General features: G+C 40.0%; 1 protein-coding gene across 1 annotated transcript; it reads left to right on the plus strand.

The window, feature by feature from the left end:
- Positions 1 to 43,558: 43,558 nt before the first annotated feature.
- socs5a (suppressor of cytokine signaling 5a) lies at positions 43,559 to 103,235 on the plus strand. Its single transcript, XM_072580659.1, has 2 exons — positions 43,559 to 43,888; positions 94,419 to 103,235. The coding sequence occupies exon 2, from the start codon at positions 94,434 to 94,436 to the stop codon at positions 96,021 to 96,023; it is 1,590 nt and encodes a 529-aa protein (XP_072436760.1). The 5' UTR covers positions 43,559 to 43,888; positions 94,419 to 94,433; the 3' UTR covers positions 96,024 to 103,235.
- Positions 103,236 to 144,179: the final 40,944 nt, after the last annotated feature.

A 144,179-nucleotide genomic window follows, 5' to 3' on the forward strand; every position in this document is an offset into this window, starting at 1 on the left:
TAACATCCTTGTAAATGTTTCTTGCACCCTTTCCAGTTTAATAACATCCTTTGTATAATAGGGCAATAAGAACTGTTTAAAACACATCTGAAAGAGTGAGAGAAAGACTCATTGTTCAAATTATGCTATTGCACAGATTCTAAGCAGCAACACTTTTGCCTGTTCCTTTAATATGCTTCACCTGACTCACAAAGTTCTTGCTACCAGGCAGAATAAGTTCTCTTTGAGCCAATTAGCTTCTTGGACTTGTTGGCAGGTTATAGGGCTAAACTGATTCTATTATTATCCCAGTGTTTGACCTCAGATCCTCTGAGAAGTAAATCTTTCTGACTTACCTCAAGCATAATTGCCAAGAAGTCTGTGAAGCAGAAATGTATTGTCCAATGTGTTCACTGTTGATTGAAGAGCAAAGCAGCCACTGCAGGAAACAAAATCTAATTTTAGGCCCAGTCAGAAGAGGAAAATATTCAGATACAGTCTTCATGACAGCAAATGCACCATGAATATCCTTTCACTGAACTGTGTAGCTGCAGGTTAATAGTCAACATTGGAGAAAGCTAAACTAGAAAATCAGAGCATTTCCAGAAAAATATCAAGTGCTACCAAGAAAGAACACCAACACGTTGCCTTTAATAGACTCTAAAACAGAAAAGGCAGCATTTTCGAATGGGGAGCAAAAGAAATAAGGTACTTCAACTTTAGATGACAATCTTACAAAATCTGTGCTCTCTAGAAACTACTTTATATGGGGAAAAATGGTTTTAATTGAAGCCTATGAAGCAAATTATGTGAATCAACAGAAATGGTGTACCTTAAGTTTATCACAAATGTGTTCAAATTACCTATTAATAGTCAGAGTAGTAGCACAGGCAGGTAGATGTCAGCTAAAAGTAGAAGCTAAATATAGAGCAATTAAATACTGATGAAGGGTGCAGTTGGTGCCTAGACTACGCTGCCCTACATATCTGACTTGTTACTCAGAATAAATCAAGAACAACAAAACAAAAAGCAAAGTGATAAAGGTATTTATTGTTTGATTGCAATGTATAAATAAATCTATAAGTGCTGATTTTAAAATAAGATATGAAGGAGGTGGGATTTCAGTTATGATCTATATTGTCAGTAGCTGCCTATGGTTAATAGGCCTGAAGATTTTTTTAAAGTTGCGACCCATTTAAATAATCGCTTCAATGAAGTTCTCCAGTCTCATGCTTTGGAAGAGTATCCAGCCTTTGTGGATTGACTGTCACGGGGCTGAAAGACAAACTGGATCGATCAAGGATGGGGCAGAAGACCGTGAGGATAGTAGAAGTCATTTTTCAAAACCCAAAAGCCTATTTGTTCCAGAGCAGCATTTAAAGATCCTGAAATATCTATTATAGGATCCATTATAAGCCATTTGATTTCTTCAAACTGGAACTGCCATTCGCAATGCGTGTTCCACCCACTTTGTAAACAAACATGATGCAGTGTAGCAATCTCATGTGCAATATTAATTAGTGCCTGTCCATTTTAGTCAGGCCTGCAGTGCTACCATTTAAAGACCATCCGAAATTTCATCATGTGGGCACACAGAAGACTTCTCTCTATCATTTACGATTTATTCAGATATGAAGTGGGCAGCCAACAGTTGAACATTTGACTGCATGGGATTTTGCTTTAATGACTGAACTTCAGAAAGCATATCTTATCTATTTCAGAAAAAAAATGGACTAAAATGATTGAAATGATTATAAGCATGATCTGTATTGGAGGCTATTAACACCAGTTCCACAAATGTACTGCCTTCCATAAGCCCAAGGTTGCAAAATCCAAAATAAAATGCCTGCTGTTAGGTGTGATTCTATGATTGGGCAGTACTTGCTGAACAGTTCTAAGCATGCTAATAACTACACAATCACCCAATAAAACATGATCAGTTGAGCTCATACAGTGACATATTTACTGGAAATGACATAGATTCAAACATAGGGATCTGTTTTTTTGCAAACAAAAGAAATATATTCAAGTCTTGCACCTTTTTTGAATTACTGGAGAGGTTGAGGAGCCTATACTTCCTTGTTGCTTTCTCTATGACAGTGCCTCAACCAATCAGACTTGCCAATGAGTCAGCACCCCTTTCTCCTGAGGTACGAATTGTTGGAATCAATTGAAATTTGACTTTCTCAAGCTTGTCCTGATGAGTGCAAGATGAAAGTTTCAATAATGTGTCCCTCTTTTGAGCAGTATCCAGGAAAATATTTGATCCCATTCACATTTATGTGTTACATTTGACAAATATTAAATGATATTAAGGCATTTGAGGGGTTCTCAAGTTACTTCCTTTTTAGTGTCACTTTTCAGTATTCCAGCTGTGATAGATGAAAGGCTTCAGAGTTGATTTGTGGATGACAATTGCCAAGGTCTTAAAACATATTTCTAAGAAACTGTCCAGGGACAGATGTACTTGTAGAGTTATTTAATGTAGCTTTAGAATGTAGATAATGCAGTTCTGATGGCTTGACAAGTTAAGTTAATATATTTCTAAGAAGGTCTGCCAAATACGTCTGGCATACAGTGTATTGCATAGCACTGCTATCTATGTGTCAGCATGGTGTAGGTTCCAGTGGAATGGTTTCCTTCTTGCCAGCATTCTCCTCCGTTCTTTTCCTGATGGCTTTGAATTCTTGCTAAATGTGCTTCTGAACACAGTTCTGATTCTTTGCTAAATAGGTCTCATCTATAAAGAACAGTTTCTGTGTGGAATCTCACCATTCACAGGATTTCACACACAGCCACTCCACAACTATTCAGTGATGACTACATAAGAACTCTGATGTTGATATGGTTAATTCTAACTTTAACCAAAAAGTGCCAAGATGTGGTGGGACACACATGAGACAGTAAAACTGAGCACAACCCAGGCCCCACTCCATGTCCACGCTTACATGCTTTCAAAAAAAAAAGTTGCTGGACAGTAATTCATTATTCTGAATACTTCTCAGAGAGAATATTATATTTCTCTATCCAGAAATGCTGGCTTGATATAAAGTTGACTGACACAATTCTTTGCTGAACCATGTACTAGATTCCCTCCATTAGCATATGAACAAAATTTCCATTGTTAGTGTTGTTGGCAAAACTTCAATTAGTGCTTACAACTATAAGCCCCTCAACGACAAAAGCAATAAACCGGGGAAATGGAGAATTCTAGCCTGTAATAGCCTGTCATATTCTACTGAGGGAGCCAACCTTGAAAAGGTCAAGACTCTTTGCCAGGGTTCCATATGAGAAAACCTGGATGGACAGCTGGTAAAGAGTAAACGCAATATATGGACTGAACGTCCACACCAAGCATTTTAAACTGGCCAGTATATCAGAAGCTCCCAGGGTAGATCGCTCCACAACACTAAAGGTGGGCATTCACTGAGAAACTCTGGTAAATGCTGTAAAATTGGGAGTCATCCTTGTGGATTCTAAATGTTTTGGATTAAATGATAAGAAAAGCAAGCCAGGAATAATTTTAAATTAATAATCCCATTTAGACGAAGAGTCATATTAGACTGAAAGTATCCACTGTTCCTCTCCTCACAGATGCTGCCAGGTATGTTGAGGTTCTCCAGCCCTTCTTGTTTTTAGTTCAGATCTCCAGTATCCACAGCATTTTGATCATATTCAGGAAATGTTGCTCCAATCCCATTTAATCATGCCAGGTCATCACTGAAGTATGATGTTATAAGTCAAAAGATTAGACAGAGAAACTACACCGTTTGAATGGTCAATTGAAGTAGTTGGGTATTCAGACTAGTTCTAATGTGGTAGAGTTGATTACTACAATGAAGCATGCTGATGTAAAGAATGTTCCAACACTCAGGAGGTTAACACAAAAGCAAAAACTTTTATGTAAATTATTTGGATGAGAATTTAGGAGGTGTGGTTAGTAAGTTTGCAGATAGCACCAAGCTTGATATATAGTGGACAGTGAAGAAGATTATCTCAGAGTACAAGGGACCTTGATCAGATGGGCCAATGGGCTGAGGAATGGAAGGTGGAATTTAATTTAGATAAATACAAAGTGTTGCATTTTGATGGGTCAGATCAGGGCAGGACTTTAAAAGGTCAATGGCAGAACCCTGGGAGTGTTACAGAACCAAGAGATTTATAACAGGTTCACAACTCCTCGAACATGAATCACAGGTAGACGGGGTAGTGAATAAGGCTTTAGGCATGTATGCTTTCATCAAGGAGAGCACTGAGTATAGGAGTTGGGATGTCTTGTTGCAGCTGTACAAAAGATTGGTGAGGCCACTTTTGGAGTACTGCATGCAGTTCTGTTTGTCCTACTATAGAAAGGGTGGTGATAAACTACGAAGCGTGCAGGAAAGATTTACTAAGATGCTACCTGGACTGGAAGGTTTTAGTTATAGGGAGAGGTTGGATGGGCTGGGATTTTCTTCCCTGGAGCAGAGGAAACTAATAGAGGTCTATAAAATCATGAGAGGCATAGATAAGGTAGATGGCCATTAGCTTTGCCCCATGGTAGTCTAGAACAAGAGGGCGTAGGTTTAAGGTGAGAAGTGAGAGACACAAAAGAGTTCAAATGGGCAATTTTTTTCACACAGAAGATGGTGAATATCTGGAATGGGTTGCCAGAGGTAGTGGTGGAAGCAAGTACAATTTCATAATTTAAGAAACATGAGGATAGGTACATGGATGGGATAGGTATGGAGTGATATGGATTAAATGCAGGCAAGTGAGACTAGTTTAAATTGTGAAAATTGGACGGCATGGATAGGTTGGGCCAAAGGGCCTGGTTCCATGCTGTAGACCTCTGTCACTCTGGGAAATCAAAATAAAAACATAACACAGCTTCCTAGGATTCTGGAGGAGAGGCATCTCACAAATGTAATGCTTTGTACACATGATGGAAATCTTTCATCTAATTTTGTTCTGAAATTTCACTTGTACATTGTTATGATATATGTTAACCAACTGTTAATTTATAATATAATTGACTGGAAGAATTTTTGGAAAGAACAACGTAAAAGCTGCAAAACAAAACGCACTGGTCACAACAGTAACAATGTTGTATTTGCATGGAACAAGTTGCTTGGAAGGAGACACCAAGAGTTGTTGCCTGTAGAGAAATGGTAAAAAGAAAGAAATCAGTTCAGCCCTCCTAATTTGAACATGACAGCACATAACATACAAGATTTTATTTAGTGAGAGAATGGGAGTTGCTCATTGTCTATTAGTTCTATTTAAGTTTTGGCAGACAATGGGCATTCAATGGAGATTCAAGGAACAGGCAGAAACTATGATTGTTAGTGAGAAGGTACATGTTTGTAACATGTACATTTGTAATTAAATAAACCTAACAGTGTGTAAATATTGGATATATTTCTATCCCTTACCATCTGGTCTTCTGGAACATCATTACTTTGGAGTTTAGACATGGCCATTCAGCCACTGAAGCCTGCTCCACTATGAAATCATTGCTATCCTCCCAAGAATCTTAACTTACTAAAATTCAAAAATTGTCTTTCTTTACAGAGGGTGTGATCTTTCTGAGACTGTAGATGCTGTGTTGTGAGCCTCTGCTATTGTAAGCATCTTCTCCGCCCCTAATGGCTGAGATAACTATTAACCCTTGGATAATATTTCAATGGGGCAAGTTCTTTTTGCATGCCCAGTCTGTGGCAGAACCTTCTAATTATTAGATCCTGATAACTATGTGACGATTGAGGACCAGTTGAAATCTCAAGTTGGGATTTTAGCTTGTTAAAGAGAATAGGTTCAGGGGAAGGCAAGGCAGTAGCTTAAACCCATCCTTAGGTCTGTACCCTGATATCTTATGGGAGTCACAGAAGCTTGGATTTCAAGGGAGCCATAACAGACAACTTGCTCACATAGCACTAGTGGACATTTAAGACCATTAATAAGCATTTTGTCAGCACAATCAGGATAAATTTGGATTTTCGTTTCAAAGCTTAGATTTGATATACTGTTAGCATTCTGATATGGAGGAGGAAAAGGCAATGATATTATGAGGAAAAGTTGAGACAAAGAAGAATGTGAGATGGTGTCGTAGCAGCATCAAGTTAAAGTTCTGAGCAACATTAAACTGCACAAACACAGAGAAAAGATACTATGCCCTCCATTATAAATCCAGAAACTTCAGCTAACATGCTAGTACATCAATTGGCACTTGAAAGAAGAAAGAACAAGCTAATAATTAAATATGACCACTCTTCCCTCCTTCCTTAGTTTTGTGTTTAATTTACATCACACTTCTGTTTAGGAGCTTTCCCTACTTTAAAGATGTTTTATACAGGGAAGGTTTTATTGCTGATTGGACTTACTGCATCTGAACATGAGATCTTAATCTGTATTTTTCCTTAAGGAATGTTGATAGACCTGCTGCCTATTTGTCAAATAGGACCCTTCCAGTCTTCTACCCTCTGCTGTCTGCTCAGCTAGTGGTTCCACTTGGTGTAAGATGACAGCCTCAGTAATGGCAATCCCTTATTGTTTAAGTCAGGCCTGCTTCTGACTTCATCCTGCTGAAGAAACAGAGTTGGCAATGGTCAAGGGTAGAGGCACACTAGCAAGGACATGATGTAAAAGATTCAATGACCTGAAACATTTGCAAAGCCACAATTGGCAGGTACCGTCGGGTCGATAATCGAGACAGCAGCCCATACCTGAGCTGAGCAGATTTGGTGAACATCGTTCACCCTTACGTTTCTAGGAATTGGCCAGTGGTGTCACTGAGAAATCAGCCACTGTCACATGTAGGGTGCCACTGAGAAGGGGACATCCCTGAGGAGCAGAGCAGCTCATGTCAGTCAAGAGTGTGGTTCTGAAAAAGCATAGCAGGTCAGGCAGCATCCAAGGAGCTGGAAAATCAACATTTCGGGCAAAAGCCCTTCATCAGGAATGAGGCTGGGAGCCTCAGGGGTGGAGAGATAAATGGGAGGGGGGGGTGGGGCTGGGGGAAGGCAACTGAGAGTGCAGTAGAAGGATGGAGGTGGGGGTAAAGGTGATAGGTTGGAGGGGAGGGTGGAGTGGATAGGTGGGAAGGAAGATGGATAGATGGGGTGGGTCATGAGAATGGTGCTGAGCTGGAAAATTGGAACTGGGATAAGGTGGGGGGGAGGAGAAATGAGGAAACTGGTCAAATCCACTTTGATGCCACGAGGTTGGAGGGTCCCGAGGTGTAAGATCAGCCACCCCGAGGCCCCCAGCCTCATTCCAGATGAAGGGCTTTTGCCCAAAACATTGATTTTCCTGGTCCTCGGATGCTGCCTGACCTGTTGTGCTTTTCCAGCACCACACTCAATTCTAATCTCCATCATCTACAGTACTCACTTTTGCCCAGTTCATGTCAGTGTCATGCTGGATTAGGTGAGGAAAGCCAAGTTACTCATGTATCATTCTCTCCCACAACTGTAGTGAGATGTCTGAAATGAATGATAGTGTGGTGGACCTGCACCAATGGACATCACAACGTCCCAACAGAAAGGCTGCTTGTGATGACAGAACCGGAGGCTGTGAGGAGCAGGGCCGTGAGTGGGTCTGTCTTTGAGTGAAGGGTAATGAAAAAACTTTTGCCCAATGTGCATTGTGGTTATAAAATAGCAGTGGAGTTGGTTATGTTGAGGTACTTGCTGAGAATCCCACTTTCTCAGCACCAACTCCTTGTCTCTCTGACAGTATCCACTTTGGAATGACTGTGTATAGTTGTCACTGACCTGCTTAGCTGAGGCAAGTGGAAAGCAAGTTGTTTGACACCGGGGTGTATGGAGAGTAAATGCTCCTGCATCACAACTGTGGTCTCACCAGCATGGCAGATTGCCAAGAAAGGGACTGAGGCTACTGACGAGGCTAATAAGCCTTATTGCAACTTCCTGTACCTTTAGACCTTCATTCCTCTCCCAAACATCGCTGTGAAGGTGATGCCAGTAGCCTCATGTCCCTCCTGGAGTGCAGCCGCTCACTATTTGCACGTACAAACTTCTCAGCACCAGTGAGAGTGACTCTGTGCCACTGGTTCGGCAACTAAATAACATCCTCTTTTCCTGCAAAATGATAACCAGTGTGTCCATTGGCCCCTATGGCGCCCGGTATATTCATGACAGCTACACCCCAGCATGTCCCAGACACTATGTGTTCCTTGCAGTTCCTGACTGAAAATTTCATATGATCCTTTGAGGCCTGGAAATGAGCTCATCAATGAGCTCAACAACCAGTTAACCAAAAGCAAGTAGGTTCCTGGCATACCTTAACCTGAGCATGTACCCAGGTTGAATGAAGCAAAGGGTATACTGGTATAGGAGGGAACATAGCCAATAGTTTTCATGAATAGAATATCATACTTGAACCCACCTTGGACCAGTGTATAATGCAGCTGAGTTTCTAGAGAGAGGCAGTTACTTGCCTATGTCATTGGTTGCTGTGAAATCAATCTAACATCATGATATACACTGCACTGCCTTTGACAGTGAAATTTACTGCAGCTCTAAACTTTCTAGTGACGTTAGCCATATAAATCAGCTTGGATACAGCCACCTGGCAAGTTACCGATGTACTCAGTGTGAGATGTCAACAGTTCAGCATTTTGTTCCCCATGGAGGCTGACAAACAGGAAAAAAACACACACATTGGGATTTCCCTGCATGCTTGGATTCAGTCAGGTGCAGGGAGCTATACAGTACACCCCTGGCCCAACACCCACACAAGTACACATACACATAAGCACACATGCGCGCACACACACAAGCACACTTACTCAAAAGCTTCATCGCAACAGGAGAGACTTCAACATGCAACTTGTTTGAGATCTCAGAAAGGGACTCATATAGGTTAACACCCTGTTTCTTGGCAGTAGTCATAATGATGCTAGTCCTCAAAACATGTTCTGTTCCTAAAGCGGTGTGTGACTTCTGGCTGCTGGCGAGGGAACATGGACTACTTCTGAACAAGATTATGATTCCTGCCTGCAACCAGAGCAGACACTTGAAGCACTGATATAATAACAATTATGCAGAAATAAGGGTTCTAATTAAGAAAATAATTGGTTCCTTGAAATAATGATTCTGATGCTTTGAGAAGTCAAGAGAGCTCTTTACTTAAGGCCAGAGCAAGTTTCAGAATCATTATCATTGCTGCAAGTCTTCCATCTTGCCATAGAGCCATCCAACTGGGAAGTGGTGGAGCAAGGAAATGAAGAAAGAGTCAAATGATGCCAAATCAGAGCCAGGTCCAACCAGCTCAAGGAACTACTAAAGTTGTAAAGGCAGCCCATTACTGGGAGATTGTCCAGAATAATCCCTCCTTTACCCCATACTGTACCAATGTGACATGCTTCAATTTAATTCAGTCCTAGCACCCAATATAGAAACATACAACATCATCAAACAAATAACCAAAGAACTGCAGATACTGGAAATCTGAAACAAAAACAGATATTGCGGAAGGAACTCAGCAGGTCTGGTCCCATCTGTAGAGAGAAAGCAGAGTTAACATAAAGAAGGGTCTTCTGAAGGAGGGTCACTGCACTTGAAGTGTTAACAATATTTTCTCTCCGCAGATGCTGCCAGACCTGCTGAGTTTCTCCAGCATTTTCTAGTTTTACAAATTTGCAAATTAGGAGTGTTCGAGGCCATTCAGCCTCTCAAGCCTGCTGTGACATTTAATAAGATGATGGCTGATCTGATTGTGGCCTTAACTCTACTTCCCTGATACCTGCTGATATTCTTTAACTCTTATGTTAATCAAAACTCTAACTACCTCTGCCTTAAAAACATCCATACCCATCACTGTCTGGAAAAGAGATTTCCAAAGACTCATAACTCTCTGAGAGATGATAAATCTTCTTTTCTTCATCTTAAATGGGACATACTTTGTGCCCCCTAATTCCAGATTTTCCCACAAGGGAAACTCCTTTGGTATGCATTCTGTCAGGTTAAATCAGAACTCTTTATGTTTCAGTGTAATGGCCTCTCGTTCTTTTAAACTCCAATATGTATAGACACAGCTTACCCAATCTTTCTTGATAGAATAATCCTTTCATCCCAGAAATCAGTCAAGTGTACCTTCACTGAACCGTTTCCAACACAATTATGTTCTTTGTTAAATGAGGAAACCAAAGCTTTACACGTACACTAGATGTGATTTCACCAATACCCATCACAACTGTAACAAACAATTCCTACTTTTCAATGAATAACTACTTTCCATTTGCATTCCTAATAGTTGCTTTACCTACATACTAATTCACTGCATTAATGTCTTCAAACAGAGCATCATAAGTGTTCCTTGTCACATTACTAAGATTATGAAAAGTAGAAGTTATCTCAAATAAAACTATTTTACAACAGATTTCACACTTGATTACATATCTGTTGCATATCTACACATTGCCCCTATTGGAAGCCTTAGTGTTCTCATTGACCGAGAAGTTGATTTCATGGTTTAAATGTTGCACCTCTACTGAAGGCACTTGAGTTGGCCATGCCAAGTACCTCAAGTGACTCTGGCCAGTGACACCTTGGTTGCAGGGAAGTGGAATTATTCAGATTGGCTGTCTGAGTACCATTGAGAGTATTGCCTGAGAGGCTGATGAGGGAGGAGATGCACTGCTTACCTGAGAGAATGTAGCAATTGCCTGTATTGTGAGGGAATTGCCATCCCTAGCTCCGTGCCTCAGTATTCTGACTGCTCTGGAGCAGGACAAAGTGGTGTATGTGCTGGGAGGCCTATTCACAGTTTCCTTTAGGCTTTGTAATCCAAATGAGATGATGGAGCATGGATTACAACATTTTGAACGCCAATCAAAACTACTAGAGCAGTTTATCACTCCCTTTAGAGTGTCTCTCTTATATTTATGGTTTGTTTTATGTTCCATATATCCAATTTACCTCAGTGCAATGATAAGATGACACAGTTTTAAATTAACAACATATTTATTTACACTTAGCAAATCTCAGCAATGACAGGATTTCCACACTTGTTTTCACAACTCAGGCATCTCAAGTCTTTGAAGTTTTTTTTACTTTTTCTATCAGATGCTCCATCCAGACTTAACCAGTTAAGTACAGTCAAAATAGATCAGTGAACAAACCAACATAATCAACACAGATCAATTAAATCATTGAACATTGCAGTGCCCACACAGCAAAAAAATACTCCATGTTTGATTGCCTAGTCTTGATTTAAGTATGTATGTAGTGTATAAAGGGAGAGAGAGAGAGAGAGAGAGAGAGAGAGTCATAGAGATGTACAGCATGGAAACAGACCCTTCGGTTCAACCCGTCCATGCCAACGAAATATCCCAACTCAATCTAGTCCCACCTGCCAGCACACAGCACATATCCCTCGAAACCCTTCCTATTCATATACCCATCCAAATGCCTCTTAAATGTTGAAATTGTACTAGCATCCACCACTTCCTCTGGCAGCTCATTCCATACATGTATCACCCTCTGTGTGAAAAAGTTGCCCCTTAGGTATCTTTTATATCTTTCCCCTCTCATCCTAAACCTATGCCCTCTAGTTCTGGACACCCCCATCCCAGGGAAAAGACTTTGCCTATTTATCCTATCCATGCCCTTCATACTTTTGTAAATGTCTATAAGGTCACCCCTTAGCATCTGACGCTCCAGGGAAGACAGCCCCAGCCTGTTCAGCCTCTCCCCATAGCTCAAATCTTCCAACCCTGGCCACATCCTTGCAAATCTTTTCTGAACCCTTTCAGGTTTCACAACATCTTTCCGATAGGAAGGAGACCAGAATTGCATGCAATATTCCAACAGTGGCCTAACCAATGTCCTGTACAGCCGCAACATGACCTCCCAACTCCTGTACTCAATACGCTGACCAATAAAAGAAAGCATACCAAATGCCTTCTTCACTATCCTATCTACCTGCAACTCCACTTTCAAGGAACTATGAGCCTGCACTCCAAGGTCTTTTTGTTCAGCAACACTCCCTGGGACCTTACCATTAAATGTATAAGTCCTGCTAAGATTTGTTTTCCCAAAATTCAGCACCTCGCATTTATCTGAACATTCCATTTAGGAATATGTTTCATGAACAATTGCCAGTATGAACCATATCATCAAGAAATACAGGGTGTCTTTAAGTGGCATTAACAAGACACAAAACTGATATTCCCAAAGAGGCCAGCTACCAATAAACAGCAAAAGTTCCCTTGGCAATCTGCCTATTTAGTTTAAATTAATGAGCACCATGAAATTGTGGCCTTGTTTGTGCAGGGATGAAATTGGAAATGTGGTAACAATTCTTTGATGGAAAATATGATTTCAGCAATTCATATCCAATATATTCCCATCTGAAATCTGTTAGCTCCACTGTAATGTGGAAAGGAAGCCTATTGGTAGTTAAACCTATTTTACTGATTGCTGTTCCATCATATTGATGGGTCTCATCTCATTTTTGTTCAGAAGAAGGGTCACTGGACCTAAAACATTAACTCTGCTTCCTCTTCACAGATGCTGCCAGACCTGTTAAGCTTCTTCAGCAATTCCTCTTTTTGTTTCAGATTTCCAGCATCTGCACTTCTTTGTTATTTTTCTCACACCTCATCTCCAACTTCCCCCCTGCAGTCTTTAAATAGATCTAAGAAGAAAATAGTTTGTAAATTAGCTGTGAAGCATTTGAGTACAGAATAACAGAAAAAGGAATTTACGGTACGACTCCCACTAACATAGTCACAAATAGTATTCTCATGGGAATGTGAAATGGAAAATCTAGAGGGGTATTCAGCCCAAATAACTCTTCATTTTAGCAGATTATGATGGTAGATGACTTCCTTGCTATCTTCACTCAGAACACAAATGAAAGAACATTCACTATGGCCACTTCACTACTCTAGGAGTTCACAATGCAACATTTGGTATGAACAAATGTGACTGTCAATCTTTCCTCAACAGGGTTCCAGAACATAACTAATGAGATAAATGATCAAAGTTTGTCTTCTTGTGGTGCTTGAGGGAAGAGACTAACTGGGATTACACCCTGGTCTTCTTCAAAAACTATCATTTTGTACATCTAAACAAATGGATTACACCTTTGTTTATTACAAAATCCCAAAGCATGACACCACTAACAAGGTAATGCTCTCTCAGAACCAAACTGAAGTGTTTAGATTATGTGTTCACACCCCTTACGGAGTTCAAATATTTGAAATTCTGAAGCAAAGGTGAGATACTTCCAAATTTCTTCCAATGAGATGACAATTTAGGCATTTTGGGGATCCCAAAGAATGGAAATACCTTAAGAAAATGCTGCATACTAAATAAACCCAAATCTGTGATTGAAGAAGAAATTTGTTGCAACAAATCATGATGTGGTGTCAAGCAATCAGATCTCAGTGTTGGCAGCGTGAGTGTAAATCTTATTCAGAAATTAAGCCAATGTTCTAAGCAGCTGATTCACCAGCTGTCAACTTTTAACACAATTTAACTTGTGCATTGAGATCTCCTTGCTACTCTTTATAAAAAAAAACTCAATGTTCTTGTAAGTTGATAAATTTAAACTAGACAACAGTTGTCTATATATTTCTAGGAACTGTATAAAGTGTAATTTAAGATGACTCACTAGGGCATTCCTTGGCATTATGATAGTATTTTGTGGTAGCTAAGAACAGCTTGATTTGTTACCTAGCCATAAGCATGTAAAGCAGAGAAGAAAATATAAGTCAACCCACCGAGTTTCCAGCAGATCACGTGTCTCTCTTGCTGAATCGACAGTCACAGATTAACCTTCACATCCTTGTTCCTATAAGAGTGCATCTTTCCTGAGCAAAATAATCAGGAAAATGTAAATAGAAGACGCTCTTAAAGAGTCCCACCCCCTTTTGAAGTAAACCCAGGATTTCAGGGCTTGCCTGGGAGAACATACAGCTGCCAATGCTTCTCGATTGCCCAGGAGCTTGCCCAGGAGCTTGTGATGGATGATCGATTTCCCAGTTGCCACTGTTGGTAACATAGGGAAAATGTAAGTCCACATTCCAATTTACATTTTCACTGCCCTTTTCTTTACATGCATTTTATGTAATTCACCCCACTCATGTGCCTCAGTCAATTGTTTACTTCGCCAATCAGAATAGAATTTCACAGTAACCATAAGACATTGGGGCAGAAACAGGCCAACGTGCCCAATCTGTTTACTCTGCCACTTGATGAGATTATGGCTTTGTGATAATCTTCAATTCCACTTTCCTGTCTTATCTCCAAAGCCCTTGCTTCCAAGCATCAAGGGTTATGGGACTAATGCAGGAAAGTTTCGTTGAGGGTGATCAGATCAGCCATGATCTCATGAATGGTGGAGCAGGCTCAGTGGGTCAAATGCTGTGCTTCTACTCCAACATTTTATGGGCACTGTCAATTTCTATTCTGATTAGTTCGTAAAAAGACTGATTGAGACACATAATTGAGATAAAATACATAAGTGCATTGAAGGAGAAGGTTATGTTAATGTGATTAAATGAAGAGTAACCATGTGGACCATTTGGGCCAGATATCCACTTTCAATAGTGGATGTCCAATGTAATTCTATGAATAAATTCCTTTTTATTACACTTCCCTAGCAACTGTTGACACCTATAGCAAAATATAGATATCAACTCATTAAGCAAATCTATTAATATTTGCAGACTGTTGACTTGTGATTGAAATTTGAGGAATAGATTTCACTAGAGATGGTAATCCTAGGTCTACACTGAATCAGGCTAAGCAGTCTGATCCAAATGGGACAAAAGAGATGTCCTGTGTCAGCTGTTTTTGTACATTCAGCAATGGGATACCCTGGTAGAGGGGCAATCAGTTCATAGAATCCCTACAGTGTGCAAACAGGCCCTTCGGCCCAACAAGTCCATACTGACCCTTCGAAGAGTATCCCACCCAAACCTATTCCCCTACCTATTACCCTACATTTACATCTGACCAATGCACCTAACCAACACATCCCTGAACACTATGGGCAATTTAGCATGGTCAATTCACCTGACCTGCACATTTTTTGATTGTGGGAGGAAACCAGAGCACTTGGAGGAAACCCACACAGACGCCGGGAGAATATGCAAACTCTACACAGACAGTCACCTGAGGCTGGAAGTGAACTCGGTTCCCTGGCACTGTAAGGCAGCAATACTAACTACTGAGCCACTGTATGGAGGTCAGTTGTAGGTTATAATGGGACATTGACAGGATCCAGATCTGGGCTGATAAGTGGCAGATAGAGTTCAGCCTGGAAAAGTGTGAAGTGATTCATTTTGGAAGGTTGAATTTGAATGTAGAATACAGGGTCAAAGCCAGGACTCCTGGCAGTGTGGAGGAACAGAGGGACCCTGGGTTCATGCCCATAGATCCTCCAAAGTTAACAACCCTATCAACTTGGGTGGCAAGAAGGCATACGGTGTTCTGACCTTCACCAGCAGGAAAGATTGAGCTCAAGAGCCACGAGGCCATGCCGCAGCTCCACAGAGTCCCAGTTAGACCACACTCGGAACACTGCATCCAGCCCTGGCCGTCCCACTACAGGTGGGATATGGAAGTCCCAGAGAGGGTGCAGAGGAGACCCACCAGGAAGCTGCTCGGACTGGAAGGCATATCCCACGAAGAAAGGTTGACGGAGCCAAGGCCCTTCCCACTGGAGTGAAGAAGGGTGAGAGGCAACTCATTGGAGGTGTACAGATGACGACAGGCATAGATAGAGAGAACAGCCAGAGATCTCCTTCTAGGGCAGAAGTGGCTATCACGAGGGGGTATAATTTCAAGATAACTGGAGGAAGGTTTGGGGAGATGTCAGAGATAGGTTCCCCACCCAGAGTGGCGGGTGCATGGAATGCTCTGACAGCAGTGGCAAATCTGGCTTTGGAGCTTGGCAGCAAGAGTATCCCAAGATGGGAGGGTTTGAGGATGCACATGGACGAGTTGAAGACCAGTTCAAAGGTAGGTAGGATTTGAGTAAATATACACATGAATCCTTGAATTTGAGGGGTCATTTTTCTGAGGGCCATGCATCCTGTAGCTAGTCATCCAAATTGATTGTGGCTTTAAAATCCTCAGTATATTCCAAAGCACTATAACCAATTAATTACTTTTAGAATGTAGTCACTGTGGCAATGTAGAAATCCTAAAAGCAAATTTGTGCACAGAAAGGTTTCGCAATCTGATAATGATTAGTGAAGGTTTTTTTTGTGATATGAATTACTGGATAACTGTTAGCCAGGATATTGGGGCTAAACTCTATACTTTTTTTCAAAATAGTGCAATGAATCTTTATGCACACCAGAGATATTACACTTCAATTTAACTTGCGCTCATTGATGATCCCTAGTGCTAATTTGTTTCCACCTACATTTGTACCATAGAGTGCCCCTCTGGGTGTGTCATTAATGCCTGCAGTTGGATGACTAGACAGTGGAAATGTTGCACAGTTATTAATGGGGTTAAAGATTTAGTAGTATGTCATGGGTAAACATCAAAGACATAGGAGTACAAATCTGGTTGCAATAACAAAACAATCCAGCTGGTTTTAAGCTACTCGTGGACATTACAAATGATTTATTTAAGAAATATTTCCAGATCCAGGGCCCCATGTTGCGGTCGTCCAGATCTTGGACAAGATGCCGTGATGGACAGAGTATTGTTCAGTGCACAAAAGGAAATAGTGACAGGGAAGTCATCTGTTTATTTAACTTTTTTCTTTGAAGTGCTATAATTAAACAGAATTATTGTAACTAAAAGCAGTAAGAGAATTTCCAGTAAAGCTGGCTTTGCATCTGGACATGTGGTGAGCAGTGCCCTTCTGTCTCTATCTTGGCAACTAGGCATTTATAAACAGGAAAGGAATTGAGCAGGTTTACAGTTGGTGGCTCATAATAGCATGTGGTTGTCATTTGTGTGCCTTATACAGGAACCTGAAACACAATAACTCTAGAGAACTCCATAAACATTGTTTTCCCAGGCTTTCAAAAAAAAAATCAATCAAGTACCTGACTTATGTAGTCAGATGGTCTCCTGTATGATATTGCACAGAGCTCCTGGTGCAGCACTCTTGAAAAAAACTTACATCTTTCAAATTTAATGCATCCATCAATTTCATGGTAACAGGCAAATGATCTTGGCTCCAATCTGCATTTGGTTGTTGGCACATCTATTGATAAAGTACACGCAATGTATTCACTCAGGTCTTGGTAGTTCTTATGTGGCATGTTCCTTCAAACTGGGCTGATATATTGCTGGACATTCTCTTTCAAATGGCTCATTCTTTTTTTTTCATTTTGAATTACTCTTCTTCCTTCTGTATTAAATCTACAGTCCAGCAAAGACTGCAGGACATCTTGTACCTGGTACTCCACATTTTTTCTTGTGGGTAAAGGCAAAAATAGACCTCAGAAGCTACAGCATGTCAGCTCCATCCGAATGCAATGCACAAAATCTATAAAAGCTTTCTTTAGAACTCCTGCAACACCTTTTGGGAATACCTTTCTCTTCCAGTCCAAAAAATAAAGCATTGGTACCAGTAGTTCCAGAAGCATTTTTATTTTGGTTTCATTCTAATTCAGCCATGGTGAAATGGGAGTTCAAGTTATGAAGTTTAGGAAGTTCAACACAATTTCTTCTCAGTCCAATATGCATAGGATCACTAAGCACACACACAAGACCACAAACTATAGGGTGCATTTTATGTTCTAACATTGATTGTGACCATGCCACACGTGTAAAATCTGTCAGAATGACTTCAGGTCACTAATCTGTTTACAATGATATGTAAGTCAAGGGGGCACTGAAATGAATGGACTACCTGTTATTTTTTAAAAAGTTGCTTCCAGTACATGGAATAACATTTTCCCCACTCTATAATGCAGTGGGGTCATGGAAAATACATTCAGAGGAAGTCATATTTTTGATCCTGAAGTGTTGAATTGACTTCAAGTGGGACTTAGGTTGACTTCAACGAATAGTCTGCTGGTGAAGCTGGGTCACTCTGCTATTATTGGTAACTTTGTTTTTCTTTCCACTTCATCCTGCACGAGTGTCTTTCCCTGTGGAAGCGGCAAAAAGAAGTGCTCCAGAAATTTGTGCAATACGTTGCAGTCCCTGAAGAAAATTGTCCATTATTTCATCTCCAGAGGCATCATCTCCAAAGAGCAGGAGAGAAGGGGAAATGCCGCTGGCCAGGGCTGGGGCACCATGAGGCATAGCAAGCAAGGTGGGAAATCTGTTATAAGCAAGGGGCTGTGAAGAGGAGACTGCAAAATGACATGGGTGAATATTAACCATGCTAATCTTCTAACCATGACTGCAGCATTCGGATTCTTGCCAGTAATATTGGAACAGCACGCAAAAAGTGCCAATGGCTTATAGCAATAGCTGGATTTCCAAGGGTATCAAGGGGTAATTGATTGTAACCATGTTTTAATGAAGGCTCCACCTGGAGAGATTGGGCATCTATAAACAGGAAAGATGCTTCCATCAATGTCCAGATTGCGTCATTATAAAGAAAGAATAATGCAGATGTGGGTGTATGTTTTCAAAGTGTAGCATACATGGCAGACTACATTCTTGGACATTCCCAGGCATTATTATATGATGTACTGCGTGGGTGCAAACCTCTGGTAGTTTGTGGTTGGGCCATTGTGCTGCCACCAATACTCCTTTCTATGCTAGTTTACTGGGCTGTTCAAGAGTCTGTGGAGGAATGGACTAAGAATAAATCTCAACACAAGAAGTATTTATCATAGAAAACAAGATATGGTTTATTACATCTCATTAATTATGTACAAGCCACATAGTGCCACCATCCAGATATTGTACCCAAATGTCACTGCTCAATGCTTGAGAATACCCAAACCTCCAAACAGTGGCTGTGTTAGTTATCAAACTGGGTGGAATTTCAGTTCATAGATTAACTCTTTCATTTCAATTATCATCCTCCCCCAAACATTTCACATTGTGAAAATTCCAGTCGCAAAGTGACTCCAGCTCAGCAACACCTTCTTGGCTCTTGTCACCTTTATCCATTGTCTCCCTGCCATGAACACCAGGGCTATATCCATCGGGCAATGTAGACTCAGCAAATAGTGTCATGCAGAGACGTCTACATGAACACAAGGTCAGGTTAAGACTATATCCAGTTCAAATCCATCACATTACACACAGATAAGGCATATTGCAACCAGAATTTCATGTGAGAAGGTCAATTGTTGAATTGCCCAACATTATTAAACATTCTTCCTAACTTACAAATATGAGCACCTCCCAATGCAATTGTTGTGTATTTTTAATTCTCTTACAGGTGCTATGGCATGATGTCTCCCCCTTCACTACCAGCTGAAAACAGTCTGCTGATCCTTATGCCCCCTTACTTAGGATGATTTTGGTGTGTGTCCTATGGACTCCTGATACAGTGAGGGCCCTGACATAGTGGAATCACCTGCATTGTGGCAGGGGGCTCATCTATTGCTGCAGTTCTTGGAGGTATCTGTGACATTGGCAGGGGGCTGTCCCCATCAGAGATGCCCTGTGAAATGTCTCCCAATGTTGTCAACAGATGCACACCCTCCACCATGAGGCTCAGTTGGCTCCTGTCTGATGCCCTAAGGGGATTCATATGTTGATGAGACTCCAAGATACTTGTAATACTCTCAGGCTGGCTCTAGGCACTGGACTGAATACATATCCCTTTGTTTTTCATGACAGCCATCAACTTGGAATGGAAATGTGAGGACACTGGGTAAAACCCCCTGCTAATTTAAACCAGCAACACAGGAAAGATTAACCCGGGCTGTAATCTGTGAACATTCGAGAGACAAAGAACTATCCCAAAAGTCACTATTTAAAGTTAAAAATTAACAACTTTACTTTTTAAAGTCTAACAGAGAATAATTAACTAACAACTATTTACAACTCATTTATCTAACCTATCTTTTGCTTTCCCTTCTACAATACTGGTCCAATAAAACCCCTGATTAAGATTTACAAAAAGTTCAAGTTTCAAAACCAGCCAGCTGTTGAGCCTTCTCTTTCTATCTTCCTCTGTAGAATTTCCCTCCAAATCGGTGTCAATGTTTTTATCTGCACAAACTCCTTCTCCAGACAGATACCTCTCAGAAAATTCTTCCTAGCAGACTCCATCTATTGGTCTTTTGGCAGTTCTGTTTGCCATTCTGGGTAACTGTTAAACTATCAGATTTGTACCTCAAAACATCCGATCGTTTCATTGGTTTTAATATTGTCAAAATACTAAATTCAAACTTGATTGGAGTTTAGTATCTTGGGGCATAATTTAAACCCACTAGCTGAATTGGAATTTATTTTTGTATCCAGGCAACACAGCTCTTAGATAGTTGTTTGACCAAATGTTTCAATGTTACAATGTTACCATGTTCAGAACACTTGGTGCTGTGTCAGGTAGTTCTGCTTGCTTTTCAACTCTCTTAAAGGTACAGTACATCTCTACACCTTCATAACAAAAGCAACTGTGTGTTCTGAAGAGTGATTGACCAGCGCTCATGTGGCCTGGACAGACTCTTTCACTCTCTCTTCCAGTGCCTTCAACACCTCTGGAATCTCTTCCTCATCTCCATGTACCTTGCATTGTACGTCAGCATCTCCCTGACTCAAGAGGCTCATCATCAGTGTGGGGCTCAAAACCTCAGTCATCTCCAATACTCTTCCAATTACCAGACAGTTGCTCCATCTTAGTCTCCTAGAGTTGTTTGTGACTGTCATCTGTTCTCACCATAGCATGAATCTCGCAGAATTCTCTCACGCGTGCTCACTGAGGTTTGCAGATCTGTGTTAGCGCATGGTGTGAAGTAAGGATGTGATGTTGCTCCCTCTGAGACTCCATCCTTCTTGTTAGCTGTTATCAATGTTCCCTTGGGTCTGGTGGCTACAGCTGCTGATAGACCTGATGTTTATGGAGGAGATGAAAACTAGAAGATTGCTTTCGAAAAGATGCACTTCCACACACACACACACACACACACACACACACACACACTGGTAAGCAGGGTTTAAACCTCAGGCCCTTCAACATTGAGTAGACATTGCTTCCTGAATTCTTCAAGCCCCCAAAGTCCAAACCCATCATGGTTGCATTTCCATTACCTTGCCATCTTCCCAAGCTTCCAACATAATCCCCATCCCACTCCTCTTCAGCACTGTATGTAGGAAAAATCTATGTGCTCTTAGAGTCTGACCACCCTGGGACCTTTCTCAAACATCTTGTCATCTAATGACTCAACTCTATTAATTGATTGCTATCTCCAAACTTCCTCCACAATAAGAGTGAGATTAACCAGGTTTGTAGATCTATTTGCAGTCTTGAGTGTGTCTTAGACACTATGTGCTCCCTTCTCCTTCAAATAAAAATGAACATTTGCTGTGCACTAATCATCCCCTCAGAGGTGCAACCAATGTGTATTTTATTGATGGTCAACATTTCTGAGTGCTCCTTGCCAGCTAATAGGAGTTACTATTCAAAGGTTATATTCGAGACTATGCCCTGGTTGCCATGCAGATGAGCATGTCTGCATCATGCAGCCTTCTACACTTGGGCAAGGCTCTAGTAAGTTCCACGTCACAACTACACACCCTTCCATACAGATCCATCTCTGTCTATGCACTTTCTATGGGCAGATAACAAGATGTCAGTGAGTTTTTATCGGCACAACAATCGGAGTCTTTGGACAATCCCATGGCTGCTGATCTCCTCTGCAACTTCCATCCAGGCTTCTTTGGTCTGGCCGGAGGTTTCCTTGTCCACCTCCTGTCAATCACTTATAGCCTGGAGAACAATCCTTAAAGAGTCCTCATCAAAACACAGATATGTCTTTGGCCTGGGTTCCTCTGTAGCGGGCTGCTTTAATCTCTTCCTTGTTTGTGTGGAGTGAAAGAGGGATAAAGGGTTGAATTTGAGCCTTTTTCAAAACATTTATTATCCACAAGGGGAAGAGACCAGTTGCATTCAAATGTTCTTCCCTCTTAGCAAATGTCTGGAGTGATTTACTCCTAGCACAATTATCATCAACATTTAAAACAATAATCTTTGTCATTGATGCTGCAATAGTGATTTTAACAGAGATGAAAAACAAAAGCAAATTCTCTGTGGTAGCTGCCACAGTATATGTGTGTTTAATTCAATGTTTAGCTTTCAGATAGGTAGCTACTAATTGAATATATTATCAGGGCTTTAAAAGGTGAGGTTGAAAAGCAGTGATCCATACACTTGAGGATTGGAGCCCCCCGCCCCTCCCCAAACCGAGCAGTGTAAATGTCAGCCACATGTTACAAGCTACATCAGTGTCATCAGATGTCTGGTTGGGATAACTCTGTCCCAGAATGCAACTGCTGAGTTCTTGGCGTATGGAATTGATGACACTGCTGGAAAGTGGGATGATTGTCGATAGGTCAATGCAGACTTAATGGACTGAAAGCCCTCTTCTGTGCTGCACTACCTCATAGCTATAAGAGAAACTCACAAAAACAGCTAGCAAATTTGGGCACAGTTCTTTAAATTTATTCTTTCCTGTAGTTAACCATTGAGTAATCTGGAAAGCTTGATTTATTCTAGTGTTCATCTGGAGAGGCAAAAGATAGTAACAGAGAAATAACCTGTAGAACACAAAATGATATTTTTAAAGCATTTGCATATGGTGGACCCTAATCCAGCTGCTTCTGCCAGACACTAATATAGTGCCAAGAGGAATATTTCTAAGCGTGTGATTGTGAACAAGAATTTAATGTTAGGCCTTCCTAACCCAGATACTTTTTGCAACTTGAATACCCTTCTCCACTGAGTGCTAGTGAAATGAGAATGGCAGATTGTTATGAACGCAGCTTAGAGATTGATGGGAAACTCTACTACTCTAGAGATTTGAAATGTTGTTTACTCCCATCAGTTGTGCTGTCTTCAGAAAACAACAGGCATGTTGGCAAGGTTGCTAACAGGGATTACATAAAGACAACAAAAATAGCCAAAAGCAGTGACAAAAATATAGACACGCGAGAATGTTCGGTAAGCGACTATTTCTAAGTCCTCTGGATTTCAATTAAAGTCAGCTCTTTCACCAAGTCTGATCGTCTTTGTTCTCAATGCAATTATCTGCATAGTGACTCATTTCAAAAGGTTTAACTCATTTGCTGTTACTTTAACAGGAAAATATAACCTTCTGCAGATATTATGCTTCTGTATTTCCTCATTCCGATTTCTCGCTGTTCTACAGTACTGAAACAGGAATTGTAAAAATCAAATATGACAAATGTGACTGTTACAAAGGTAAACTCCTGCTTCTCAAACTGTCTGCATCTTTTGACACAGTTGACTGCTCCAGGCTCCATCAATGTCACCCATTGGGATGGAGCAGCACTTTCTGGTTTTATTCTTAGTTATTTAATCATCACTAGAGAATCACTTCTAACCATGCTCCTGCATAATTTCCAGAATATGTCCTGGGTCACCATTTATTTCTCCTTAACAAGCGCAACTAAGAACCCAACATTAGTTTTCAGATGAACATTTATGAGACCCAACTCTACCTCACTACCATTTCTTCAACATTTAAATGCACCAGCCTTTGTATCAATCTTTCATGGGAAATAGGCAAAGCCAATATTTGTTGTCCATCTCTAATTGCCTTTGAACTGTGACTTGCTAGGCTATTTCATATATAACCACATTGCAGTGGAGTCTGGATTCATGTATAGGCCAATAGATGACAAATTTCTCTGTTAGATTTTCTTCTGTCAAGGGGAATTTAGTAAGTCACGGTTTTAAAACAATTAGTAGATAGTTTCATGACTGGCTTTATATTTGCTTGAACTTAATACCTCAGCAATAAAACTCAAACAGTTTGCATCATGGAATTTGAAACCTGGGCCTATGGATTACTAATCCAGTAACAGTACCAAGATGTCACTGCCTCCCCTAAGCACTAGATGGGTATGAATTTACTCCAGTTGAGTATTCGGAAGACCAAGTTTTTAATCCTTTCTACAAACTCCAACCTTAGCCACCAATATAATTGTTAACTGTCTGAGGTTGAACTAGATTGCACACAACCCTAGTCTTTTACTTGGACCCAACATGAGCTTCTGACCACATATTAAGGCCATCATTAAGATTTCCTATTTCCACTACTCTTAATTCATTGTCATGTTGAAATCCTTATCCATGCCTTTATTGCCCCTAGACTTGAATATTCTAAAGCATTTCTGGCCAAACTCTCACACTTCTTCCTCTTTAAACTGGTGAAAATCTGAGACCATGCTCTATGTTCTAAGTGCTCACCAACCATCATCGTTGTTCTCACTGCCTGACACTGGTTCACAAATAGGAAATGGTCATTTCTTAAGTTTTCATTTTTGTTTCCAAATTACTGTGTAGACCCCCCTATTTTTCTGATTTCTTCCAGGCCTTCAGGGTGTTTGCATTCCTCTATTTCTAGTTTCATGAATATTGCCAATTCTAATTAGTCCATTATTGTTGGCTATACCTTCAGCTAAAAATGTGTTGCTGGAAAAGTGCAGCAGGTCAGGCAGCATCCAAGGAACAGGAGAATCGACGTTTTGGGCATAAGCCCTTCTTCAGGAATGAGGAAAGTGTGTCCAGAAGGCTAAGATAAAAGGTAGGGAGGAGGGACTTGGGGAAGGGGCGTTGGAAATGCGATTTGTGGAAGGAGGTCAAGGTGAGGGTGATAGGCCAGAGTGGGGTGGGGGCGGAGAGGTCAGGAAGAAGATTGCAGGTTAGGAATGTGGCTGAAGAGCTTCTGTGCAGAGGAGATGACCTGGGGTGTGCAGTGAGAGAGGGACTCACTGAAATCCTTGTAGAGGAAGGAAGAGAGTTTCTTCAAGGAAGGCATCCTTGTAAGAGGATTCGCAGTAGGTTAAAATCTTCGAGGAGAAAGTGAGGACTGCAGATGCAGGAGATCAGAGCTGAAAATGTGTTGCTGGAAAAGCGCAGCAGGTCAGGCAGCATCCAAGGAACAGGAGAATCGACGTTTCGGGCATAAGCCCTTCTTCAGGCGCATTTCCAACGCCCCTCCCCCAAGTCCCTCCTCTCTACCTTTTATCTTAGCCTGCTGGACACACTTTCCCCATTCCTGAAGAAGGGCTTATGCCCAAAACATCGATTCTCCTGCTCCTTGGATGCTGCCTGACCTGCTGCGCTTTTCCAGCAACACACTTTCAGCTCTGATCTCCAGCATCTGCAGTCCTGACTTTCTCCTCGAAGATCTATACCTTCAGCTACTCAAGCCCTTAGCCCTGAACTCCCCTCAGAAAACTCACTGCTGCTCCAACCACTTTCTTACTTTAAAATATTCATTAAAACCTGTCTCTTTGACCAAGAACTTTTTGACATCTACATTGGTACCGCCTTAAATGGCTTAATGTCAAATTTTGTTTTATAATGCTCCTGTGAATTACATTTAAGTTATGAAGAGAGATTGGATAGACTGGATCTGTTTTCCTTGGAACAGAAGAGACTAAGGGGGGACAGGATATGTATAAAATTATGTGGGACATAAACAGGGTAGATGGGAATAAGCCTTTCCTCTTGGTGGAGGGATCAATGACCAGGACCCATAGATTTAAGGTAAGGTGCAGCAGGTTTAAGGGGCTGTGAGGAAATTTTATTTTACCCAGAGGGTGGTAGGAATCTGAGACCTACTGCCTTTAGGGGTAGTAGAGACAGAAAGCCTCCTAACATTTAAAAAGCACTTACGAAGCCAAAGCACACAAGTCCATGGACCAAATGTTGGAAAATGGAACTAGGATTGCTCCATTTGTCGAGAGATGAGAGTGAGGATTAAAGGATTGCTGGAAAGGTGAGTGAAACCATTTTTAAAAACTTACCTGAGGCGTCGGGGCCTCCATTTGTCGAGAAGTGAAAATGAGGACCAGAGAGCTGCTGGGAAAGTGAGTGCAACTGTTTAAAAAAACTTACCTCGGGTGTCAGAGCCTCCATTTGTCGAGAGGTGAGAGCAGGGACCACAGGGCTGCTGGGACGGTGAGTGAAACCATTTGAAAAAAACTTACCTCGGGTGTCAGGGCTTTCATTTGTCAAGAGGTGAGAGTGAGAGTGAGAACCAGAGAGCTACTGGGAAGGTGAATTGAGTAGCGGCTGAATCCGACACACTACACGCCTTCCTCCTCCTCTAACCAAAAGAAAAGGGACTCTGTGGTGAGGTGATGAGGTAAGGTTTTCTATTTCCTTTTTTTATTGTTTTATCGAGTGATTTGGTAAAAACTTTCCTTTTTCATTTACCTAAGCTAAGACTAAAGTTAAATTTACGGTTAAAAATGGTAGGAGATCTCAGACCCGTGTTATGGTCATTTTGCTCAATGTGGGAACTCAGGGACACAGCTGATATCCCTGGCTCCTTCACATGCAGGAAGCATGTCCAGTTGCAGCTCTTGTTAGACTGCATGACGGCTCTGGAGCTGCGGATGAACTCACTTTGGAGCATAAGCATGAGGGGATCGGGGAAAGCACATTTATTGAAATGGTCACACCGCAGATTAGGATTGCTGAGGGAGAAAGGGAATGGGTGACCTAAAGGCAGAGAAAGAGCAGTAAGGCAGTGCAGGTGTCCCCTGCGGTCATCTCCCTCCAAAACGGGTATACTGTTTTGGATACTTTTGGGGGAGATGGCCCGTTAGGGGAAGGCACCAGTAGCCAAAGTCAGACCTGAGAGATAGTAATCTCAGAATTGCTACCAGTGCCACACGCTGGTCCGAGTAGGAATGATAGAATAAGCAGGATGAATTCATGGCTTGAGAGATGGCGCAGGAGGAAAGGGAACAGATGTTTGGGACATTGGGACTGGTTCTGGGGAATGTGGGACTATTACAAATTGGGGAGTCTTCACCTGGGCCAGACTGGAACCAATGTCCTTGAGGGTGCTTTGCTAATGCTGTTGGGGAGGGTTTAAACTAATGTGTCCTTTAAATGAGGTTAGAGGACAGTAAGGAAACAGTAATGAAAGCCTGTAAGAAACTAGATAATGAAGTCAGTGTGACTAAGGGAAAGAGGATGCAGAGAACAGATGATGAATGCAAAGGGACTGGTGGTCTGAGGTGCATTTGTTTTAATGCAAGAAGTATAGTAGGTAAGACGGATGAACTTAGGGCTTGGATTAGTATCTGGGAGCATGATGTTATTGCTGTTACTGAGACTTGGTTGAGGGAAGGGCATGATTGGCAACTAAACATCCCAGGATATCGATTTCTTCAGGTGGGATAGAGAAAGAGGTAAAGGGAGTGGAGGAGTTGCATTACTGGTCAAAGAAAAAAATCACAGCTGTGCTGAAGGAGGGTACTATGGAAGATTTGAGCAGTGAGGCAAGATGGGCAGAGCTCGGAAATAGGAAGGGTGCAGTAACAATGTTGGGACTGCACTACAGGCCTCCCAACAGCGAATGTGAGATAGAGGGCAAATATGTAAAAAGATCATGGAAAGATGTAGGAGCAACAGGGTGGTGATAATGGGAGATTTTAATTTTCCCAACATTGAATGGGATTCACTTTGTGTTAGATAGAGCAGAATTTGTAAGGAGCATCCAGGAGGGTTTTCTAGAGCAGTTTGTAAATAATCCAAATCGGGAAGGGGTCATACTGGACCTGGTGTTGGGAAATTAGCCCAACCAGCTGGTTGATGTTTCAGATGGAGATTATTTTGGGAATAGTGATCACAATTCCATAAGTTTTAGAATACTCATGGACAAAGACAAGAGTGGTCCTAAAGGAAGAGTGCAAAATTGGGGAAGGCCAACTCTATCAAAATTCAACAGAGCTGGGGAATGTAGATTGGGAGGAGCTTTTTGAAGGTGAATCCACATTTGATATATGGGATGCTTTTAAAGAGAGGTTGATTAGAGTTCAGGAGAGGTATATTCCTGTGAAAATGAGAGATCGAAATGGCAAGGTTAGGGAACTATGGATGACAAGTGAAATAGTGAGACTAAGAGGAAAAAAATATGTACTTAAGGTCTAGGCAACTGAAAATAGACAAAGCTTTGGAAGAATATCTGGAATGTTGGACAAATCTGAAATGAGGAATTACAAGGGCTAAAAGAGGTGATGAGATATCTTTAGCAATGGGGTTAAGGAAAATCCCAAAGCCTTTTTGTTCATATATAAGGAGCAAGAAGGTAACTAGAGACAGGGTCGGCCTACTCAAGGACAAAGAAGGAAAGTTATGCGTGGAGTCAGAGAAAATGGATGAGATTCTAACGAGTGCTTTCACCGAGGAGAGGGACATAACGGATGTTGAAATTAGGGATAGATCTTTGAGTACTCTAGGTCAAGTCAGCATGAGGAGGGAGGAGGTTTTGGGTATTCTAAAAAGCAGGTAAGGTAAGGTCCCAAAGGATTAAAGAATTGCTAATATTGTCCCCTTGTTTAAGAAGGGTAGCAGGAATACTCCAGGTTATTATAGACTGGTGAGTCTGATATCAGTGGTAGGGAAGCTGCTGAAGAAGATACTGAGGGATAGGATCTATTCCCATTTGGAAGAAAATGGGCTTATCAGTAATGGAGAGCATGATTTTGTACAGGGAAGATCATGTCTTACAAACCCAATAGAATTCTTTGAGGAGGTGACAAAGTTGATCGATGGGGGAGGGGCTGTAAATGTCATATACATGGACTTTAGTAAAGCATTTGATAAGGTTCCCCATGGTAGGTTGATGGAGAAGATGAACTTGCATGGGGTCTCGATCGTTCTACCTATATGGATAAAGAACTGGCTAGACAACAGGAGACAGAGTAGTAATGGAAGGGAGTTTCTCAAAATGGAGACCTGTGACCAGTGGTGTTCCACAGGGATCCGTGCAGGGACCACTGTTGTTTGTGATATATATGAATGATTTGGAGGAAGATATCAGTTGCCTGATTAGCAAGTTTGCAGATGACACTAAGATTGGTGGAGTAGCAGATAGTGAAGGGGACTATCAGAGAATACAGCAGAATGTATATAGATTGAAGAGATCGGCAGAGAAATGGCAGATGGAGTTCAATCCGGGCAAATGGGAGGTGATACATTTTGGAAGATCCAATTCAAGACCAAACTATACAGTAAATGGAAAAGTCCTGGGGAAAATTGACGTACAGAGAGATTTGGGTGTTCAGGTCCTTTGTTCCCTGAAGGTGGCAACGCAGGTCAGTAAAGTGGTCAAGAAAGCATACAGCATGCTTTCCTTCATTGGACAGGGTATTGAGTACAAGAGTTGGCAGGTCATGTTACAGTTGTATGGACTTAGGTTCGACCGCATTTAAAATACTGTGTACAGTTCTAGACGCCACATTACCAAAAGGATGTGGATGCTTTGGAGAGGTTGCAGAGGAAGTTCATCACGATGTTGCCTGATATGGAGGGTGTTAGCTATGAAGGGAGGTTGAATGGATTAGGATTATTTTCATTAGAAAAACAGAGGTTGAAGGGGGGCCTGATTGAAGTCTACAAAATCATGAGAGGTATAGACAGGGTGGATAGAGATAAGCTTTTTCCCAGCGTACAGAACTCAATTACTAGGGGTCACAAGTTCAAAGTGAGAGGGGAAAGGTTTAGGGGACATATATGTGGAAAGTTCTTTACACAGAGGTTGGTGGGGGCCTGGACATGGTAGAGGCGGGAATGATAGCATCATTTAAGATACATCTAGACAGATATATGAATGGGCAGGGAGCAAAGGGATACAGATCCAATTTCTTCAAGGTCAGCAGAGCAAATTAACCCCTTTAATATCAAACTTCAGACAAGCAAAACAGCCGTAATCTTACATTGTTGAAACTTCAGTGGGAACACTCGAAGACAGGAGAGTATTTGCTGAAATTTTGATGGCCAGAGTCATTGAGTCAGTCGACTGGAGTTACAAGGCAGCACTGTGCAGAATCCTTGACACATCTAACTCAGTGGAAATTGCCCAAGAAATTGAATTTTTCAATGGGCAATTTCCCTATGTCCAGAAGCATTTCAAAGAGAATATTAAATTTGGAGAATTGGTGTATTTTTGAATCACTTAAGCTTAATAGTTACCCAAAAAAAGTTAAGATTAAAAATCTACTCTGATCCTATGCAGCTATTAAACTGACTCCCTGACTCACCATTGACTCCTCACACAACCCCGTCCCGGCCAATCCTTTACACCCACAGGCTCCTGAGAACCACCCTCCAACCAAACCAAAGCAGCATGACATGAACCTCATCATTTTGTTCTGTATTCTTAAAATCTTCCTTACTCTCCTATTTTGACACCATCATCTTGATAACTTGTTATGATCTCTCTACCTTAATTAGTTTATACAGTTTTAATTACTTGTTACTTTGGTTAGACCATTGGCATGCGACTCTTATATCTATCATGTTATTCCAGCCATTTGGTTTGTCTCCAGCACCATTTTGTTTTTAATTTTTTGTAGTTATCTCTCCGTCTCGATTAATTGGATCATAGGTCATCCCTGACACCATCTGACACTTTTGATAACCTGCAGAGATTTGTTATTTGGCCTGTTGACACTTCACTCACACCATCTGTACCATTCTGTGCCTGTGTGCTTTTCTTCACTTCACCTGGTGAAGGAGCAGTGCTTGTGATTTCAAATAAACCTGTTGGACTATAACCTGGTTTTGTGTGACTTCTGACCTTGTCCATTCCAGTCTAACACTGGCACCTCCATATCACATTTCGAGACTTTGTTAGGAACATGCACAGGTGCAGACGATGTGCACCACCCTTCAAGCAAACTAACAATCCAACCCTTAAAGTACTACCTGACCCATATATGGCAGGGTCTGCAGATCACACATTGGATTTATTGGCCAACTCAGAACCTATTGAATTAAACATGACTTCCTTAATTCTAAAAGACTGCCAAAGAAGAACAGCCTTTGCATCTCCAAGCTATCTGAATTCTCAAATCTAGGTGCTTAAATTCATTATCCAGTCTGTTGCATTCTGATTTTGATACTTTGACCTACCATCATTATCCCCAAAGTGTTTATCCTTATATTTTGCAGGCTATCTACACACACAAAAATCCCTGTAAATTTAAAATCTAGCTGACTTTCCTCAATTGGCTTAACATTTTATAAGTGCCACTTACTTTGACCCAGATATTGAATTCTATGTATTTCTTGGAATGGATTAAGTCACTGTTCTGCAGCTATTTGGCTGAGATGAGAGAATTATCTTCATGACAGACTAAATATAATGGGAGTATATTCACTGGAGTATGGAAAAATAAGAGGTGAGCTCATTGAAAGGTAAAAAATTTTTAGAGGGCTTGACAGGGCAGATGGTGAGAGGCTACTTCTCCAGAAAGCAGAGTCTAGTAATTGGAATCAGAGTCTACAGGTTTAACTATTTCAGGGTCAGCTATTTAGGACAAAGATGAAGAGAAATTTCTTTGAGAATTATTTTGGGGTTGCGAAGCTTCAGAAATCTTGGTTCTTGTTTCAATGTTAGATCTATTCAGCTTTGCCATCACTAGATCTTTGAGTACTAGGATAACGAGAGACAAGTGGGAAAGTGGAATTGAGTTTGAAGGTATGATCTTATTGAATGGTTAGGCCTATGGGGTCATGTGGCCTAATTTTGTTCCTTTTTCTTTCTATCTTTTCTTTTGTATCGTTTACTACTTCACAAAACTCTGGCACTGTTGCTGAACATCAATTTTTATTGTGTTGTTTACAAACAATGTATTCTTTTATAATACTTTCTTCTTTTTCTCTCTTTTAAGCATGACAGGAAATTCAGTCATTGTAGGGTCACTATATAGTTCTAATCAAACTGCCCGCTGCTTTGTTTTTGATTGAAAATGTAGGCCCAGAAAAATATGCCAAGACCTCTTACAGAACTCTGACTCACTTCAGTGACACTTTCAAGGCAGGTTTCAAGGAATGGGTCTTTTCAACAGTTTGAAGGCACAACTGAAGCAGCTCCTCAGCAGCTGAAGACATTAGAAGAGCTAGAAGATGATAACTGGCACATTTTAACTAGTAGAACAAAATTGCACTAACCTGGGCCAAATGCAGTGTACCTCAAATATAAAATGGGCTGCACTTCTGCCTCTTTTGCTGAATCATTCATGAAGTTATAATACAACCATTCCTAACTGTAGCCTAGTAACATCACATTCCCTTACGAAGAATCCACCTCCACAAGGCTGTACATGAAATCTTGATTTAAAGTGCAGGCTTGGCATATCCTATGTTTGTGGCTGTCCTGTCAGGCGTTTGTCAAATTTGTGGCAGGAATTTCTGAGAACAGTTGAGCAATGTTGAAGCCGCGATACATCAAAAAATATCTGTATATAAATATTTCCTAAAGTAACTTGCGGAAATGATCATTAATTTGTCAATCCACAGAAAGGGGGTATACTACTATCATGAGTATGAAAAAAACACTTATTTGGTGGACTGCTTCCTCCTCTACTGGTCGCCTGTGACTTTTAATTTGTCATTTTATTTAATTCTTGTAAATCTTCCCATCTTTATCACATCTGACCTTTTCCCTCCTCTCTATGCTGTTTTCAAATTTTGACTTGTACCTAGATAGGTAACTCCTCGCCTCTGCTTTATTTATTGTGGGGACATGTGTATCATTTGGTTTAGGTGAAGCCTAGCACACGTGCAAGTTCCACAATCTAGATCCAATATCCCAGAAATCTGAGACTTCTCTTTCCATATCATTATTACATGGTGCTTTATTCTGCCTTTCTCTAACTAATCCAATATGTGGTCACAAGAGTAATCTCTAAATCAGCCTAGTTTTCTTTTCTAATACATCATTAATTACCTCATGTTTCTCTTTAGATAACCTTCACACCACTATTTCTGTGCTAGGCGTACCCTTTCTTCCCACCCCAACACTGTTCTCACTGCTGTGATACCACTTATGTTATTTTGTTTATTTCACTGACCTCATCTACATTTTAGATATCCAGCAGGGTGTACTTGTTAAACAATTCTAAATCCAAAGAGATTGCCTGACTATATCTTTAATGAATGACCATCTGCTGTTTTTCCTCTGCTTCATTCTATCTCTCTCCCTGTCATATGACCATCTTCTGGAATTTACATTCTAGAATATTGTCCTCTCCAGTTCATAGGTATAGTACATAGTATTTGAAGCTCTAAAACAAGCCATTCAGGTCCATGCTTTTATATCACTCATGTACTTTAGTTATAAGCTCAAGCAAGTCTAAATGGAGACACTTTTGCCCACTTGGTTGTTCTTAGTTTTCAGGAACTATTAGAATTCCTCAGAATATTTGTCATGCTTTTCTTGACATTTTAATTAACAATTGTTTAAGTTAACAATTATCTGCTAACTGATATTGTGATGAAGTAATTCAACTCCGGCTTCATCAAAGAATCCCATGTAGCATCTTGGTCCTGGAAGAACGCTGTCTCGTTTTTATTGTATCAGTTGTATATGGTAGAAATGACAAATAAAGTTACTTGTGACTCTTACTGTCCCAACTTAAGTGATCTTGCTTCAGATTACTTAACTAAATATTTCAGCTGGTATTTACACAATGTCTAAGTATACATGTCCTTCTTTTAGCTTAGTCAGCAAACTTTGTGTGGCAATCAATTGCTAAAAGAAGGATCATTGTTAAAGTAGATAATTACTTCAAAAAGAGAAATATGTAAGTGTAAGGGGGATGAGGGAGGAAAGTGATATTAGTTCAAATGGTTCCTATGGAGTAAAACACCAGCATAGACTGTATGGGTCAAATAAACTGTTATGATTCTGCACAATTAACACTAAGGAGTCAAACCTGCAGTTGCAGTTTCAGCACTTACAGGTTTAATGCTGTTATTATTTATTGCTAATCCCTTTCTGTTTCTCAGCAACCTTAAGCACACTAACATTCTCCAGTGGTACTAATGGCCAATCTGGGGCATGAAATTGTTAACCTTGGGAACCATTCCAAATATATAGTTCTGGGAAGTGGATTGAAAAGCATATTGGGGAGGGGACATCAACTATGGAATTATTTATATAAATGATTTGGATGCGAGCATCAGATGTATAGTTAGTTTGCGGATGACACCAAAATTGGAGATGTAGTGGACAGCGAAGAAGTTTACCTCAGATTACAATAGGATCTTGATCAGATGGGCCAATGGGCTGAGAAGTGGCAGATGGAGTTTAATTTAGATAAATGCAAGGTGCTGCATTTTGGGAAAGCAAATCTTAGCAGGACTTATACACATATACACGGAAGTGTTGTTGAACAAAGAGACCTTGGAGTACAGGTTCATAGCTCCTTGAAAGTAGAATCGCAGGAAGAGAGGATAGTGAAGAAGGCATTTGGTATGCTTTCCTTTATTGGTCAGAGTATTGAGTACAGGGGTTGGGAGGTCATGTTGCGCCTGTACAGGACATTGGTTAGACCACTGTTGGAATATTGCGTGCAATTCTGATCTTCTTCCTGTTGGAAAGATGTTGTGAAACTTGAAAGGGTTCAGAAAAGATTTACAAGGATATTGCCACGGTTGGAGGATTTGAGCTATAGGGAGAGGCTGAACAGGCAGGGGCTGTTTTCTCTGGCACGTCGGAGGCTGAGGGATGACCTTATAGAGGTTTACAAAAGTATGAGGGGCATGGATAGAATAAATAGGCAAAGTCTTTTCCCTGGGATGGGGGCATCCAGAACTAGAGGGCATAAATTTTGGGTGAGAGGGGAAAGATATAATAGAGACCTAAGGGGCAACATTTTCACACAGAGGGTGGTACGTGTATGGAATGAGCTGCCAGGGGAAGTAGTGGAGGCGGGTACAATTGCAACATTTAAGAGGCATTTGGATGGGTATATGAACAGGAAGGGTTTGGAGGGTTATGGGCCGGGTGCTGGCAGGCGGGGCTAGATTGGGTTAGGATATCTGGTCTGGTTGGACCGAAGTGTCTATTTCCATGCTGTACATCTCTATGACTCTACAGTCGGTTCTGCAATAGCACGTGCTTCTTGAACGCAAATTGGCTTTAACATGGTTAAGAATTTAGACCGTTATCTGTATTGACAATAACGTGATGCTGACCCCATTTGATTAAATGGTGCACCTATTGTGCAGTTGCTTATAAAGTGAGATTGCACAAGAATGGTACTTTTGCATTATATCTGAACCGACTGTATTGGTAGGGAAGGTAACAGTTAATATTCTCCATCCTTTCATGTTTATTTTTAAGTATTTCAAAGAGAGAATTAGTCGAGACATTAATTGACTCCTTGTTGTATATGGGGATGCTGACATAGAAAGAATTCCATGAGCCCTGTTACTGGAACCACCAGTATTTCTCAGCAAGAGAACACCAGAATTGAGTTGGACAGAGCTGTCAATAGGTAATGAATGAAGTAAGGTGTGTTGAGTTTGATGGAACAGTCTACAATAGTTTCAACCAAGTTTAAAACTAACTGCAGGAACTTAGTCTCCTCCAACACCCCTCTGTTCTGAACATTTGATTTTCCACCTTCACACCCTGGCCTTTTATTATATTTTCCAGTTTCTCTTAATAACATTTGGCTCTGATTTTTGATTTGGAGCTATTTCATTCAATTGCTGTCTTTCTCATACCTGTTCAAAGCTAGCAATACTTTGATGCATCATTCAAAACATAGCCGATTCTTCCAGCTTTTTAAAATAAACATGTTTACAACTAGCTTAACACAGAATCACTGTCACTTTGTGTTATTTTGACTACCTCAATGTTTTGATCAAGGTAACTTCCCCATATTTTGTTTTTAGTTCTGGTTAAGACTGTCTTTGAATATCTAACATTTGTTTTCTATTTTCAGATGCTGATGTTTTTGTTTTATTTTCAGATTTTCAGGCCAGTATTTATTATCCAACACTTATTGCCCAGAGGGTAGTTAAGTGTCAACCACATTGTTGTGGGTCTGGAGTCATGTGTAGGTCAGACCTGGTAAGGATGGCAACTTCCTTCCCTGAAGGGCATTAGTGAACCATACAGGTTTTGCTGACAATTGACAATAGTTTCATGGTTACGATAAGATTCCTAATTCCAGACATTTACTGAATTCAAATTCAACCATCTGCTATGGCAGGATTCGACCCTAGGTCCCAAAACCTTAACCAGGATCTCTGGATTAATAATCCAGCAAAAATACCATTAAGCCATCACTACCTCTAATCACACCTCCGTTCAAATCTTCAAGTTCCTGGATTTAAAAACATGTTTTCTACATGAACATCTTCTTTTTCTCAAAACAAAAATCATTTGTAAAAGACTTTAAAGCAACATTAGCTTATTTATTTGAAGAATGGCATCAAATAATTGCCAGTAACCAAATTTATTTAAATTATACTGACAACTATAAATGCAATTACATACAGTAATTTCATGCAAACGCATTAGGGAATGCATTAAGAGAGTTGGCAGGTGAATTGCGTTTGAAAATGAATTGAATTGAATTTATTGTCACGTGTACTGAGGCACAGTGAAAATCTTTGTCTTGTGAGAAATGCAGGCAGATCACAGAGTTAAGTAGCATTGATAAGTAAATAATAAGTAAACAGCAGTAAAAACAAAAGCACAGTTACAGGCGAATATTAAGAATTTGTGAGTCCATTCAGTATTCTAACAATGGTAGGGTAGAAACTGTTTCGAAAATGGCTGATGCGTGTGTTCAGGCGTCTGTACCTTCTCCCCGATTGTAGAGTTTGTAGGAAAACATTGCCCGTGTGGGATGGATCTTTGAGAATGCTGGCAGCCTTTCCTTGACAGCGGGCCTGGTAGATGGATTCTTTGAATGGGAGGCTGGCCTTTGTGATTGTCCGGACCAAGTTCACCACTCTCTAACCGTCTCTGATCTTGAATGGTACTGTTGCCACAGCAGGTGGTGATACATCCAGACGCACGTATAAAGTTGGCAAGGGTATTCGCCATGATGCCACATTTCCTCAGCTGCCTGGGGAAGAAGAGATGTTGTTGGTCCTTTGTAACCAGTGTGTCCACATGAAGAGTTCAAGTAAGTTTGTTGTGATGACATTCCCAGGAGCTTGACAATTTCCACTTGTTCCATCTCTGCTGTTAATGTGTAGGGGAGCATGAGTAACATCCCACTGAAAAATATTTAAAGTTAAAAATTTGTTTTAAAGTATTCTTTTGTTTTAACTACTGGTACAGAAAAAGACAAAGGAAGTAGTTTTTAGATTCATTCAGGATGACCTTTTTGGCTGGTCAGCAATTATTGCTCATTCCTAATTGACTTTGAAAAGGCGATGGCGAGCTGCCTTTTTGAACTATTGTAATCCATTTGTTGTAGGTACACCCGAAATGCAGTTAGGGAACGACTTCCAGGTTTTTGATCCAAGCATAGTAAAAGAATGCTGACATATTTCCAAGTCAGATTCAAGAGTGGAGAGGTTTTTCAAAATTATATACCAGAAAAAAATTAACAGTCACTCGGGCACATAACAAAGGAAAATTCATGAAATTACATGGCAGCAGAGGCATTAGTGCTCATCACAGACCTGCTATCATTTATGTTGTTGGTGCTATATTTAAAGTCCACCTGCACTCTACCTCAAAAACAGCAGGCCAGGAACTAGCCCACATATTGTGGTGGTTGACCATTATGGCATAGAGGAAATAAAAGCTCACATTTAATTTTGCAGACAGGGACCTGGGCATGTAGATGTATGGGATAATGGAGAGGAAAATGGTTATTTTTCTGGTAGATTGTTGTAACAGAGTCAGCCAGCCTCAACTCAGATAGTGTCTGTGTACCAAGTCAGAAGGGACCCCCCCAGTAGTAGAGATAACCTGTTAATGATCTTCTAAGCTCGGCAAGTGTGAACGTCACAATCTTATCTCTGTTCAGTCCCACTCACAGGGCCACTACTGACACACTGTTTCCACATATACACATCTCACTGAAGACCAGGATTACAACCATCACTAATGCATGCATCATGTCAATTCAAGGGCTCTCGCCATATCATACTCCCAAACAATGAAATATTTCGGCATTCTATGCCTCCTACTTTCTCACTGGGGACACTTCATCAGCCCTCCTGCATAAGGCTTGTCTGTCTGTCCATCAAACCTGCTCCACTATTCAATTAGATTACGGCTGACCTGTTAATCCTCAATTCTACTTTCCTACTTTTCACAACTTCATGATTCCATTACTGGTTAAAATCTGTCTATCTCAGTCTTGAATATCTTTAACAACAAAATCACCACAGCACTCTGCAGTGAGGGATTGCACAGATTCACTACTCTCTGTGAGATTAGATACCTCCTCATCTGTCATAAACTGTTGACCCTTACTCTCAGATTATGCCCTGTAGTCCTACATTCTCCCAAAAGGGAAAGCAATCTCACCACATCAACCCTCAAAAGGAAGTGGTGGCATAACTGCAATGAAAATGAACTAGCAATCCAGAATCCATAGGGTAATGGTAAAATTTTCATTCAATAAAATTCTGGATTTGACATTAGCTTGTGACCACTATCAATTACCATAAAAACACATCTGGTTCACTAATATCCTTTAGGGGAAGGAAGCCTACTTTAGTAGATCCTTAACCAGTGTGACCTATTTACACCTGCAGACTGGCAGCAAGATAGTTGATTCTTAACTGTCCTCTGGGTAATTAGGGATGACAAGTAAATGCTGGCTTATACACTGATTGCCACAAATAAAATAACCCTGTCAAACTGCCTATAAACCTTATATATCTCAATAAAGTCACCTCTCATTCTTCTAAACTGTAATGAATACAAGATAGTTCAAGCTCTCAATATAAGATGATCCCAACATACTGGCAACAACCTTGAGAGTCTTTTCTGGACTGCCCTAAAACAACATATCTTTCCTTACATAAGGGGACCAAATGTTTTCACAATATTCTAAGTACGGTCTGACTAGTGTCTTGTATAGTTTAAACATGACATCTCTATTTAATACTTTGCTCCCTTTGAAATAAATTCCTTTGCCTTCCCTATTACCTGCTGAACTTGTATGTTAGTTTTTTATGGTATATGCACAAGGATCACCAAATCCTTCTGTGCTGCAGATTTCTGCAGTCTTTATTTAAATAATTTACAGTTACTTTACTCTTCCTGCTAAAGTGCATAATATTACATAACATAATATTCCATCTACCAAATCTTTGCCCATTTAGATAACCTGTCTATTTTGCTCAGTTATCTCATGTCAGGTATAGACAGGATAGATCGAGTGAATCCTTAGAAGAGTAGAAAGAAAGTAGGAGTATACTTAAGAGGGAAATCAGGAGGGCAAAGCAGGGACAGAAGATAGCTTTGGCAAATAGAATTAAGGAGAATCCAAAGGGTTTTTACAAATACATTAAGGACAAAAGGGTAACTAGGGAGAGAATAGGGCCCCTCAAAGATCAGCAAGGCAGCCTATGTGTGATGCCACACAAAATGGGGGAGATACTAAATGAATATTTTGCATCAGTATTTACTGTGGAAAAGGATATGGAAGATATAGACAGTAGGGAAATAGATGGTGACATCTTGCAAGATGTCCAGATTACAGAGGAGGAAGTGCTGGATGTCTTGAGATAGTTAAAAGTGGATAAATCCCCAGGACCTGATCAGGTGTACCCGAGAAGTCTGTGGGAAGCTAGACAAGTGATTGCTGGGCCTCTTCCTGAGATATTTGTATCAGCGATCGTCACAGGTGAGGTGCCAGAAGACTGGTGGTGCCACTGTTTAAGAAGGGCAGTAAAGACAAGCCAGGCAACTATAGACTGGTGAGCCTGACCTCGGTGGTGGTCAAGTTGTTGGGAGGGAATCCTGAGGGACAGGATGTACATGTATTTGGAAAGGCAAGGACTGATTCAGGATAGTCAACATGGTTTTGTGCGTGGGAAATCATGTCTCACAAACTTGATTGAGTTTTTTGAAGAAGTAACAAAGACGATTGATGAGGGCAGAGCAGTAGATGTGATCTATATGGACTTCAGTAAGGCATTTGACAAGGTTCCCCATGGGAGACTGATTAGCAAGGTTAGATCTCATGGAATACCGGGAGAACTAGCCATTTGGATACAGAACTGGGTCAAAGGTAGACAACAGAGGGTGGTGGTGGAGGATTGTCTTTCAAACTGGAGGCTGGTGACCAGTGAAGTGCCACAAGGATCGGTGCTGGGCCCTCTATTTTTTGACATTTACATAAATGATTTGCATGCGAGCATAAGAGGTACAGTTAGTAAGTTTGCAGATGACACCAAAATTGGAGGTGTAGTAGACATTGAAGAGGGTTACCTCAGATTACAACAAGATCTGGACCAGATGGGCCAATGGGCTGAGAAGTGGCAGATGGAGTTTAATTCAGATAAATGCAGAGTTTAATTCAGACAAATGCGAGGTGCTGCATTTTGGGAAAGCAAATCTTAGCAGGACTTATACACTTAATGGTAAGGTCCGAGGGAGTGTTGCTGAACAAAGAGACCTTGGAGTGCAGGTTCATTGCTCCTTGAAAGTGGAGTCACAGATAGATAGGATAGTGAAGAAGGCATTTGGTATGCTCTCCTTTATTGGTCAGAGTTATTGAGTACAGGAGTTGGGAGGTCATTTTGCGGCTGTACAGGACATTGGTTAGGCCACTGTTGGAATATTGCGTGCAATTCTGGTCTCCTTCCTATCGGAATTATGTTGTGAAACTTGAAAGGGTTCAGAAAAGATTTTCAAGGATGTTGCCAGGGTTGGAGGATCTCAGCTACAGGGAGAGGCTGAACAGGCTAGGGCTGTTTCCCTTGGAGTGTCGGAGGCTGAGGGGTGACCTTATAGAGGTTTCCAAAATTGAGGGGCATGGATAGGATAAATAGACAAAGTCTTTTCCCTGGGGTCAGAGAGTCCAGAACTAGAGGGCATAGGTTTAGGGTGAGAGGGGAAAGATATAAAAGAGGCCTAGGGGCAACTTTTTCATGCAGAGGGTAGTACGTGTATGGAATGAGCTGCCAGAGGATGTGGTGGAGGCTGGTACAATTGCAACATTTAAGAGGCATTTGGATGGGTATATGAATAGGAACGGTTTGGAGGGATATAGGCCAGGTGCTGGCAGGTGGGACTAGTTTGGGTTGGGATATCAGGTCAGCATGGACGGGTTGGACCAAAGGGTCTGTTTCCATGCTGTACATCCCTATGACTCTATGACTCTTTATGAAATCCTCAGCCCTTGCCTTCCCACCTATTTTTGTGTCGTCTACTAACTTGGTGTCGTCTACTAACTCACTTCCCTCATCCAAGTCATCAATATATAATGGAAATAATTGAGGCGTCAGCCTTAAATCCTGTGGCATTCCACTACTTACATCCTGAAAATGCCCTCTCTATCCCAACTCTCTGCCTTTCATTAGTTAGCCAATCGTCTATTCATACCAATGTACTATTCCCAATACCAAGTCATTAATTAGCTTTATATGTAGTACTTTATGGAATGCTTTTTGAAAATCCAAATTTATTATTTCTACTGGTTCTCCTTTGTTTATCCTGCCTTTTATTTCTTCAAAGAGCTTATTGACCCTAAGCTCCATTAGTTTCCCTAGCACTTTTTACTCAAGTGATAATTTTTTGGCATTTATTTCTCCCTCAATTTTCATCCCTTGTGGTGGTATTTTTGGAATGCTAATTACGTTCTCTTCCATAAAGACTTAGATTTAGATTACTTACAGTGTGGAAACAGGCCCTTAGGCCCAACAAGTCCACACCGACCCGCCAAAGCACAACCCCCCCCCCCCCCCCCCCCCAGACCCATTCCCCTACATTTACCCCTTCACCTAACACTACGGGAAATTTAGCATAGCCAATTCACCTAACCTGCACATTTTTGGACTGTGGGAGGAAACCGGAACACCCGGAGGAAACCCACGCAGACACGGGGAGAATGTGCAAACTCCACACAGTCAGTTGCCTAAGGCGGAAACTGAACCTGGGTCTCTGGCGCTGTGAGGCAGCAATGCTAACCACTTTGCCACCATACCACCCATATTATGCAAAGTATTTATGCAACTCCTCTGTGGGTTACTGGAGCCCTCATTATTCTCCAGCTTCATTCTCTAAAATCACTGTTAACAGTTTTTCCAGGCACTTCTGTCAGACTCAGTCCTTCCCTTCATCTCATTTCCAAACGAAATTGGCTCACATGAAGAAGGGCTTATGCCAGAAACGTCGATTCTCCTGCTCCTTGGATGCTGCCTGACCTGCTGTGCTTTTCCAGCAACACATTTTTCAGCTCTGATCTTCAGCATCTGCAGTCCTCACTTTCTTCCAAAATTGGCTCACAACCAGATAGACCAGTTCAAGGCAGATGTGGGGTGTTTGGGCTGGCTGTGGTGGTGAGGCATGATGGACATCAGGTTCCTTACTGCCTACAAGGTGAAAATCCTCACATTAGCTGGAGTAGAGTATCTCAGCACTAACAAGGATAAGCAACCTCAGTGGCCAACCAACTGAATGGCCTCCATTGTACTGTGCTTCTCTCCCAGTGATACCAGTAGCACTCATTCTTATTCTACAAGAACTCTTATCCCTCAGACAACTAATGCCCACTCCTTTTATGCTGACAATAGCAGCACCCACCTTCATCTCTACTTCTGGGAAGGCCACTGCACATTTCATTTGCACCCTCCAGTAGCTCAGTGACTTTCACTTCGATGGACAGCCTCTAAGATTAGACACAAGAAGACAATCTGTGCAGCTGGTTGAGGAAGAATAGGATCCAAATGATTTTTGGACTAGAGAAATAAAGAAATAGAGAAATAAAGCAATCATTGCTCAGGATGGTGTAGATAGAATCAAATACGGAGGGGAAATATGCAGGTCTACGTCAGGTAATGGGCCTAAATCAATCCCTCTTGCAAAAGATTAGCTTGGATTCCGTGGACTGAGAAAACTCCGTGCTCCTGATTCTATGAAGCCTCTTTTTTTCTGAGGTGGAAACATTGCTGTCAGAAAATGCTGGATATGCAACTCTGTCGCAGGCTTCCATAAGCGAAAATTTCATGACTGCTATTGCTCTGTCTCGTACCGGATTCATTGACTGTCAGATTTACTTCGCGTGATGCACATTGCTATGAGCAATACTTTCAGATGTATGTCGGTAACGTTATTGAGCTGTAATTTTTTTTGGTTTTACAAACAAAAATACCACCGGTATTTCCAGATTTTTGCAGGCACTGTTCAATGTCCGTAACCCTCCTGCAATCCCACCTTGGGGGTGGACGAGGGTCCAGACTGGAAATGTGCACGAAGCTGGGGAGCAGCAAACTGGGTTGACTCACCAGCTGCTGCTCATCCAGCCACGCCCACACCCCCACCTTGTCCGGCTCCCATTGGCACTCCGGTTGCCAGGCGCCTCGCCAGTGGTCGGGAGCCGCTGTCAATCACTCAGTCGCCATGGAGTTCCAGGCGGCAGTGTCGGATGTCCCGCCCTCCTCCCCCCACCCACAACCCTCGCCTCTCTTCCCCGCCCCCATCCCCCGCCTCTGCCCACCCCCCTACCTCATACCCGTCTCTCCGTCCACCAAATGCTGCGCGATCACCATTAACCGTCCGGCCAACGGCGCGGGCGCAGCGATTCGGGGCGCGCGCGCGCGTGGCCGTCTTTCCCGTTAGAGGACGGTGTCGGGCTGCGTGAGGCCGGAGGCGGCCGATTGTCGGGTGTTGTCCTCCCTCCCTCCCTCCTTCGCTGCTCGGTCGGTGACAGTTGAAGCTGAGCTTCTGGCTGGTGCCGTTTCTCTCCCTCCCCTCCCCCCCCCGTCCTTTTATCTGTATTTCTTTCTCTGTGTCTGTCTCTGTCTTTCTATGGTGCGTTGCGGGTTGCGATGTTTCTGAAGGCGAGGTGTTTGCGGTGGAGTTAAGGTAAGTGCGACAAATTCTCACCCTCCCCCCGAGTCTTTATTCATGATCTCTAACAAAGGGGAGCTTTTTAATGCAATAACGTTGCGCATAAAATCTGTGCATGATTTTAAAATGTGTTGGAAACTCTGGATTTACGATTTCCAAGATATCAATTCCCTTTCGACCTCCCCGATATTTTAGGGGAGTGAAAGGAAAGATCTTCGATCTTACTCGAGGTCCCTTTCATCTCCCTCCGCTCTCCTTGTGTCAGCTGGAAACATATGTTTTTTGTTCTACAAAGGGTCAAACATTATTATTGAAGATTTGTTTAATGTATTTCTTTTATTTCATTTTCTAAGTAGCTTTCGTTCTCCTCCCCTCCCCCCCCCCCCGTTTAAACTATCCCTTTTGTTCCTGACTCGCCATCACTCAACAGCGGTGTCACTCTGTTCTCTCTGACTGTAGGAGCTTTCTGTGTGCAAATTGATAGCTGTAAGTCCTGCATTACAGCAGCTTTTGGATTTCAAAAGTGCTTTTGGATCTCCTGATGTTATCAGTGGCGCTGTATGAATTTAAGTCTGTCGGTGGTTGTGTGCAAAATGCTGCCCAATGCTGTAATTCTAAGTATACTTTTTATATCTGTCAGTCTTACCTTCCAGTTGTGTGCCAGGTGTTATCTGAACCTGAGGGCTCTTGTGTAGTGTTAATGTCCCTCGCTCCAGAGCTAAGAGACCCTGGTTCACATCCCATCTGCTCCCAGAGATATGTAACAACTTCTCTTAACAGGTTGATTTAAAACAAAATTGTATAGTCACTGAATTGTCATGGTGTTACTAGCCTTCCCTTTTTCTGATGTCTATTTGTGGTGAAGTAGATGACTAAAACTGTCTTATTATCAATGTTTTGGTTGTATGATGAATTTCTTTAGATGGAATGAACATGAACAGATTTCGAAGTCATTGGTTTTCACTTGTCATTTTTCCCAAACTGAAGAAAGAGACTTGAGAATAATCTTAATTTTAACTAGGGTCCAGTTTATTTCTTTGACACAGTTGGGTCATTAAAAATTTTTTTTGTAACTGACTAGCCTGGAGTGGTGTCTGTTTCTGAGAAAGGGAATGTTTTTAAATGCTTTATCAATTTCCTGTCAACCTTCGAATGTGTTCATGATTTTGGAGGTGTTGGTGTTGTACTGGGGTGTACAAAGTTTAACAATCTCATACAACCAGGTTTTAGTCCAACAGGTTTATTTTGAAGCACTAGTTTTTGGAGCGCTGCTCCTTTTTGAGGTAAGCCTGTTGGACTATAACCTAGTGTTGTGATTTTTATCTTTAAAATGTGTTGGCTGCAAAGCACCTAGTGCACATCAATTGCTGATTATTCATGTTTTGCCATTTTAATTTAATGTCCTTTTTAATCTGTTGAGACTGAGCATTTAAGAATGAGGGCGGAGCAGTACTTTGAGGGGTAGGGTGTAGGTTTGCTTGCTGAGCTGTAGGTTTGATATCCAGACGTTTCATTACCTGGCTAGTTAACATCATCAGTAGCGACCTCCAAGTGAAGCGAAGCTGTTGTCTCCTGCTTTCTATTTATATCTTTCTCCTGGATGTTTACTTTGACTTTAGTAAAGCCTTTGATAAGGTTCTGCATGGTATGCTAATTAGTAAAGTTGGATCACTTGGGATTCAGGGTGAGCTTGCTAATGGGATTCAAAATTGACTTTACGGTAGCTGGTAGAGGATGGTGGTTGAGGGCTGATTTTTGGACGAGAGGTCTGTGATAAGTGGTGTTCTTCTACGTGAGTAGGAAAGGGTTGAAGGGATGGGGGCCAACTGTAAGCAGGTGGAGCTAGTTTAGTTTGGGAACATGGTTGTCATGGTCTGCTTGGACTGCAGGGTCTGTCCATGCTGCTGATTCTGTGACTCTATAGTTTAGGTAAGACTGCTATTGAGAAACCTGTGGTTTGAAATTTGGCTTTATGCACTAATGACTAAATTCTAACTAAGCATTCATATTTGAAATTATCATTAAACTAAAATTGAAATTAGTGTCTTTGTAACTGAGTTAACTGTAGCAAAGCATATTTTCAACTTGTTCAAGTTTTTGTAAAAAAATGAGTTATACAACATACTGTCATGAAATGCGCCAGAAAGTTAAGCAGAACTTTGAAAACTTGTCTTTGGCTTTTTCTCTCAGATATAGTAAATCAGTTGCTGAATTTATTGAGAATGAATGTCATCATACAATTGAGATTTACTTGATTATTCAGTATATTTTGAACATAGCTTCCAGTATTGGAGTCTGGAAAATATTGCCATTATGTCCAAATCTTTGCTCAGTGAATAAAATATTTAAATTTTAGCTGGTATGGAATAATATTTCTTCAGGAAGCTGCTAGTTTTCTCCTGCATTGTAGTCAAAAAGAGAGGAAACAGCACCTTTTCATAACCTCGTGTCAACTGATGTGCTTTAGTTTTAAGGAGAATTGACGAAACGTGACAGCTAATTGTACATGGCCAGCAGCAACAAAATAAAACACCAAATCTTCTGTCCATAATGTTGGATAAGAAATATTCACCAGGGTACCAGTAGCACTTTCTAGTTTGAGTAGGGTGTTGAGATCTTTTCCATCTACTGAGGGGAGAGTGAAAGCAGGGTGTCTGTTTAACATCTCATTCAGGAAATGTCTCCTCTGACCCTGTATTGCGTTTTCAGTATTACACTCAAGCATCACTCATAAATATGGGGGCTTATGCCCATAGCACACTAATGCCACTATTCAAGATTGACACTGAAGCAGGATCTGATTTCTCTGAAATTGTTGGGGTGATTGGCCTCATTCTGCATTCACTTCTTTGTGGCAATTAGTCATTTGAATTTGTTTTAACTACACCATATAATGTAATAAACAATCAAATTACAGTTTACAGACCATGTCGTTTTACTACTAGATCTGCTGTTTTTCTGATAGGAGCAGGAGAAGAAACCGTTGTTTAGCTTAAGACAGTGTTTTGGACCTCTTCTCTCCTATTTGAAAAATGGTCCCTGTTAAAATTGAACCCTGCCTTAATTTAATATTATTCAAATTCTGTGAGATTCTGATAGTCTACGTGGACTGGTACTCAACAGTAATCCTAATCTGACATTTGTGGAATGTCGGAAGCAAAAGTGATATGATTTTTGATGACATTTGAAATGCTATAGCATACAAGGCTACAGACCAAGTGCTCGAAAATGAGATCAGCATAGTTAGATATTTAACTGACTTGGACACAATTGGTCGAAGGACCTCTTTCCGTGCTGTAAAAAGTCTCTTACTCTGGTTGTAAGTTTACTTACTGAGCTGGAAGGTTTGTTTTCACGTGTTTCATCACCATACTAGGTAACATCGTCATCAGTGAACCTCCAGTGAAACACTGGTTATGTCCTGCTTTCTATTTGTGTGAAACAAAGCTGCATTAGAACATTATTTCAACTGGCTACCACACGCTGCAGCACAGAGAAACTATGAAGAGCAGAAGAAGGTCTATACAGCATATTTGAAAAGAACAGGTAACAAATGAACACAGTCCATCGATTTTTCTCATCAACAAAACCAAACCGCCAAAATGCACCCCGAAACCCTGGCCACTCTTATCTACATCCAAGACATCTTAGAAATGACTGCCAGACTACTCTGACCTCTTGGCATCATGGTAGCCCACCAACACACAACAACAACAGCTAATGAACTTGAAGGACACTACACAGACAACAAGCAAAACAAATATAATTTACAAAATACCTTGTAACAAACACTGCATTGGTGAAATGGGCAGAAAGCTAGCCACCAGGATATATGAACATCAACTAGCCACAAAATGACATGACCCACTCTCACTAGTATCCTTACGTAAGGATGAGAAAGGGCACCACATCCATCCTAGGACAAGCCAAACACACACGTGAATTCCTAGAAGCATGGCATTCCAACTGGAACTCTTATCAACAAACACACTGATTTGGACCTCATCTACCACTTTGAGAACAGGAAATGACATCACCAACTCACAGAAACCTAAACATCTAAATAGAAAGCAGGACATAACACCAGCGCTTCATTGGAGGCTCACTGATGTTACTTAGTATGGTGGTGAAACATCTGAAAACAAACTTCCAGCTCAGCAAACAAGCTTACAACCAGAATCTCAACATGAGCTACAAAGTCTCTGACTCTCTCTATGACTTACTGACACAATCTTAATTTGCTCTAGGTTTGTGCAAAATCGTGCTGATTAATTGCTTCACTAGATGTAGTTTTGCTCGCTGAGCTGGAAGGTTCATTTTCAGACGTTTTGTCACCATACTAGCTAACATCAGTGAAGATTAGAGTGGTGCTGGAAAAGCGCAGCAGGTCAGGCAGCATCTGAGGAACAGGAAAATCGACATTTCAGGCAAAAGCTCTTCATCTTCAGTGAGCCTCTGGATGAAGCACTGATGGTGTTTATATGTTTGGGTTTTTTTGGGTGGTTGATTTCATTTCCTGTTCATTCTCAGGGGGTGGTAAATGGGATCCAAGTCACTGTGTTTGTTGATTTAGACTTCCGATTGGAACACCATGCTTCTAGGAATTTTTGTGTCTCTGTTTGTTTGGCTTATCCTAGGATGGATGTGTTGTCCCAGTTGATGTTGTGTCCTTCCTCATCTGTATGTAAGGATACTAGTGAGAGTGGACCATGTCTTTTTGTGGATAGTTGATGTTTCTGTATCCTGGTGGCTAGATTTCTGCCTGGTTGTCCAATGTGGTGTTCGTTACAGTTCTTGTAAGGTATTTTGTAAATTACATTAGTTTGGCTTGTTGTCTGTATGGGGTCTTTCAAATTCATTTGCTGCTGTTTTAGTGTGGTGTGTTTGTGGTCAACCATGATGTCAAGAGGTCTGTGGAATGGTGCCATTTACCAACCCGGAGAAGGTGTTCCCATTTACCACCTGGGAAAGAACGGGAAATGATGTCAACCACATAAGGGAACCCAAACACACAAATAGAAAGTGGGCTACACCACCAGTGCTTCATCTGGAGGCTCACTGAAGATGTTACCTAGTATGGTAACAAAGCGTCTGAAAATGAATCTTCCAGCTCAGCGAGCAAACCTACATCCAGAACCTCAACCTGAGCTACATATCTTCTCAAAACTCACTAATTGCTTAACGTCAATTGCAGAAAGTTACAATTCATGCCCTGTCTATTAATCCTGAATAATTTCATGGTGTTTATGATACATGAATTGTCAGAAAAACTTCTCAATAAAACTATTGAGCCTTTTGGGCAACAGTCGAATGCACATCAAATATTCTGTTAAAATAATTAGTCATAGAGATGTGCAGCTCGGAAGCAGACACTTAAGTCCAACATGTTAAAGCTGACCAGATATCCTAACCTAATCTAGTCCATTTGTCAGCACTTGTCCCATATCCCTCTTAAACCCTTCCTATGCATATAACCATCCAGATGCCTTTTTAAATGCTGCAATTGTACCAGCCTCCACTACTACTACTACTGGCAGCTCATTCCATACACGCACCACTCTCTGCATGGAAACGTTGCCCCTTAGGTCCCTGTTATATCTTTCCCCTCATTCTAAACCTATGCCCGCTAGTTCTGGACTTTCCCACCCCAAGGAAAGGACCTTGTCTGTTTATCCTATTTATGCCCCCCATGATTTTATAAACCTCTAAAGTAACCGCTCAGCCTCTGATGCTCCAGGGAAAACAGTCTGTCCAGCCTTTCCTTTATAGCTCAAATCCTCCAACCCTGGCAACATCCTTAAATCTTTTCTGAACCCTTTTTCAAGTTTCACAACATCCTTCCAATAGGAAGGAGCCCAGAATTGCATGCCATTTTCCAACAGTGGCCTAACCAATGTCCTGTACAGCAGCAACATGACTTCCCAACTCCTATACTCAATGCTCTGACCAATAAAGGAAAGCATACCAAATGCCACCTTCACTATCCTACCTAGCTGCGACTCTACTTTCAAGGAGCTATGAACCTGCACTCCAAGGTCTCTTTGTTCAGCAACACTCCCCAGGACGTTACCCTTGAATGTATAAGTCCTGCTCTTATTTGCTTTTCCAAAATGCAGCACATCGCATTTATCTAATTTAAAGTCCATCCGCCAATCCTTGGTCCATTGGCCCATCTGATCAAGATCCCATTGTAACCTGAGGCAACCTTCTTTGCTGTCCACTACTACTCCAATTTTCATGTCATCTACAAACTTACTAACTATACCTCTTATGTTCAGATCCAAATCATTTATGTAAATGATGAAAAGTAGTGGAGCCAGCACCAATCCTTGTGGCATTCCACTGGTCACAGGCTTCCGGTCTGAAAAGCGACCCTCCACCACCACCCTGTCTTCTACCTTTTTTGAGTCAGTTCTGTATCCAAATGGCTAGTTCTCCCAGTATTCCATGAGATCTAACCTTTTGAATTCATTGAAACTGTTCATTTCTGTGTTGGAACAGGTATCAAATAAAACTTGAACTTGTCCTTTCTGCATCTACTTTGAGAGCAACCTGGCTACTTTCAGAAACTGTGTTCTGTCATTGCATAGTATTGGTAATTCTAGTAGTTAGTGTTGATGCTCCTACAATGATGTTGAACATTGATCCAGTGATTAGAGAGGAATGATATTTTATGTTCAAAGCCATATGGTGAGAGATTTGGGGGAAATCTTGTAAGTGATCGTCTGCAAACATTTGTTATTATCTGCCTCTGTTATGGAGGTGGTGGCTCAGGTGTAATGCTGAAATAGGTTGCCACATTTTAGCTTGTGTGCATTGATGTCATGTCTTACTATTGTATACAGATTGAATATTGAGTCCAGTGGGGGTGAAAATGGTGACTAAGCAAGCTGCAGTGTCTTGGATGATTTTTAGGTGATGCAATGTCATCAGATTGTATGGCATATATTTAGTTGCTAGATGCCATTTTGAAGGTTGGGGAGGTTTGTTTGAATTCTTAGATCCAACCTGGCCTTGGTCTAGTGCTGGAGAATTTCATTATTGAAGTTGTCAATGAAAGAGTTAGGAAAATGCTTCCCAAGCCTTTGCCTACTGTGACCCTCGTTTGAGGCTTAAGTTGTCATGGCCCCTCACTGAGCAGTGGTGATAGGAGGAAATCTAAAGACTTAGAGTGGCTTGGGATGGTGTCAACTATTGATGTCCTGGAGCATGTTACCCCAACACTTCAGTTCATGACCTTCTTGGAGTCCTATGACCTTCTTGGAGTCCTACCCTCCATGTTGATCACCCCTGCTGTAGATCTTTGAGAGAAAAGTCCTCGACAAACTTTTTATGGAGGGAAGGACGTTAATGAAATAGCTCAAAATGATTGCTGGCCAACCATACTGAAATGGCTGCAATGATTGCCCTGAAGTTATTAGTTAATTTCTGAATTCAAGCTAGAAGGTTCACCAGTTTAATTTTGATGCTCATCCTGGAAATCGTTCAATTGTTCATAAACCTAGTCTTACTAAGTTTATTTAATAGACAAAGTCTTTTCCCTGGGGTCAGGGAGTCCAGAACTAGAGGGCATAGGCTTAGGGTAAGAGGGGAAAGATATAAAAGAGACCTAAGGGGAAACTTTTTCACGCAGAGAGTGATATGTGTATGGAATGAGCTGCCAGAGGAAGTGGTGGAAGTTGGTACAATTGGACCATTTAAAATGAATGGGTATATGAATAGGAATGGTTTGGAGGGATATGGGCCAGGTGTTGGCAGGTGGGACTAGATTGGGTTGGGATATCTGGTTGGCATGGACGGGTTGGACCGAAGGGCCTGTTTCCATGCTGTATATCTCTATGACTGTACTTATCATTATCAACATGAATGTCAGAATGGCCTATTCCTGTAGCTGTTATAAAGTAAATCAGTCATTCGGAAAGCTTTGCGTTATCAGTTATAATAATTTGTTTGTAATTCCCTTTCCTTAAATGTAATTTACTGTGTTTTATTCTTTTGCAGCAATGCTGAGTATCTAAATATCTAGGCAGAGGTAACTTCAGTTTCGAAGTCCCTTTTTAATATCTGTACAGCATGGTCATTTCGGTGTTTTTGATGAATCCACATATGGGTAATATTGATTTGGGACGCCTAACCTTAAGGGTGCGTTGTTTGACTCTGATGGTTATCAGAAAACTATATAGATTAAGTAGTTTCAAATTGCCAGATCATGATTAAAATCATAATTCAGTGATACGACTCAAAACTTGAGTGAACCTTCTAAACAATAGTACATAATTTTTATCAGAGTTTAAATGACAGATGGTTAGTTTTTGTTTAGCTGGAGATCAGGAGGTAATTTAGTGATTGTGTTCAGTTATTCATTGATAAAACTTCTCCTTGGGATTACTTTTATTACTATAATTATTGGATTAAACATTTGCGTTTTAGTTAGTGGGAAAGACTTCCTCAGGAGCCTGAGCAAAATATATGACCAAATAATTATTTGGGAGGCTATTCTGTTCCCAGTGACAACTCAACCAGCCAAGAAACTTCAGCTCGGTAATATTTTAAAAGAATAGCTGTATTTTAAACATTTTGTTGTATATTTGTTCCTCCATAACACTTGAAAACTACAACTTGGGCAATATTTACATCATTCCAAATTCAAAGAATACTAAACATAATGAGTATAGAGACAATGCATTTATTGTCAAAACTGGAATTGTAGAATAATTCTGTTTCTTGTTTTAGAACTCTTAATATCCAAAGTATATGGATTATATTTCTAAAAATGGATCTATAAATCAATAATAGAATTGGCCATACTGGAATAACAGTATATAAATCTAACTTATCTGTTTGTTGCTTTGCTGGTGGAACTTGCACTTAATGGCTCAACACAGCACATTATGGAAATGAACTTTGCATATCTTGCTATAAGGAGTGTTGGAGGTGCTAACCTGAAACTCCAGCTGTGTAAACTTGGAAGTAAAACATCCCGAGCATTTTTCACAAATTACTAAAAGCTCTCAACTTCTTAACAGAGGAAGGCTTTTTAACTTTGTAGCTCTGGCATCCTTGCATTTCTGAAAGATCGTAGCGATGCAGACAAACAATTTATTTCACATGATATGCTTTCATATGCTGTATCTCTGCTGATGGTTAAAAGGCCAATCCTTGAGTGATGGGTTCTACCTCAAGTGTTACACACTAATCTAGGGATCTGTTGCCAAAATGCTGTAGCCACTGATCATTGCAGTGGTGCATGTCAGCCTCTAACAGATATCCTCATATCCCCTCTTAGCCAGTGACTCCCAGATGTATTAACTGATGTCTTAAGTCTTTGTTTCACTTGTAAGCATCCATAGTCATACAGGTTCCTCCTCCCAGGATGTTTGGAAAATGTAGAAAAATTTGTCAGGAAAGGAGGTCTCGGTCAGTGTCTGCACTTTGTGAAATGAACCATTCTGTCTAATCCCCATTTTTCCAGCACTTGGAAGTTTTCTCAAATTTGGAATAATTCCTTTACACATCCAGACTTTTGATTTGAAAGTTTTTATCTCTTCCATGCTTTTTTCTTTCTAGCTGTGATCAAGGCACCACCTGCACTCTGCATGAAATAGAACTTTTCCTCATATATCCTCTAATTTTTAGACACATCATTTGCAACCAATACCTCTAGTCCTGACCTTTCTGCTAAGGGAAATAAGTCCTTCCCATCCACTCCATTCAAGCTTCTCACAACCTTGAAAACCTTTATCACATCTTCCTAAAGAAATGTCCAATGTATCTCTCCAGTGTGATTGCGTACTTTCTGTAATGAGGTAACCAGGGTTGCACACCATTTTCCAGTTATGGTCCAGCTTATGTTTTATGTCACTTCTCCTTAACCTCCCTGCTGTTCTAATCCATGTGTCAACAAAAAAGGCAATGATTCTATACACCTTAACCACTTAGCAGCCTGATGCACCTTTTTCAGGGATCTTTGCATATGCATTTCTGACATCCTTCATAGGCTCTTACTCTCTTTCTGTTCTGGAAGTGTCTATTAGGCCCATCTGCGTGTGTGCTGGTCAACAAAAATCTGACTACACTAATCCTGTCTTCCAAATTTTGGACTATAATCCAGGAGGTTTGGCAAAACAAGCAAACAACTAAATACAGCTTAAGTGTTATGAGTTTATGACTTAGGCACCCTTTCTCAGTTAGTGAATTTCAGACGCCACCCCACCACCAACTGATTGAAAATAAGTTTTCCTTTAGTTTCCTTTTGCCGTTCTAGCTCTTACCTTAAATCTGTACCCTGTGGCTATTGACTTCCTCAGTCCCTCCGAATCCACCTGTGTTCTGAATTTCTTCTCCTTGTATTTCTCTTGGTTGAATTCCATTTGTCTCTTCTCTGATGACTGACTGGTCTGTCAATTATATTTCTTTGGTCTACAGCCATCTTTCTCAATCATAATCACACAGCCAGTTTCTCTGGCAGTAAGCTTCTTGGTCATGCCTCCTATATTTGCATCCAATAATTAAAGACTACACGGAGACTCTCACTGAGCCCTGCAGAACCTGAATGGAAACTGCCTCCTTTCTTAAAAATGCTCATAAACCACGACCCTTTGCTTCCTGCCATTGAACTAATTTTGTAACCAGCTTTTTACATTCCCCCTGGGTTCAATCTTAACCAGTTGGGTCCATGTCATAAGCCTTGCTAAAATCCATGTTAACTGCACCCCACCTCAAAAAAAAGTTCAGTGCGAATCAGGCATGATTTTTCCCTTGATTAAATCCATGCTGACTGTTCTTGTTTATCTTGTACCTTTTTCTAAGTTCTTTATCATGTTTCCTGGAATTGATCCTAATAATTTTCTTGCTACTGAGGTTAGACTGACCTGTTTTATTTTCAATCTTTCACAAGGACCCTTTTTTTTTAAAAACAAGGACACAACATTAGAAGTCTTACAATTTGCCCCACCACATGTATACCCAATGAAGATCAGGAGATGGTCAGAGCATCCACTATTTCCTCATGTGTATATTTTAACAGCCGTGGTGAATTATCCATACTCAAGGATGCCAATACTGTGAATAGCTCGTCTCTATCGATGTTTATGGCATGCACTATTTCTTTCAACTCCTCCAGTAACAAGGGAAAGAAGATACTCATGACAGTAGACTATAGTGCATCTCTTCTCTTCCCCCACCCAACCTTCGTTATAACAGCAGATGCGCTGTGGAAGAGAGAAGGTCTGTTTGTATGCGGGAAAAAAAAGTACATTAATCATGATTGACTAATCTTTGTGCTGATTCGGGACAGTCAAATGGTTGAAAGTCAAACAAGGAAGAATTCATAGTGTATTTGGGACTGGTTCATAGATGCTAGGAAGGAGATAAGGCAATCATAATTAATGAGTCGAGTCAAGTCACCCGATACAAGGTTATAGTCCAACAGGTTTATTTGAAATCACAAGCTTTCATAGTGCTGCTCCTTTGTCAGGTGAAGTGGAGGGAAGTGCACAAGCACTTAAGTTAAAGATGGAGAGACTATTGCTAGATAATTTCAGATAATTGAGTGTCAAAAGACTCTCACCATTTGTCACCTGACGAAGGGGCTCCCAAAGCTTGTGACTTCATATAAACCTGTTGGACTAAACCTGGTATCGTGTGCCTTCTTACTTTGTTCACCCCAGTTCAACACTGGCACCTACACATTGTAATTAAAGAAGTTAAGGTTATCATCAAATTGTATGTTTAACTTTCAAAGTGGCAAAAAATTGTGGTAAGCCGATAGATTTGAAGTCTTTTTCAAAAAGCCAACAATAAATAAACTGAAAACAAAATTTGAAGATAAATTTGTAAGATCAAGAAGGACAGCATAAACTTCTTAACTATATTAAAAAGAAAGAGAAGTCAAAGAGAATGCAGACCTTTTATAGAATGAAGGTGGGGAAATAATGGGAACCAGAAAATAGCAGAGGAGTTGAATAGATGTCACCTTTGCAGGAGAAGACACGAATTACATTACAAATTTACTAAATTTATAGGGCAAAAAGGTGAGAGGAAATAAATACAACAACTATCACTAGTGGGAAAAAATGCTATGGAAACTAATGGGGTTACAGATCCAGAGGTCCCCTGGACTTGATAGGATGCACACTAAAATGTAAAAGGAAGCAACTACAGAGAGGGTGGATGCACTGTTTGCAATCTTTCAAGAATAGTCAGATTCTGGAAAAGTTCTAGAACATTAGCAGTTTTCCAGTGTAACACCCTTATTCGAAAAGAAGATATGTTTTTAAAAAACAATCTACTATATAGGCCAGTTTGCTTAACATCTATTATCAGGCAAGTATCAGATTGTATAATATAGGATGTAATAGCAGGACAAGTAGAAATACATAAGCCACTTGGACACTGCTTGATTGTTTTATGAAGGGAAAATCATGCCTGACAAGTCAGACGACTTCAAGGCAGTAACAAACAAGAAAGATAGAGAACTGGGAAACGTCAGAATTGTTATGGTGTTGAAGGAGGCCATTTGGCCTGTTGACACTAGATACAATGCTCCTGCCTTTTTTCCATATCCTTTTGTACCATTTCTATCCAAATAATCATGCAAAGTCCTCTTGAATGTCACAATTGAACCACATTTCCTGGCAAAACATTCCATACAATGTATTTAGATTTCCAGAAGATGATTGATAAGCTACAGATCATTATAATGTGCGTTTCATCAACACCAGTTCACTGTAAGGTGATTGACAAATTGGGGATGCTGTTTCTATAGCGTGAACTTTTAAATGTGTTGACTGTAACGTGTTTGCAGTCCTAACATTTGGTGCTGTTTCTAAAATTTGATTTTTTTTTTCTATAACATGGGGTTGCACGCAACTATCACATTACAGAAGAACTGATTGTATTATACACATCAGTGTGATAAGGGCCTGTGATGTTAGTATGTGAGCATTGATGAGAGAATTGCCAGCAAATATGGAACAGTTGGCATAAAGGGGGCATTTTCAGGATGAAAACCTGTCACAAGTAGAGTGTCAGAGGGATCAGTGCTTGAGCAGTAATTATCTATTTATATCCAGATAATCTCCAGGTTGCAAAGGGGTCTGTTCTGGAGTCTATGCACAAGTGGGTTTGTATGCTAGTTAGAACATGACGTAGGACAACATAAAATAATTTGAGTACAGGGAGGATTTGTGTGTTGGATCTTTAAAACTACACCCTCCTATAGGATCACATTCATAAATACCAGCATTTGTAAATCAGGGGCCTCTCTATGACTTGGATGAATGAAGTGAATGTACTGTTGTCCTATTTGTGGATTGCACAAACATAGCTGGGAAGGCAAAAAGTGAGAGTGACTGCCTGTTGAGGAATCTAGACAGTTTAATTGTGAGGGCAAAAGCTTGGCAGATGGAATAGGTTGTGAGAAAATGTGAGATTATGTACTGGAAGAATAGAGGAGCTGAGCATGGAGGAAGACTGTAGAAATCTACAGCATAAAAGGTTTAGGAGTCCTTGTGCTTAAATTGCAACAAGCTAGCATACAAGTTCAGCCACTAACAGAGAAGGACAATTTAATTATGATCCCTTTATTTCAAGGGGAATGGTAGTTTAGAAATAGAAGTCAGACAACAGCTGGAAAACTGAACTGTTTTGGGCCCTTTTTAACGATGGAAAGTTGTACTGGCATTGGTGTCAATCCTGACAACGTTCATAAGGTTGATCCTGAGGATTGATGGATTGATAAGAGGAGAGGTTGAGTAGGCTGGGCCTGTACTTGTTAGAGTTTTAGAAGAATGAAAGATTACCTTATTGAAACAACAGATTAAGGAACCTGACCAGGAAGATGTGGTGAGGCTGTTCCTCTTGTGGCAGGATCTAGGAACAGAGCAAAAGCTCTTTTTTTTTTGTCCTCATTCATAGGATGAGCCCATCACGAGCTAGGTCAGCATTTGTTGCTCATTACTAATTGACCAGAGGGCAGTTAAGAGTCAACCACATTGTCGGTCGAGAGTCCTATGTAAGCCAGACCAGGTAAGATGGCAGTTTCCTTTCCTAAAGACCATTAGATTTTGTAGCAATTGACAATGATTCATGGTCATCATTAGTCTCTTAATTCCAGAACTTTTTTTATCACCATTTGTCATGGCGAAATTCAAACTGGATCCTTTGAACAATACCTGGGTCTCTGGATTAATAGCCCAGCAATTAATACCACCAAGCCATTGTCTCCCCTGAAGAAAGGGGGCCAACCCAGTTAGTGCAGTCCTTTGTAGTGATGAAGCATAAGCTTCATGTTGAAGAAGCCATCCTTCGTGTTGTGTGGCACTACCACTGAGCTAAATGTGATGGATTACAAACAGATCTCTAAATTTAAAACTGGGCGTCTGTGAGGCACTATGTGCCATGAATAGAATTGTATTCAATACTGAGTCACAATTAAATTAGAATGGATGGCTTTGAGGTACGTAGGGAAGAGGTGTTGGAAATTCTGGAAAGGGTGAAAATAGATAAGTCTCCTGGGCCTGATGGCATTTATCCTAGGATTCTCTGGGAAGCAAGGGAGGAGATTGCAGAGCCATTGGCCTTGATTTTTATGTCCTCGTTGTCTACAGGAATAGTGCCAGAAGACTGGAGGCTAGCAAATGTGGTTCCCTTGTTCAAGAAGGGGAGTAGGGATAACCCTAGTAACTATAGGCCGGTGAGTCTCACTTCTGTTGTAGGCAAAGTCTTAGAGAGAATTGTAAGGGATAGGATTTATGAACATCTGGATAGGAATAATGTGATCAAGGATAGTCAGCATGGTTTTGTGAAGGGCAGGTCGTGCCTCACAAACCTTATTGAATTCTTTGAGAAGGTGACTAAGGAGGTGGACGAGGGTAAAGCAGTAGATGTGGTGTATATGGATTTTAGTAAGGCGTTTGATAAGGTTCCCCAGGGTAGGCTACTGCAAAAAATACAGAGCTATGGCAGTGAGGGTGAGTTGGAGGTTTGGATTAGGAATTGGCTGGCTGGAAGAAGACAGAGGGTAGTAGTTGATGGTAAAGGTTCATCTTGGAGTGCAGTAACTAGCGGTGTTCCGCGAGGATCTGTTTTGGGACCATTGCTGTTTTGTCATTTTTATAAATGACCTGGAGGAGGGGCTAGAAGGTTGGGTGAGCAAGTTTGCAGATGATACGAAAGTCGGTGGAGTTGTTGACAGTGAGGAAGGATGTGGCAGGTTACAGCGGGATATATATAATCTGCAGAGCTGGGCAGAAAGGTGGCAAATGGAGTTCAATGTAGGTAAGTGTGAAGTGATTCACTTTGGTAAGAGTAACAAGAAGATGGGGTCCTGGGCTAATGGTCGGTTACTTGGTAGCGTGGATGAGCAGAGGGATCTTGGTGTCCATGTACACAGATCTCTCAAAGTTGTGACCCAGGTAAATAGTGCTGTGAAGAAGGCTTATGGTGTACTGGCTTTTATTGGTAGAGGAATTGAGTTCCGGTGTCCTGAGGTCATGTTGCAGTTGTATAAGACTCTGGTGTGGCCGTATCTGGAGTATTGTGTGCAGTTTTGGTCGCCATACTATAGGAAGGACGTGGAGGCGCTGGAACGGGTGCAGAGGAGGTTTACCAGGATGTTGCCTGGTATGGTAGGAAGATCGTATGAGGAAAGGCTGAGGCACTTGGGGCTGTTTTCATTGGAGAAAAGAAAGTTTAGGGGTGACGTGATAGAGGTGTACAAGATGATTAAGGGTTTAGGTAAGGTTGACAGTGAGAACCTTTTTCCACGTATGGAGTCAGCTATTATGAGGGGGCATAGCTTTAAATTAAGGGGTGGTAGGTATAGGACAGATGTTAGGGGTAATTCTTTACTCAGCGAGTCCTGAGTTCATGGAATGCCCTGCCAGTAGCAGTGATGGACTCTCCCTCTTTATGGGCATTTAAACGGGCATTGGATAGGCATATGGAGGATAGTGGGCTAGTGTAGGTTAGGTGGGTGTGGAACGGCACAACATCGAGGGCCAAAGGGCCTGTATTGCGCTGTATTTTTCTATGTTCATGGTCCACCCTAGTATTATCATCAAACCCAGGAGTTAACCCTAACTCAATGAAGAGTACAAGATAGCATACCAGAAGCAGCGGCAGGCATACCTAAAAATGTATCAGCTTGGTGAAGTGACAAAACAGGATAATTTGTATGTCAAACATCGTAGGCAAGAAACGATTGGGAGAGCTAAATGATCGACAACCAACAGGACAGATCTAACCACTGTTGTGCTGTCACATCTATTTATGAACTGTGATGGACAATTCATTGGAACAGGAGGCTACACAACCATCCCTGCTTTCAATAATGGGGAAGCCCAGCATATCTGTGCAAAAGATAAGATTGAAGCATTCACAACAACCTTCATCCAGAAGTGCCAAGTGGATGATCCTTATTGTTCCTCACTAGGTCCATAGCGTCACAGATGCCTGTCTTCAGCTCATTCAGTTCATTCAATGTGATACCAAGAAAAGGTTAGCGATACTGAATACTGCAGACTATGGACCCTGACAACATTCCTGCAGTCGTACTTGAACACGTGCTTCAAACTTGCCTGTGACCATCAACAATCCGTTCCAGTACAGTTAGAACACTGGCATTTACAAGATATACCTGGGCAAACAGAACAAAATTAAAGAGGTGATAGTGTTGGATGTCTTGCGATGCATGAAGGTGGATAAATCCCTGGGACCTGATCAGGTGTATACCCTAGAGCCCTGTGAGAACATAGAACGTAACAGCACAGTATAGGCACTTCGGCCCGCTGAGCTGACCTGTGCCCATCTGACCTACACTATTCCAATATCATCCATATACTTATCCAATGACCATTTTAAATGCCCATAAAGTTGGCGAGTCTACTACTGTTGCAGGCAAGGCATTCCATGCCCTTACTACTGAGTAACGAATCTATCTCTGACAGCTTTAAATTGAGGGTGATAGATGTAAGAGAGATGGGCTCTTGTGTAGCCATCACCATCCAAGGAAAAAGGCTCTCACTGTCCACCCTATGTAATCCTCTGATCATCTTGATATATCTCTGTCACCTCTCAACCTACTCTCTAATGTAAACAGTCTCTAGTCCCTCGGCCTTTCCTCATAAGACCTCTCTACCCAACCCCCACATACCAGGCAACATCCTGGTAAATCTCCTCTGTACCCTTTCCAACGTTTCCGCATCCCACCTGTAATATGGCAACCAGAAGCATACGCAGTGCTCCAAATACAGCCATACCAGAGTTTTGTACAGCTGTAACATGACCTCTTGGCTCTGAAACTCAATCCCTCTACCACTAAAACCTAACACACCATGTGTCGTCTTAACAACCCTATCAACCTGGGTGGCAACTTTCAGGGATCTGTGTAATAGACATAGAGATGTCTGCTCATCCACACTACCAAGAATCTTACCATTAACCCAGTACTACTAATTCCTGTTCGTCTTTTCAAAGTGAATCACCTCACACTTTTCCACATTGAATTTCATGTGCCAACTGTCAGCTAGCTCTGCAGCTTATCTGAGTCCCTCTGTAACCTGCAACGTCCTTAGGTACTGTCCACAACTTCTCCGATCTTGTTCTACGCCCTCATCCAGGTTATTTATAAAAATGACAAACAGCAGTGGCCCCAAAAGAGGTCCTTGCAGTACACCATTAGTAACTGAGCTCCAGGATGAACATTCCTATCAACCACCAACCTCTGTCACTTTTCAGCTAGTCAATTACTGATCCAAACAGCTAAATCACCTTCAATCCCACGCCTCTGTTTTCTGCAATAGCCTACCGTGGGCAACCTTATCAAACACTTTACTGAAATCCATATACATCACATCAACATGCTTTACCCTCATCCACTTCTGGTTACCTTCTCAAAGAACTCAATAAGGTTGTGAGGCATGACCTACCCTTCACAAAACCGTGTTGACTATCCCTAATCAACTTATTCCTTTCTAGATGATTATAAATCCTATCTCTTATAACCTTTTCCAACACTTCACCCACAACCGAAGTAAGGCGCACTGGTCTATAATTACCAGGGTTGTCCATGCACCCCTTCTTGAACAAGGGGACAACATTTTCTATCCTCCAGTCATCTGGCACTATTCCTGCAGACAATGTTGACATTAAAAATCAAAACCAAAGGTTCTGCAGTCTCCTCCCTTGCTTCCCAGAGAATCCTAGGATAAATCCCATACGGCCCTCTGGACTTAGCAATTCTGGAAAGCGTGAAAATAGATAACACCACCTCCTTATAAACCTCGATCCCATCTAATCGAATAGCCTGTATCTCAGTATTCTCCTCAACATTATCTTTCTCCAGTGATGAAAAGTACTGATATTCATTTAGCGCCTCTATCTCCTTGGACTCCACGTGAAACTTCCCACTACTGTCCTTGACTGGCCCTACTCTTACTCTTGTCATTCTTTCTTTTATTCCTGACGTACCTGTAGAAAGCTTTAGGGTCTTCCTCAATCTTACCTGCCAACGACTTCTCATGTCCCCTTCTGGCTCCTCTTAGCTCTTTCTTTAGGTCCTTCCTGGCTAACTTGTAACACTCAAGCGCCCGAACCTGAGCCTTCACGTCTCATCTTTGCATAAGCCTCCTCCTTCCTCTTGACAAGGGATTCAACTTCTTTAGTAAACCACAGCTTCCTCGCTCAACCACTTCTTCTCTGTCTGACAGGTATGTAGTTGTCAAGGACATGCAATAGCTGTTGCTTGAACAAGCTCCAATTTCAATTGTCCCCGTCCCCTGCAGTTTCCTTCCCCATCCTATGCAATCTTAATCTTGCCTAATGGTATCATTAATGCCTTTCCTTCAGCTATAACTCTTGCCCTGCGGTATATACCTATCTCTTTCCATCGCTAATGTAAATGTAACTGAATTGTGGTCACTATCACCAAAGTGCTCATCTACCTCCAAATCTAACACCTGGCCTGACTCGTTACTCAGTACCAAATCCAATGTGGCGCGTCCTGTTGTTCGCCTATCTACATACTCTGGGAAACCATCCTGCACACATTGGACAAAAACTGACCCATTTAAAGTACTTGAACTATAGTATTTCCAGTCAATATTTCCCCATAACAATTACCCTATTACTTTCGCTCTTATCCAGAGTCATCTTTGCAATCCTTTCTTCCTACATCTCTGGGAGTTTTCTATAGGCCTCTACAACAGAGTGACCTTTCCTCCTTTCCTGTTTCTCACCTCAGCCCATACTACCTCAGTAGATGAGTCCTCATCAAACGTCCTTTCTGTCACTATAATATTGCCCTTGGCTAACAATGCCACACCTCTCCCTCTTTTACCACCGTCCAGTCTGACTGAAATATCTTAAACCCTGGAACCTAGAACCACCATTCCTGTCCCTGCTGTAGCCATGTCTCCAAAATGCTCATAACATTGAAGTCCCAGGTACCAACTCATGCTGCAAGTTCACCCACCTAATTCCGGATGCTGCTGGCATTGAAGTAGACACTCTTCAAACCACTTTTCTGCCTACTGGTACACTCTTGCGACCTTGAGACCTTATTTACGGCCTCACTACTCTCAACCTCCTGTATACTGGAACAGCAATTCAGGTTCCTATCCCCCTGCTGAATTAGTTTAAACCCTCCTGAAGAACATTTCACAAATTCCCCCCCAATCCCCCAGGATGTTGGTACTCCTCTGGTTCATGTGTAGACCATCCTGTTTCTAGAGATCCCACCTACCCCAGAATGAGCTCCAATTATCCAGGTATCTGAATCCCTCCCTCCTGCACCATCCCTGTAACCATGTGTTCAACTCCTCCCTCTCCCTATTTCACATCTCGTTAACCAGAGATGATGACTATTTGTTCTAGCTCTAATCTTCCACCCTAGTTCCCTGAAGTTCTGCCTTGCATCCTCATCCCTTTTTTCTACCTATGTTGTTGGTGCCGATGTGGACCACGATTTAGGGCTCTTCTCCACCTTCCCCCCCCCCCGCCAAAGATCCTGAAAACAGGATCCCAGACATCACAAACCCTGGCACTTGGGAGGCAACACACCAACCATGAGTCTCCCTCGTTCCCACAGAATTTCCTATCTGTCCCCCTAACTATGGATCCCCAATGACTAATGCTCTCCTCCTCTTGCACCTTCCCTTCTGAGGAACAGGGACAGACTCTGTGCCAGCGATCTGTACCCCTTGGCTTACCCTGGTAAGTCTTCCCCTCCAACAGTATCTAAAACATTATACTGTTATTAAGAGGAATAGTGACAGGAAATCTTGGCACTGTTTGCCTGTTCCCTTTCCATCCCCTGACTGTAATGCATCGAGGGTTGGGTGTCTGATGAAGGGTTGTTGCCCGACATATCGATTCTCCTACTCCTCAGATGTTGCCTGATTTAGCTTTTCTAGCACTACACCCTCAAGTCTGATCTCTAGCATCTGCAGTCCTCACTTTCTCCTAGTTGATTGTAACCCATCTACCTTTTCCTGTACCTGAGGTGTGAACTACCTCCCTATAGCTCCTTTCAATTACCCCCTCAGCCCTCCCAATGATCCGAAGTACATCCAGCTCCAGTTCCGTAACGTGGTTTCCAAGGAGCTGGAATTGGATTTCCTGCAGATGACGTCTGTAGGGACACGAGTAGTGAAGCTAGGGAAGTTGTTGCGGGGTCCCTTGCTAAGACATGTGCATCGTTGATAGCCACAGGTGAGGTGCTGGAAGACTGGAGGTTGGCTAACTTGGTGCCACTATTTAAGAAAGTGGTAAAGAAAAGTCAAGGAATTATAGACTGAGTCTAAGTTTGATATCAATGGTGGATGCGTTGTTAAGGGAATCCTGAGGGACGGGATTTACATGTATTTAGAAAAGCAAGGACTGAATAGGGATAGTCAACATGGCTTTGTCCGTGGGAAATAATGTCTGTCAAACTTGAGTTGAGGTTTTTAAAGAAGTACTAAAGAACAACAACATGGGCAGAGTGGTGGATGTGATCTATATGGACTTCAGCAGTAAGACTTTTTACAAGGTTCCTCATGGTAGACTGGTTAGCAAGGTTACATTACAAGGAACAGAGGGAGAACCAGCTATTTACAGAACTGGCTTGAAGGATGGTGATGGAGGGTTGCTTTTCAGACTGGAACCCTGTAACGAGTGATGTGCAACAAGAATTGTTGCTGGACCCACTGTTTTTTGTCATTTACATAAATGATTTGGATGTGAACATAAAAGGTATAGTTAGTAAGTTTGACACCAAAATTGAAGATGCAGTCGACAGCAAAGAAGGTTTCCTCAGCAAAATGGGACATTGATCTGGTGGGCTAATGGGCTGAGGAGTGGCAGATGTTGTTTAATTTAGATAAATGTCAGGTGCTACATTTTGGAAAGGCAAATCAGGGCAGGACTTGCCATTAAGTGGATAAGTTCCTAGGGAGTGTTGCTGAACAAAGCAACCTGGGAGTGCAGTTTATAGTTCCTTGAAAGCTGATTCACAGATAGGATAGTGAAGGTGTTTGGTATGCTCGTCTCTACTGGTCAGTGCAGTACATTTTGAGTATAGGAGTTGGGAGGTCATGTTGTGGCTGTACAGAACATTGGTTAGGCCACTATTGGAATACTGTGTGCAATTCTGGTCTCTCTGTTATAGGATGGATATAATGAAGTTTGAAAGGGTTTAGAAAAGATTTACAAGGATGTTGCCAGAGTTGGAGGGTTTGAGCTTTGGGAGAGGCTGAATAGATTAGGACTATTTTCCCTGGAGTGTCAGAAACTGAGAGGTGACCTTGTAGAGGTTTATAAAATCGTGAGGAGCATGGATAGGGTAAATAGACAAGTCTTTCCCCCATTTTATAGGAGTCCAAAACTAGAGGGCATGGGTTTAAGGTGAGAGGGAAATGATTTAAAAGGGACCTAAGGGGCAGCTATTTCATGCAGAGGGTGGTGCATGTATGGAATGAGCTGCCAGAGGAAGTAGTGGAGGCTGGAACAATTACAACATTTGAAAGACATCTAGATGGTTATATGAATAGCAAGGCTTTAGAGGGATATGGGCCAGGTGCTGGCAAATGGAACGAGATTTATTTAAGGTATCTGGTCAGCATGGATGTGTTGGACCAAAAGGGTCTATTCCATCCTGTACATAGGAGTCTAAATTAAACCCAGACAATTACTGCCTTATCATAATACTCTTACTGGTTAAGGTGATGCAAGGAGTCAAGAATGATATTGGCAGCATTTAAAAGGGTCCCTCATCTTCTGATCTCATTATGTACAACTTTTTGTCCAAGCATCGACAAAAGAATTGAATTCCATGGATGAATTGAGTGATTGTACGTGACATCAAGGAGCCTAGCAAAGCAGTCAGTGGGAATAAGGAGGAAAACTCTGCTGGCTGGAGTCATACCTGGCACAAAATAAAATGGTTGTGGTTGTTCAAGGATGGTCATATTTCAACTGCAGGTTGTCTTCAGTATAGTGTCTGTGGCCCAAGTATCTTCAGTTATTTCATTAATAATCTTTTCTCCTTGACTTCAGAAATATGAATATTTATTTGTTTATTGGTGCAGAACATTGAACATTGTTGACTGTTCAGATACTGAAACTAGTCCAGTATCCAAATTGGAATACTCTGAGCCTTGGGCTGACAAATTTGATCTCTGGCAAGAGAATTGAACCATTTGCCCTATTTGATATTCAAGGCATTGCTATCACTGAATTCCCACTATCAATATCGAAGAATTGCTATTTGACCTGAAACTGAACTGGACTAGCCATACATGTATTGTGACTAAAATAGCAGGTGAAAGGCTAGGAATGCTGCAGCGACTAATTCAACTCACCACCTGACTCTCCAAATCCTGTCCACAATCTGCTTGTCACAGGTCAGGTCAGAATTGTGATGGAATACCCTCTCCACTTCCTTGGATGAACACAGCGTCAACAAATCTCCAAAAAGCAACATTATGCACAAACATTCTCTCCTTTCCACCCGGGAGAAAGTGAGGACTGCAGATGCTGGAGATCGGAGCTGAAAATGAGTTGCTGGAAAAGCGCAGCAGGTCATGTAGTATCGTGAAGAAGGGCTCATGCCCGAAACATCGATTCTCCTGCTCCTTGGATGCTGCCTGACCTGCTGCACTTTTCCAGCAACACATTTTCATCTCCTTTCCACCATCAACACTCCATAGCAGCAGTGTGTACCGTCTATATGATGTACTGCATAAATTTGCCAAGACTCCTTGCGTCACAGCCACGTTTCAAACTCTCCATCACTAACACCTAGAAGAACAAGGCCAGCAGATATTTGGGAACACTACTTGCAAATTCCTCTACAAGCTGCGCATCTTCATGACTTGGAAATCTGTTGCCATTTTTAGTATCGCTGAGCCAAAAGTTGAATTCCCTGTCTAAAGGCAGTGGGAGTCGGCCAGTAATGAATAAACAGCAGTGGTACAAAAAAGCAGCCCCCCAATCACATTAAGCCAATTAAGGATTGGCACTAGGTAGCAAAATTGAATACCATGAGTGAATTTGGAAATAAAATCCCAAATTAAGTTTATAAATTTCATATTTTTAAAATGGTTCATCAAAGTGAAGAAATAAAAGGACTGAATTTGTAGTCAACTACTCTTAAGTGCACTGTCCGGATATCTTGGTCAAATATTTCAAGCAAACTGAATTGCAGAGAAATTCAGCAGGTCTTGCAACATCTGTGCAGAGAAAACTGACCTGCTGAGTTTATCCCACGTCAGTTTTTGTTTTCAGATCTCCAGTATCTGCGGTTATTATCTTATTTTGGTCAAATACTTATGTTTCATTTAACATCTTCAAAGAGTTTCTGCCAGAACTTTGGGCAAAGCTCTAGAAGGTTCTTGACACAGGTTAACATGGGTAGCTGTGTAAAATTGTTTTTCTCCAAGTACAAAATAGGTCCCCCATTCAGCAAAGGTAAAACCAACTAGGTATATGGAGACAGAATACACTCATTAGGGAATGTTTGAATCCTTGGAACTTCATGTCTGGTTAGCTGATGGGTGAAAGTCTTTTGCGAAGTTGCTACTTTAATTTTCATTCATAGGTAGCAGTTGTGGATAACAGGAAAAATTGCATAGCCAAGATGGTAGAACTAGGATAGTTCTGATATTTCACGAGGCAGAGAATCTGAGTATTCACAAGACTTGCAAAACTGCTTTGGGCGGCACAGTGGCTCAGTGGTTAGCACTGTTGTTTCACAGCACCAGGGACCTGGGTTTGATTTCAGCCTCTGGTGACTGTGCAAACTCCACATAGACATTCTCCCCGTATCTGTGTAGGTTTCGTCCGGGTGCTCTGGTTTCCTCCCACATTCCAAAGATTTTCAGTTTAGGTGAATTGGCCATGCTAAACTGCCCATATTGTTCAGTGATGTGTAGGTTAGGTGCACTAGTGAGGGGTCAATATAGGATAATATGGTCAAAGAATGGATCTGAGTGGGTTACTCTTCAGAGGACCACTGTGGACTTGTTGGACCAAAGGGCCTATTTCCACACTGTAGGGATTCTGTGTAGGAATTCCATGCTTTATTTTTGATTAGGTGCACATCACTTTTGAGTGCACCAACAGCAGCAGAAGATCTCATCTGCCAAGGAATTAGTTCTCTGAAGGTTTGTTTTCCACCAAAAGTATCACTTGAGAAGCAGTTTTCATAGTGTGAATGCAGTTGCTTACCAAAAGCTGTATACTGATATTTGTGTGCTCCATGATGGAGAGCATCTCAACTTGTATTGTAAGGTTGTGCATTGGATTCTGCAGTCTTGGATTGTATATGGGGTTAAAATTCATGTTTCAATATTGTGTTAAATTTTAAAGCTTTTTAACTGGCATAATGAGGCAGCAGAGGTTCACTTGTAGTCCCATCTTGAATTTTTTTGATGTTACTAGCAAACTGACCTTGGTAGGTTGCTGTCTCTTTTTTATCTCAATGCCCTCGGCATTTAAAGATAATTGGCTTATATAGAAACATGTTAAACTTTAAGCATGCAAGTCTGCAAAAGTCTGAAGGTGGGGTTTCATTTGATTATTTTAATCCTGAAATTAAATGTGGGCAACTACTGAGTGGAAAGTTATTTAATCAGAAGTGGCAGACATTTTTAAGCAAATGTTTCACAATGCTGAGCAAAAAAAATTGCAATCAGAAAGAACATGAGGATGAACCCCCTGTGGTTAACAGGCAATCCAGGGAGCATCTCGTCAAAAAGTAAGGCATCCAAAGTGGTGCCAATTAACGATTTGTCTGACAATTAGTGACTTGCTTGAGTGTTGGGAAGTTATTTAGTAATCAGCAGGTGCCAAAAAGACTATTGTACTCAATAAGAGCTCCCAGGATATTGGAGTAATGTATACGCAAGAATTAAGGAGTATTTAACACACAAGACCAAATCAAGATTGGTTGGAAGGCCTTACTGGAATGTCACAAGATTCAATCCTGGAGTCTCTATTATTTGCTATCCAATGTTAATGACTTGGAGGGGGCAAAATGTAATGTATGCAACTTTTGATAAGACAAAAATAGATGGGTGGGTATGTTGTAATGACACAAGAACCACAAGGGAATATAGATGGGTTGAGTGAATGGGCAAAAAATTGGCAGATGTCATTTTAATGTAAGAAAGTGTGAGATCATGCATTTCACTTGGATGAGTCAAAGCTAGACGATTATTTTAAATGGAGAGAGGCACCAGAAAAATGCAGTGCAGCAGATCTGGGTGTTCTGCCTGAATTGTAAGGTCAGAATACTAGTGCAGCAAGTAACCAATGAAGCAAATGGGATTTTTATCTTTTGCTGGTTGAAATTTAAAAATAGGGAATAATTGTTACAACTGTACAGGGTTTTGGGGCTACACCTGAAGTATGGTATACAGTTTCCATCCCATATTTAAGAATGAATATACTGACTTTAGAGCTTTTTCAAAAATATGATTCATTAGGCTAAATAGGTTAGGGTTCTTATTGTTTGAAGAAAGGTGATCTTATTGAAACGTAGATTCTATGGGGGCTTGATAGGCTGGATACCGAGAAGGTGTTTCCACAAGAGTGGGAATCTTAAACTAGGGGGTACAGTTACACAATAAGGTGATGCCTCATTTTATCCTGCAATGCAAAAGAATTTCTTCTCTCGCACATTGGTTAATGTCATGAATTCTCCATTCCAAAAAGTTGTGGAGATTAGATTAAAGCATCTAAAGAAGAGGTTGAAAAGAGGAGTTGACACCCGGGGCAAATCAGCCATGATCTTGTTAAATAGCAGGCCAGACTTGAGGTGCCAAATAGCTGACTCCCTCTTTTTTACTTTGTGGTCTTATGGAATTGCACTTCATATAGCCATGTAGACCTTTTTCTATCCATTAATCATCAAACTTTTGAAGTGGGCAATCTACACAAAAGCATTTGATTTTAAATTTAGGTCAGGCTCGTCATGTTTCATGTTGTTGGCTTTGTTTTTCTCATTAGTATATGAAATCCATTTTGATCAAAATGTTGAAATGTGACATTGTGCAGAACAAACAAGTTGCTAGGTGGCAGCATTCAATTCTGCACTGTGTGATAGAAGCAGGCTTTTATCAAAGGCTTCAGCAGGACAAGTGTTGGTCACCATTTGAAAAAGAAGACAAACAGGCAAACTCCATGTTAGGAGTGCTGATCTATAGCTGTCACAGAAGTAGTCAAGCAGTTTGCTTCTGTTTCTGTCAGAACAAACTCAAAAATAAGTTGTAGAAATTAGTAAGCAGTCAAGGGATGGAAGTAGTCCTGGAGAGCTGTTAAAGTGAATAGGCTATTATGTTGGAAACCGTGAGGGGCTTGGAAGACCTCTGCAAACGTTCATACTTTAGAGCAGCTGTCAGAGTAGGAGTTGGAAACCTATGAGCTTGATAGAACTGAGCAAGATTTAGAGATTATGGAAATCCCAGACACACCTGGTCTGAAAAGCTGTGAATGAGTACTAGAGTGCAGTGTTGAGTCTAAGGGAGTGTGATGGACTAGAACAGGAGCAGTCATTTCAGACAATCCATAACACAGCTGCTCTTGAGAGTTTCAAAGCCAGACCAGAAATCAAGAATTGTAATCCTTTTGAAGTTTAATGAGATTTGATGACCTACGGTGTGGTAATCGTGAGTTTTGTCTTGATTTACATTTTTGCAACTTGGCATACACTCGAGGCTAGTTAATCCGTGTGTTCCCATGTTTAGCACATCTATTCTGGGTTTTAGAAATAAGTTCTACATTTTAAATTTGTTTATTGTTTTAACTCCTAGTGAAGAATTTTGTTCAAAGCCATGGAATCTTATGCCTTAAATCACCTGGATCAAAGCTTTCTGCATACTTTAAATGTTCCTGGACCCTAATCAGATCATAGCATAAAGTTGGCAATTTGGTCTGGGATCTGAAGTTTTTTATTTAAGTTTTTTTATATTTGTGGGAAGTTTGGCAGAAGTAGGTAAATTTTTTTATAGAAGGTGAGACAAGGAAAACTGAGATAATATAAGCTATGGGCTGCAGATGTTTGTCTTTAAATGTCTGTCTGCTGACACCAATGATCTGATTAAATTCTGACTCTGCATGGTCACTTCCATTTTCAGGCAGTGTGTGCAAGTGCTCCGTATGAAGCAGATTTGAAATTTTTCTTAAAATTCAAGTTTTTTTCAACCATATACTTTTATTTTTAGTTGTTAAGGTGATAACTGTTATTTTACTTCTGATTTTGCAGCTACTGCACATGCACCTGCATGTTAATAAATGTGGCCTTTATTTCAAAGAAGCTCGGGGACAGGTTAACAAAAGTACCAAAACATGTTTGCAATCCTGGACTTCGTAAATTGAGGCATACTAGTGCAGATGTTGGAAACAGTGCAAAACCCATATGAAACTTTTGTCTTTTTCCTCCAAGTAGGAGTTTTGTTTGATTTTGACCTCTGCATGTTGGGAAGGACATGAAGGCAAGACAAGAGGGTACTGAAAAAAAACTAATAAAGGTTCCAGTTAGGAGATTCCACTTGAAATGAGCAGACCAGTGGAGCTGTAATTCTTTTCCTAGGAGCAGAGAAGGCTAAGGAGACTTGATTGAGGTGTTCACTCACAAATGGGTTTACATAAAGGAGGGAAACCAAATTTGTTTCTGGTACGTGAAGAATTAATAGCTAGAGGGCACTGATCTTTTAAGGTGATTTGGTCAAAGAATCGGGAGACATGAGGAAAAGCTAATGTGTGTGTTTGGAATTTCATAAATCATACAATCATTACGGTGTGGAAACAGGCCCTTCACTCCAAGTCCACACCGACCCTCTGAAGAGTAACCCACCCAGACCCATTCCCCTACTTTATTAACCTATATTTACCCCTGACTAATGCACCTAACCTACACATCCCAGAACACAGTGGGCAATTTAGCATGGCCAGTTCACCTAACATACACATCTTTAGATTGTGGGAGGAAACCGGAGCACCCAGAGACAGCTCGTACAGACACTGGAAGAATGTGCAAACTCCACATACAGTCACCTGAGTTTGGAATTGAACCCGGGTCACTGGAACTGAGGCAGCAGTGCTAACCACTGAGCTACGGAGGTGTCCAAATTTGGAATCCACTAACTGAAATGACACTGGAAACTTCCTGTAATGACTTTTGAAATGGAGCAGGATTAATATTTTGAAGGGTTTTGGGGGTGGGGGAAGGTGGGTGGGTGATGGTTGGTAATGGGAAATTGCAGCTCTTCTGGTAGAAGGCCAAGGAGTTGGTCCTAATCGTTTGTTCTCTCAAATAGCGGATGCAAGCTTGATGGGCTGAATGACTTCCTTCTGTGTTGTTATGTTATGCTGTTCTGTTCATTTACGGTACTCGTTCAAGCAAGCTTGACTGTCCACTCGGTGAAGAAAAATCTATTACTGCAGTCTGTGGTTGTCAAATATCATCTGTTCTGCAGTCTTTCTAAGCTGCGCTAAATGTAGCACTTGATGCAGAGAAAGCGAGTTTATATCTGCAGGTGTAATTGACTCTGGACACTTGGTAAATAACATGAGCTTCTAAAGAGTTTTTCATTTATGGAGGTAATTTCTATTGTTTAGACATAAAAGTATTGCATTTTGCAGAAGAATTTAATGTTCAATGTGATGGAACAAAACTCCCAGTTTCTTGCAAGGAAGATTTTTTTAATCAAGGGTGATATCAACAACAGAATTGAAGTAAAAAATAATTTGCCTTTAATCCAATAAAGCATTCTTCGTATACTCCACCTTGCTTTAAGAAATGTTTTATGGGCCTTTCATCTCCATAAGTGCTACCTTTTGCTATATTGTGGGAATGTCAAATGGAAATGAGCATGTTCAAAGATATATTTTGCCTTTTTGAAGAAAAGACATGCACTTGAAGGATCTCTAAATTCATTCTCAAGTATCCAGTAATGTTGGTTTGACTTCTAATTTGTTCCATGTAAACACATTATTTCAGAAACTGTTAGTACCTGGTGTGCTTACAGTTTGTTAGAATGTTGCCATTTTTTTCTCAAGGGGAAGGACTTTGAAGTGTGTGTTGTCTGTTATTTGATTAACAATAATTTAATCTGTTTGGAGACATTCCGACATGTACCTCCCATGGCGGTAGAATTTGAGACCAGTCTTTCTGGCTAAGGGGAATTTACTACAAGACCGCCCATGTACACACACAGTCCTTTTTGTGACCTATGCTATGACCCTGTGACTGCCTGTGTGGTTGCTGTAACTTCTTGTTTGTCTTCCAATCACATTTCTCAATTGCCATGTTTAACTGTTAATTTCTATTTCTCTAGCAGCATTGTATCTATCTCCTTTGTAGAACTTCTGTTAGCATCAATCATATGTATTTTTTTAAAAAATCACCAATTCCATTTCTTCTCTAATCTTTTCCTTTTGTATGATCTTGGAATATGGAATTTCTCAGCTGTGCATTACTCTGAACAGTTTCATGATGATTCACTTGACTTTAGCTCTGTTGACAGCAGTCTCTGTTACAGTAACCTTTTTAATCTTTTCTTCTTTTCCTTGACCTTTGTAGCAATTGCAGTGGTTTGCCCTTTAAGTCTCCTGCCATGCGATTCTGTGGAATTCTGTTTCAGTTGTTACCTATTCCACTGCAGCATAATGGAACAACTTTTCTTTTTCCTGACTTTTTTTAACAGAAGCTTTCATTGTTGGCCAAAAAATGTGCTTGGTCCCTTTTTTGGCTTTCACATCAGCATGTTTTCCCCTTGATAAGTGGGGCCAGCATTGCATTTGATCTTAACTTTTTAACAATTAATTCATGAACTGTTGGTGTTGCTCACTAGGTTAGCATTTATTGCCCATCCTTAATTGCCCAGAAAGTAATTAAGAGTCAACCATATTGCTGTGGATCCATAATGACATGTTAGATCAGAACAGTCAGATGGCAGATTTCCTTCCCTAAAGACTTTGTTCCAGAATTTGTATTGAATTTGAGGTTTACTATTTGTTGTGGTGGGATTGAAATCATATCCCCTGCACATTAGCTTGAGATTCTAGGTTAATCGTCCAGTGACATTGTCACTGTCACTGAACCACGACCGAGAGGTAGAAAGTCCAAATGTGCTAATAGTTTGCCAATTGAAATATGTTAATATTATCACTTCAAGGGGCAAGTCAGATTTATACTTCCTTGCAAGCAGCTTTGGCAGATGCAACTTGAAAATTAAAATGAAAAATTGTAGATATTTGGAGAGGGTAGGACGAGGGGATTAAAATAGATTGCTTCAATTGAGCTAGTGCTGACCTAGGTATAATTAACTAACCGATTCCTCAAATATCTGATTATGCTTGTGTCCAGAAAATGGACCTAATCAGTTCAACCATGAACTTGAAGGGCCTCTGCAGGGATATGACATATCTTGTATTAATTTTAGAGAAACAAGGAAATTTGTACAGAGCTGGGAAATGGCTCTCTTCAGGTATCATTCGTGCACTGTTTCTTCTTTACAAATGGAGACAGATGTTGATGGGTCCAGAAAGCATGCAACAGACCAGCATATTTTCTGACCAAAGGTAAAAATGTTCTCAGAAGCTTAAGGGATTTCTGCTTACCAGTGCCACTCAAATTGCACTCTTGTGGTTCAGAAATTCATCTATTGTGTAATGTCAGGAATTGATCACTGGAAACTAATAATGAAAGAACTTTATATTGAGAGAACTTTTCAAAAGTGCAAGTGCTTCTCAAGAATGAGGGTTAAGTGCATATTATGGAGTCAGTCCTGGAGCTCTACAGCAGAAGGAAAAGGTCTTTTGAACCAATTATGTCTCAGTCAAAAACAACAGCTGAATTATTCTAAACCATTTTCCATGACTTAGTCAATAGCTTTTAGATGCCTTTGGCATCACAAGCTCAAATTTAAATGTTACTTAAATATCCTAAGGGTTTCTGCTTCTACCAGCCTTGCAGGCAGGCAGAGACTTTCAGATTCCCACTACTACGGGGTGCAACTTTGTTTTCTTTCCCTTCTCATCTCCTCTAAACCTTCTGTCATCTACTTGTGCCTTTAAATCTCTGCCCGTAGGTCTTTGATGCCTCCATCAAGAGGATGCATTTCTTCCTACCTCCCCTATCTGTGCCCTTATAATTTTAGACATCTCAATCATGTTCCCCTTAATCTCCTCTACTCTGAAGAAAATAATTCCAGCCTATCTAATCTCTCTTCACAACTGAAACACTCCCAGCCCTGGCAACATCCTGGTAAATCTTATCCGCACCTCTCCTGTGCAGTCACGTCCCTCTGTGCACATTTCTGAAGTCCACAAATCTATGGCTGCTCACTGAAAGAATGGACTGAAGTATTCTTAAAACGTTGGATTGCTGTATTTCTAGAATGACACTCCAGTTTTTTTTTTAAACAAACATTTGATTCCATTCCTTCGGTGACAAATTATATAGCAGTTAGTTGTTTCCAGAAACAACACTGATACTGTTCTACAAAATTATAACATAGAAATTTCCGTAAAGGAGACTTAATCTATTGTGTCTGATCTGGCTCCACACTGGAGCTATCTATTCTAAGCACATTTCCCGGCTTTGCCGACTGTTTAATCAATTTCAATAACAATTTAGAATTGAAAAACGTAATTCTGTCCCACCCACATTGTACTGTGCGTGATGATAAAAACATAAGGTCTTTGATTTTTGGCAACACACAAGCTTTATAGAATTAGCTGGTTCAATGTTTTGAAATTACTGTTTAATATGCTCAGTATCATTTCAGTACAGTAAAATTTGGAATAGATCTTTTGTTGAGTGAGGAATTATTATCAAAGTGAATTTGCATAGATTTGAAAGAAACCAATGCTATTTTTTTAAGTAATGCTCATAGAGTGTGGGTATTGCTGGCTGAGCCAGCATTTATTGCCCATTCCTCGATTCTCATTGAGCAAGTGATGGTGGGCTGTATTCTCTGGACTGTAGCAGTTTAAGATCTACAATGCCACCTGGGAAGGAAGTCCCAGGATCTTGATCCATAGGCACTCCAGGAACAGTGATTTCTTTGCCAGTCAGGATGATTGTGATATTCCCATGTATCTGCTGCCTTTGTCCTTCTAATGGAAGTAATCATGAGTCTGGAAGGAAATGGAGTTAACAATAAAGATTGTCAGGAAGTAAAAAGCTCTGCAGTTGTGCAGCAGGTATCATCACTTTTCTTTCCTTGCTGGTTTAAAAGTAGGATGTAAAGCTATTAACTTGAATGTATGGAAAATTCTTCTGTCTTTTTTTATTTTAAAACATAAGACTTTTTTGTACAAGAACATTGAAACATTTTGGTTTTGTTCTAAAATAAATTGGTTCTTGATGCTGTTTCTAAACTTTTTTTCTTTTTGACAATGTGTTTTTAAGACGACTGCAAACAACAGCATTTTTGGGAAATGGAACGCCAAGTATCCGCAATCTTTTCCCCTCATCCCTATCACCTCTCCAAGAATAGATAACTGCATTGTTAATTTTATTCTTCTCCTCTTACTTCATTTTCTTTAAGCTTGTCTAAATGGTCTTTCCAGGCAGCAAAATTGACAGCGATCTTTATTATAGGTGGAGAGGTTGCAGTGGTCAGATGTAAACCAGGTCCTAGAAGTTGAAGGCCTGTGTCAAACACTGCACTGTCACTGGTTCTTTTGTGTTCCCAAGAAACTGCTTGGGCTTGACTTATTATATAAATTGTGTACTATAGATCAAAAGATGACGTGAAATCTCAATTTTAGTACAATTGAGTACATTACAAAATCTATAGACTTAATTTTTTTTAAAAATGAGTATGATATCCTATTTTTACTTAATCATTCATGGGATATGGGTATCACTAGCTAGGCCAGCACCTTTCATGCATCCCGAGATGTCCTTGAAGGTGGTGAGCTGCCACATTGTACCATTGTAAACCACTTCATTTCAATAAACCCACAATGTGTTTATGGGAGTTGTTCCAGGATGTTGATCCAGCTACGCCAAAGGAACACCAGTACATCTTCAAATCAAGCTGATGAGTTGCTTAGAGGGTGCTTGCAAGTGGTGCTGTTCCCATATGTCTGCGGCTGTCCTTCTAGGTGGTGGTGTGGAAAAGGCAGTCAAGGGAGCCTTGGTGAATTTCTGCTCTGCATCTTGTAGATGGTACACCTAGCTGCTTCGGAGCATCAGTTGGTGGAGGGAATGGATGGCCATGCATCCTCAAGTAGTCAAACTGGCTGCTTTGTCCTGAATGGTGTCACGCTTCTTGAATGTTGTTGGAACTACAGTTATTGCTAGCAATGGGGAGTATTCCATCACGCTCGTGACATGCGTTTTGTACCATAACGCATTGGGGAGTCAGGAGGTGAATTCTATGCTATGGGTTTCTTAGCCCCTGACCTGTTTAGTAACAGCAATATTTATATGGCTAGTTCAGTTCTGGTTGATATCTCCCAGGATATTGATGGTAGAGGATTTGATGATGGCTGGATTCTTTTTGATCATTGTGCTTCTCTTTCTCTTCCACCCCTCCTCTCTTCCCCTTTTCTCCCCCCCACCCCCCCCCCCCCCCCCCAACTTGTGTGTTATAAATGTTTCTTTTCTGCTGATAGCATTGTTTATGACAACTTCCATCACCTCCAGTAATCAAGAGTAGACTGAGTAGATAGGGCAGTGATTGGTTAGATTAGATTCCACCCCACTCACCACCCCTCCCAACACAACAAGGACAGAACCCCATAGTCCTCACCTTCCATCCCACTAACCTCTGCATACACTGTATCATCCTCCACCAATTTCGCCACCTCCCAAACGGACCCCACCACCAGAGAGATCTTTCCCTCCCCATCCCTCAGTGTTCCGAAAAGACCTTTCCCTCCGTGACTCCCTCGCCAGGTTCAAATCCCCCCACCAACCCACACCCCACTCCTGGCACCTTTTCCTGCCACCACAGGAAGTGTAAAGCCTGCACCCACACCACTCCCCTCACTTTCATCCAAGGCCCCAAGGGATCCTTCTACATTTGTCAGAAATTCACCTGTAATTCTACCAATGTCATCTACTGCATCCGTTGCACCCAGTGTGGTCTCCTCTACATTGGGGAGACAGAATGCCACCTTGTGGACTATTTCAGAGAACATCTCTGGGACACCACCCACCAACCCCACCTCCCCATGGCTGAACACTTCAACTCACTGTTCCAATCTGACATGGACATGCAGGTCCTGGGCTGCCTCCACCGCCAAACCACTACTACCTGGAGGAGGAGGAAAGCCTCATATTCTACCTTGGGACCCTGCAACCACACAGGATAAGTGTGGATTTCAACAGCTTCATCTCCCCCCCCCCCCCCCCCCCCACACACACACACACACACACACACACACACACACACACACACACACAGTATCCCAGTCCCAAGACTCCAACTCAGCACCACCCTCTGGAACTGTCCATCACTCCCCCATCTGATCTATCACCTTCCCTCCACTTCATCTACCTAGCTACCCCCACCCTCTTTTCCCCCTCACCCCCAACCCACAAGCCTCTTTCCTGATGAAGGGCTTATTCCCAAAACATCAATTCTCCTGCTTCTCAGATGCTGCCTGACCTGCTGTGCTTTACCAGCACCACACATTTGCAGTCTTCACTTTCTCAGTGATTAAATTTTGTCCTGCTTTTCTGTTTACAGAACGTGCCTGGACATGTTTCCACTTTGTCAGGTAGATGTCAGTGTGTGTAATTGTACTGGAACAGCTTGGCTAGAGGCATGCCAAGTTCTGAAGGTTTTCAGTGTGAATGCCAGAATGTTGTCAGGGCCCATAGCCTTTGCAGTATTCAGTGCCTCTAGCCATTTCTTGATATCACATGTATGATGCTGGGGACCTCCTGGAAGAGCTTATTTAGTAATTTCATATATTTTGAAGTATTTAACATTTTGAATTGGCTAGATCAAATATCTTCTACAGCTATTGTTGAAAATTGATTTTTCTTATTCAAACTTTTCGTCTTTATTCATCAGGATGGAAACAGGATTAGCAAATTTCAAATAGTAACCATCTTGACTGCATGAGGAAGGTGTTAATCAGTTGGCAAGTCGACTCTTCCAAGGGAATTTATAATGGCAAACACAAAGAATAGCTATCTCAAGTTCTGTTAAATTGAAAAGGTTGCGTTGCCTGGACTAGTTTCTTTAGTTATTTACAAATTACAATAATGAGTTAGATGAAGGGACTGAATATATTTGGTTAACTTTTTTAATTGAGTTGGGCCAAATGTGGGGAAAGTATGAACCGATCCACTTGGCAGGAAGAAGAGAAATTATTAAATATTATTTAAATACAATGAGAATAGATTTAATTGTGGTTTGTTTTTCTTGTGGAGGGAGGGGGGAAAATGGTTGTGATGTATAAAGTTTGAGGGGCATAGATAAGATGGCCAGGAAGGAATGTTTCCCCTCAATGGAAGTAGGTTTAAAATAAAGCCAGGCGGTTTAGAGGAGAGAAGGCATTTATTGCTGCTATTGTTTGGGTGAAAAATCTGGAATATGCTGCCTGTAAGGTTGGTAAAGTTAGAAACTCTCAATATTTTAAGTATTTAAATGTACACTTGCAATACCAAGGCACACAAGGCAATGAGACAAATGCTGAAAAATGGGATGAGAATAGAACATAGAACAGAGAAGAATACAGCGCAGTACAGGCCCTTCAGCCCTCGATGTTGCGCCGATCAAAGCCCACCTAACCTACACTAACCCACTATCCTCCATATACCTATCCAATGCCCGCTTAAATACCCACAAAGAGGGAGAGTCCACCGCTGTTATTGGCAGGGCATTCCATGAACTTACAACTCGCTGAGTGAAGAACCTACCCCTAACATCAGTCCTATATCTACCCCCCCCTTAATTTAAAGCTATGCCCCCTTGTAATAGCTGACTCCATACGTGGAAAAAGGTTCTCACTGTCAACCCTATCTAACCCCCGAATCATCTTGTACACCTCTATCAAGTCACCCCTAAACCTTCTTTTCTCCAATGAAAACAACCCCAAGTGCCTCAGCCTTTCCTCATAGGATCTTCCTACCATACCAGGCAACATCCTGGTAAACTTCCTCTGCACCCGTTCCAGTGCCTCCACGTCCTTCCTATAGTATGGCGACCAAAACTGCACACAATATTCCAGATGCGGCTGCACCAGAGTCTTATACAACTGCAGCATGACCTCAGGACTCCGGAACTCAATTCCTCTACCAATAAAAGCCAGTACGCCATATGCCTTCTTCACTGCACTATTTACCTGGGTGGCAACTTTCAGAGATCTGTGTACATGGACACCAAGATCCCTCTGCTCTTCCACACTACCAAGTATCCGACCATTAGCCCAGTACCCCATCTTTTTGTTACTCTTACCAAAGTGAATCACCTCACACTTAGCTACATTGAACTCCATTTGCCACCTTTCTGCCCAGCTCTGCAGCTTCTCTATATCCCACTGTAACCTGCCACATCCTTCCTCACTGTCTACAACTCCTCCGACTTGCGTATCATCCGCAAACTTGCTCACCCAACCTTCTAACCCTTCCTCCAGGTCATTTATAAAAATGACAAACAGCAATGGTCCCAAAACAGATCCTTGCGGAACACCGCTAGTGACGGCACTCCAAGATGAACCTTTGCCATCAACTACTACCCTCTGTCTTCTTCCAGCCAGCCAATTCCTAATCCAAACCTCCAACTCACCCTCAATGCCATATCTCTGTATTTTTGTATTTTCTGCAGTAGCCGGTTAAGTCTCTGTCAAAAGCAAGAATCTAATGGACTTTTCTGTGCTGCAGACCTCTGAATCTAACTGAGGTATGGGGGGACCAGAATGTTGCTTATTAAGAGAGGAGTAGAATATTAATGTAGAGAAGTTATTCTGCTACAGTGGTATAGAGTATTGATGCCATATTTGGAGTACTGTTTACAATTTGTGATCTTACTTAATAAAGGCTGTAGATGCATTCGAAACAATTCAGAAGATTAACACGTACGATACCTGGATTTTGCAGGGGAGGTTTATCTTATGGGGAAAGGTTGGGCAGGCTGGGCCTGTGTCTGTTGTTTAGAAATATGAAATGATCTTATCGAACATAAGATCCTGAGGGACATAACAAGTTGGTGCTTACTGTCAGATAGAACCAGGGATATTGTTTAAATGTAAGGATTCACCTATTCAAGACTGAAATGAAGTGAATACTGAGGTTCACAAGCTGTTGGAATGCTCCCTCTAGAGTTTTGTGGAGGCTGAATTGTTAACCCACTTGATGTATAGGTAGATTCTTGACTAACCAGGGGATCATAGAATCCCTACATGCAGAAAGAGGCCATTCAGCACATCAAGTCTGCACTAATTCTTTTGAAAAGCATCCCACCCAGTCTCCAAACCCAACCACCCTATCTCCATAACCACCCATTCATCATGGCTAAGCCACCTAGTCTGTGTTCTCCTGAACACCATGACAATTTAGCTAAGCTAATCAACCTGCGGAGAAAGTGAGAACTGCAGATGCTGGAGATCAAAGTCGAAAAGTGTGGTGCTGGAAAAGCACAGCCAGTCAGGCAGCATCTGAAGAGTAGGAGAGTTGACTTTTTGAGCGTGAGCTTGAAACCCAGTGGCACGCCACTTCAAATTCTGCTAGCCTGGCTTGAAGTAGCTGCACAGGTCAGTTTGATATCCACAGCCTGGGGAATATACTCCAATGCCACAAGAAGAATCAACAATTTAAAGTGCTCCCGTCTTCCCTCTGCTACCTCGCACCTCACCGTAACTTCCTAATGAAGAGCTCATGCTCAAAATGTCGACTCTCTTGCTCCTCGGATGCTGCCTCACCGGCTCTGCTTTTTCAGTACAATACTTTTCAACTCTAATCAACCTTACCTGCACATCTTTGGATGGTGGGAGCAAACCAAAGAACTTAGACGGAACCTACACTGTCACCCAAGCCTGGAATTGAACCCGGTTCCTGGTGCTATGAGCTTCAACCAAATGACAATGTTTTCAGACTCCAAAAGGGGCAGTCCTCTGTCAGATCAAGGAGGACTATGATGACAGGCTAGTCCCCTGACTGACCACTCAGGGAACATAATGATTAAGTACGAAGTGGAGAGGGCATAAATTAGTAGCAGTTTGGAGGGATGGCGTACATGAGAGCCATTGAGGGAAGATGCTGCATGCAATATTGTGGATAATAGACCATGAGCCTTGGTGGGACATGGGTGCAATGGCAGAGTTACGGTGAGATGTGAGGTAGCAGAGAGAAGACAGCACTTGAAATCACTGATCCTTCTTGCAGCATTGGAGTATATTCCCCAGGCTGTGGATACCAAACTGACCTGTTCAGCTACTCCAAATCAGGTTGGCAGAATTTGAAGTGGTGTGAAATTGGGTTTATATCAGGTGTCCATGGCTTGCACATTGTAATGCCTCAGTAACAGTGAGCAATTCTAGCACTGCTAAACACAAGATTGTGTAAATGAAGTGAATATATTGCATGACAAAAGTTGCCAGGGCTCTTAGAGGAGAGCTTCCATGAAAGTCCTCAAAATTGACACTGTCTCTCAGTTGAGTTTTTCCTAAATTTAACCATATAGGTCAGATTCTTAATGTCTGGCATTGGGAAAATGCTGGAATCCATTGATAGAGGTAATAAACGACCTTTACAATATCAGTACAGTTAAGCAGAATCAAAATACAATTACAACCTTCTGTTGCAGAAATCTAGTTCTTTATTCTTTAGATTGATCAAGTACCCTTGACCCCAGATATGTTCTTGTCACTAGTACATTTGATAGATTTTACTTGAAAACGATGACTGATTCTGAATTTAGAATATTTGGTGGCAGGTTTTTTTTTCCCCAAGGTAAGAATTAACTCCTGAAACATTACTGTTTGTACAAATACTGATTTGTAGGTGCACTTCCAGAGTGTAATTTGAATACACAAAGCATCGCTGATTTGAATTGTCAGCTGTTGGTTAGATTTAAACAAATTGTTCAATAGTGTATAACTTGAGTATTGCTGACAGATGTCATACTGTGGAAGCTTTTTGCCTTGCACACATCAGGATAGTTTGGTTTTCCCCTTAAAATTAGTATTCTTGCCATGTTTATCTGTATGAGGAGAGAGCTGGTTGGTTAGCAGGTGGACACCAGTGGAGATATTGCCACGGAGAATGCAACAAGTAATACTACTTGATGGTTAAGTGCCAGACTTTGTTTAAATTTTAAAGCAAACTGGCTGACTTCCCCAGGCTATTTTTTCTAATCAACCTGTTCAGAGATGTTATTACACCCCTGTGAAGTAGGTAGGTCCTTGACTGGTCAGGTAGGTCCTGCGCCTCCTGGTTCTGGGTAGGGACACTATCATTGCCCCATAAGAGGCTGTTGGTGAATAGCTGCAGCCTGGTTTACTGAGTTGAAACAGGTGCCAGGTGTTCTTGTTCAGCACGTATATGAGCTCAGATCAAACAGCATATCCCTTTGGTTGTTTTTGGCAAGCAAGATACTGATTATTCCCATTCAGCCCATGCTTGCAAAACTAGTAACACTGTCCTATTGTAGATGTGATTGTCCAGCAAATGCTGGCAGTCCTGAATGTCAGCATTTTTCCTTACACATTCAATTTAGGATTGTTGGTATGGCTTGCAGTGCAGTGTACAAGATCCTGTTCTCTGCCAAAATAGTGTGCACTTACCTGCTTCAATGAAACAAAATGGGTGACAGCTATTGGCTGGCTTATTTCTCAGCAGAATGCCCTGGTTTAAAAGTTAAACAAAGCCTGAAGGTTAATTATCAATCAGCAATAATGGCTGCATTCTCCATGGCAATACCTCTATAGGTCAAGTATCCACTTGGCAACCAATCAGAGCTGTATTCTGATACAAATTCAAGGGAATAATTAACACTTGTATTGTATTTTTCTGAATTGCCCTGATGAGTTCAATGGGAGAAACTTCAATATTTCTTTTCCCAGCAATGCACTTTTTAAATGGTGTTGAGTCAGTTAATAATACTAACCAGTGCTGTTCACAATTGATTCCATTTTGTATTAAAATATACTTTTGGCCTATTTTAATTGATGGTTGAGTTACTTCCACTGATGCTGTTGCAAATAAATTTAACTGTGATCAGTTTCAATGATCTGCTTTCAGTCACTTGATTGCATTTTGATCCTAAATTTAACTTGTGTTTGCTTGCTTTTAATATCATGAAAATTTAGTAAAGATAAAATTGTAACACACAAAACTAAATTGGTTGTTTTGTAAGTCTTGGCTATTTCGTTGTCTATATTACAGCCTCTGTCTTAAGATGCAGGTTTGATCCGTGATGGTCAATTCTTAAACATCATCTTGTGTGTGTGTGAGGAGTTCCACTCTGGCCTGGCAGTCTCTAACTTGCTGCAGAGGAAGAGGACAGTTAAGAATGTGCACTATTTGCTAGACCCTCCATTAGAGGCCATATGAGCTTTTCATTTTTGTGCTCCTCTTCCAACGTCCAGTCAACAGAGGTTACAGCCATTAGCAGCTGTCTCCTATTTGTCAGTGATCATATCTATCATCAGCTCTCACTTGCAGACATCCTTGTGAAACTGTGAACAGTTCATGGAGAGGTGATGGCTTAGTAGTATTGTCACTGGACTGTTATAGAGACCCAGGTAATGTTCAGGGGACCCAAGTTTTTAAATTTCGCCATAGTAGTTAGTGGAATATGAATTTAGTAAATTTCTGACATTGAGTCTGATGATGACCATGAAGCTTTTGTTGATTGTTGGAAAAACTCAACTGGTTCACTAGTTTCCATTAAGGAAGGACTGGCCTGGCCTACATGTGACTACAACCCCAAAGGCAGTATGGTTGACTCTTAAATGCCCTCTAGAGATGCTAGCCTAGCCAGTGATGCCCTCATTCTGTGAATGAATTGTTTCTTTTAAAATTCATTCTTTTGGGATGTTTGTATAGCCATTGTGCTTCTGCTTAATGTGGTTAAGTTGGCCTGCATGTTGGAAATGGAAATGGCAAATCTTCCTATTTTGTTTTGGAGCATGGAAACAAAGGTCTATACATTCCTGATTTTTTTTTCATTGTTGGCACAGATTTATCTATTATGCCATAATATACTTCTGGATAAGTAAACTGTACTACTGTTCCATTAACACAATTTGTCTAATTCCTTACCTCATACTAATTATTCTATCTATCCACTGTGAAATACACTGGCCAGAATACCTATCCTCCTCATTTACCTGTCTTCTATTTCTGGTGTAATCTGTAAACTTGGATTTACAGTATCCCTAAACCTACTTATAATTAATCTTGCATGTTTAAGAATGGTATGCAAATCTTTATTCTCTGCAGTGCTTTTGCTTCAGGCAATGATTTGTTGGTTATGTACAACTGATCTGGTTGACAACTCCAGTCGATCTACTTTATTTACACTGCTAGGTCTGTGCGCACTGTCTCTGATTTCAAAGATGAAAGCCAATCCTATTGACCGTATCAAATCCCTTTCTGCAATTGTGTGTGGTTAATCATTTGATGGTGTTGGTGGATGCTCGCAGAAAATGGAGACCTGACTTGGTGACAAGCTCACTTTTCTGCAAGGAACACTGGACAGGAGTGCTACGAGACTGAACAAATGAACCGAGAACTGGAGTATGCAAAACCACATTAACAGGCAGTTTAGAGGACTTTACCTCGCCAAGTAGATAATCCATTTGATAATTATGTAGTTGAAGCAAGGTTCTCGACAGTGATCTCCTCTGTTCCTCTTTGTGTAATTTTTTTTTCTAGCCTGAGAATGTTCAAGTGGAATGTCTTTTGGTTACTTAGCTAATTTATTTATTTGAATGCCATTCTTATGCATCCTGTTCAGTGAATTCATGATCTTCACTATCGGCAATGTAGAACCTTTTGCGTAAGGTTTTCTGAAATTTAAGTATTTAGTCAGCTGTCTCCCTTGGCTGCTATGTTGTTAGTAGTTTCACAAAACCTGCAACAGATTTATATGTTCGTTCTTTAAGTCTCATTTAAGATTTTCAAAATCCGAACCTAAATATCATGATATTTAAGGTATGCATCTTGACTTTTTTAAAAAGCTGACTCCCCTATTGACTTTAATGCTAAACAGGTTTTTTTCTCGTGTCCCATGTTGGGAACTTGAATTGTGTGCATGTTTGAATAGAACATAGCAACTTAGAGGTGAAAGAAACAAATTGTCCTGAGCAGACATGAGTTAAAGCAGCCTGAAATAGATTTATTCAACTAGAATATTTCCATATTAGTTATTCCACAAGATTCCCCATTTCTTCCTCCCTCCCACTCTTACATTAGTGTGCAGGGTCTAATCTTGTGCACTGTTATTCACTGCCACTTACACCCAGATTATGTTACAATTTAACCATTTAATTAATGTTGCCTTGTCCCTGTAATAGGAATCTAAGAATATCTTTTCCCTGCATGTATTCCTGTATGTATTTCCTAAGTCCTCCAGTAGGTGGAATGAATGAACACTTTGGGACTATGTCAATTTAAAATTTAAGAACTTGATTGTTTGCAGAAAGCAAGTGATTAGTTTAGTAATTCCATATTTTATTTTTGAACCTAATTTCTTCTGTAACATAGTCAGACGAATGTCAGTGATCTCAAATTGCAACTTTAGTTTTTTTTTGGTTTTATTTTTATTTCTTTCTGGTTAGTGTCTGCTATGAAACTGTTTAAAGAATTGTCATTTGAGTACTTTTGAAAAAGATATCCCCATAAGTGGATCTTTATTTAGGACAGGAGGACCACAATCTATCCTTAATCCCTCTTACATAAGAATGGGAGAAACGTGGGCCGGGGTTTTGGGGCTCCCAAAACCTATTACACCATTGAGTATGATTTCAAACTGATCTTGACCTTCAGCACAACTCTTCTAACCCTTGGATTTTCAAATTGTCTGCTTTGGCCTCAGCTATTCAGTGATGTGCCTTCTAAAGCTCTCTTATGTAAAGAATCCATAAATCTATGGTCCTTGGGTGAAATTGCACTTCATCTGAGTCTTACAGGCACAACCACTTCTTTTGAAATTGCACAATATTTCTAGATTTCCCCCACATGAGGAAACGTCTTTTATCATCTACCCTGTCAAGTCTTTTCAGAATCTTGTGTTTCAATACACTTGTTTGACAGCTCCATCATTCCAGAAATCAATGGCAGTTGCGTTCCTATGCAACACAGTGTTATAAAAAAATCATGCAATATAAATAATGGGGTCTATGGGAAAAAATAGGGTTCGGGCCGAACTGCCAAAAATATCAGTAAAAATCAAAACAAAAATAGTTAGCCTAACACAAACGATAGCACAGTCTAAGTGAATCTTTAAATCATAAATTTACTGTATTATTTCATTAAAATATAACACTTTAACACTAAAATCATTTGACTACTGCCTTGTACCTTTTACGAAGCTCTCCACCAGAAAGTGCATGAGCCGACTAACCACGTTATGCCGATGCAGAAGTCCAGTCCTCCACGAGATTCTCACCCGACTTGAAGTAAAGTTCTTTTTAATTGTAGACTACAATGCCCAGTTTCAAGGCTTGCACAGCTGATTGCATTCCTGTTTTAGCTGAACACACTGAATTTGTATTTTGCAGACAGGATTGTGAGGCTGCGTTTTGCTGTTCAGGTCAGTGCCATGGATGGAATTGTGTAATAGCAAACGAGATTTTGCTTTGTTACAAAGGGTCAGCAATTCACTAATAGTGTTACAGCTAAATCTCATTTAATAAACATGCATTATAGGAGAACTACCTGTACATTTTGGGGGAGGGGGGTGGGGGGGGTAGATTAAGACAACTTCAGTAATAAATTCTTGTTCAGTACAGCCTTTCAAAGCAACCCAGGATGTCCACCATTTTAAAAACAATTTGCTGCATGTAGCAAGTTCATACTTCAGTGGCTTATCTCATTATTTCCGCTGTCACAAATCAGGTGCTTAATCTTCAATATTATTAGTGTTAAAATATCAATTTTTATTTTTTAAATATATCCTCAAAGCCATGCATTAGACTCATTATGGCAATGACAGATATTAAGTTGTGCATTAAAATAATTGAATGAAACAGTAGGGGGAGTGGATATTGTTTCAAAAGTATTGGAGCACTTGCACTTCAGGATTGTGTTTTTATATGAAGTCAGTTTCAATGTGTTGGGTTAACAAATAAGATCAATAGTTTTGATAGGTCTGAGCTGCTTTCCAAAGCAAATATATTCCTCATAGAATATATGAAAAGGAGTCAGGCCCTCAAGCTTGCTCCATAACTCAGTAAAATCGTGATTTGGTTACACCACAATCCTGCCCATACTCCAATAACTTTTCACCCTTAGATTCTGGAGAATCTATCAATAAAATATTGAAAGACTTTGAAACACTCTCTCAAACTTGTGCAAAAAAAAGTTTGCCTTCTCTGCCTGGGCAACCTTTTTTTTTATTGTGAAACAGTGACCACTAGTTCTAGATTTTCTTGTAGGTGGAAGCATCCTTTCTGCATCCACCCTGCCAAGACCCCTCCAACCTTGATTTTCATCAAGTTGCCTCTTGCTCTCAAAGCCAGTCAAGCCTATACAAGCCTAACCTGTCCAACTTTCATTGCAAGACCAACTGCCATTCCAATTATCCTTCAATAAACATTCTCTGAATTGCTTCCAGTGTATTTGCATTCTTCTTTAAATAGGAAGCCTTGAACAATACTCTGACGCGGTCTTGCTAACCTCTTACAATTTGATTCGGTCACCTAGATACTTTTTGCATCTTGGAATCTCTTGCCGTTTAGAGTGTGTTTTTATTCTTTCTGCCAAGTTGGATAATAGCACTTTTTCCCACATTTGTTCTCCCATTTGCCCATCTAACTATTTCCTTTATTGTAGTCTTTTGTTGTCTTCACAACTTAATTTCTGATCGATCTGTCATCAGCAAAGTTAGTAATTGCACTTTCAGTTGCTTCATCCAAGTCACGTATAGACATGTAAAAATAGAATAGGTTGAGGCCCCAGCACTGGTCCTTGCAACAAACTATTCATTATGTTTTGTTAAGCAGAAAAAGACCCATTTGCGCCTTCTATTTCAACCATACCAATCTATTACCTTTAACCATCAGCTTTTGCTGTTAGTGCACGTTACTACTTTGAAGAACTTCAATAAATTGGTTAGACATGATTTTCCTTCCACATCATTTTGACATGCCTGATTTGTCTTAAACTTAGTTAAGTGTCCAGAAATATCATCCAACATTTGCTCTTTAATAGATTGTTAAACCAGCTAGCATGTGGTTTCCTGCTTTTTGTCATTTTTGTTTTAAACAAACTTGTTACATCTGCTGTTTTCCAATCAGATTGAATCTTTCCTGAATGTAGGGAATTTTTGAAAATTAAAAGCAGTGCAGCAATAATTGTACTAACCATTTTTAAGAGCCTACAATGAAGTCCAATAGAATCTAGAGCTCCAACAGTTTACTCCTATCATCTCCCTAGTGATCAAGGAAGACCAAAATTGTACATTGCTTTAGATGTGGCCTCTTGTAGAGTTGCATCAAAGCCCTTAATTGTACACCTAATTCTTTTGTAATAAAAATCAAGATTCCATTTACCTTTGTGCCATTTGCCATTTGCTGTAGTGCAGCATTTTGTAATCACTTTCCATTTAAATATTTTGCTCCTTTAATTTTCATATTAAATTGGATAACCTTAGATCTTCCCCCATTATTTTTATTCCCACCTGTCAGATATTTTTATTCATTCTCTTAAGCGTACCTTTTGCAGATATTATTTTTGTCCCCTTTCAGAATTTGTTTTCCTTTTCCAACTCTCTTCTTTTGTATTGATAGAAAATATGGCTGCAGTACACTTCGGTCCCTTCATCCAAGTCAACAATATAGCTCTTAAATAATTGAAGACTCAGCTCTAATCCTTTTGGCATGCTAGTTGTAGCTTGCCAAACTAAAATTGGCCCATTTGGCCTGACTGTTCATTTATTTTCTGAGAGCCCTTGCCTAGGGATTGGTCAGTAGAAGTGCCTACCAAGTGTCTTGCCCCACACTTGGTCACCTATCCACCAAAACCTTGAAGGCTTCTTAGTAAATTGTACTTTGGTAATCTTCTGTTAAGTTGTAACTTGTGTTTTGATTTTTGGATGCATTTTAAAGTATTAGTTTAATATTGCACTTGCCTTTTCACACAATAGGCACTGAACATTTTGAAGCTCTGCTGCTTAGAGTGTATTTTATACGTCGACCAGTTTTCATGAGAAAGTATTAATGTAGTGTTTTATATCCCAGATGTGCCTCAAAGATACATGTACTTTATTTAGTTGGCCCACATCTAGGAGCATTTTGAGCATGCACAGCTTACAGAAATCTTCAATTGTCTAATGGTGTTCCTTTTGTAGATTGGGGAAAAGAAACAAATGATCACAAAGGCAAAGTTGTGTTTTCTTTAGAATCTGAACATTTCGACTGAGAATATTGTTTGTGTGTTTGTACTGAACTGCAAAGTTTTGAAGAATATTCCACTGTTTCAAAAGTATTTTGGAAAAAGTTTGTGTATTTTTGGAATAGGTATATGCTTCAGTCTAATGTTTTTGCCACTTGTTTATGATGGAAATGTGCAGTTAACTCCATATGTACTTGTATCTCCTCCATTGTCGAGCTGTTGACTGAAGCTTTCATCAACAATTCCATAGATTAATTTCAGATATCTGATCGATATGGACAAGTTGGACCAAAAGGTCTGTTTCCGTGCTGTACATCTCTCTATGATTCTGTTTGTCTGGGCGAATTTTACTTGGCTTTGTGCAGTTAATCTGGAGCTTTGTAGAAGTAACAATGTAACCAGCTTGTTGGAACAGAAACTCCAGTCTACATACATTGATGGCTGAACAATCAACAGTGCTGCTCTAAAGAGCCAAGTATCGTTATAATGCATACAAAGTGTAATTATTGTGTATCCACATCTCCTGGCACTTCAGCTCAATCAACTTACTGCACTTGCATAAGACAATTAACAAAAGCCTATGGTCACTTTATAATTCATCGATTTTTATTTGTCTGTCTGGAATGTTTTTCAAGGATTGTCAGTCGCTCAGATTGCCTTTTTTTAATGTTGAGGAAGAGCTCTACATTTTTGCTGGGAGTTTCAAATAAGGCTCCTTTTGAAATATGGAGCCGTACTTCAAATTTGATACATCCATCATAGTTCAGGACGGTTGACGGTAAACAATACTCCCTTGTTCACAGTTAGTTGCTATGTTCTATGCTTTAAATGCCTAGTATGTCATCTAGCCACTTCAGTAGTGCATATGAAAGAGAGAGTATGTAAGGCAAGTCTGAGATTTATGTTGTGTAGTTTAGAAGGATGGGGAAGGATAGTGGAATATTGGACTCCTTGGGGAGAGGGGGGTGTCAGTTTTAGGTAGATGGGGTTTTCAGGTCCTGGAGCAGAGGTCAGGTTCTGGGTGAGTGGGTGGTGGTTGGGTGTGATGGGTTGGGGTTTAGTTTACTAGTTATTCAGGTTAGACTTCTAATAGTTTGCCTTTTTACTGGGTAACTATTTGCTTAATTGCAGCAGAACCATCCCAATTCTCAATTTAAATGGATATTTTCAGAGGATTCCAGGCCTGGAGAATTGCCCAACAGATTCTTCAATTTCCAAGGCAATTCCCACCAAGTCTGGTACATTGGAGATTCTGCAGGGTTCTGATGCACAACTCCCATCTACACTACAGCATGTATTATCTGACTATTGAAAATTCTGAACGTAGGTTTTCTACATAACAGTATCTCAAACCTGTCAACTTCAAATTACAATCCAAAAATAAGGCTCAAAAAGTGCTCTTAAAATAAAGATGGACACTCTTGAGCAAAGTGCATTTAAGATTAGCTTTCAGCCGTTCTTTAGATGTTTTTCAACTATTATACGTTTATTATGAATGAATAACTGAAATAGACATACAGCAGTTTATGTGGCTCTGTTTAGATGCAGTATGTTCCAAAGAGGATACTAAACTTCCTTTTTGAGCCAATTGCAATGAATAAGTGTTACAGCATAAACCTGTTAGGTGCAGGTTTATCTCATGTAAAATCTGTTATGGACTCATAATAAACTACAGTAGGTTCATATTTTTGGGTATTTCTAGTCATAACTAAATTGCACAGTTAGCTGAAACTGACATGTTGGAACATGTCTTTGAGAATAAGTTCCTTATTCCTTGTAAGGATCATGTCATTATGTTCAATGGGTTGGATCAGTAGCAAGTCTGTCGCAGCTGAATAAAATTTAAACTACAGCATCTTGAAACATACCGAACCTTCAAAAAGTTTAGCAGAAGGAACACTTTTTTTTGGAAAAATAACGTTCTGTGGTTAAAGTTAATATACTCCTTTCCTTTCATTTTGAAGGATTCATCCAAAAGTTAAACTGTGTACTCATTTTATGATCTTAAAATATCAGTTTTAACACAAGTTGGGCGATAATTTAGTGGTGTCACTTAGATTTGTGACTATTGAGTTAGAGGATTTGAGCTGTAGGGAGAGGCTGAATATGCTGGGGCTATTTTTCCTGGAGTGTCAGAAGTTTATAAAATCTATGGGGAGGATGAATAGCCAAGGTAGTCTTCCCCAGAGTAGGGGAGTTCAAAACTGAAGGGCATAGGTTCAAGGTAAGTGGGGAAATATATAAAAGAGACCTAAGGGACAACTTTTTCACGCAGAGTGTGATGACTGTATGGAATGAGCTGTCAAAGGAAGTTGATACAACTGTAAGATTTAAAAGGCATTTGGATGGGTGTATGACAAGGAAGGCTCTACAGGGATATAGGCCAAATGTTGGCAAATGGGACTAGATTAATTTAGAATATCTAGTTGGCATGGATGAATTGGACCGACGGGTCTGTTTTCCATGCTGTACAACTGTGCATGTATCTGCTTTGTGAAGGTATTCGGACTAACATTCTGTGGAGTTTTGCAGGCCAGTTACCTTATTAGTAAATTAGTTTTACAAAATGTGACAAAAATGTCTGGTACTTAAGTACATCAAGCTACTTTTATCTGTTGTTTCAGTAGTTCAGTTGGATGTAAAGCATCTCTGTTTACTGCTTGGAAGGGGGCAGCCAACTCTCCTGGTGTCTTGGCCAATTTTCCTATCTAATCAACATAAATGGAAACAGATTAATTGGCTATTCCTCCCATTTTTAGATTAGATTACTAACAGTGTGGAAGCAGGCCCTTCAGCCCAACAAGTCCACACTGACCCTCCGAAGAGCAACCCACCAAGATCCATTCCTCTACATTTACCTTCACCTAACATACGGGCAATTTAGCGTGGCCAATTCACCTAACCTGCACATTTTTTGACTGTGGGAGGAAACCGGAGCATCCGGATGAATCCCACGCAGACACTGGGAGAATGTGCAACCATACAGACAGTTGCCTGAGGCGGGAATTGAACCCAGGTCTTTGGCACTGTGAGGCAGCAGTGCTAACCACTGTGCCACCATGTTGCCCACATTCATCAAATTTTGCTGTTTGCACGTTGGCGGCTATGTGTGTCCATAAGTGGCTGTATTTCAAAAGTAATAGATTGCATCTGGAATATTTTGCTATTTTGATTTGCGGTAGTACCAAATTAATGCAAATTTTGTTACAGCTGACTTTATTTTGGTTTTTACAGCCAATGGCGAAGTTTTCAGACATTACTGGGACTTGGCACAGTTTATCTAGACTAAATCTGTCTGTTCTCTAAACCTCTTCACTGATAAAAAGAATGGAATTCAGATATGTAAATGAATGCATGAAAAATTCTGTTTGCTCAAGAATTTTATTCCGTTCAAGAATTGCATTTATTTTGATATACGTTCAAACAGTCTGTATTAATTTTCTGATTTAAGTAACTTTGGTACAGGATTGGATATAGTCATATTTTTGAACTGTTACTCAGTTTTTTAAAAATATATTTCTCTTCTACCCTTAGATACGTGTTTAACCTATGGATAAAGTTGGAAAGATGTGGAGCAATTTAAAATACAGATGTCAGAACCTTTTTGTTAATGAAGTTGGAAGCAGAAATGAAAATGACTTAAACTGTCAGAAATGTTCGGTTAGTAAAAATGTAAGTCTACAAGCTGGTGATTTGCCTCAGCATGGTTTAAGTCCATTAAACAGAAATAGAACTACACCACTAGTTGCAGACACGTGTCTAAAAACAGATAAATGGAATAGAAATTGTGTTTCTGACATCCCAGAGATTGTTGAAACTGACTTAGATAAAGAGAATGAAAACTTGGCCACACCACCAGATTCTCATCTTGTTCGAAGAGACTCTTACTCCCGACATGCTCCATGGGGTGGAAAGAAGAAGCATTCTTGCTCTACAAAAATGCAAATGTCCTTTGATGTAGATAAACGCTTTAGTCGGACAAGGTATGGATTACAGAGACGTGAAAGACGCTATGGTGTAAGTTCTATACATGACATGGATAATTTGTCTAATCGGAGTATGACACGGCAATCTATACGCCAGCGATTGCAAGAAACTGTAGGACTGTGTTTTCCACTACGAGCCCGCAATAAACAATCTAAGAGCTTACTTTCCAGCCGGAGAAAAATATTGCTCTCTGAACTCATGCTTGAAAGATGTCCTTTTCCAGCTGGATCAGACCTAGCACAAAAATGGCATCTTATTAAGCAGCACACTGCTCCTGTAAGCTCACAGTCCGCCTGTTGGCTTGAGACTTTTGATCCAACTTTTGCTTCTGCAGAAGATGAAGAAGATAGACTTCGTGAAAGACGAAGACTCAGCATCGAAGAAGGAGTTGATCCTCCTCCCAATGCTCTTATACATACCTTTGAATCAACTGCACAAATTAATCAAACATACAAGCTGGGACCAAAGTTAGCACCTGGGATGAGTGAACTTTCTGGTGACAGTCGTGCAATAACAAATGGAGATTGGGACTCTGAAGAAGACACCACAACTCTCTGTCTCCAGGCACGCAAACAGAAATCACGGCAAGTGGCAGCAGAAAACATTAGTCATTCTACCAAACCTGGGCCCTGGAAAGTACACACACAAATTGATTACATTCATTGTCTGGTGCCAGATCTACTACAGATTACAAGTAACTCTTGTTATTGGGGAGTGATGGACCGTTATGAAGCGGAGGCTCTCCTTGATGGCAAGCCTGAAGGTACTTTTTTACTCAGGGACTCCGCACAAGAGGACTACCTTTTTTCTGTGAGCTTCCGTCGTTATAATCGCTCTTTGCATGCAAGGATTGAGCAATGGAATCACAATTTTAGTTTTGATGCCCATGATCCCTGTGTTTTTCACTCTTCTACAGTAACTGGCCTTCTGGAACACTATAAAGATCCCAGTTCATGCATGTTTTTTGAACCTTTGCTTACTGTTCCACTGACCAGGACTCTTCCTTTTAGTCTGCAGTACATCTGCCGTGCAGCTATCTGCAACTGTACAACATATGATGGGATAGATGTACTTCCACTTCCTCCACCTCTGCAAGAGTATCTGAAAGAGTACCATTACAAGCAAAAAGTAAGGGTGCGATGGTTAGAATGAGAACCATTAAAGGTCATATGAGAAGTGCACCCAATGATTCTTGGCTATTTTTGAGTTGCCAAAAATTCTTACTCATTGGGTATGTAGTTGAACGTTATTTGTAAGAATTCTTTCTGAATTATTTGGGCTTGAATTGACTTAGTTTGTGGTTACTCTTTCAGGTACTTGAGCATTTTGTGGTATCTGAGATTTTTAGTGGATACCGCTGTTCTACCCACAAATTAATGTGCATGTATTTATTATGTTGGCCTCTAGGAATTTACTAGCTTTTATAGTCATCTATGTGCAGGATATGGTCAAATCAAAATCATTTGATTAGGGCAACTTTGGAGCTCTGTAAAATTGATGCTGAAACATGTAATATGCACATTTATTATAGGTTCTCGGAAATCATGATGGAATTCAAATCAATTTAATGAGGTCATCCTTTGAGATCAAACACTTCTAGTGTTGAATTGACATTCTGGTAATTAATCTGGATGATTTTAATCAAATTGGAAAGATCTAATTTTTGTTTGTCTACAAAGATTTTTCTTTTCTTTAATACACTCTTTTTGGAGTGGTTTCAGGATATTAGTTGTGTACTTAATGATGCAGCTCGAGTGCTTAACTGGGTGTTTATAGTACTGCACTGTCATTGAGAGTGGATGTTAAATTGAGGAACCGTCTGCTCCTGCCTGTGGATGAAAATGATCCCTTAACACACTTTTGTAAAGTCTTATCCCAGTCTCATAGCTAATATTTGTCTGTTACATAGTGCCAGTTTTAAAGCCTGTTGCTGTTTGCGGGAGCTTGTTGCACACACATTGGCTGCCACATTTCTTGTAGAATCACAGTGACCACCATTCAAAAGAACTTTGTTTGCTGTAAAGCACTTTTGGGATGACCTGAGGTTGTGAAAGCCACTATTTTAGGATCATCCTGACATTTTTAAGATTGTCATCTTGAAATAGTTTCCATGCATTTTCTTTTTGAGAGTGGGCATCTTTTATTTTGTACTTTTAGTAGAAGTTGTCCTAATGGACATCAGAAAAGCTGGCCCTTGCAATTTGTTGTACCAAATCCCAAATTAAAATTAGCTGACGTGAGTGACCGTAGGACGGATGCCCTAATGTAAAATCTGCCTGAACAGTTTAGGAGAACCTTTTAATAACTGAAATGGCAGGGAAGAAAGGTCTCTAAATTGACTTTAGAGATTCAAAAATCAAGCCATTCATGTATTTAAATCTAATGGTGTGCAAGCGAGAATCCAGGCTGTAAATTGTGCAGTTGAAGTATAACAGTTTACTTTGGCAGTTAAAGGTGGGCATTGGACCAGAATGTAAATTTAAAGTGTGAAGAACATTTTAAAACTGATTAGAGGAAAAAAAACCTGCAATCTCTACAAGTTCTATTTGAAATAATTGGCAGATAACAGCATGCACGTATGAACACCTAGGGACTTGTAAAACTACAGCAGGGTCTCATGTTAAGGTAGAGGAGGATGAGCTCTGAGCAGATTTCATTTTCTGTTTTGGTTTATAATTTAGGAGATTGGACGTCCTTGCAGTTTGATCTGCAGTTCCTACTACCCTATTCTGGAAGTGCTTTTTGCTATGAGATAGACATCAGCAATTTCTTCCACTACTACACAACTAAAACATCACAGAACACCAGGACAATGAACCACCTGCCCCTTTCTGCAAATGATTTTCCTCGTTAGTATTGTTGGTTTGAATATGGTGCCACTTCCAAATATGATGGGAAGGAGTAAGATCACTCTGTCTTACAGTTAATGAATGTTTCTGTTGACTTTTTGTTTAGAATGTTTGCATTTTGAAAGTGATCATTTAAAATATTTGTGACCCAAGACCAAATATAAATTTAAAACATGAACTTAATATTTTAGTAAACATCCAGAAAAGATTTTTATTTACCTTGATGTTTTCCATAAAGGTGAAAACTGTAATCTTTGTTATCCTTTTCAATTAGCCTACTTTGTCATAACTATTGATCATTTTCACTTATTTTTATTTCAAGACCCACAACAATGTGGTTGCCTCTTAACTGCCCTATGGGCAATAAGCAGTTGGCCAAAAATGCTGGCTTAGCCATTGACGCCCTGATCACGTGAACAAACGATAAAAGAAAAGAATGCACTTCACGTTCTCTTTCTATCAAAACTTTAAGTATCCAAAACGTTTAAGTATCCACTACTTGGATGTAAGGAAAATGTTTATTATGTATTGGCTCCAAAATAGCTCTGGCACTTTTTTTAAAAAAAAATCCAGTCATGTTCTTGAGATGCAAATGAAATTTCTGCAATATTGACCAGAAGCTTGATAGTTGCTCAATAAAATGCTGTGATTCTTAACTTCTTTTTTCTAAAGAGCCATGTTAGACTGCCTTTGCAGTTTTGGCTACTTGTAGCCCATTTCTATCCAAAATCAGCTTATTTGGTCTTGTGTTCTGCAGCTTGTGTATTGCATGCTGTGTATTTTCCTTCTGTGACTAAGGAAAAAGCAGCATTTAGCAGAATTGCTTTACATTTGTAGGAAAAAACGGGCACAAACTTATTTTATTGAACCAGATTGCTTTGTGTCCTTGTACTGATTCAAAATCTGATGTTCAGCCGGGATTTTAGTTTGACTGCTTGTGATACTGGAAAGTGAATTTATTAAATTGGCAATCAGTTTCCGGGTGAAATAGGAAGTTATAATGTAAAATCTGCTTTTAAAAACAATTCTTCAATTCCCTATTTTGTTTTAAGATATACTTTTTTTGGAAGGCTTGCTTTAATAGCACAATTGTATATTTGATGCGCTGTATAAGTACAAGTCTGAAAAATCTTTGGCCATCCTATGTCTTTTTATTTTGAGAGTTATATGCTTGATTTGGAATATTGCCCACACATTGTGAAACTGAACTTATCACATCAGAATTCTTTCAAATTTGGTTTATTTGAACTTCTAAGCTATTCAGTAAACTTTGTAAACAGTTGTTTTACATTTGAGGTTTACTTCTTGCCATACATTTGATCATGTAGTTTGTCTTGCTGGATGTGTCGAGTGTACACATTTAAGTTGTAACTATTTGTCACCAGCATAGTTAACCTCCCACAATTTTGTGTATATCCCAACTGCAACTCTTTTTAATCTTCATTTCTGTACTTGCACAAAGTTATTCAATTAATCTAAGCTCATTAGCAAAATCGCCACCTTTATGTTGAGCCCTGTGATGCATGCTCCTAAATTATAGAATTGTGGAAATTCAACTGTGTAAACTTGTTCTCATCAGTACCTGAAATTGTTAATGTGGAACTCTGATCAACATTACCTGATTTATTGACTTGAGGTGCTTTTTGGAAGCAATAATTTGTTAAAAGAACATATGATATACTGTGCTTTTCTTTTCCAACTAAAAGGATCTTGTTGGACAGATTCTCAATTTCTGACATCATTTTACTCAGGTTGTTGAGAGGGGCCTGGCATTGAGAATGGGGTCCAAAACCCTTTATCTGGAAATAACATTAACGTTTTCTCCAAACTTTTAAAATCTTGGCTGTTCAGAAAAAAAGAGATCTGAAGGGACATTTTGTTTCTCTGAAGATTTCACATCAACTGAGAGTGCAACTGAAATAAAACATTATTTTTGTTAATTAATCTTTCATGTACAAATAGGATATTGCTCATCTAAAAGCAAAATAGACATATGATATTGTTCCTTTTGAGAATCTTTCTGTAGTTGGTGCATAATCTCCAATAAGGTACGTACTTCAGGTAAATCAAACAATGATGTGCACCTGTTCTGGTGAATTCTACGGCATTATTCAAAGAATTGGCAGCTCTCTTCTTTTGAGCTTACTATGCCTCTTCATTCAGAATCATCCAAACCAGATTAACTGGTCACTTATCTGTTGAGTGTATGCAAAATGGTGCTAAAGTGGATAAGTTGCTGTGTTTGCCTGTCTGTCCCTTTCATTGAAAAGTAATTTTTGTATAAGTGCTTGACATTTTGACATGAAAGGCATTGTAAACGCAGATATTTTCTTTTGCTTTTCGTCTGGGTGTGTTCATATACCATTTTCCATCAGTGCTAGTGTTAGACCAATGAGTAGTGGTCTGTTGAGGCCTGCACCAGCCAATTGCACTGGTTTCTTATTGGTTCGAGTTTCAGATTTTATTCAAAAGTTCAATAATTGAGTATGGATCTTTTCTAATGAAATATCTTTTAATGTCTTTTGTGCCTTCATTATTGCACAGGTTTTTGGATTTTTAAACTCCCGTATTTATGTGGAGGTTTTACAAACAAACATATAAAGATCAATTTTAAGTAATTACTGTCTCTGTAAAAGCAGCTTTCACAAACTGAACTCCTTCCCAGCCTACTCCTAATTTCTGAGCTGTTTTCATTCTTATGTTCAGTACTTGTGTTACTTTTGAACCTCAACTGTTTGACCGAGAGCAACTTGTAGATATGATAGTTAGGTGGAGATCATCTACCTGCCAAATCACCAAATGTTTAATATGGTATGGTCCCAATTGATTCTCAGTGGGATAATACTGTCCTGTATGTGCATGCAAACTGGATAGCATTTGAACACTTCCCATCAGGATTCCAGACTAAGGTTTTTTACAGTAATATTTCAATAAAATTAAAGTTGAGCTTTTGGTGACAATTGTATCTTGTATCAATTTAATAGCTCTTTATGGCCTGAAGGCAAACAATTCATGTGAAGTACAAACCAAATAGTTTTTTGCATGTAATTTTCAAGCCACTTTAGAGGTTGTATCCTAATTTGTTTGCTGATCTAGATTACACAGATATGTTTAATGGATTTTAATCAGAACTATTCAAAACTGATTCAGTTAAATGTATTCACAAGTAAATGTTGGATAAACTCTAAAAATTTGCCTTCCTTTTGTTAGGGGGGTTGGAAATGAAGTTTTCAATAGCTCCAAATTCACAAGGATTTTTGTTTTTCAAAAGGTGGTGAGAATTGGTACAACTTTGTTAATATTGTCTTGGGTGGGGCCAGGTAAGATGATACAGACTTGTACAATAAAATAAAGCACAGGAAGAGATCCTTAAGCCCATTAAGTTTGTGCCGATTCCTCGTTCTTATTTAGACCTGCTATTTATTGCCCATGTGTGTTATCTGTCCCTCTGTTTGCTTCACATTCATGTGCTATCAGGATAAACCTTAAATGTCGCTAATGTGCCTGCTTCTACCACCACTCCTGGCATTGCATTCCAGGCCTACATCACTGTCCATAAGAAACATTTTTCATGCCCTTCTCCACTAAACTCCCCCCTCTCTCCTTGAACCTGTGCCATCTTGAAGTTGGCATTTCCATCCTGGGGAAAAAGCTTCTGACGATCCGTTCTGTCTCTGCCTCTCATAAATTTGTAGACCCCTCAGGTCGCCCCTCAGCCTCTGTATTTCCAGTGAAAACAATCTGAGTTAATCCAACCTCTCCTCAAACTAAAATCCTCCAGATCAGACAAGCTCCTGGTGAACCTCCTCTGCACCTTCTCCAAAGCATGTACATCCCTCCAGTAGTGTGGTGATCAGAACTGCACGCAGTATTCCAAATGTGACCTAAGTAAAGTTTGATATTTAACTACCACATTAACAACTTGATTAAGGATATTAAAAGTTAATGATTGGATGAAAATAAACCACCTTGTTTCAATGGCCATTTTGAACTCTGAATTAGGGCAGTCTCAATTCTGGGTCGACATTACAAAGCTGCCTTTGAAATGGCACCTAGTGGCCATAAGGATAACTAATGTGGAAATTTGAATTTCTATGTATGAATTTAAATCTTGGCAAAATATTGCACTGTTTTTCATATTTTTTGTAATTTACATGAGACACTTTGATTCATTTGGTCCTCAAAATGGGAGAACTTAATTAAGTTTGCCGTTTCTCCTGAGTGCTTTCAGTCTACCTTATAAGGTATTAAACTAGTAAACTAAATTGGGATTGTCTATGTATTTGTTTGCACAGTGGCTTGCAGAGAATGTCATTTTGCTTTCATTCCTCTTTATGCTAGTTTGCTTGGTGAATTCTGAAGCACTTTCTAAGATATCTAAAGCTCAATAAAATATTGGGTTCTTTGTTTACTCCTTGGTTTATTTTTTCATCTGAACAGCCTGATGGATGAACTGCAGGGATTCTGAAGACACAAGCTAGAACTACAATTTAGTCTGTGTTTGAGGAAGAACCAAATCTTAGTGATATATGTTCTAATTTTGATTTTCTTCCATCAAAGTTGTCTAAAATAACGAAGTTCCACCACCTGTTTGAGCAGCAAGAACTTATCTCAGTGTTTTAAGCTCGTAGAAAACTTTATTTAGATTTAGTTTTAAGAAATTAAAAGCTGGATCATCTTTTTAATGATTTAATTTCAGTAGACTTTTATGAGCAAGATGGTGACAAGGTCCATTTGATACAGCAGCTGCCGTGTTATGTTCATGGTTTTGAATCCATCCATTAGGATTTGTTAGCAAATTTTCTGAGGAAGAATAAAAAACCTTCTTAAATTTCAAAGAAAATGTGCAGTTTTTTTGTGGGTTCTACAATGTAAGCATGGGACCCCCTATCGTATGGTAGTATACCTGGTCATTTATTTCTAATTGTGCTTTATCTTGCATTGAAGTTCTATGAATGTGCTGTTAAACAGTATTTTTGCAGCTTAGCTGAAAGTAATTATTTGCATATATGTTGATCCCCTCAAATACATTTGTGCACTTTGAGATTTTCATAAATCTCTCTTTTTCTGTGAGGGAATTGTGTGTGCCAATTGGCGTATCAGATGCTTTGACGTAAGCTAATTGCTATTGGTATGTAAAGTAAGTAATGTTTTGTTTATAACTAAATGTTAGTTCTTCTGAATTTTTAAAAACTGGCTACATTTGCTTTTGAAGATCCAGCTTTTAGCACATGGCCAATAAATGCATTTATTGTACAATGTATTCTGTTATATTAACATGAAAATGCCTGTCCAGGGTATTGTTTACCTTGCATATAAAAATAATCTGATTCTGTTAGCTGTAGATTAATGCTCATTCTAGTGTGTTGTATAAAACAGATCATTTGTATTATCAGCTCTGTTCACTTGCTGTAATATTGCAACCATTTTTTTCTTTACATCCTGAAGGCTTCCTCTGTGTTCACTCTGGCTTCATTGTCTTAATATGAAATAAAGACTACAGACACTAAATGCCTTTGTATTGTGCATTTTTGTTCTCTCTGATTATCAAGTATCAAAATTAGAGTGCTGCTGCTTCTTGCAAATGACTGGACTACTTTTTAAGACTGGTGCGTGTTGTAAGCCACATTTAATAAAATTAATTTGCTTAACATAAGCAGAAAATCTTAGAATTCTGCATTCTAATCACTTTGTATGTCAATCTTGGTCAGTAGCATTGATGTTACAAGTATGTCAGTTAATTTTGCAAATCTTTATGCCTTCTGTAAGAACATAGTAGCAGCTGTATGCCAATGCAGCCCCTTGAGTCTGCCCCACCATTTCATAACAGCATAGCTAAAACTCTTTTTCTCGACTTTACTTTCCTGCTCAGACCCTATTTCACTTTATTTACTTAGCGTTCCCAAAATAATTGCCTCAATCTTGAATATTCCCAATAACTGACCCTATCCCATAGGGCTCTGGATAGAATTCTAATAATACACAGTTTCTGAGAGAAAAGTCTCCAATCCTGGGGAAGCAGTGGCATAGCAATAATATCACTCAAGTAGAATCCAGTGATTCAGATATACTGTGGATGCACTCATTCAAATCCCTCCATAGCATCTGGTGAAACTTAATTGTTAAATCTGGAATATGAGGCTTATTAGTCTGTTACCTTTGTGGTTCACCATTGCCCTTTAGGGAATTAAATCTACCGTTATGGGGGAGTCCAAGATGGTGGCGACCAAGACTTGGGCAAAGTGGGCTACCAGCCTCCACCACACTCACCAAATCATTTAAAATAGTTTTTACTTAATACAATTAGTTGCTCAGTACTGAATTTAAACAATCTCATCTCCTGTAAAAATGACTGTAGCCCACAGTTCTCAGCAGGCAGGTACCCCTCCCCCACCCTCCCCAGCTGCAGCAGAGGCGTCCGCAGCCACACCGGGGGACTTACCTATGGTGGCGAGCCTCGTGGAAATAATCTCTAAACTTGACGCGAAGATCGACACCTTCATCAAAGAGTCCTGGAGCCGATGGGATTCACTTTCAGCTGCACTACAAAAGCACGACCGAGACATCAAGGAAATCAAGCACTGAATCGGAGGGTCGTAGCTAAAGGCCGCGACCTCTGAGACTATAACAGAATCGGCTGTGGATCGGGTCATCAAAAAAATATTTGTTTGCTGGGCCATTCTGAATGGGAAGAGGAAGGCCAGCTTACAGCATTTCTTGAACAGTGGCTTCCACAAATTTTAAATCTGGAGGCTAGCTCAGGCCAGGTAAGGGTGGAATGGGCCTACCGGGTTGCAATATGCGCCAGCGCCCCTGCCTGGTCCTGATCCGGCTGCAGAGCTAGAAGGAGAGACAGATGCTTTTAGAAGCTTCCAGAAATCTTGGGAGAGATCCCCAAGTCATGATTTATAAAGGATTCAAGATTATGTTATTCCAGGACTTTTCCCCAGCTGTGGTCCGAAAGAGGGAAGGTGTTTGATGAAGCGAAGAACTGTTTAAGGGACTTAAATAGTCAGTACTTCTTGTGCTACCCAGCAACGCTATGCTTTAACCATGAAGGGTCCGAATATAACTTTGGATTGCCGGAAAAGGCCAAGGAATATTTGGATTCTTAGATAAATTGTAAGAGTTAATTGATGTTGTTTTGCTCTCTCTCTCTTCCTTTTCTCCCCCCCCCCCCCCCATGTAAAATAGAGGTGGGCACTCTTGTACATAGTTCCATAAGCAATCATAAGATCTGTAGATTTTTGGACTAAAGTAGCAAGTGCTTTGACAGAAATCTTAGGAACGGAAATTAGAGTGAATTCTATCTTTCCTTTTGGGCTTTTCGAACCTACCCTTCCTGGATATGCAGGAGAAGAGATTATTTTCTATTCTCTCTTTCTGTGCAAGGAAAAATATTTTAGTAAACTGGGTGGCTGAGGGCCCTCCCGGACTCTCAAATTGGCACAGAATAATCATGGAATGTATTCCCCTTGACTTCCTTACAAATATGGTGCACCAAAAGACCGCATTATTCCATAAAATATGGCAGCCCTTCTTGAATTATATAAATACAGATATTTCGGCCATCCTAACAAGGGCTTTTATTAAATTGAGATAGTGAACCTAGCTGGTCCAGGGCCCTTTGGGAGAGGAATCCCACATGAATACGGGTTTTGTTATGATCTGATGTTAACACATTGAGCATGTATCTCACTACTCAATTTCTGTGTTATCAGTCTTTTTTTTTCTGTGAATAATGTAAGAGACTTAATTATACACTCTGGTTAGTTGTAGGTTAGATTAGTAGTTAGTTGAGTTTTGTTTTTTTCTTTTTTTTCTGTTTAATAAATTTTGGATATTATTTATTTAAGATTTAATTGTATTTCAATGTTTATACTTGGGGTTTTTTTTATTTGTGAACTTGTAAAAATATGTTAAATTTTCAATAAAAATATCTATTTTAAAAAATCTACCATTATGGGGAAGGAAGTGGCCTAGTGGAATTATTACTGGACTATTAATCCAGAGACCCAGTTAATGTTCTGGAGACCCAGGTTCGAATCCTACCACAGCAGATGGTGGAATTTGAATTCACTAAATATCTGGATATAAGAATCTGATGATGAACGTCTGGGAAAAACCCATCTGATTCACTAACTTCCTTTCAGGAAAGAAACTGCCGTCCTTACCTGGTCTGCTCTACGTGACTCCAGACCCACAGCAATAGGTTGACTCCTAACTGTTCTCTGGGCAATTAATGATGGGTAATTAATGCTGACCTAGCCAGCGACACCTTCAGCCTATGAATGAATTTTTAAAAATCCAGCTACTGTGATTCCAGTTGACACTTGTCTGTCCCCTGAGATGGCCTAGTACACCACAAGGGCAATTGGAGATTGGCAAGACCAGCTCGTGTTCCCAATGTCATCCATGTCCCACAGTTTTCAAAAAAAACAATACGTCTCTATCCTAAATTGACGATCCTTTTGTCCTGCTACAGTACAGTTCATTACTTCCATGTATTGGTTGCTACACTGAGGAAACAGACTTAGCATCAACTGTGACAAACTCAATTTTTTTTTGTTTCAGAAATGTATTGGGAAAAACCCAGCAGGTCTGATAGCATCTGGAGAGAAACAGTTATCATTTCCAGTCTGGTGACCTGAATTGAATTTTCCCCAGCACTTTGCCTTCCTAATAGCTCTGTACCTCTGTTTTCTTTGTGTGCAATTACTCCGAAATGCCCCTGCATATCAATATTTCAATAGTTGCTCAACTTGTTTAAAAAGTTTTCCATTGCTCCCACTGTGACTTAACTTGCACTTCATGTATTGCATTTAATCTGCCACATTCGGGCAAAAGCCCTTTGCCCGAAACGTTGATTTTACTGCTGCTCGGATGCTGCCTGAACTGCTGAGCTCTTCCAGCACCACTAATCCAGAATCTGGTTTCCAGCATCTGCAGTCATAGGTTAAAAACAACGTCTAAATCCTATTTCTAGGCTTGAAGTTCCTTTCAGGCATGCATCTTTATCTAGCTTTCTGTCATTAGCAAACTTTGGACATATTACACTTGTTCTTCATATAAGCCATTAATATTGATTATAACTGAGATAGAAGCACTGATACATTCTGTTCTTCACTAGTAACTGCCTGCCAACCTGAAAATGATCAGGTTATTTCTGGTTTTTCCTATGTTTCAAATCCTCTGTTCTCACCAATATATCAACTATGAGCCCATCTTGTACAAGAGGTAAAGCTCCTGCTCCTCCATATTGGATGCAGCATTAGAGTACAGAACAAGATGGTCTTTGCCAATTGGCAGGTGAGTTATCAAGAATTTATGCTATTAAGTTTTGTTTTAGTTTTCCAATAGCCTGTACTAGTCATGGTAGTCTACAAAGTGCTTTGCTCTGAGGGAGATATTGCTATTGTCCCTTTGTTATGGACCAGACCAGATTCCCTCAAAGTATACCCAGATGACAGCATGGACTTACACTTTTAAAATAAGAAAAAAAAGTTAAAGGTGGTGTGTTCCAAACGATGAATTATGTTCCAGATGCAATTCAGTTGGTCAAACTACTTGACTTAAGCAAAACATTTTTTGAATTTTAATCAGTGTAAAAGATAGACAAAATAAAAGAACTGTCTTAAATATTGAAATGTTTAACAAAATAATGTATATTAACTGTTCCAATGTAGTAACATACCATAAACAAACCCTTGGCAAAGTCAGTTAAATACATTCTCACATGCAAGTTTAGCAGCAGGAAGAGAATCCAAGCCTTTAGCTGTAAGAGAGAAATAAGAGCTGCCACATCCAGCTTCAAGACCCCAGCAGCTGCTGTGGGTTAAAATTAAAAATCCTGGTTCTGTGGGAGCTTGACCAGAACAAGATACACCTCTTAAAGCCATAGTAGTATCACACCTCTTTCCCCTCCCACCACCACCCCAAAACTGCCTTAAAGTGTGTCAATATACAAAGATGGCTTTTGAAAAAAGGATTCTTTAGCCTTACACTATGACACTACAATGCATGTTTAGAAATGTAATGTAAATATGCAAACATTCACTACTACAGTCCATTTTAGTCAAGTTTTTCCCCACCACTGAACGCCTCAGTCTTCAATGTTTGCAGCAATGCATTGGCAATTCTATTCTGTCATCCTGCCATATGTATAATTTCAAATTGGCTATAATAATAAGCTCCATCTAAACTGGTATTTTAATCTTTATCTCAAACTTATAAGGGGTTACGATCAGTATGTACAATTGTCTCAGATCCATTACTGGCAATACCAAACTCAAGATTTTGTCAATTGTAGAATATTTATGTTGATGAATATTCAATTTTCTGGTAAAACACCCAATAGGTTGGTCTGTCTGTCTTATCATCCTTTCGGAAGAGTACAGCACTGACAACCACATCACTTGCATCAGTAATCACCTTGAACGGCTTTGTGTAATTAACTGTGGGTAACACTTTCAGGCTGTCAAATGTATTCTGACATTCCATCCACTAAGTTTCTGCACTTCAAGAAGTCAGTCAGTAGAGTAACCGCACTGCTAAAATTTGATGCAAACTTGATTTTAAATCCCTCATCCCAGAAATCGTACTTCCTTGTTCATCAATGGTTTGGGAAACTCCCCAATAACCTTTTTGTTTCATATCCCATGGAGCCATTTGTCCATGGCTGATAACATGGTCCAGGAATATGACTTGGGCTTTTGCGAACTGACACTTAACCAGATTTATCACCAAGCCAACCTCCCAAAGTCGGTCAAACAATTCTGACAGATACTCCAAATGTTCCTTCCGTGTGTAACTGAAAGTCTTTGAAATATGGCTGGCGCATTTTTCATACTAAACAGCATGACTTCAAGCTGATACAGTCCATTTTGTGTCACGAAAGCCAAAATTTCATTTGCCAGAATCCTCCAAGTTAGTTCAACTTAGAAACATAAGTTGTTTGTCCCACGTTCTTAATACAGTCTTCCAAACAAAATAGGATATGAATCAGATGTAAGTGCATTGAGTTTGCATTAGTCAAAACATAATCATTGGGTACCATTTGGATTTGGCACCATTTATCACGGGTGAGCTCCAGTTGTTGCAACTCACTTTGATTATGTAGGCTTTGAGCATGCTTTCAATCTCTTTGAACCTGTGCCAATTTCAGGGGGTTTAGTCTACAACAATGTTTGATTGAAACAACATTTCCTGTATCTAAGTGCATAATCAGACTAGTATTTCCCAGTTTAATAACAAATATCTCTCATGTGATTGTAACAATTCAGGTCATTTTGATTTTGCTCTGGAAGGTAACTCAGTTTATCACTTTTTTGGAAACTTCTTCATTGTCAACTTTAATTAGAGAATACTGGATTAGTGGTGCTGGAAGAGCACAGCAGTTCAGGCAGCATCCAACAAGCAGCGAAATCAACGTTTCGGCAGGGCTTTTGCCCGAAACGTCGATTTCGCTGCTCGTTGGATGCTGCCTGAACTGCTGTGCTCTTCCAGCACCACTAATCCAGTATTTGGTTTTCAGCATCTGCAGTCATTGTTTTTACCTTGTTGATTTTAATTAGAGAATGTCCAATTCAGAGTCATCTGAACCTAGTTCTCTGCTTTGAACTGTAACTAGTATACATTCTCCCTTCCTTCCCTTTCAAAATATCTTTTGAACAGATTCACATGACACAGTGAAATTTCTTTCCATCTGGTGTTCTCATCAGATAATTCACCTCCCTCTTTCTTTTTGTCTTCATAAGGTCCACTAAGCCTTGTCTTTAAAGGTACACCTATCACTTAACAGTTAAATTTGCAATTTTGCTAGTGGAAATTTTGATTTCTTAGCTGTTTTCTGTTTTATAAAAAAAGTATAACTCTTCTACAATCATTTTATCTGTGATACTGCATAATGGAATGGCCTCTGGAAACCTAACAGATGCATCTATGATGATCAACAGATCAGGGTCCTAATCAATCAATTAAGAGTCTTGAAAAAGGGTTCCCAAATGAGAGAATGGGAATTAAGGGTACTAGTTTTATCACAGCCTGAGGCAAAAGTCAACCACTTCCTTTTACAGTCCATGCCAATAAAAATATTATTGTATCTTAGTTTGAGTTTTCCTTACTCCCAAATGACCATCTCCTGGTAATTCGTATACTACCCGCAACACCACATTTTTATGATGCACCGGTAATGCAACTTGCTGAACTTCTGACCATTTTTCGGCCATCCGAATATATGATGGTCTCCATTTCCTCATCAAGACATCATTTTTAAGGTAGCAACGTTCTAGGATATGTGATTATTCTTCTGTGTATGCATTAGTTTTTTCTCTTTCTGTTATAATTCCGCTAGCTTCTCTGAACTAAAAATATCCACTTTGTCCTCCACTTGTTCTTTTTTCTCAAACATTTGATTAAACATAGTTTTGGACAATTGAACTTCAATTTTCTAACTTTTATTTCCTTGATTTCTCCTCCTTCTACTTATGGGTTTGTGACCTTGTTATTATATAGTTGGGAAAAATCCCCATGTATGCTACTAATGCCACCACAGTTGCCTGATTTGTTTTGCTGGCTTTTCAACCAAAGTAGGCATCACTCCCCACCTGTATTTCCAGAACCAAAAATTTCTATTATTCTTACCATTACTTCACCAGACTCCCTAACCTCATTTTACATCATGGAACACTGTTCTTCTCACCATGAATTCTACATATTGCCACCTTTTCTCACAATACTCCTGAATTGCATATCTCCTCATATTTCACCATCAAAGATTAATTTGCCCCATATCTCTTAGAGTCATAGAGATGTACAGTATGGAACCAGATCCTATGGTCCAACATGTCCATGTCAACCAGATAGCCCAACCAATCTAGTCCCACCTGCCACAACCCAGCCCATATCCCTCCAAACCCCCCTTATTCACATATACATCCAGATGCCTTTTAAATGTTGCAATTGTATTAGCCTCCACCACTTACCCTGGAAGCTCATTCTATACATGTACCACCCTTTGCGTGAAAAGGTTGCCCCTTTAGATCTCTTTTATATCTTTCCCCTCCCATCCTAAACCCTCTAGTTCTGGACTCCCCCACCCTAGGGAAAAGATTTTGTCTATTTATCCTATCCATGCACTTCATGATTTTATAAACATCTATATGGTCACCCCTCAGCCTCTGGCGCTCCAGGGAAACAGCCAGCCTATTCAACATCCCCATAGCTCAAATCCTCCAACCCTGGCAACATCCTTGTAAATCTTTTCTGAACCCTTTCAAGTTTCACGACATCTTTCCGATAGGAAGGAAACCAGAACTGCACACAATTTTCCAACAGTGGTCTAACCAATGTCCTGTACAGCAGCAACATGACCTCCCAACTCCTGTACTCAATACTCTGATCAATAAAGGAAAGCATACCAAATGCCTTCTTCACTATCCTATCTACCTGTGACTCCACTTTCAAGGAGCTATGAACCTGCACTCCAAGGTCTCTTTGTTCAGCAACACTCCCCAGGACCTTACCATTAAGTGTATAAGTCCTGCTAAGCTTTGCTTTCCCAAAATGTAGCACCTCTCATTTATCTAAATTAAAATCCATCTGCCAAGTCTCAGCCCATTGGCCCATCTCATCAAGATCCTGTTGTAATCTGAGGTAAGCTTCTTCGCTGTCCACTACACCTCCAATTTTGGTGTCATCTGCAAACTTACTAACTATACCCTTTATGCTCACATCCAAATCATTTATATAAATGATGAAAAGTAGTGAACCCAACAGTGATTCTTCTGGCACTCCACTGGGCACACAGGCCTCCAGTCTGAAAAACAACCTTCCAGCACCATCCTCTGTCTTCTACCTTTGAGCCAGTTCTGTATCCAAATGGCTAGTTCTCCTTTTATTCCATGAGATCTAACCTTGCTAATCAATCTCCCATGGGGAACTTTGTCGAATGCCTTACTGAAGTCCATATAGATCACATCTACCACTCTGCCCTAATCAATCCTCTTTGTTACTTCTTCAAAAAACTCAATTAAGTTTATGAGACATGATTTCCCACGCACAAAACCATGTTGACTATACCTAATCAGTCTTTGCCTTTCCAAATACATGTGCACCCTGTCCCTCCGGATTCCCTCCATCAACTTGCCCATCACCCACTTCAGGCTCACTAATCTATAATTCCCTAGCTTGTCCTTACCTCCTTTCTTAAACAGTGGCACCATGTTAGCCAAGCTACAGTCTTCCGGCACCTCACCTGTGACTTTTGATGATACAAATTATCTCAGCAAGAGGCCCAGCAATCACTTCCATAGCTTCCCACTGAGTTCTAGGGTGCACCTGATCAGGTCCTGGGGATTTATCCACTGTTATGCGTTCTAAGCTATCCAGCACTTCCTTCTCTGCAATATGGACATTTTTCAAGATGTCACCATTTATTTCCTGACATTCTATATCTTCCATGTCCTTTCTAAATACTGATGCAAAATATTCATTTAGTATTTGCCTCCTCTCCTGCTGATCTCTGAGGGGCCCTATTCTCTCCCTAGTTACCCTTTTGTCCTTAATGTATTTGTAAAAACTGTTTAGACTCTCCTTAACTTTATTTGCCAAATCTATCTCATGTCCCCTTTTTTCCCTCCTCATTTCTCTCTCAAGTATACTCCTACTGCCTTTTCTTCACTCGAACTATCCTGTCTATACCTGACATATGCTTCCTTATCTTAACCAATTCTTAATTTCTTTAGTCATCCAGAATTCCCTATACCTACCACACTTTCCTTTAACCCTAACAGGAAAATACTGTCTCTGGACTCTCATTATCTCATTTCTGAAGGCTTCCCATTTTCCAGCCATCCCTTTACCTGTGAACATCTGCCCCCAATCAGCTTTTGAAAGTTCTTGCGTAATACCATCAAAATTGGCCTTTCTCCAATTTAGAACTTCAACTTTTAGATCTGGTCTATCCTTTTCCATCACTATTTTAAAACTAATGGAATTATGGTCGCTGGCCTCAAAGTTCTCCCCCACTGACACCTCAGTCATCTGTCCTGCCTTATTTCCAAACATTAGGTCAAGTTTTGCAACTTTTCCAGTAGGTACATCCACATACTGAATTAGGAAATTTTCTTGTACACACTTGACAAATTCCTCTCCATCCAAACCCTTAACACTATGGCAGGTCTGGTCTATGTTTGGCAAGTTAAAATCCCCTACCATAACCATCCTATTATTCTTACAGATAGCTGGGATCTCCTTACAAATTTGTTTCTCAATTTCCGTCTGACGAGAAGGGGGTCTCTAATACTATCCCAATAAGGTGATCATCCCTTTCTTAATTCTCAGTTCCACTTAAATAACTCCCCTAGATATATTTCTTGGAGTATCCTCCCTCCTTTCAGCTGTAATGCTATCCCTTATCAAAAACGCCACTCCCTTCCTCTCTTGCCTCCCTTTCTATCCTTCCTGTAGCATTTGTATCCTGAAACATTAAGCTGCCAGTCCTGTCCATCTCTGAGCCATGTTTCTTTAATTGCTATGATATCCCAGTCCCATGTTCCTAACCATGCCCTGAGTTCATCTGCCTTCCCTGTTAGGCCCCTTGCATTTAAATAAGTTCAGTTCAATTGATTAGTCCTACCTTGTCCTTGTCCCAGTCTCAGATTGATCTCTTTTCTCACTATCTCCTTGGATCCCACCCCACCTTACTAGTTTGTATCCTCCTGAGCAGCCCTAGCAAATTTCCCTGCCAGTATATTAGTCCCCTTCCAATTTAGGTGCAATCCATCCTTGTACAGATCACTTCTATCCCAAAAGAGATTTCAATGATCCAAAAATGTGAATCCTTCTCCCATACACCAGATCCTCAGCCATGCATTCATCTGCGCTCTCCTCTTTTTCCTGCCCTCACTAGCTCGTAGCACCAGGAGTAATCCAGATATTACTACTCTCAAGCATCTCTTTAAAATTCTTGCCTAACTCTGTAATCTTCTTAAGAATCTCAACCTTTTCCCTTCCTATGTCTTTGGTTCCAATGTGTATAATGATCTCCTGCTGGCCCCTCACCCCCTTGAGAGCATTCTGCAGCCTCTGAGACATTCTTGATCCTGGCACCAGGGAAGCAACACACCAATCTGATTTTTCGCTGCAGGCCACTGAAATGTCTGTCTGTTCCTCAAACTAGAGAGTCCCCTAACACAATCGATCTCTTGGAACCCGACGTACCCCTCATTGCATTAGAGCCAGTCTCGGTACAGAAACATGGTTATTCATGGTACAATCCATCACCTTTTCGAAAACTGCATACTTGTTTGAAATAGGGAAAGCCACAGAAGATTCCTGCACTACCTGCCTACCTGTTTTACTTTCTTGGAGTTAACCCATCTATGTGACTGTATCTGCAACTTTTCCCTCTTCCTATAACTGCCATCCATCACATCCCCTTGCTCTTATAAATTCCTCATTGCCACTAACTGTTTCTCCAACTGATCCATTTGCTCTAATAGAATTTGCAACCAACAGCATTTATTGCAGATATAATCCCCAGTAACATGTAAACTCTCCCTAAGCTCCCACATCCGACAAGAAGAGCATATCACACTACTAAAGGCCACTTTTGCTTTTTCAATCTACAGATCCAGAAAATAGCACTGTCTACAAAACACTACTGCAGGTTAAGTTAATACTTATGGCTTATATTTTAAAATTTAATCGAGACATATCTCAATGTAACATATAATCAAGAAAGAACCCACTCTATTCAATACTGCAGACTTAATGTAGGCCACACTTATAATATTCACTTATGTTTCTGTGCTGTGACCTCTCCCAAACAGGTTCCTCCAAGGTTAGTTGTGAATTTCACTGTTTGTTAATTCTTCCAGACACGCACTGATGTCCAGCGATACGTGAATTCAAACAGTAAAGGCAGTAACTGTGCAGGTTCTCTGCTGTGTCAGTTAGCAATGTGAGTTTCTCGCTTTCTCTCCTGCACTGCCTTTGTCTGTTTGTCTCCCTTTTAAAAGTGCTGTTGTTTTGACATTTTTTCTCCAAAGAAAACAATTGCTGCTCCTGGAATTCGAGGAAATCACCTTCAACACCTATAATACCTCAAAAAAAAAAGGAGCAGCCTGTTCCAGCCAGAAATTTTTCCCATCCTACATCTTGGATTACTCAGCATCTCTTAAAATTTTAATTTCTTTACCTACTCCTCCTGGCATACATGAGTAATCCTCACCCATGCAAGTAAATCCTCTAAAGAGATCTGGCACCTTTTCCTCAACCAGCACCTGATCAGGTTATACATTCTTTTGCAGCTTAATAGCTTCTACTGCGCTTTCCTTTACCACTTCAAAACTCACTGGCTTATCCTGTTTGCCCATATCCATCTTCCCACTGCTTTTGTCTTTCTAAACCACCAACACTACATCTTCATGTGGCATACTTCACTCCAGTGAAAACACCTGTGCTTTTTTAGTTCCCTTTTACTCCTTGTGTTTCCTTTTTTACTCGATGGTAAACTACCTTTACTATCATCAATGAGATTGCATTTTCATTTATCACCTGGTGATTTCTCTTTTCCCCAACTTCTGTTTCTCACAGATTAAAATTGGCGTCAGAAGCCAAACTTTCATTTCTGAAACAACTCATAATCATCAGCCATTTCAGCTGTGAATCTTGCTGTTTTAATTCTCTGCTCTTCCACATGAGTTCTTACTACTTCAGGAGATGAATTTTATGAACCCCTCCAAATTAATCAACTCTCTAGGAGCATCATATGTTTGATTTATTTTCAATTACTGTTTACATAGAATTTCCTCACTTCCAAAGTTCAAATTCTCTCTTTCTCACTTTCTTCTCTTTCTCTCTCTCTCTCTCTCTCTCCTGCCCCCCTGCTTTTCATCATCATTCAAACTATTTCGTTTCATTTTCGCATTTAAGCTGCTTGCTTCGTTTGCAACTGAATTTTCACAATTTCCAATTCTTCCAGTGGCATTTCCGACAATTATAAATGTCGAGCTGTTGCTGCAATTATCTCCCACGGACAAAAGCAATCCCAACTCCAGTTTGTCTGCTCATTCCAAATGCTTTGCCTTGCTCACTTTCTGTAAAACTGCCAAAGTCTCCTTCCACCCCCCCACCCCCAGGAAACTTGTAGTGACTGAAAAGCCATTATTAGACAAGGTGTACCATATTTAAACCAAGTGAATGCAAGACCCAAAGAAAACTGGTGAACCTGACATTGGTGGTGGGTCAGTTGTTGGAGATACAGGATTTACGTGTATTTGGAAAAGCAAGGATTGATCAGGGCTAATCAACATGATTTTGTGTGTGGGAAATCATGTCTCACTAACTTGAGTTTTCTGAAGACTTACGAAGAGGATTGATGAGGTAGAATGGTGGATGTGATCTATGTGGACGACAGTAAGGTGTTTGATAAGGTTCCTTGTGGTAGATTAGTTAGCAAGGTTAGATCACATGGAATACAGTGAGAACTAGCCATTTGGATACAGAACTGGCTCAAAGGTAATTACGATTAGAAGAAGGTGATGGTGGAAGATTGTTTTTCAGATTGGAGGCCTGTAACCAGTGGTGTGCCACAAGGATCAGTGCTGGATCCGCTGCTTTTTGTCATTTATATAAATGATTTGGATGTGAACATAGGAGGTATAGTTAGTATGTTTGCAGAAGACACCAAAATTGGAGGTATAGTGGACAGCAAAAAAGGTTACCTCAAAGTACAATGGGACCTTGATCAAACAGGCCAGTGGCAGATAGAGTTTAATTTAGATAAATGTGAGGTGCTGCATTTTGGAATGGCAAGTCAGGGCATGACTTTCACTTAATGGTAAGGTCCTGGGGAGTGTTGCTGAACAAAGAGACTTTGGAGTACCTGTTCATAGTTCCTTGACAGTGGAGTCTCAAGTAGATAGGATAGTGAAGAAGGCATTTGGTATGTTTTCCTTTATTTGTCAGAGCATTGCATATAGGAGTTGGGAGGTCATGTTGTGCCTCTGCAGGACATTGGTTCAGCCACTTCTACAATATTGTATGCAATTTTGGTCACATTCCTATAGGGAGGGTTTTGTGAAATTTAAAAGGGTTCAGAAAAGATTTGCAAGGTTGATGCCAAGGTTGAAGGGGGTGGGGGGTGGGGGGGGGGTGGTGTTGGTGGAGAGCTGTTTTTCCTGGAGTGTTGGAGGCTGTGGGGTGACCTTATAGAAGTTTATAAAATCATGAGGGACATGGATAGGGTAAATAGACAAGTCTTTTCCCTGAGGTGGAGTCTTTAGAACTAGAGGGCATAGGTTTAGGGTGAGAGGGAAAAGATTTCAGAGGGACCTAAGGGGCAACTTTTTCATGCAAAGGGTGGTGTGTGTATTGAATGAGTTGCCAGAGGAAGTGGTAGAGGCTGGTACAATTACAACATTTTAAAAGGCATTTGGATGGGTACATAAATAGAAAGGGTTTAGAGGGATATGGGCCATGTGCTGGCAAATGGGACTAAATTAATTTAAAATATCTGGTTGGCATGGACAAGTTGGACCAAAAGGTCTATTTCCATGCTATATGTCTCTATGACTAGACCAAACTCCCTCAAAATATATTAAGAAGATCGTCTGGATCTGAACTTTTTCCTATTTTAAAGGTACGTGTAAGGCATTATGTTCTAGATGCAATTTGATTGGTTAAACAACTCGACTTTAAGCAAAACACTTCTTTTTTTTTAGCTGCACTGTAAAAATAGACAAAATGAAAAGGAAATAATTGGCTCAACTGTAATTATCCATGTTTAAAAAATATTAACTATTTAACTGTTCCAATCTAGTAATATTCCGTAAACACACTTTTAGCAAATGCAAAGTCAGAAACACAGATTTCCTGCTGCTAGAATTGCATGTGAGACTGAGAACCCCAGCTTTTAACTGTAACAGAGAGGAATAAAAACTTCCACATCCAGCTTTAAGACCCCAGCAACTGCTGAAAGCTAAAACTGAAAATCCTCCTTCAGTGGGAGCTTGACCCCACCCATTCAGATTGCTTCTGTTATTCCAACTTTTTTTTAAAAAGGCCCCCCAAAGCCTCTCAAGCTTTTCATTGGCTTTGAGCAGATTACTCATCACCTGTTTCAATCTTTGTTTCATTTAAAACAAAATGACAAATACACCTTTTAAAGCCTTTGTATCATTACATTTTATCATAGTTCAACTTGTGGTTCTGCTCCAGGAAATTTGTAGTTCATAAATTGGTTACCAAACAGAATGAAATTCTACACCACCTGTAATCTAGTGCCATTCCTTGCCTTCTTTCTACAGCCTTAAAAACTCTTTCTTTTCAGGTAATGATCTAATTTTGTGTTTTGCTTTGTTTGATCTTGTTGCCACATGCTCAGGCATTACATACCAGATCTTAATCTGTATGAAAATGTTTTGCCTCATGTCACCTTTGCTGCTTTTGTCAATCTTGATTCTAGATCCTAACAATGCAAACAGTTTCTTCACTCTCCTACCATATCCAGACACCACATGATTTTTGAATATGTCTATCAAATGTCCTCTCAAGCTTTCTTCAACGAACTTAGTTCTAGCTTTTCCAAGCCATCTTATGTAAATGAAATTCCTTTTTACTGGAGCCATTCTTGTTCTCCAATATCTTTGTATTCTTCCTACAGGGTGCTATCCAGAACTGGATGCAACACTGTATTTCAGGCTGAATCATTATTTTATTCAAATGTAATACCTCCTTTTTGCTTTTTACTCCGTCTCAATTGCTAAAGCCAAAGGTGCTCGTTTTAGCTGCTCGCCTAATTAGTTTAAGTGCATACATATTTTTGTTCCTACACCACTTGAATTTGTACCCTTTTACTGTATTGTCAGCCTGTGATCTATCTTTCAAAATTAATCTCTTGTTTCTGTGCATTGATTTCCAGTGATGAAAAGCAGTTCCATTTGGTGCTAGGATCAAGGATGTCAGAACAGTTGGAAGATATTCTTCTAGACGTAGGTGAACAGCTAATACTGTGGATACATGTTTTAGTAACAGTGTGGGGTGGTGGGGGGAGGGGGTTCCTGAAATCAGGATTGATAGAACTAGGTCAATAATTTAGTGAGCAGGACCGCCAAAGTAGTAACATCTGTATTATCCCCAGTGCCACATTAGAGAAGACAGAAGTAGAATGATGAGACCAATGAATGTGGCCGGAAAGATGATGCAGGAGGGAGGGCTTTAGACTCCTGGGTCACTAGGTTTAGGTGAAATGGCACCTATACAAGTCAAATAGGTTGTAACTGAATAAAACCAGAGTTAAAAATCACACAACACCAGGTTGTAGTCCAACAGGTTTAATTGGAAGCGCCCTAGCTTTCGGAGCGACGCTCCTTCATCAGGTGATAGTGGAGGGCTCGATCGTAACACAGAATTTATAGCAAAAATTTGCAGTGTGATGTAACTGAAATTATACATTGAAAAATTGATTGTCTGTTAAGCCTTTCATCTGTTAGAATACAATGATAGTTTCACTTCTTTCATGTGTAAATCACAAAACCTTTTTTTAAAAGTTGCATTCTTGGGTTAGCTGTTAACAATGGTGATAGCTAGACAATATGTTGAAGGAAAAACTCAGCAGTTCTGGCAGCATCTGTGAAGAGAAATCAAAGTTAACATTTTAGGTCTAATAACCCTTTTTAGGTCTAATGTCACTGGATCTGAAATGTTAACTTTGATTTCTCTTCACAGATGCTAGGTCAAAAAGTGTGTTGCTGGAAAAGCACAGTTGCTCAGGCAGCTTCCGAGGAGCAGGAATGATGAAGAGCTTAGTCTCAAAACATCAACTCTCCTGATTGGATGCTGCCTGATTGACTGTTTTTTCAGCACCACATTTTTGACTCTAATCTCCAGCATCTGCAATCTTCACTTTCTTCACAAATGCTGCCAGATCTGCTAAACTTTGCCAGCAACGTCTGTTTTTGTTGGCAAAAGGAGGGATATGGCTGATTAGGGACCAAAATTGGATTTGCAGAGAAGTCTGGCTGAGGTATTAAGTGAATATGTTGCACGTGCTATTAGCTGAGGCATTTGTTACCCAGGCTGGGTGATAAAGGAAAAAACTCAGAAAGGTGTAAAATTGATCAGTAATTAGTATTGATAAGGCACCAGGACTGGTCAAGATGTATTCAAAGAAATGGAAGGAAGAGAGAGTGGAAATTAGAGGACTGGGAATTTTATCTTTCAATCTTTCTTGGATTTAGGGATGATGCCAGAGGGCCAGAGAACTATAAATGTTACACCTTTGTTGGTTTATTAATGGGACAAGTAGTGCTGTTACTAAAAGAGGTGGTACTTGTTAGTTTTATTAATGGGGACTAGAGTACAAGAATGGGGAGGCTACGATTAACTTATATAAATCATTGGTTAGACCCCACCAGGAATGTTGTTTATAATTCTGGGAGTTACACGATAGAAAGAATGTGAGGGAGTGCATCGGTAAGGTTGCAGAAGAGGATTATAAGAATGCTCCCGGGTATGATGAAGAAAAAGTGGAGAAGTTGGTACTGTTTTCCTTTGGAGAAGGTAAGGGTAAAGAAGAGATTTGATAGACATTTTCAAATCATGAGGGATATGTACAGAGTAAATAAGGAGAAACTTCCAGTTTGTAAGAGCAAGTTTTGAGAAAAAGAACAGGAAATTACATCACCAACCCAAGTAAACCTAAACGCACAAATAGAAAGTGGGTCATAACACCAGTGCTTTACCGGAGGCTCACTGATGATGTTACCTAGTATGGTGATGAAATGTATGAAAGTGAACCTTCCAGCTCAGTAAGCAAACTTACATCCAGTTTGTAAGAGGATTGAGGTCCAGAGAGCACAGTTTTAAAAGTATTTTGCAAAAGCACAAATGTGAGATGAGTGGGGGGAGAAAAAAAAGTTTGCATAATAAGTAGCTAACATTTGAAATGCACTGGATAGAAGTGTGTGGAGGCAGGTTCAGTTGAGCGTTCAATAGCGTATTCAATGATTATTTAAATAAAACTAATGTGCAGGGTTATGGAGGAAAGGTGGGAAATTGACATTTAAGTTAAAATGCTCAGCAAGCCAATATGATCCCCATGGGCTAAATGGCCTATTGCACTGTCATTTTTCTGTGATTCTGTCCACTTGCAGATCTTCTATTACACTATAGATAGTTGGTACCAAAGGCCTTAATATGCTATGGTCATATAGAAAGTACTGCCCTGTAGCAGCATTTTATTTGGACCAGCTAGAACCCCTTGCCATTTTTCAAAGGAACCGCATCTGTCGATGTCCATGAGCACGTGGAATTATTTCTAAGATGCAGGTATCTCCCTGGAAGCATGTGTTTTTTCCGCAAAAAGTGGTTTTACGCAAAATGAGTACATTCCAGATGAGGAGACTGATGTTTAATAAATTAAATCAAATTATTTTTGGCAATTTTAACCAGTTTCAATAAGTCAAAATATTCTGAAGTAAAAGCATACTGGAGGAACTGAGCATCCATGGAGATAGAAATAGAGTTAGCATTTTGTGTCTCATATGACACTATAGGGGTGGCATAGTGGCACTGCTGCCTCACAGTGCCAGGGATCCAGGTTAGATTCCCACCTCAGGAGACTGTCTATGTGGAGTTTTCACCTTTCCCCGTGTCTGTGGGTTTCCTCTGGGTGCTCTGGTTCTCTCTGTCCAAATGTGTGCAGGTTATCTGGATTGGCTGTGGGAAATTGCCCTATGTGTGCAGGTTAGGTGGATTAACTATGGTAAATGCAGGGTTACAGAGATAGGAAGGGGGTGCGCTGTATAGAATGCTTTTTGGAAGGTCATGTAGATGTAATGGGCTGAATGGCCTCTCTTTGCACAGTAGGGATTCTATGATTCTATACTTCAAAAAGACATTGATGTCTCAATGCCTTTAATCTGTTCTTCAAAATAAATTTGGTTTTAAAAACCTGAGTTTTTAGAAGAGCAAATTAAATGCAATTAATCTATAATATTGTCTAATGTAACTTTTGCAAACCTAAACTAACAGAATAATTATGACTTTTCATGTAAGATCATTATAGTGGCTGGCTCACGTGGTAGCGTGTGGCTCACAGGCAAAGATTTTGGCTCAAACCCTACTTTAGACTTATTTACATAATCTAAGCTGTATAATGTTAAGGAAATGTTCCATTCTTCAAGGAGCCAACTTTTAATTGAGTCTGCCTAGTCAAGTGAATAGAAAAAATATTTAAGCACTATTTGAAGAGCAGTTTCCTCCTTGGGCAGTGAGACAGAACCAGAAAACTTAATTTGATTCTATTATAGGGGCAGGTTTTCTGAAGGAGTGATGAGAGACATGTATGATTGTCTTGAAAAAGATGGGGCAAGTGGGAAATTGTAACATGGCTGCCCACATGGTGCTGACTCTCCAATTTGGTTTCCGAAAAAGAGCTGACCAAGTTGATAGACGGTGAAAGCCCGGTGATTATGCAAAATTGGTGGAAAAACTGCTGCATCAAAACCTAAATAAGGTAATTGCTTTTGGGATGGGCAAACTGATCTTAGATTTAGACAACAATAAACTGGCTGCCTTTGTTTAGTTTGCTAAATTAGTAATCATGGCTCTCTTGGGGATTAATCAGTCACTAATGGAGTTCTACAGAAATCAGTGTTTAGGATGTTACTCTTAATTTGAATAAAGGCATGGAACAAATTATACATGGCACCCGTAAAACTCTTATAGGTCTGATTTGGGATCACAGGAGCAAAAATACTTTAATATTCACCCAAGATTTCAACAAGAAAAATACACAATATCAAACACAAATGATTGGCAAAATGTTTAAAAAGGGATGAACATCTAGTGCAAAAACAATGAGCGAGAACATAAAGTTGAAAAATTTAGAGTCCTTGAGGTATTTGTTTTAACCTGAGATCATGATTGTTTAATTGATTATTGGATTTTTCTCTGATCAGCTTTTCTCCAGACATTGTCTTTGAAATGTGAGAGCAAAACAGCGTGAGAGATAGTAAGCCTTCCAACCATTTTCTTACTGATATATCATTCTTCCTTGCCCAAAACAATTGTCTAAAATACAATTTCTTTATGTATTCCCAAGTCTGCTTCCATTGTGTTTTTTTCCCCAAGCTGGAACATCTGTAGTCAGCTTCTACTTCAATATGTGTAATTTTCAAAAACTTGTAAATCAAACATGAAATACAGATCTGAATAATTGGTTTCAGATATTTTGAATACTTGCTAATTTGAGTTCAGACTGGGCATTATTTATTGATGGTTGGTGCTTATTGGTCATCTTAACATGCTGTTTTTCCTTTATAAAACCAACTCCATGATAGGTCTTAGGAATTAAAAAATAAAATAATGGAAGTCAAAATTTTATTTTTTTTACCATTATCAAAACAGATTAAAGCTGGAAGCTGAAATATTAGACATTGTAAAATAAAATCATGAAATTTCAAATTCCACAAATATAAAATTAGTTTTCAGATATGAGGTTGTTCTTCAGCACTGAACACGTTTCAAACCCCAATCACACCTCATAAGTTGTAACTTTTTCAAAAGTATTTACAATACACAATGTAAAGGAAAGTTTTTTGGCAGTTCACTAATTGTAATCAAGGCGGATTTCAACAGTGCATCTGGGAAAGAGCATGAAGTCATATTCAGCAGTTTCTTGCTTTCCCATTTTACTATGCATGATTAGCCCCGAGAAGTTATGATCAGTTTGATAGAAGAAGTCATGACCATTCTGCCTGCTGAATGTCTCCTGTCCAGACACAAGCTCCCTCTCCATAGGTTTTCCAAAAGTTTTTGTGATGACAGGCAGGGTGGAGGTGAAGAGACTGGACACCTCTGGAGCATCCAGAGAAAAAAGCCACTAGGGACTCCAGTGTGTAGTTCCTCCTCCCTATGATTGCCTGCTGACAGTATCCTGTTTCCATGAGAGGAAGAGGCATGTGGAATGAGGTCAAGGCACCTTCTCCTTTTCACATAGGCACTTGGCATCAAATTCAGCAGAAATCCAGCAGACACTGTGCTGATCTGGGTTGCCAAGGAAGTCATTAACTGGACCTTGGGTATAGCCAATGCTCACATGCCGGAGTCAGCACGGTACAGGTAAAATTGATGGACCCTTTCATCCTTCAATTCAGCTTACTGACTGCCTTTGATAAACCTTCTTGCCAATCCTGTACCTGTTTGCACATTTTGACAAAATTGTTAAAGGCCGAGATCTCAGGAGTATCTTCTGTCTGGGATTGAGCAGGTGCCTGGTCTCTGGTAGTCGTCTCGGGGCAGAGACCTGAGGCATTCCTTCAACCAGCTGCGGAGACAAGTCAGTGATATGCTCACAAGATTGTGCTCCTGTGTCTCATCTAGAAAGAGAATGACTCAATGTGAAAGTCTCTGAGCTAGTGGAAGGTAACAATGAAAGCCTTACTGGTGCATCCTGAGTAGTAAATGGAGACATTATGGTTGGATTAATGCAACAAATCCCTGTTGAAAGAATTGATTTTATCTTGGAGAGTGGCTGTTTCAAAAACATTGACCTTGCTATGTGGTGGGACAACCAGTGGAAGTGAAAGAAACTTAAATGCTAGATAAAGAACATCCTGGATTGCTTCTTAATTCATTGTGACTAGATCTCAGGCCCATAGAATTAGACAAGATAAGCCTATGAAGAAGGGAGATAACGTGGAAATTAATTATCAAACATTGTGTTTGAAAAAAACTTGATCAAAAATGAGGAAGGCACAGGGATTGAGGATGGCTTGCTTATTTCACTCTCTTTAATAGAACGCTAACAGAGATCATGAATTGAGAGAGCTGTAATAAACAGCCTAGTCGAAATAAATTGATTCAGAAGCAGTACCTGAATGTTATTATTTAAAAGTCAGAGTGTTCACGAAGAAATGGCGACCCCCCTCAAATATCAACCAATATAAAATGAGCAGTATTCCATCAGACAGTAGTTGCATCTCTGAGTATTGTTGCAAAAAGCTGAGTGGCTAGCAAAAGTTCAATGCCATGTCACTTAGGTATTAAGAAAACAAAGGCTAAAATACTAATACATTTTTATTGGCCCATATTATATAACGATATGGTTACATTATGCCAGATATTCATGCACATCAAGAAGTGGGAAAGCCCTAATAATCAATTAAAAGTACACCTTTGTTTTCAATACAGGCTGTTCTGTTATAACGCACATTTCATCAACATCAATTTACTGTAACACGATTGACAAATTGGGACGCTGTTTCTAAAGAGCGAACTTTTAAGACGTGTGTTGGGTATAATATGATTATGACACTAATACTATAAGCGCTGTTTCTAAAGCATAATTTTTCTATAACGCAAGGTTGCACAAGAACACAACCATCGTGTTACAGAAGAATTGGCTGTAACAGCTTTTGAAGAACCATTTAGCAATGTCTTAACAGACCTTATAGCACCCCTACCTAAAACCAGGAGTGGGAATCAGTATCAGGACTGTCTGTGTGGAGTTTGCACATTCTCCCCATGTCTGTGTGGATTTCCTCTGGGTGCTCTGGTTTCCTCCCACAGTGCAAAGATGTGAACTTTTCCCTATACTCCTTGGTCCCTGTCCTTGAAAGCATGTGACAATAAAATATAACTCTAGTTATTCTAATTCCCCAACCCAATCATATTACAGGTACTCAAAAGTTGAGTGAAGCTACTTTCCTATCAAATCTGCAGGTTTAACTTAACAGCTTCATTTCAGTTCTGATCCTGTAAGCTGTGAGACCTTTTCACTTGACCTCTCGTCACTGAGAGCTTAGACTTTAATCATTTAATAGTCTCAGAGTTCTGACCAAACACTCCTGTTCTGGTAGTTTCACAAACTACACTCTTTCACTGAAGTAGCTTATTTCCTTAACTGCTCTAAACAATCTCCTCCTCTGGTAGAGACTAAAGTGATTCTGACCCCAGGCAGGACTCCCTTCAACTACCTGAAAGCTTTTGAATTATTATTTTTTTAAAAAGCTTACTCATCATAAGTTCTACTCAGCTAATGGCTTGATGCTTTCTCTTTCTAGTTTTAAATTCCCACAATAGAAATTACCTTCCATTAACAATCCAGTATTGTTAATATCCATTAACTCATTTGAAATCATGGTTCCAGAAAGACTTTCCTAGTTAATATTTAAAGTCCTTCAAAAAAAATCAACACTGATATGCCACTAGTTTAAAATCTGAAACCTAAGAAACAGGTATCACACAACTTTCATCACAAGTCTTACTTATTCGTAGCTTATGATAAGTTCATCTTTGATCTTATTCTTATATTTTGTGGATTAAACATATCTTCTGTTGTTGAAGGTACATTGGCAGCCACTTATGAAAATGTTCAGTGATTGACTGAGTTTAAGGAAAATGCCTCCAGGATAGTCCTGAAGCAGCAAGATATTAAAGACAAATCCTCTTGTGTAAGCAGCCTAGGCACAAATTGTATTGATTTGGTTTTTGGTGTATGAATGTTGCACCACGTTGAGATGAGTCACCTAATCTTTTCTCGACCTTTTCTTTTAATGATTGTCATCAAGTTAGATCAGCTATCTTGTTTATTGGACAGTGCTTTGTGCCACAGTTTTCTACAGCAGCAGTGAAACTTCAGTAAATCTTCAATTTACCATTAACATGGAGTTTTGTGAAACGAATATATTATTACAATTATTTTTAAAACAAAACTATGCAATGAGGATGCTTCATACCCTAACTCAATAGTTTTTCCCTCAGTAACTGAGCAAAGAAATTTGCTGGCTTGGTTGATGAAATAACTCCACAGAGGCTAGTATCCCATCACCATGCTACCCTTTATTTACATGATGAGAATCCTTGACACTAATCCTGCTAGCTCAGAGCCAGCTCTCAGAATGAACAGAACCCCTTACCCTCCTGTTCATATCTGTCAGCCAGGGCTCCCTGATTGGACCAGATTAACAGGTCCAATCAGGGAATTCATATTCTATGATGGCCACCTGGCTGACCTCATTCCAATTACTGATATCCCTCTCTTACTGGGTCTTTTTTTGTAGCTCCTTCTGGAGTGTTTTAGCACTGGATCAGGTTCTTCCAACTCTGTCTCTGATACCAGCAGCATGTAATACTCAGTAGCTCACCTCTTGTGCCTGGAGTGTCACAGAAGAAATTAATTCTCCTTTTTAGCTGATAAAGGCATCGAGGCAGTGACATCCATTGTGACCATCTCAGATTCCAAGGAATCTCAATGCTTGACTGAAAGGGAGAACCCATGGATTCTGAAACAATCAGAAAGGCAGTCAAGGAGTGGGAAAATTTTGCTCCTGCACCGTTTGAGAGTTTGCAGCTTTCATATACTTGTTCAGGATCATGGCACCTACTCAAACCTTATACGTCACTGGACCCGACCTCACATCGACCGTATCTCTTAGCCATGCAGGGCCAATTCTGTGGTCCCTACAGGAAATTTCATCCCCTGATTCACTTGGGATGCCTGTAACACGCATTTTTCCCTTCTAAGGCATATGCCTGCCTGGGTGTAAGTCTAAGGACTATGTCCAAGTTTTCTAAGTGCTTCTATTGGTCTTTCCTGTTCTTGGCACATCATCTAGATAAAGGGTGACCTGGGGTAGACTTTGTAAGATGTTCTCATCGTCCACTGAAAAATTGCACAGGCTGATGGGTTCCAGAAATGGCAGTCTCATATGTTGGTACAAACCCTTATGGGTATTATTTGTAGAATATTTGTCAAAATCCTCATCTAACCAGAATTTAAAATATGCATGTCCAGCTTTGTGAAGGACAGTCCCTTTCCATGTTGTGTATATATCATCTATGCAAGGAATTGGGTATTTATCCAGCTGTGAAAAGTGGTTTTCTGTCGGTTTAAAATCCCCACAAAGGTGCACTGACCCATCCCACTTCAAGGCCAGTGCTGCCCTTTCCACATATTGGACTGGTTTCATGATTCCTTTGCTTTCCAGCCTTCTGATTTCTGCCTCTACTTTTGTCCGCAAGATAATCGAGCTTAATCCTCCTCAACCATGTTTGCCACATCAAGCTTGAGCCCAAGCCTTTTACTACAATCAGTGGGAAACAGCTTCTCATAAGTGCCCGGAACTGAAGTTATACCCTTAAGTTCTAAAGGGTCCCTGGTATAGGTTCTCAGTCTAGTTGAGGTTTTGTGCAAACTAGAGGGAGTCTAGAGAAAATTTTGTTAAAGACTGGTTCTGTGGTCACTGAAATGGTCACGCTGGTATTGACCACCACTAGAACCAGGTGACCATTAAACCAGATTTTTATTTTGATTTATTTTAATTTGGATGTTTCTAAGCACTTTAACTGTTCCAAAGCAGATGTAGGTGAACTTTCTAGGCTGTGCACACTCCTAGATACGATGAGTTCTCTTACTCTATTTCAGTCTAGTGCAATTCTTTTGCTATCTCAAGTCTGCATACTGGTAGCAACTATAATGGCTTGACAGCCAGGATGTGAAGAAAATTTCAAGCGTTTAGCTGAGGCTTGGCTTTGTTTGGGGCTTTACTGGGGGCTGAGCTAGCGTCCGTCTGTTCAAGTTATGGCCTGAGTGAGGCTATACAATTGCCTTCACTCAAGTGGTGTTCCCCAAGCTCAGTCAGATTGGCAAGGGAGTCCACTTCCACAGAGTACACTGCAAATCATATGCTCCATTTGTCACATTTTCCAATGATATGGCCAGTTGTAGTTCCTGTTTGAAGTTCAGTTGAGCTTCAGCTAGTAGCTACTTTTACATGGTTAAATCATTAATTCCACATATCAAACGGTCTCTCAGCATCTTATTAAGGGTTAAAACAAAGTCACATGCCTCTGCAAGTCATCTTAACCTAGTCAAAAATCCCAAGATAGATTTCCTTGGATCTTGAATTGCTGAGTAAAACCAATAGCATCTCAGAATTACAGGAGGCTTAGAGTCATAATATTCCTTCACTAAATTCATCAACTCTTGAAAGGTTTGAGTATCTGGTGCCTCAGGGAAAGTTAGGTTCTTAATAACCAAAAAAGCATCAGGTCCGCAAGCTGTCAGGAAAATTACTTGTTGCTTTACAGCTGCCCCAATGTCATTTGCCTGGAAAAAAATACACATTCTTTCTACATACTGGGCCCAGTCTTTGATGGCAGGATTGAATGGGTCAAGCTTCCCAAATAAAGACAGGATGCCAGAAATGCTTATGCTACCTCAAATATGACTGTTATGAGTGAATTTCTTCAGGAATGTGCTTTTCTCTTGTTGCCACTGAAAAAGCTCCACAGAGGCTGGTGTCCCATCACCAAGTCACCCTTTATTGACACGTGGAGAATCCTAGGCACTGATCCAGCTTCCTCAATGCCAGCTCTCAGAGTGAACAGAACCTCTGACACTCCTGTTTATTTTAACATTTTTTCTTTTTTTTTAATCTTTTCCCTGACACTACTGCCTAACCTGCACAGACACAACATGGGTGCAAGGGAAAAATAAGCGCTACCGCTGTCAGGTGGTGAAGGTATATTCATATGAAAAATGTTAAATTAATCTTTTTAAATCTAAAAAGGCAAAACCACAACCACTGACAGGCAGTAGTGTGGGAGAAAAGAAAAGGAGTTTTAAAACAAAATAAAATAATTAAATAAACAGGAGTGTCCTCACTGTGTTCACCTGCAATCAGGTTAACAGCCCCAATTAGGGAACTCATATTCTATGAGGTCCAGCTGGCTGACCCCATTACAATCACTATAGTTGACTTTGTGGAAAACCACCTCTCTCCTATTGTCCTTATTATCCTTTTGTTTGAACAACGAGATGGAGAAGAATGGCACAAAATGCATATTCTGTCTTTGGAACGCAGGGAAACGACACAGATGGTTCGGTTTCAAAAGATGGAACCTGACAGAAGGTGAGATTTACCACTGATTAATTTGTAACAGTGCTGCAAACATACAAATATTTTTAAACACACCACAGTTTGTATGATAAAATATTCATATAATAATAGGGAGTTATGTGATTCTCCGATGTTCACTTGGATTTTCTATTGGGTAGAAAAAATATTTGATGTGATTTTTTAAAAGATTATCCACAAGATTGTCACTGAACTGTTAACATTGCCTTCCACCCTTCATCTGTTCATCATCCATCCATTATCCTTTTAGCCAGTGGCTATTACTGCAATGAAGTTGAGGGAATTTGATTAAAATGTCCCTCTCTTACTAAATGAAAATATGTGTGATAGCGAGCCCCACCAATCACTGGCGTATGGATGAAGCTTTGACGTTCTACAAAAAACACATGATTTGGTTCATGGTTCAGCTTCTAGTCTGGCATGAGATTGATTTGAGTCCTTGTAATAACTGAAGAACTCATAGACTGGGTAAGAGGAGTTCCACATTGAATTGAAAGGGTTGAGGACTAAAGTGAATGGTGGCAGTTGGAGAAGAGTGTGTACCGGTGTAAGTATGGGAAGTTGAATGGGGTAACGTGTCTGAAGTAAGCAGGAGGTTGGATTTGGCAAGGGCTGCTGTGATTTGATGTGCTGGTTGGTATGTTGTAAATCTAAATGTTGTGGTTTTGCCTTTTCAGATTTAAAAAGATTCATGTAACATTTTTCACATGAATATCAATATTTGAGCACATACCACCAAGGTTCTCCCTTCACAGTTTGGATTTCCAGTTCCCAAACTTTGTTCTCTTTTCCTGCCATGCAAGTGAACAGATAACAAACATACCAACAACTTAAGTTACAAAATCTATGAGATTATTTGTTCTCACATGGCAGAGGTTTATAATCAGCGTTGTTCTCAACTTGTTATTATTTTAGGGGCAGTGTCAACTTTTACTAGATTCCTGGATTGACATGTATACCTTTTGAGTTTGCCAAGTTCATAATCGGGAGAAGCCGGGCAGGGGGGGGCAGGTTCCTCAGCACCACAGCTGTGTGGCCTAGTCATCTGATGATGCTTTAATCATTTGAACTTGATTCATTTTGTGGCAGGAAGTTTTTCTCCCTGGCTGGTTGGAATTGCTCTGTGGACTTTAAACATGAGAAAATGATGGTGAAGTCCATGCATAGACAATCTACTTAGGTTCACTTGACCATTGCTCATAATTGTCCTAGGGCTAGACATTGGGTGCAAGCTTATGTGACTAATATTTGTCAGGCTGCAAAAGCAATCACTCATGAAGTTGTTGCACACAGGAAGTTGAATAACAATCCAACATATTGTAGTGAACCACTTGTTATGGTTAAGAATTTTGGATTCTTAGCCATAATGTCAGAAGAAATATTGGCAGGATGCGCTTAAGTGAATTATATGCAGTAAAATGAACTAAGTTTTAAAAGTATGAAGGAAACCTGACTTCTGATGAGCTTGATTGTAGAGCCCATGTACCTTTTTTGTTTGATTTTTAGCATTCTAATTACAGAATGTCATGCACTGGGAGCACGTGTCAGTGACCTGTACACTGTCAGCAACTTTCCACCCATTAAGTGGAATAGAAGAAACTTGGAAAATGTCTGCACAGAACGACCATCTGGAGGTAGCATACACCATTTGCTTTAAGAAAATAACCGTCATTTTCTCCACCTTGTTTTGTATGAGTCATCCACTCTCAGTTCCTGATAATATTTTGAAATCTTAAGTCACATCTCAAATTAGCTTTTGAATATCTCAGAATATTAATTTGTATAATCCATCCTCTTGCTAAAGCATCAAGGGTTAAATTATTGTTCTGTTACACCTATGCAGCACTGCTTCAAAGGCCAATATGTTCTTCCTAACATGTATCATCCAGACTTGAATACCGTGTTTCAGGTCGAACAAGAGCTATGTATATAACTACTATTTACGTAATAGTTCTCTAGACATTAAGTTGTATGACAACTGAATGAGGAAATTAGCAAAACAGCAATGTAGTGTCTTGTGCCTTCTGTATCACCTTACAGCCTCTCACTCAAACTATGCTGGGAATTCTGACAATTTGTGCTGGAAAAGAAAGATTGTTTAAAAAAAAGTTTTAAAAACAAAATACACGAAGTAGCTCTGTAATTTGTTGAACAAAAGGCATTTGGGATGATTTATGTAATTTTATGATTAAAAAAAGTATATTATTTTTCATATGGTCTCAATCTGTCTTTTTTTACCCTGCACTGAGATATTTAAATTAGGAACATTTTATACTGTGTGAAGGATCCCTGAATCCGTCAGTGAGATTGATGGCCAGAAAAATAGCTAAGAAAATAATTATGATGGAGTTGAAATGTCCTGGATAATATATATATATATTATATATATAGTCGAGCATGAGATGTCAAAGAGACTTAAGAAGCCTGGCTGGTTAATATTAGATTACACAATCAGGTGGTGTGGTCTCCTGCAGCAAGCATTTCATTTTCAACTGCAGAGTGTTAGCTGTGACTCAGCTTAAGTCACAAGGCTGTGGGTTCAGATCCCACTCCCAAGACCTGAGAAAATAAATAGCCTGAGGTAACACTTCAGTCAACGGTTGAACTGTCGGATATGATGATGCTGCCACTTTAAAAAGGTTATTTTGTTCCGGCTTTTTTTGAAGTGAGGTTGTAAAGGCAGAGGTTATAAATGGCTACAAGAGACTGCATACATCAGCCATCAGACCAGCCTTTTAGGTTCTGTTGTGGACCAAACCAGACTCCTTCAACATATTTTAAGAAGGTAGCCAAGACCCTAACTTTTATTTTATTTTAAAGGCAGACGTGAAGTAGGTGTTCCAAGGTGTAATGCAACTGGTCAAATCACTCAGCTTTAAGCAAAACACAATTTACTTAAACACTACAGTTGAAACACGAACAAAAGAAAATGGAATTTAGAGTGACTTAATTATTGGAAAATTTAACCAACTTGATGCAACAACTTAACTTAACTAACTTTCCAAAATAGTAACATCACATAAACACACCACTGGGCAAAAAGATATATTCAAACCCAGATTCTTACAGAGAACAACATCCAGAGAGATTTGGAAGAAGTCAGTTAGGAATCTTTCACTGAAGCTTGCAAACCTTAAGGTCCTCATAAGCTTGTGATTGCTACAGCAAAAAGAAACTAGAAAAACCCAAACGGGGAGAACTGGCTACTCTTTTCCATTGCACAACTTTTAAAAAAAATCCTAAAGGGCCCTTCTGTTTGTTGATTTATGCAGTCCCTTGTAGCCACTTCAGCACCTCTGCTTTTACAACCTCTCATTTCAAAAAAACAAGACAAAATAACCTTTTTAAAGTGACAGCATTGTGTTATGGATATGACACATTTCAGATGAGAACATTAAACAGATACGTTGTTTGCCCTCTGGGGTGGATGTCCAAACTCTCTCAGTAAATTTGGAAGATGAACAAGGGAGTTCTCTCTGTTAGCTTGACTAATATTTATCTCTCGAGAAAACAGGTCCCGGCAATACATCAAAAGATCCACAAGAGGATGACTCAGACTAAATTACTCCTGGGATCACAAGCAATCATAAAGTGAGTTAATCCTGACAAACCCAAAGGTGAAAATTAGCCGTGGGATTAAAAACTTCAAATTAAAAATTTATATTGAAATCAGTTACTATCTAATGCATTCCTTTACTATTTAAAGAGGTGTCTATCTCAGCCTGAATATACTCAATGACCCAGCCTCAACAACACATTGTGGTAAAGAATTCTATAGATTCACAACCCTCTGAGAAAATAAATTCCTCCTCATCTCTTAAATGTCTTAACATGATTGACCCATTATTGCCAGATTATGCCCTCTGGTCCTATGCTCTCCTACAAGGGGAAATGATCTTTCTGCATCTACCCTGTTATGTTCTTTAAGAATCTTATATGTTTCAATGAGATTGCATCTCATTTTTCTATATTTTAATGAGAACAGGCCCAATCTACCCAACAACCCAATTCCTCATAAGACAGTCCTTCCATACCTGGTGTCAACCTAGTGGGACTTTCTCTGGACTGCCTCCAACACTAATATGTCTTTCCTAATTTAAGATACTTCAATGTCTAATCATGTGTAATTGAGTTACCATACTGAAGATTATTGCATCATGACTAATATTCAATACATATCCCTTGAATATTTTAATAGTTTTAAGCGTTTTTGTATCAAAGGTTCTGAGCAGCCAGCTTGTCCTGTAACCAGTATCATTTTTAATCTTAATTGATTAAATATTTTGATAGATTCCATTTTTCTGTGGACTCCACATAAACATTCAGGTGTATGCACATTTAATTTAACCCTGGCAATTTGTATTAGCTATTTTGAAGTGTAAATACATATGCTCAGTAATGAAGCAGAGCAGTATGGAATAATATGGCAAGGGGCATTGCTTGTGCTAATTTTTAATCAGGGTTATAGAGAGGTTACAGTAAGGATGCTGCTTAATCTGTTCTAAATATACTTCACCGTGTAGACATGTCATAAGCGTTTTGATTAAAATAGTATCAAAGTTCTCACTTAGGATCCTACTATATAAAATTAGCAGTTGGCTGCCCTTTAGATAAACTTAAAAGAGGAGGGAAGGGATAATCATTTTTTGATTTTATTTATTTAATATTAAAACAAATCTTGAAATATTACATCTGTTAAACATATTCCAGTTCATCCCCAATGTTTTGTTAATATTTCATTTGCAGTGACTGGTGCTGACAAGATTTAATGGCAAAGGTTTTGATTATTCCTACGCCTGTTATCACTAGTCTCCTTGAGCAGCTGCACATCTTGGAATACGAAGTGAGTGAACAGAACAGCGAATAAATATAGACATATTATTTGAAATGTCTCAAATGATGCAAGTGTTTAAAGAATGAACCACGGTTCCTACTTTATTGTGTATGGTTGAATGCTGATTAAAAGGTTCGAGACTCAAGATTACTTGTCAGTTGAAATTACTTGCATAGGTTGAGCAGCTTTTGGAAGGTCTCAGCTGACTCGTCACATGATTCAAAGCCTTTCATCTCCGTGGTTTGTGTAGTGCAATTTTGAGCTTTATTTTGCCTAATTCAACTTTAATCATGCATCCTGATTTTTTTTCTGGAATGACAAACTGATCTTTGAAAATGATTCTCTATGATATATATCAAAATCTCTTGACCTCACAGAGTAACCCTTCTCACCAACGTACACCATGGTCTTGCCAGCTGCTCTGCTGAGCCTTCTCTTATGTTATGCACATTACCTTTTTCTCTTCCCTCTATTTCAAAATGCTTGGTGTCCACCACATCCTAGGCCATAACATAAGCTTCTTGAGAATTCCTCCAACTCTTTGCAGAAATATATCCTTTTGAGTATCTCCTTGAGAAAGAGGCTCTCTTTCAAGTAGATCCAAGGGGTAAAAATTTTAAAAATTGAAAAAAAACAAACCTTAAAATGTGAAGCTAATTAACTGGCTGTGTCAGGTTAGGGGAAACAAAATTTCTTCAGATAGTGAAAAGGCAACTCAAACTATTAGCAGATTTTTCCAAACCCAAAGAAGCAGCAGTGAAGAAATGCAAACATAAAGCAAAGGGAATCCTCGATATAAGCATGTAGTTCTGGGCAAGTAATGGAATAGCTCTGTCACCCATGTCCCTGTTTGGATCATCGTGGCCAGTTGTCCTATGTGTGTCTCTGTTATACCATCCATACCGCAACCTCCCCGCCCACCACCCACTGCCGAAAGAGTCCATACACCATTCCACAGGTCCACGTATCAGACCAACAAGCAAGGAGGAATTGCCAAAACCACTCTAGCCTAGCCATCACATTAGGAAGATGAAGAAAAGAAAAAGAAAAAAGATGAAAAGAAGAGAGAGAAAAAGAATGGGAGCAGCTTGGAGTGGACGGGCTCAGCCAAGTGTTATATGATAGCTGCAAGAGTCTGTGCAGCAGTGACATGGCTCTGGATCTAGCTCCTTTCTGACCAACATGCAGAAAGGAACGTTTCTCATGTTTGATGCCAGGCTACTCACTAAAATTTAGAAATGATTGGTATCACTTTGTTAGTTCACACAATGTGGTGGCATTAGTTTTAGACCACATTGTTATGTTTCCTTTTATACATTGCATCTAAGTGCAGGGTATATTGTGATTGGGATGTTTATGAAGAAGCTCTGACCGTAACACTTAATAAGACATTAAGAGTTTGCTGCTTTGGCTTTCTGTGGATAAAAAACTTTCATGAACATTGCATTTATCAAAGTGAGGTAATTTCCATTGTAAAAGGGATGGGTCTGAAAGAGTTAATGTTGAAGTTGCATTAAGCCGAATGTGATGATATCTCACGTTCCAGATAAAGATGAAGCAGCCTCGTATGAGATCCCAATGGAGACAGATGTGTCATCCCTGACTCCTGATAATCTTTGTAATTAAGCTTAAGTAACTGGTTTATTGCATGACAGCAATGTATGACTCAATAGCTTCGATTGTGGTTTATCTTCTATCGCTGCGAATTAGATAGACTCTTAGACTCCACATAGAAGTAGGATTGATGGCTGCTTTCTACTTCAATCACAAGCTGTAATGGTTGGTCCTGCAACAACTCACATGGTGGTCAGCATCGAGAATCATTGCATAAATACGTTAAAGCAATAATGGTGAAAATTCCCTTCAGTTCAGGAGAAAAGATTTGCAGAAGAAAAGTGTGTTTACCACATTAATAACATTCCTGTGTTAAGAAGATTCTTCAAGCTAACAGTCATCAGGTAAACAGTCATCAGCACTCAAAAAGCAGCATTATGGCAAAAGCAGCACTCACAAATATAATTTCAACCTTAGAGGAGGTGAAAAGCACTGGACAAACAATGTGGGCAGAAAGCAAAAAGGTAATTATGCTGAGAGTCCTTACAGAAGACACATTTCTGACAGCAGTTTGAAGAGCAATATGTAGTTAGAAATCTCTATGAAATGTCTAAAGTTTTAAAACACTAGCGTAAAAGACCTGTCTGAAGGATAGAAGGAAAAAGGAGTACTTACCCTTGGGGCACGGCCACTGTTGAGGGACGAAGAGGCAGAATGTAAGCTCATATCAAGGTTGTAGTATTGGAAAAGTCATAGAGCATAACTAAAGTGTTAAAAGGCAATTTAAAACATTTTAAAGACAGAATTTCATGGGAAAAGATGTCAGTTGAAAGAATTTTAAGGTTGTGGTAAGATCCGGACGTTCACAATTTAAATTGTAATTTCTGTGGGAACATTTATAAGTGACTCATGCATTGTGTTTTGGGCTGTGAAAGGTGAGAAAGCAACCATTGTGTCCAGAAGGAAAAAAAGAAATCTCAGCCATGTAAGGTGGGAAAACCTTCATGTTGCCCACAAAAGGTGAGAACCATTTTGTTCCCCAAAAGGAAGTGGGAAACCCTGACTAGCAGTACAGAGGTACACCACTTCCAAAGAAGAGTAATTGAACTTGAAAGACTAACGCTATTTCTCTCTTCACAGATGCTGCCAGACCGGTAACATTTCTCCAGAGCTTTCTGTTTTTATTACAGATTTCTAGCAGCTGTGGTATTTTGCTTCTCTTTTAGTGCCATGATATGGTGTAGCTATTTACCAGAACTGAACTATTAAAGAAAGTAAAATGCTAATCTATTCCACAATACAGAGTTTAAAGCTTTATTGAAATAACATATAAGATCATGATAAAACAGAGCTGAAGGACATGCAGACAAATAAAATACTGCAATGTTACTATTACACATGATTTAAATGTTTGAAGAGACCGTAAAACAAGAGAATTAAATCCACATTAATAAAGTGCAAGATTATAAGCTTAAAAGCCATCAGCATTTACCTAATGCAGAATCATTAAACCTTTGAGAAAAATAGAACAAATAGCACTGAACTATTACACATTCAATGTTACACCAGTACCTATTCATTTGTAAAGTGAATGTGACCACCACTATAGTTCAGAAATAGGGCATGCCAGCCCCTTTCTTACAAATGACAGTCTCTGCCATTTAACTCATCTGATAATAAGAAGTGGGGCGGAGAAAATTCCACAAAGCTAAAAATCACAAGTAATTGGAATGTTTTGTTTTTCTTCCCTAAACAACAGCAAATATTGCTGAGGAGACTTGATGACAAGAACAGCAGTAAGATAACACATTCCATCCACTTTATCCACAAGCGGGGACACACACCCTGTCCAGATTTTAAGGCAGCATCACTGATTCTGTGTTGATTCTGACTCTCCCCAGCCTGGACTTGCAGGCTGAGCTGCAGCTCCAGGTTGACTGCCAGGCGCCTGAATGAGTGGAAGCATTGGTGAAAGAGACGGTGGAGGACCCCGACAACTAATGATCAGTGGCAGCATCTGGACGAGCGTGGAATGGAGAAGAGGAGAGGTGAAACCCATGCATCCCTAGGCCCATGGCTACAGCTCAAATGCAACAGTCCTGATTGTAGCGGCCTTGGACGCCAAGAGCCCAGAGCCTGTTACAGAGACCCAGGAGTCCGTTTCACAGACTCCAGCTGATGCCAAGCAGTGATTGGAGGAACAGTGAAGGAGGAACAAGAAGGAGGGAGGAAAAAAAGCAGTAAAATCTTGCATTATACTCAGTGTTTCAAGTTGGGCCAATGGGTTAGGGAGAGGGATAAAGTGTTCTAACAGTTACAAATACACAGTGAACTCTGCTAAAAAGTGCATGCTGAAGGACACAGATTATAAACAGGATCCGACTCATTTGTTATACCCATAACAGACAATTGAACATCTTGGCAGCTGTATAGATACAACTATAGAAAACGGTCAAATTGATAAAATATCTGTTAGTTGTGACTGCCCATGAAACTATTGATTAGCAAGAGTTAGCAGCTACGGGGGACAAATGAATAAAGCAAAAGCAACAATTATCAGACAAAAGCAAAACATAAAAACACTTCACAGCAACATCTGATCATTTTCTTAAATGAAATGTTTTAAGTTGTGTGGATTGCCACAGTGCATATCTCAGTCTAAACAATAATGATGTCACTGAATTAAAAACAGTTTGACAGGAACCAAAGAAATCATACAGTGCTTTTTCAAACTATTTAAAATTCAAAGGATTCTTATTGTGCATGTTAGTGCGAGTTTCAGATCAGGTTGATTTTTCATTGATTTTTACGCTGATCTCAGTTCTGGTATAAACTGGTTGAAGAGTGTATTAGGGCATTTTCCAATAGACAAAGTCAATTTATTAGTAATTTTTATTATTCATTCATGGGATAAGGGTGTCGCTGGCCAGTCCAGCAATTATTACCCATTTCTAATTGCTCAGAGGTCAGTCAAGCATCAAACACTTTGATGTGGGTCTGGAGTCTAGGTAAGGATGGCATTTTCCTTCCCTGAAGGACATTAGTGAACCAAATTAGCTTTTCCCCTAACAATGGATTCATAGTCATCATTAGACTCTGAATTCCAGATATTTACTGAATTCAAATTCCACCATCTGCCATTGCGGGATTCAAACCCAGGTCCCCAGAACATTATCTGGGTCTCTGGATTAACAGTCCAGCAATAATACCACTAGGTCACTGCCTCCCCATCTATAACTAACTTAAATACTCATAAGATTCATTTTAGATCTACCGATGATCTGTGATTTTGGCCTCCCCACAACTTGAGAGCGGTCAGGGAGGAGTGCAATGTATAAAAGCAAAAGTCCTGGCACATCTCACTTCCAGCCTCTCAAAAGGGACTGTGGAATTACTACACTTTCACTTTTGGACTCTCGGAGCATTAATTTCGATCAACATCTGAAAGAGGCTAAGTCCCTTTCCAACAATGGGGAAAAGAGCCAGGAGTGTTCTAGCCATTGTATCACCTTCCTCCCTGCAACAAAGTACCCCCACACACAATGTTGAAAAACAACATATAGGGTTAATACACACTGTACCACTTTAGTGTTTCAGCATACCCTATCTCAGCATATGACATTTTTATCCCTTCTTTTATCCATTCCTTAAATTCCCAGTTATTTCAGTTTTATCTAACAAAAATACTAGAAGTCAGTTTCTACATTGCTTTAGTTTCCAACATTAATCCAATGAATTCACAATTAGAAATGTAATAACTACTGAAAACAGCAATTATCTAGTTGTAATGTAAGTAACACCAAAAAGTCTGGGTTGTTATCCTGTTTGAATCTTGGCTGTGTGCTGCTCATGCTAATATCAGCTGCCTAACTGCAGCATGACATGGTTAAATGGTTGATTTATTTTCAATATATTTGTTGACCTACATTTTGTCTGGCTGGCTTATTTTACAGGGTAAAAAAGTAGAGAAAAATGCATGCAGGGCATTTTATTCCCCTATGAGTTATCCTGACAAGAGTTTATTGTCAAAAACAACATTTATGTCTGCTTTTCTTAGAGGGCATACACATAGAATCAGAAATGAGCAATATCTTGAAGCATCTCTATTCGGAGTTTTAACTGAACTAATTCTGAAGTGGACCAATTTAGATATATTTGAATGATGAAAAATCTAACATTTCAATTTGAGGTCATCCTATCTTGGGGCATGGCTATATAGATAAAAGTTGTGAACTTTATTGAAGTGTTACTTTGCATCTGCAAATTTAGGACAAAGTGAGGACTGCAGATGCTGGAGATCAGAGTCGAGAGTGTGTTGCTGGAAAAGCACAGCAAGTCAGACAGCATCTGAGGAGCAGGAGAAACACGTTTCGGGCATAGGCCCTTCATCAGGAATTTGTAAATCTGTAAATTTAGGCAAAGATTTGTGGATTTATAACAGAAGTCCAATCTTGTCTTACTCCAACACCCATAATTTCCCTAGGATTTGCTGGATAGTGATCAAAGGTGCTAACTCTGATTCTTTTCCCTCCTACTACTATCACTGAGCCCAATGTGCTTTCCCAGTTCAAATTGACTAACTCAGCTTACTTGCCAATGGAACCAACTATATTTTCCATTCTATCTGTTTAGGGACGTTATTACACACTTTTGGAGCAAGTGGGACTTGAACCCAGGCCAACTAGTTCAGACGCAGGGACACGAGAATTGTGCCTCAAGAGCCCTGAGCCTATAGTATGTATGTGATTGAACTTTTACCTGTTCACCTAGCAACTGAATAATCACAGAAGACTATCTCTTTATGATACTTAAAGGCACTTACATTTGTACTGTTTCCTTTCAATCTGCTCTGTGTAAGTTTGCCATGATCACAATGTCCTACTTACTATTCAATGAATTATATTTAAAAGTGAAAAATAAAACAAAAACAAATATGGTTGAAGTACTTTTTTTTTCTCTGTGGCAAATAACTGCCACAGTGTTGAGTTCACTAAGAGGTACCTTCAGAAACTATTTTGTAGGCTGTGCAAGCAATGGGCTTCATTCATACTTTTTTATGAAAATACCAGTAATTCTGTCATTTCATACAAAACTGAAATGTACCTGAATTTGATGGGAAGTCTTTTGGTTCCTTTTGTGTGATTATCCTGTGTTTCAAATTAAATTTTGTAGAAATCTTACAGCTTAACTAAATCTCTTTATAAACTAACTAGAACTGTATGTAAAATGGTTTGTCCATTTGAATCCCTCATACCTAATTTATATTAATTTTATTTCATTTATAATATATGTGTTAATTTCCTATACATACTCAAAACATGAATGTATTACATTGATATCTTTCCACATCTTGTAGGTATTTTTACTGCCAAATAATATCAGCCACTCTTATCCATTGTTCATAATGTGGTATTTACCCAGATGACACTTATGATACTTTGCAGTATTTGCCACCTTTATTAGCTTGTGGTACTGGATAAACGTGTTTTGCCACAGATCCTCCTTTGGCTTTGAGATAATAAGGACTGGAAGTCAAATCGGTAAAATGTGGAGTTGGAAAACACAGCACGTCAGACAGCATCAGAGGAGCAGGAAAGTCAACACTTCGGGTCATACCTTTCACCAGGACATCTTTTGGCTTTGCTTTGTCTGGGTGTACCTCATGATTAGTGTGGAGAATACACTAGAGAACATTGAGAAGGGGTGAAAGTGAGGACTACAGATGCTGGAGATTAGAGTCGAGAGTGTGGTGCTGGAAAAGCACAGCAGTTCAGGCAGCATCTGAGGAGTAGGAAAATCAATGTTTCAGGTAAAAGCTCTGTTCATAGATAACAAGAAGATTCAGTACATGTTAGCAATAGGTACAACTACATTTGGTCACATACCATGACTGGAACCTTAGGGAACTGGGCCAAATACATCTGATCCCACTAAAAACCAGAGTAGAACTTGTTCTTTCCACCCACAGACTGTGTGTGGCATTAGTAATATGGGTGGAGCCGATGTAACATGAACATCATCCCCCTCAGAACTGTTATGCCAAAAAATACCTCATATTCCTTGCAAATTAAGCTGTCATGGTAGAATACTTTTATAAGAGTTACTTAAAAATGGGAATGAATCACTGGAAGTTGGTTCAAATCTATCACTGATTAATGAGAACAAAGACTCATCTGTTTGTTGCAGTCTTTCTCCTAATTGAAATGAGTTTAAGCAGTTTCAGTTTAGTTCCTCGATCAGTAATGTTTTAAAATACAAACCTGTCTCATGTTGGACTTTAAATTGGCATTGCTGAGATGATTGAACTGCAAAATTGAAAAATCTGTGCCCTGGTGCATTCCACATATTGAAGGCCCATGTTGGTACAGAGTTTAATGAAGCTTTACGTTTCACTGAGTCAGTCTATATGACTGAGGAGAAATTAATGTTCAATGGGGAATGGTCTGTTCAATAGCACACATATCCATTACTTTGCCAAGCCCAAAATATTCGCAAAAAGTAATGTGAATAAATAATGCACACGATACTAATTTTATGAATTAGAACATACTCAGAAAAGGTTAAAAGCAATTATTTTATCTCTGAACTCATTTGTGTTGATAGCTTTATAGTCGTAGAATCATGCAGCGTGGAAACAAACCCTTCAGTCCAATTCATCCATGTCTAACAGTTATCTTAAACTGATGTAGCCCCATTTCCCAGCATTTGGCCTCTATCCCTCTAAACCTTTGAACCTGAGTATGAATTACCAGCTTGTAAATGGATCCTCCTGGATACTATTTTTCTACACATAAGTATTTTGCACCTCACAAAATAAGATCAGACCTTTATAAGTTTACTAATTGGCAAGGTATGTGGATACTCTACATCTGTTTGAAGTTGGGTACACACTCCGATAGGAAAAACTTGCAGAACTCTCAGCTCTTGCTCAAAACATAATTTTTTTCCCAGACTTCTAATACACTTTTACCCATGGTCTATTTAATTTATTTCCGATGTAATCTATCAGTGATGTGCATTTTAACACTAATATTCAATTTGGTGCACAAAACTTTTTCTAAACACTTGTTCCTATATTAAGACTACATTGCAGTGCAAGAAGAGATTCAGTCCCCTTATGATCCAAAACCTGCATCTTATTTATTCCAAGACGTGTGTCAATGTGCCCAAATTCAATTATTAATCTCTAATCACAAATACACTTACTGGAGATGAAGTGGGCAGTTCATCACATTTTTCTATTATTTCAAAAGACGGTCAAAAATAGTATAAGCAGTCTATTTGATGAGGTTTATTTACATACAGAATGCTACTATGTAGAAAGGTACAATCTTCAAAACTAAAAGATCAACATAGACTACAAGGATTTATTGTAACCTTTTCATACAGATATATTTTATAGTTTCTTATCAAGAAATGCCTGAAAATGGATTCACATGGAGATTTACCTAGGAACCAATGCTCATAGTGACCCCATTGGCTCCACAGGTTCAGCGTTCAGCGTTCTGTTGCAACCGAGAACTATACACTACAGAATAGTCCTATACTTGAACTGATATGCTTTAATGAAAAGACAGGAGAATTGGAACATTAACAAATTTGTATTGCAACAAAGCAAGAGTTAATAGTCAAAATGAATTATACATTGGTGCTGTTGATACTTTCCCAATTGTACCGTTCTCACCTACTGAATAAGAGAAAAACATATTTGTGCTTGTCTCATCACCATGATGGCGATGCAAGTAACACTTCTGTTAAGATCAAAGTGACAGTCTGACTTTGATTTAGACAATAAGAACAAGGGCATGACACACAAAGCCAACAGCTGGTTGAAACTATTTACAGTTGACATTATCATGAGTATTAAAAAGTACATAAAATGAAAACAGAAAGTAGCCTTAAAATCAAAGTTGAAGCACAGTATGAATTGTTCAGTAAGTTTTCCTAACACAAGCTGAGAGCTCAGTTGGAGAACGATTCCAGGTTTAATCCCAAAACTTTGTTGATCTAATTAATCTTAGCCTACAAGTGGTGGTTTAGAGATAATAAAATTATTCAGGATTCTAACTCCTGAAGTTGGCCCTACTAAAATTCTCTGTACATATTTAATGTTGGTTCAGCTCCTCCCTTGTGACGCCCA

This window comes from Chiloscyllium punctatum, chromosome 11 (genome assembly GCF_047496795.1).
Source record: "Chiloscyllium punctatum isolate Juve2018m chromosome 11, sChiPun1.3, whole genome shotgun sequence".
In the NCBI taxonomy this organism is placed as follows: Eukaryota; Metazoa; Chordata; class Chondrichthyes; order Orectolobiformes; family Hemiscylliidae; genus Chiloscyllium; species Chiloscyllium punctatum.

What these genes read in the sequence shown, in the direction of transcription:
- socs5a (XM_072580659.1), top strand. Translation starts at nt 94,434, where the DNA reads ATGGATAAAGTTGGAAAGATGTGGAGCAATTTAAAATACAGATGTCAG.